The sequence below is a fragment of the Eschrichtius robustus genome, chromosome 14, assembly GCF_028021215.1.
Source record: "Eschrichtius robustus isolate mEscRob2 chromosome 14, mEscRob2.pri, whole genome shotgun sequence".
Classification (NCBI taxonomy): domain Eukaryota; kingdom Metazoa; phylum Chordata; class Mammalia; order Artiodactyla; family Eschrichtiidae; genus Eschrichtius; species Eschrichtius robustus.
Window position 1 is genome coordinate 69,342,093 of NC_090837.1, and position 144,179 is coordinate 69,486,271.

The following is a 144,179-nucleotide window of genomic DNA, read 5'->3' on the forward strand; positions in this document are numbered from 1 at the left end:
ATGTCATGTTCCCAGTCCACAGGGTTCCAGAACCAAGCCTCAGTCAGCTTCCCAGGGCACAGTATTCCACAATCTAAAGAGATGTCATGTTCCCAGGCCACAGGTTTCCAGAATCACGTCTCAGTCATGTTCCCAGACCAGAGGGATCAGGAATCAAACCTTAGTCATGTTACCAGGCCATAGGGTACCACCATCAAACCTCAGTCATATTCACAGACCATAGGTTTCCAGAATCAAATCGACTACATGTTCCCAGGCAACAGGGTACCAGAATCCAAACCGATGTCATGTTCCCAGGCCACTGGATTCCACAATCTAACATCAGTCAGTTCCCAGGCCAATGGTTTCCAGATTCAAACCTCAGTCATATTCCCAGGCCACATGGTTCCAGAATCAAACCTCAGTCATGTTCCCAGAACACAGGGTTCCAGAATAAAACCTCAGTCATGTTCCCTGGACACAGGTTTCAAAAATAAAACCCCAGTCATGTTACCAGGCCACGGGGTTCCAGAATCAAGCCTCACTCATATTCCCAGCCCACAGGGTTCCACAATTAAACCTCAGTCATATTCCCAGGCCAAAGGGTTACACAATCAAACCTCAGTCCAGTTTCCAGGCCACGGTTCCACCATCAAGCCTCAGTCATGTTCCCAGGCCAGAGTGTCCCACAATCCAACCTAAGTCATCTTGCCAGGACACAGGGTTCAACCATCAAACCTCAGTCATGTTCCCAGGAAGCAGGGTTCCAGAATCAAACCAATGTCATGTTCCCAGGCCACGGGGTTCCAGTATCAGGCCTCAGTCATGTTCCCAGTACACAGGGTTCCATCATCAAAGCTCAGTCATGTTGCCAGTCCACAGGTTTCTGCGATCAAACCACATTCAAGGTCCCAGGCAACAGGGTACCAGAATCAAGCCTCAGTCATGTTGCCAGACCACAGGGTACCACCATGAAACCTCAGTCATGTTCCCAGGCAACAGGGTTCCTCCATCAAACTTGAATCTGATTCCCAGGACACAGGGTTCCAGAATCAAACCAATGTCAAAATCCCAGGGCATGGTTTTCCAGTACCAGACCTCAGTCATATTTCCAGGGCACAGGGTTCCACAATCAACCCTCAGTCATGTTGCCAGTCCACAGATTTCTGACATCAAACCTCAGTCAATTTCCCAGGCCACAGGTTTCCAGAATCAAACCTCAGTCATGTTCCCAGGGAACAGGATTCCAGAAACAAACCTCAGTCATGTTGCCAGGCCACAGGTTTCCACCATCAAACCTCAGACATGTTCCCAGGGAACAGGATTCCAGAATCAAACCGTTCTCATGTTCCCAGGCCGCAGGGTTCCAGAATCCACTGATGTCATGTTCCCAGTCCACAGGTTTCCAGATCCAAGCCTCAGTAAGGTTCCCAGGGCACAGTATTCCACAATCTCAACAGATGTCATGTTCCCAGGCCACAGGTTTCCAGAATCACGCCTCAGTCATGTTCCCAGACCACAGGGATCAGGAATCAAACCTTAGTCATATTACCAGGCCATAGGGTACCACCATCCAACCTCAGTCATATTCCCAGACCACAGGTTTCCAGAATCAAATCGACTACATGTTCCCAGGCAACAGGGTACCAGAATCCAAACTGATGTCATGTTCCCAGGCCACTGTATTCCACTATCTAACATCAGTCATGTTCCCAGGCCAATGGTTTCCAGATTCAAACCTCAGTCATATTCCCAGGCCACATGGTTCCAGAATCAAACCTCAGTCATGTTCCCAGAACACAGGGTTCCAGAATAAAACCTCAGTCATGTTCCCTGGACACAGGTTTCAAAAATAAAACCCCAGTCATGTTACCGGGCCACAGGGTTCCACAATAAAGCCTCACTCATATTCCCAGCCCACAGGGTTCCACATTCAAACCTCAGTCAAGTTTCCAGGACACAGGTGTCCAGAATCAAACCTCAGTCATGTTCCCAGGGAACAGGGTTCCAGAACCAAACCTCAGTCATGTTCCCAGACCACAGGGTTTCAGAATCAAACCACAGTCATGTTGCCAGGTCAGAGGGTGCCACAATCAAACCTCAGTCATGATTTCATGCCACAGGGTTCCAGAATCCAACCGATGTCATGTTCCCAGGTCACAGGGTTCCAGAATCAATCCTCAGGTATGTTCCCAGGATACAGGGTTCCAGAATAAAACCTCAGTCATGTTCCCAGTCCACAGGGGTCCAGAAAGAAGCCTCAGTCAAGTTCCCAGGCCACAGGGATCCAGAATCAAACCTCAGTCATGTTGCTAGGCCATAGGGCACTACCATTAAAGCTCAGTCATATTCCCAGCCCTCCGGTTTCCAGAATCATACCGATTTCATATTCCCAGGCAACAGGGAGCCAGAATCCAAACCGATGTCATGTTCCTAGGGCACAGGGTTCCACTATCAAACCTCAGTCCTGTTGCCAGGCCACAGGGTTCCACCATAAAGCCTCACCCATGTTCCCAAGCCTGAGGGTTCCGCAATTAAACCTCAGTCATGTTGCCAGGCCACAGGGTTCAACCATCAAACCTCAGTCATGTTCCCAGGAAGCAGGTTTCCAGAATCAAACCAATGTCATGTTCCCAGGCCACGGGGTTCCAGTATCAGGCCTCAGTCATGTTCCCAGTACACAGGGTTCCACCATCACACCTCAGTCAAGTTGCCAGTCCACAGGTTTCTGCGATCAAACCACATTCAAGTTCCCAGGCCACAGGGTTCCAGAATCAAGCCTCAGTCATGTTGCCAGGCCACAGGGTAGCACCATGAAACTCAGTCATGTTCCTAGGCAACAGGGTTCCTCCATCAAACCTCAATCTGGTTCCCAGGACACAGGGTTCCAGAATCAAAACAATGTGAAAATCCCAGGGCATGGTTTTCCAGTACCAAGACTCAGTCATATTTCCAGGGCACAGGGTTCCACAATCAAACCTCAGTCATGTTGCCAGTCCACAGGTTTCTGCCATCAAACCTCAGTCAAGTTCCCAGGCCACAGATTTCCAGAATCAAACCTCAGTCATGTTCCCAGGCAACAGGATTCCAGAAACAAACCTCAGTCATGTTGCCAGGCCCCAGGTTTCCACCATCAAACCTCAGCCATGTTCCATGGCCACAGGATTCCAGAATCAAACCGTTCTCATATTCCCAGGCCACAGGTTTCCAGAATCCACTGATGTCATGTTCCCAGTCCACAGGGTTCCAGAACCAAGCCTCAGTCAGCTTCCCAGGGCACAGTATTCCACAATCTCAACAGATGTCATGTTCCCAGGCCACAGGTTTCCAGAATCACGCCTCAGTCATGTTCCCAGACCACAGGGATCAGGAATCAAACCTTAGTCATGTTACCAGGCCATAGGGTACCACCATCAAACCTCAGTCATATTCCCAGACCACAGGTTTCCAGAATCAAATCGACTACATGTTCCCAGGCAACAGGGTACCAGAATCCCAACCGATGTCATGTTCCCAGGCCACTGTATTCCACTATCTAACATCAGTCATGTTCCCAGGCCAATGTTTTCCAGATTCAAACCTCAGTCATATTCCCAGGCCACATGGTTCCAGAATCAAACCTCAGTCATGTTCCCAGAACACAGGGTTCCTGAATAAAACCTCAGTCATGTTCCCTGGACACAGGTTTCAAAAATAAAACCCCAGTCATTTTACCAGGCCACAGGGTTCCAAAATCAAGCCTCACTCATACTCCCAGCCCACAGGGTTCCACAATTAAACCTCAGTCATATTCCCAGGCCACAGGGTTCCACATTCAAACCTCAGTCATGTTTCCAGGACACAGGTGTCCAGAATCAAACCTCAGTCATGTTCCCAGGGAACATGGTTCCAGAACCAAACCTCAGTCATGTTCCCAGACCACAGGGTTTCAGAATCAAACCACAGTCATGTTGCCAGGTCAGAGGGTGCCACAATCAAACCTCAGTCATGATTTCATGCCACAGGGTTCCAGAATCCAACCGATGTCATGTTCCCAGGTCACAGGGTTCCAGAATCAATCCTCAGGTATGTTCCCAGGCTACAGGGTTCCAGAATAAAACCTCAGTCATGTTCCCAGTCCACAGGGGTCCAGAACGAAGCCTCAGTCATGTTCCCAGGCCACAGGGATCCAGAATCAAACCTCAGTCCTGTTGCAAGGCCATAAGGCACCACCATCAAAGCTCAGTCATATTCCCAGCCCTCCGGTTTCCAGAATCATACCGATTTCATATTCCCAGGCAACAGGGAACCAGAATCCAAACCGATGTCATGTTCCTAGGGCACAGGGTTCCACTATCAAACCTCAGTCCTGTTGCCAGGCCACAGGGTTCCACCATCAAGCCTCACTCATGTTCCCAAGCCTGAGGGTTCCGCAATGAAACCTCAGTCATGTTGCCAGGCCACAGGGTTCAACCATCAAACCTCAGTCATGTTCCCAGGAAGCAGGTTTCCAGAATCAAACCAATGTCATGTTCCCAGGCCACGGGGTTCCAGTATCAGGCCTCAGTCATGTTCCCAGTACACAGGGTTCCACCATCAAAGCTCAGTCATGTTGCCAGTCCACAGGTTTCTGCGATCAAACCACATTCAAGTTCCCAGGCCACAGGGTTCCAGAATCAAGCCTCAGTCATGTTGCCAGGCCACAGCGTAGCACCATCAAACCTCAGTCATGTTCCTAGGAAACAGGGTTCCTCCATCAAACCTCAATCTGGTTCCCAGGACACAGGGTTCCAGAATCAAAACAATGTCAAAATCCCAGGGCATGGTTTTCCAGTACCAGGCCTCAGTCATGTTTCCTGGGCACAGAGTTCCACAATCAAACCTCAGTCATGTTGCCAGTCCACAGGTTTCTGCCATCAAACCTCAGTCAAGTTCCCAGGCCACAGATTTCCAGAATCAAACCTCAGTCATGTTCCCAGGCAACAGGATTCCAGAAACAAACCTCAGTCATGTTGCCAGGCCCCAGGTTTCCACCATCAAACCTCAGCCATGTTCCCTGGCCACAGGATTCCAGAATCAAACCGTTCTCATATTCCCAGGCCACAGGTTTCCAGAATCCACTGATGTCATGTTCCCAGTCCACAGGGTTCCAGAACCAAGCCTCAGTCAGGTTCCCAGGGCACAGTATTCCACAATCTCAACAGATGTCATGTTCCCAGGCCACAGGTTTCCAGAATCACGTCTCAGCCATGTTCCCAGACCAGAGGGATCAGGAATCAAACCTTAGTCATGTTACCAGGCCATAGGGTACCACCATCAAACCTCAGTCATATTCCCAGACCACAGGTTTCCAGAATCAAACCGACTACATGTTCCCAGGCAACAGGGTACCAGAATCCAAACCGATGTCATGTTCCCAGGCCACTGGATTCCACAATCTAACATCAGTCAGTTCCCAGGCCAATGGTTTCCAGATTCAAACCTCAGTCATATTCCCAGGCCACATGGTTCCAGAATCAAACCTCAGTCATGTTCCCAGAACACAGGGTTCCAGAATAAAACCTCAGTCATGTTCCCTGGACACAGGTTTCAAAAATAAAACCCCAGTCATGTTACCAGGCCACGGGGTTCCAGAATCAAGCCTCACTCATATTCCCAGCCCACAGGGTTCCACAATTAAACCTCAGTCATATTCCCAGGCCAAAGGGTTCCACAATCAAACCTCAGTCCAGTTTCCAGGCCACGGTTCCACCATCAAGCCTCAGTCATGTTCCCAGGCCAGAGTGTCCCACAATCCAACCTAAGTCATCTTGCCAGGACACAGGGTTCAACCATCAAACCTCAGTCATGTTCCCAGGAAGCAGGGTTCCAGAATCAAACCAATGTCATGTTCCCAGGCCACGGGGTTCCAGTATCAGGCCTCAGTCATGTTCCCAGTACACAGGGTTCCATCATCAAAGCTCAGTCATGTTGCCAGTCCACAGGTTTCTGCGATCAAACCACATTCAAGGTCCCAGGCAACAGGGTACCAGAATCAAGCCTCAGTCATGTTGCCAGACCACAGGGTACCACCATGAAACCTCAGTCATGTTCCCAGGCAACAGGGTTCCTCCATCAAACTTGAATCTGATTCCCAGGACACAGGGTTCCAGAATCAAACCAATGTCAAAATCCCAGGGCATGGTTTTCCAGTACCAGACCTCAGTCATATTTCCAGGGCACAGGGTTCCACAATCAAACCTCAGTCATGTTGCCAGTCCACAGGTTTCTGACATCAAACCTCAGTCAATTTCCCAGGCCACAGGTTTCCAGAATCAAACCTCAGTCATGTTCCCAGGGAACAGGATTCCAGAAACAAACCTCAGTCATGTTGCCAGGCCACAGGTTTCCACCATCAAACCTCAGACATGTTCCCAGGGAACAGGATTCCAGAATCAAACCGTTCTCATGTTCCCAGGCCGCAGGGTTCCAGAATCCACTGATGTCATGTTCCCAGTCCACAGGTTTCCAGATCCAAGCCTCAGTAAGGTTCCCAGGGCACAGTATTCCACAATCTCAACAGATGTCATGTTCCCAGGCCACAGGTTTCCAGAATCACGTCTCAGTCATGTTCCCAGACCACAGGGATCCAGAATCAAACCTCAGTCATGTTACCAGGTCATAGGGTACCACCATCAAACCTCAGTCATATTCCCAGACCACAGGTTTCCAGAATCAAATCGACTACATGTTCCCAGGCAACAGGGTACCAGAATCCAAACTGATGTCATGTTCCCAGGCCACTGTATTCCACTATCTAACATCAGTCATGTTCCCAGGCCAATGGTTTCCAGATTCAAACCTCAGTCATATTCCCAGGCCACATGGTTCCAGAATCAAACCTCAGTCATGTTCCCAGAACACAGGGTTCCAGAATAAAACCTCAGTCATGTTCCCTGGACACAGGTTTCAAAAATAAAACCCCAGTCATGTTACCGGGCCACAGGGTTCCACAATAAAGCCTCACTCATATTCCCAGCCCACAGGGTTCCACATTCAAACCTCAGTCAAGTTTCCAGGACACAGGTGTCCAGAATCAAACCTCAGTCATGTTCCCAGGGAACAGGGTTCCAGAACCAAACCTCAGTCATGTTCCCAGACCACAGGGTTTCAGAATCAAACCACAGTCATGTTGCCAGGTCAGAGGGTGCCACAATCAAACCTCAGTCATGATTTTAAGCCACAGGGTTCCAGAATCCAACCGATGTCATGTTCCCAGGTCACAGGGTTCCAGAATCAATCCTCAGGTATGTTCCCAGGATACAGGGTTCCAGAATAAAACCTCAGTCATGTTCCCAGTCCACAGGGGTCCAGAAAGAAGCCTCAGTCAAGTTCCCAGGCCACAGGGATCCAGAATCAAACCTCAGTCATGTTGCTAGGCCATAGGGCACTACCATCAAAGCTCAGTCATATTCCCAGCCCTCCGGTTTCCAGAATCATACCGATTTCATATTCCCAGGCAACAGGGAGCCAGAATCCAAACCGATGTCATGTTCCTAGGGCACAGGGTTCCACTATCAAACCTCAGTCCTGTTGCCAGGCCACAGGGTTCCACCATCAAGCCTCACCCATGTTCCCAAGCCTGAGGGTTCCGCAATTAAACCTCAGTCATGTTGCCAGGCCACAGGGTTCAACCATCAAACCTCAGTCATGTTCCCAGGAAGCAGGGTTCCAGAATCAAACCAATGTCATGTTCCCAGGCCACGGGGTTCCAGTATCAGGCCTCAGTCATGTTCCCAGTACACAGGGTTCCATCATCAAAGCTCAGTCATGTTGCCAGTCCACAGGTTTCTGCGATCAAACCACATTCAAGGTCCCAGGCAACAGGGTTCCAGAATCAAGCCTCAGTCATGTTGCCAGACCACAGGGTACCACCATGAAACCTCAGTCATGTTCCCAGGCAACAGGGTTCCTCCATCAAACTTGAATCTGATTCCCAGGACACAGGGTTCCAGAATCAAACCAATGTCAAAATCCCAGGGCATGGTTTTCCAGTACCAGACCTCAGTCATATTTCCAGGGCACTGGGTTCCACAATCAAACCTCAGTCATGTTGCCAGTCCACAGGTTTCTGCCATCAAACCTCAGTCAAGTTCCCAGGCCACAGATTTCCAGAATCAAACCTCAGTCATGTTCCCAGGCAACAGGATTCCAGAAACAAACCTCAGTCATGTTGCCAGGCCCCAGGTTACCACCATCAAACCTCAGCCATGTTCCCTGGCCACAGGATTCCAGAATCAAACCGTTCTCATATTCCCAGGCCACAGGTTTCCAGAATCCACTGATGTCATGTTCCCAGTCCACAGGGTTCCAGAACCAAGCCTCAGTCAGGTTCCCAGGGCACAGTATTCCACAATCTCAACAGATGTCATGTTCCCAGGCCACAGGTTTCCAGAATCACGTCTCAGCCATGTTCCCAGACCAGAGGGATCAGGAATCAAACCTTAGTCATGTTACCAGGCCATAGGGTACCACCATCAAACCTCAGTCATATTCCCAGACCACAGGTTTCCAGAATCAAACCGACTACATGTTCCCAGGCAACAGGGTACCAGAATCCAAACCGATGTCATGTTCCCAGGCCACTGGATTCCACAATCTAACATCAGTCAGTTCCCAGGCCAATGGTTTCCAGATTCAAACCTCAGTCATATTCCCAGGCCACATGGTTCCAGAATCAAACCTCAGTCATGTTCCCAGAACACAGGGTTCCAGAATAAAACCTCAGTCATGTTCCCTGGACACAGGTTTCAAAAATAAAACCCCAGTCATGTTACCAGGCCACGGGGTTCCAGAATCAAGCCTCACTCATATTCCCAGCCCACAGGGTTCCACAATTAAACCTCAGTCATATTCCCAGGCCAAAGGGTTCCACAATCAAACCTCAGTCCAGTTTCCAGGCCACGGTTCCACCATCAAGCCTCAGTCATGTTCCCAGGCCAGAGTGTCCCACAATCCAACCTAAGTCATCTTGCCAGGACACAGGGTTCAACCATCAAACCTCAGTCATGTTCCCAGGAAGCAGGGTTCCAGAATCAAACCAATGTCATGTTCCCAGGCCACGGGGTTCCAGTATCAGGCCTCAGTCATGTTCCCAGTACACAGGGTTCCATCATCAAAGCTCAGTCATGTTGCCAGTCCACAGGTTTCTGCGATCAAACCACATTCAAGGTCCCAGGCAACAGGGTACCAGAATCAAGCCTCAGTCATGTTGCCAGACCACAGGGTACCACCATGAAACCTCAGTCATGTTCCCAGGCAACAGGGTTCCTCCATCAAACTTGAATCTGATTCCCAGGACACAGGGTTCCAGAATCAAACCAATGTCAAAATCCCAGGGCATGGTTTTTCAGTACCAGACCTCAGTCATATTTCCAGGGCACAGGGTTCCACAATCAAACCTCAGTCATGTTGCCAGTCCACAGGTTTCTGACATCAAACCTCAGTCAATTTCCCAGGCCACAGGTTTCCAGAATCAAACCTCAGTCATGTTCCCAGGGAACAGGATTCCAGAAACAAACCTCAGTCATGTTGCCAGGCCACAGGTTTCCACCATCAAACCTCAGACATGTTCCCAGGGAACAGGATTCCAGAATCAAACCGTTCTCATGTTCCCAGGCCGCAGGGTTCCAGAATCCACTGATGTCATGTTCCCAGTCCACAGGTTTCCAGATCCAAGCCTCAGTAAGGTTCCCAGGGCACAGTATTCCACAATCTCAACAGATGTCATGTTCCCAGGCCACAGGTTTCCAGAATCACGTCTCAGTCATGTTCCCAGACCACAGGGATCCAGAATCAAACCTCAGTCATGTTACCAGGTCATAGGGTACCACCATCAAACCTCAGTCATATTCCCAGACCACAGGTTTCCAGAATCAAATCGACTACATGTTCCCAGGCAACAGGGTACCAGAATCCAAACTGATGTCATGTTCCCAGGCCACTGTATTCCACTATCTAACATCAGTCATGTTCCCAGGCCAATGGTTTCCAGATTCAAACCTCAGTCATATTCCCAGGCCACATGGTTCCAGAATCAAACCTCAGTCATGTTCCCAGAACACAGGGTTCCAGAATAAAACCTCAGTCATGTTCCCTGGACACAGGTTTCAAAAATAAAACCCCAGTCATGTTACCGGGCCACAGGGTTCCACAATAAAGCCTCACTCATATTCCCAGCCCACAGGGTTCCACATTCAAACCTCAGTCAAGTTTCCAGGACACAGGTGTCCAGAATCAAACCTCAGTCATGTTCCCAGGGAACAGGGTTCCAGAACCAAACCTCAGTCATGTTCCCAGACCACAGGGTTTCAGAATCAAACCACAGTCATGTTGCCAGGTCAGAGGGTGCCACAATCAAACCTCAGTCATGATTTCATGCCACAGGGTTCCAGAATCCAACCGATGTCATGTTCCCAGGTCACAGGGTTCCAGAATCAATCCTCAGGTATGTTCCCAGGATACAGGGTTCCAGAATAAAACCTCAGTCATGTTCCCAGTCCACAGGGGTCCAGAAAGAAGCCTCAGTCAAGTTCCCAGGCCACAGGGATCCAGAATCAAACCTCAGTCATGTTGCTAGGCCATAGGGCACTACCATCAAAGCTCAGTCATATTCCCAGCCCTCCGGTTTCCAGAATCATACCGATTTCATATTCCCAGGCAACAGGGAGCCAGAATCCAAACCGATGTCATGTTCCTAGGGCACAGGGTTCCACTATCAAACCTCAGTCCTGTTGCCAGGCCACAGGGTTCCACCATCAAGCCTCACCCATGTTCCCAAGCCTGAGGGTTCCGCAATTAAACCTCAGTCATGTTGCCAGGCCACAGGGTTCAACCATCAAACCTCAGTCATGTTCCCAGGAAGCAGGTTTCCAGAATCAAACCAATGTCATGTTCCCAGGCCACGGGGTTCCAGTATCAGGCCTCAGTCATGTTCCCAGTACACAGGGTTCCACCATCAAACCTCAGTCAAGTTGCCAGTCCACAGGTTTCTGCGATCAAACCACATTCAAGTTCCCAGGCCACAGGGTTCCAGAATCAAGCCTCAGTCATGTTGCCAGGCCACAGGGTAGCACCATGAAACTCAGTCATGTTCCTAGGCAACAGGGTTCCTCCATCAAACCTCAATCTGGTTCCCAGGACACAGGGTTCCAGAATCAAAACAATGTGAAAATCCCAGGGCATGGTTTTCCAGTACCAAGACTCAGTCATATTTCCAGGGCACAGGGTTCCACAATCAAACCTCAGTCATGTTGCCAGTCCACAGGTTTCTGCCATCAAACCTCAGTCAAGTTCCCAGGCCACAGATTTCCAGAATCAAACCTCAGTCATGTTCCCAGGCAACAGGATTCCAGAAACAAACCTCAGTCATGTTGCCAGGCCACAGGTTTCCACCATCAAACCTCAGCCATGTTCCCAGGCCACAGGATTCCAGAATCAAACCGTTCTCATGTTCCCAGGCCACAGGATTCCAGAATCCACTGATGTCATGTTCCCAGTCCACAGGGTGCCAGATCCAAGCCTCAGTCAGGTTCCCAGGGCACAGTATTCCACAATCTCAACAGATGTCATGTTCCCAGGCCACAGGTTTCCAGAATCACGCCTCAGTCATGTTCCCAGACCACAGGGATCCAGAATCAAACCTCAGTCATGTTACCAGGCCATAGGGTACCACCATCAAACCTCAGTCATATTCCCAGACCACAGGTTTCCAGAATCAAATCGACTACATGTTCCAAGGCAACAGGGTACCAGAATCCAAACTGATATCATGTTCCCAGGCCACTGTATTCCACTATCTAACATCAGTCATGTTCCCAGGCCAATGGTTTCCAGATTCAAACCTCAGTCATATTCCCAGGCCACGTGGTTCCAGAATCAAACCTCAGTCATGTTCCCAGAACACAGGGTTCCAGAATAAAACCTCAGTCATGTTCCCTGGACACAGGTTTCAAAAATAAAACCCCAATCATGTTACCAGGCCACAGGTTTCTAAAATCAAGCCTCACTCATATTCCCAGCCCACAGGGTTCCAAAATTAAACCTCAGTCATATTCCCAGGCCAAAGGATTCCACAATCAAACCTCAGTCATGTTCTCAGGACACAGGTGTCCAGAATCAAACCTCAGTCATGTTCCCAGGGAACATGGTTCCAGAACCAAACCTCAGTCATGTTCCCAGACCACAGGGTTTCAGAATCAAACCACAGTCATGTTGCCAGGTCAGAGGGTGCCACAATCAAACCTCAGTCATGATTTCATGCCACAGGGTTCCAGAATTCAACTGATGTCATGTTCCCAGGTCACAGGGTTCCAGAATCAATCCTCAGGTATGTTCCCAGGCTACAGGGTTCCAGAATAAAACCTCAGTCATGTTCCCAGTCCACAGGGGTCCAGAACGAAGCCTCAGTCATGTTCCCAGGCCACAGGGATCCAGAATCAAACCTCAGTCCTGTTGCAAGGCCATAAGGCACCACCATCAAAGCTCAGTCATATTCCCAGCCCTCCGGTTTCCAGAATCATACCGATTTCATATTCCCAGGCAACAGGGAACCAGAATCCAAACCGATGTCATGTTCCTAGGGCACAGGGTTCCACTATCAAACCTCAGTCCTGTTGCCAGGCCACAGGGTTCCACCATCAAGCCTCACTCATGTTCCCAAGCCTGAGGGTTCCGCAATGAAACCTCAGTCATGTTGCCAGGACACAGGTTTCAACCATCAAACCTCAGTCATGTTCCCAGGAAGCAGGTTTCCAGAATCAAACCAATGTCATTTTCCCAGGCCACGGGGTTCCAGTATCAGGCCTCAGTCATGTTCCCAGTACACAGGGTTCCACCATCAAAGCTCAGTCATGTTGCCAGTCCACAGGTTTCTGCGATCAAACCACATTCAAGTTCCCAGGCCACAGGGTTCCAGAATCAAGCCTCAGTCATGTTGCCAGGCCACAGCGTAGCACCATCAAACCTCAGTCATGTTCCTAGGAAACAGGGTTCCTCCATCAAACCTCAATCTGGTTCCCAGGACACAGGGTTCCAGAATCAAAACAATGTCAAAATCCCAGGGCATGGTTTTCCAGTACCAGGCCTCAGTCATGTTTCCTGGGCACAGAGTTCCACAATCAAACCTCAGTCATGTTGCCAGTCCACAGGTTTCTGCCATCAAACCTCAGTCAAGTTCCCAGGCCACAGATTTCCAGAATCAAACCTCAGTCATGTTCCCAGGCAACAGGATTCCAGAAACAAACCTCAGTCATGTTGCCAGGCCACAGGTTTCCACCATCAAACCTCAGCCATTTTCCCAGACCACAGAATTCCAGAATCAAACCGTTCTCATGTTCCCAGGCCACAGGTTTCCAGAATCCACTGATGTCATGTTCCCAGTCCACAGGGTTCCAGAACCAAGCCTCAGTCAGCTTCCCAGGGCACAGTATTCCACAATCTCAACAGATGTCATGTTCCCAGGCCACAGGTTTCCAGAATCACGTCTCAGTCATGTTCCCAGACCAGAGGGATCAGGAATCAAACCTTAGTCATGTTACCAGGCCATAGGGTACCACCATCAAACCTCAGTCATATTCCCAGACCACAGGTTTCCAGAATCAAACCGACTACATGTTCCCAGGCAACAGGGTACCAGAATCCAAACCGATGTCATGTTCCCAGGCCACTGGATTCCACAATCTAACATCAGTCAGTTCCAAGGCCAATGGTTTCCAGATTCAAACCTCAGTCATATTCCCAGGCCACATGGTTCCAGAATCAAACCTCAGTCATGTTCCCAGAACACAGGGTTCCAGAATAAAACCTCAGTCATGTTCCCTGGACACAGGTTTCAAAAATAAAACCCCAGTCATGTTACCAGGACACGGGGTTCCAGAATCAAGCCTCACTCTTATTCCCAGCCCACAGGGTTCCACAATTAAACCTCAGTCATATTCCCAGGCCAAAGGGTTACACAATCAAACCTCAGTCCAGTTTCCAGGCCACGGTTCCACCATCAAGCCTCAGTCATGTTCCCAGGCCAGAGTGTCCCACAATCCAAACTAAGTCATCTTGCCAGGACACAGGGTTCAACCATCAAACCTCAGTCATGTTCCCAGGAAGCAGGGTTCCAGAATCAAACCAATGTCATGTTCCCAGGCCACGGGGTTCCAGTATCAGGCCTCAGTCATGTTCCCAGTACACAGGGTTCCATCATCAAAGCTCAGTCATGTTGCCAGTCCACAGGTTTCTGCGATCAAACCACATTCAAGGTCCCAGGCAACAGGGTTCCAGAATCAAGCCTCAGTCATGTTGCCAGACCACAGGGTACCACCATGAAACCTCAGTCATGTTCCCAGGCAACAGGGTTCCTCCATCAAACTTGAATCTGATTCCCAGGACACAGGGTTCCAGAATCAAACCAATGTCAAACTCCCAGGGCATGGTTTTCCAGTACCAGGCCTCAGTCATATTTCCAGGGCACTGGGTTCCACAATCAAACCTCAGTCATGTTGCCAGTCCACAGGTTTCTGCCATCAAACCTCAGTCAAGTTCCCAGGCCACAGATTTCCAGAATCAAACCTCAGTCATGTTCCCAGGCAACAGGATTCCAGAAACAAACCTCAGTCATGTTGCCAGGCCCCAGGTTTCCACCATCAAACCTCAGCCATGTTCCCTGGCCACAGGATTCCAGAATCAAACCGTTCTCATATTCCCAGGCCACAGGTTTCCAGAATCCACTGATGTCATGTTCCAAGTCCACAGGGTTCCAGAACCAAGCCTCAGTCAGGTTCCCAGGGCACAGTATTCCACAATCTCAACAGATGTCATGTTCCCAGGCCACAGGTTTCCAGAATCACGTCTCAGCCATGTTCCCAGACCAGAGGGATCAGGAATCAAACCTTAGTCATGTTACCAGGCCATAGGGTACCACCATCAAACCTCAGTCATATTCCCAGACCACAGGTTTCCAGAATCAAACCGACTACATGTTCCCAGGCAACAGGGTACCAGAATCCAAACCGATGTCATGTTCCCAGGCCACTGGATTCCACAATCTAACATCAGTCAGTTCCCAGGCCAATGGTTTCCAGATTCAAACCTCAGTCATATTCCCAGGCCACATGGTTCCAGAATCAAACCTCAGTCATGTTCCCAGAACACAGGGTTCCAGAATAAAACCTCAGTCATGTTCCCTGGACACAGGTTTCAAAAATAAAACCCCAGTCATGTTACCAGGCCACGGGGTTCCAGAATCAAGCCTCACTCATATTCCCAGCCCACAGGGTTCCACAATTAAACCTCAGTCATATTCCCAGGCCAAAGGGTTCCACAATCAAACCTCAGTCCAGTTTCCAGGCCACGGTTCCACCATCAAGCCTCAGTCATGTTCCCAGGCCAGAGTGTCCCACAATCCAACCTAAGTCATCTTGCCAGGACACAGGGTTCAACCATCAAACCTCAGTCATGTTCCCAGGAAGCAGGGTTCCAGAATCAAACCAATGTCATGTTCCCAGGCCACGGGGTTCCAGTATCAGGCCTCAGTCATGTTCCCAGTACACAGGGTTCCATCATCAAAGCTCAGTCATGTTGCCAGTCCACAGGTTTCTGCGATCAAACCACATTCAAGGTCCCAGGCAACAGGGTACCAGAATCAAGCCTCAGTCATGTTGCCAGACCACAGGGTACCACCATGAAACCTCAGTCATGTTCCCAGGCAACAGGGTTCCTCCATCAAACTTGAATCTGATTCCCAGGACACAGGGTTCCAGAATCAAACCAATGTCAAAATCCCAGGGCATGGTTTTCCAGTACCAGACCTCAGTCATATTTCCAGGGCACAGGGTTCCACAATCAAACCTCAGTCATGTTGCCAGTCCACAGGTTTCTGACATCAAACCTCAGTCAATTTCCCAGGCCACAGGTTTCCAGAATCAAACCTCAGTCATGTTCCCAGGGAACAGGATTCCAGAAACAAACCTCAGTCATGTTGCCAGGCCACAGGTTTCCACCATCAAACCTCAGACATGTTCCCAGGGAACAGGATTCCAGAATCAAACCGTTCTCATGTTCCCAGGCCGCAGGGTTCCAGAATCCACTGATGTCATGTTCCCAGTCCACAGGTTTCCAGATCCAAGCCTCAGTAAGGTTCCCAGGGCACAGTATTCCACAATCTCAACAGATGTCATGTTCCCAGGCCACAGGTTTCCAGAATCACGTCTCAGTCATGTTCCCAGACCACAGGGATCCAGAATCAAACCTCAGTCATGTTACCAGGTCATAGGGTACCACCATCAAACCTCAGTCATATTCCCAGACCACAGGTTTCCAGAATCAAATCGACTACATGTTCCCAGGCAACAGGGTACCAGAATCCAAACTGATGTCATGTTCCCAGGCCACTGTATTCCACTATCTAACATCAGTCATGTTCCCAGGCCAATGGTTTCCAGATTCAAACCTCAGTCATATTCCCAGGCCACATGGTTCCAGAATCAAACCTCAGTCATGTTCCCAGAACACAGGGTTCCAGAATAAAACCTCAGTCATGTTCCCTGGACAGAGGTTTCAAAAATAAAACCCCAGTCATATTACCGGGCCACAGGGTTCCACAATAAAGCCTCACTCATATTCCCAGCCCACAGGTTTCCACATTCAAACCTCAGTCAAGTTTCCAGGACACAGGTGTCCAGAATCAAACCTCAGTCATGTTCCCAGGGAACAGGGTTCCAGAACCAAACCTCAGTCATGTTCCAAGACCACAGGGTTTCAGAATCAAACCACAGTCATGTTGCCAGGTCAGAGGGTGCCACAATCAAACCTCAGTCATGATTTCATGCCACAGGGTTCCAGAATCCAACCGATGTCATGTTCCCAGGTCACAGGGTTCCAGAATCAATCCTCAGGTATGTTCCCAGGATACAGGGTTCCAGAATAAAACCTCAGTCATGTTCCCAGTCCACAGGGGTCCAGAAAGAAGCCTCAGTCAAGTTCCCAGGCCACAGGGATCCAGAATCAAACCTCAGTCATGTTGCTAGGCCATAGGGCACTACCATCAAAGCTCAGTCATATTCCCAGCCCTCCGGTTTCCAGAATCATACCGATTTCATATTCCCAGGCAACAGGGAGCCAGAATCCAAACCGATGTCATGTTCCTAGGGCACAGGGTTCCTCCATCAAACCTCAATCTGGTTCCCAGGACACAGGGTTCCAGAATCAAAACAATGTGAAAATCCCAGGGCATGGTTTTCCAGTACCAAGACTCAGTCATATTTCCAGGGCACAGGGTTCCACAATCAAACCTCAGTCATGTTGCCAGTCCACAGGTTTCTGCCATCAAACCTCAGTCAAGTTCCCAGGCCACAGATTTCCAGAATCAAACCTCAGTCATGTTCCCAGGCAACAGGATTCCAGAAACAAACCTCAGTCATGTTGCCAGGCCCCAGGTTTCCACCATCAAACCTCAGCCATGTTCCCTGGCCACAGGATTCCAGAATCAAACCGTTCTCATATTCCCAGGCCACAGGTTTCCAGAATCCACTGATGTCATGTTCCCAGTCCACAGGGTTCCAGAACCAAGCCTCAGTCAGGTTCCCAGGGCACAGTATTCCACAATCTCAACAGATGTCATGTTCCCAGGCCACAGGTTTCCAGAATCACGCCTCAGTCATGTTCCCAGACCACAGGGATCAGGAATCAAACCTTAGTCATGTTACCAGGCCATAGGGTACCACCATCAAACCTCAGTCATATTCCCAGACCACAGGTTTCCAGAATCAAATCGACTACATGTTCCCAGGCAACAGGGTACCAGAATCCCAACCGATGTCATGTTCCCAGGCCACTGTATTCCACTATCTAACATCAGTCATGTTCCCAGGCCAATGGTTTCCAGATTCAAACCTCAGTCATATTCCCGGGCCACATGGTTCCAGAATCAAACCTCAGTCATGTTCCCAGAACACAGGGTTCCTGAATAAAACCTCAGTCATGTTCCCTGGACACAGGTTTCAAAAATAAAACCCCAGTCATTTTACCAGGCCACAGGGTTCCAAAATCAAGCCTCACTCATACTCCCAGCCCACAGGGTTCCACAATTAAACCTCAGTCATATTCCCAGGCCACAGGGTTCCACATTCAAACCTCAGTCATGTTTCCAGGACACAGGTGTCCAGAATCAAACCTCAGTCATGTTCCCAGGGAACAGGGTTCCAGAACCAAACCTCAGTCATGTTCCCAGACCACAGGGTTTCAGAATCAAACCACAGTCATGTTGCCAGGTCAGAGGGTGCCACAATCAAACCTCAGTCATGATTTCATGCCACAGGGTTCCAGAATCCAACCGATGTCATGTTCCCAGGTCACAGGGTTCCAGAATCAATCCTCAGGTATGTTCCCAGGCTACAGGGTTCCAGAATAAAACCTCAGTCATGTTCCCAGTCCACAGGGGTCCAGAACGAAGCCTCAGTCATGTTCCCAGGCCACAGGGATCCAGAATCAAACCTCAGTCCTGTTGCAAGGCCATAAGGCACCACCATCAAAGCTCAGTCATATTCCCAGCCCTCCGGTTTCCAGAATCATACCGATTTCATATTCCCAGGCAACAGGGAACCAGAATCCAAACCGATGTCATGTTCCTAGGGCACAGGGTCCACTATCAAACCTCAGTCCTGTTGCCAGGCCACAGGGTTCCACCATCAAGCCTCACTCATGTTCCCAAGCCTGAGGGTTCCGCAATGAAACCTCAGTCATGTTGCCAGGACACAGGTTTCAACCATCAAACCTCAGTCATGTTCCCAGGAAGCAGGTTTCCAGAATCAAACCAATGTCATGTTCCCAGGCCACGGGGTTCCAGTATCAGGCCTCAGTCATGTTCCAGGTACACAGGGTTCCACCATCAAAGCTCAGTCATGTTGCCAGTCCACAGGTTTCTGCGATCAAACCACATTCAAGTTCCCAGGCCACAGGGTTCCAGAATCAAGCCTCAGTCATGTTGCCAGGCCACAGCGTAGCACCATCAAACCTCAGTCATGTTCCTAGGAAACAGGGTTCCTCCATCAAACCTCAATCTGGTTCCCAGGACACAGGGTTCCAGAATCAAAACAATGTCAAAATCCCAGGGCATGGTTTTCCAGTACCAGGCCTCAGTCATGTTTCCTGGGCACAGAGTTCCACAATCAAACCTCAGTCATGTTGCCAGTCCACAGGTTTCTGCCATCAAACCTCAGTCAAGTTCCCAGGCCACAGATTTCCAGAATCAAACCTCAGTCATGTTCCCAGGCAACAGGATTCCAGAAACAAACCTCAGTCATGTTGCCAGGCCACAGGTTTCCACCATCAAACCTCAGCCATTTTCCCAGACCACAGAATTCCAGAATCAAACCGTTCTCATGTTCCCAGGCCACAGGTTTCCAGAATCCACTGATGTCATGTTCCCAGTCCACAGGGTTCCAGAACCAAGCCTCAGTCAGCTTCCCAGGGCACAGTATTCCACAATCTCAACAGATGTCATGTTCCCAGGCCACAGGTTTCCAGAATCACGTCTCAGTCATGTTCCCAGACCAGAGGGATCAAGAATCAAACCTTAGTCATGTTACCAGGCCATAGGGTACCACCATCAAACCTCAGTCATATTCCCAGACCACAGGTTTCCAGAATCAAACCGACTACATGTTCCCAGGCAACAGGGTACCAGAATCCAAACCGATGTCATGTTCCCAGGCCACTGGATTCCACAATCTAACATCAGTCAGTTCCAAGGCCAATGGTTTCCAGATTCAAACCTCAGTCATATTCCCAGGCCACATGGTTCCAGAATCAAACCTCAGTCATGTTCCCAGAACACAGGGTTCCAGAATAAAACCTCAGTCATGTTCCCTGGACACAGGTTTCAAAAATAAAACCCCAGTCATGTTACCAGGCCACGGGGTTCCAGAATCAAGCCTCACTCATATTCCCAGCCCACAGGGTTCCACAATTAAACCTCAGTCATATTCCCAGGCCAAAGGGTTCCACAATCAAACCTCAGTCCAGTTTCCAGGCCACGGTTCCACCATCAAGCCTCAGTCATGTTCCCAGGCCAGAGTGTCCCACAATCCAACCTAAGTCATCTTGCCAGGACACAGGGTTCAACCATCAAACCTCAGTCATGTTCCCAGGAAGCAGGGTTCCAGAATCAAACCAATCTCATGTTCCCAGGCCACGGGGTTCCAGTATCAGGCCTCAGTCATGTTCCCAGTACACAGGGTTCCATCATCAAAGCTCAGTCATGTTGCCAGTCCACAGGTTTCTGCGATCAAACCACATTCAAGGTTCCAGGCAACAGGGTTCCAGAATCAAGCCTCAGTCATGTTGCCAGACCACAGGGTACCACCATGAAACCTCAGTCATGTTCCCAGGCAACAGGGTTCCTCCATCAAACTTGAATCTGATTCCCAGGACACAGGGTTCCAGAATCAAACCAATGTCAAAATCCCAGGGCATGGTTTTCCAGTACCAGACCTCAGTCATATTTCCAGGGCACTGGGTTCCACAATCAAACCTCAGTCATGTTGCCAGTCCACAGGTTTCTGCCATCAAACCTCAGTCAAGTTCCCAGGCCACAGATTTCCAGAATCAAACCTCAGTCATGTTCCCAGGCAACAGGATTCCAGAAACAAACCTCAGTCATGTTGCCAGGCCCCAGGTTTCCACCATCAAACCTCAGCCATGTTCCCTGGCCACAGGATTCCAGAATCAAACCGTTCTCATATTCCCAGGCCACAGGTTTCCAGAATCCACTGATGTCATGTTCCCAGTCCACAGGGTTCCAGAACCAAGCCTCAGTCAGGTTCCCAGGGCACAGTATTCCACAATCTCAACAGATGTCATGTTCCCAGGCCACAGGTTTCCAGAATCACGTCTCAGCCATGTTCCCAGACCAGAGGGATCAGGAATCAAACCTTAGTCATGTTACCAGGCCATAGGGTACCACCATCAAACCTCAGTCATATTCCCAGACCACAGGTTTCCAGAATCAAACCGACTACATGTTCCCAGGCAACAGGGTACCAGAATCCAAACCGATGTCATGTTCCCAGGCCACTGGATTCCACAATCTAACATCAGTCAGTTCCCAGGCCAATGGTTTCCAGATTCAAACCTCAGTCATATTCCCAGGCCACATGGTTCCAGAATCAAACCTCAGTCATGTTCCCAGAACACAGGGTTCCAGAATAAAACCTCAGTCATGTTCCCTGGACACAGGTTTCAAAAATAAAACCCCAGTCATTTTACCAGGCCACGGGGTTCCAGAATCAAGCCTCACTCATATTCCCAGCCCACAGGGTTCCACAATTAAACCTCAGTCATATTCCCAGGCCAAAGGGTTCCACAATCAAACCTCAGTCCAGTTTCCAGGCCACGGTTCCACCATCAAGCCTCAGTCATGTTCCCAGTCCAGAGTGTCCCACAATCCAACCTAAGTCATCTTGCCAGGACACAGGGTTCAACCATCAAACCTCAGTCATGTTCCCAGGAAGCAGGGTTCCAGAATCAAACCAATGTCATGTTCCCAGGCCACGGGGTTCCAGTATCAGGCCTCAGTCATGTTCCCAGTACACAGGGTTCCATCATCAAAGCTCAGTCATGTTGCCAGTCCACAGGTTTCTGCGATCAAACCACATTCAAGGTCCCAGGCAACAGGGTACCAGAATCAAGCCTCAGTCATGTTGCCAGACCACAGGGTACCACCATGAAACCTCAGTCATGTTCCCAGGCAACAGGGTTCCTCCATCAAACTTGAATCTGATTCCCAGGACACAGGGTTCCAGAATCAAACCAATGTCAAAATCCCAGGGCATGGTTTTCCAGTACCAGACCTCAGTCATATTTCCAGGGCACAGGGTTCCACAATCAAACCTCAGTCATGTTGCCAGTCCACAGGTTTCTGACATCAAACCTCAGTCAATTTCCCAGGCCACAGGTTTCCAGAATCAAACCTCAGTCATGTTCCCAGGGAACAGGATTCCAGAAACAAACCTCAGTCATGTTGCCAGGCCACAGGTTTCCACCATCAAACCTCAGACATGTTCCCAGGGAACAGGATTCCAGAATCAAACCGTTCTCATGTTCCCAGGCCGCAGGGTTCCAGAATCCACTGATGTCATGTTCCCAGTCCACAGGTTTCCAGATCCAAGCCTCAGTAAGGTTCCCAGGGCACAGTATTCCACAATCTCAACAGATGTCATGTTCCCAGGCCACAGGTTTCCAGAATCACGTCTCAGTCATGTTCCCAGACCACAGGGATCCAGAATCAAACCTCAGTCATGTTACTAGGTCATAGGGTACCACCATCAAACCTCAGTCATATTCCCAGACCACAGGTTTCCAGAATCAAATCGACTACATGTTCCCAGGCAACAGGGTACCAGAATCCAAACTGATGTCATGTTCCCAGGCCACTGTATTCCACTATCTAACATCAGTCATGTTCCCAGGCCAATGGTTTCCAGATTCAAACCTCAGTCATATTCCCAGGCCACATGGTTCCAGAATCAAACCTCAGTCATGTTCCCAGAACACAGGGTTCCAGAATAAAACCTCAGTCATGTTCCCTGGACACAGGTTTCAAAAATAAAACCCCAGTCATATTACCGGGCCACAGGGTTCCACAATAAAGCCTCACTCATATTCCCAGCCCACAGGTTTCCACATTCAAACCTCAGTCAAGTTTCCAGGACACAGGTGTCCAGAATCAAACCTCAGTCATGTTCCCAGGGAACAGGGTTCCAGAACCAAACCTCAGTCATGTTCCCAGACCACAGGGTTTCAGAATCAAACCACAGTCATGTTGCCAGGTCAGAGGGTGCCACAATCAAACCTCAGTCATGATTTCATGCCACAGGGTTCCAGAATCCAACCGATGTCATGTTCCCAGGTCACAGGGTTCCAGAATCAATCCTCAGGTATGTTCCCAGGATACAGGGTTCCAGAATAAAACCTCAGTCATGTTCCCAGTCCACAGGGGTCCAGAAAGAAGCCTCAGTCAAGTTCCCAGGCCACAGGGATCCAGAATCAAACCTCAGTCATGTTGCTAGGCCATAGGGCACTACCATCAAAGCTCAGTCATATTCCCAGCCCTCCGGTTTCCAGAATCATACCGATTTCATATTCCCAGGCAACAGGGAGCCAGAATCCAAACCGATGTCATGTTCCTAGGGCACAGGGTTCCACTATCAAACCTCAGTCCTGTTGCCAGGCCACAGGGTTCCACCATCAAGCCTCACCCATGTTCCCAAGCCTGAGGGTTCCGCAATTAAACCTCAGTCATGTTGCCAGGCCACAGGGTTCAACCATCAAACCTCAGTCATGTTCCCAGGAAGCAGGTTTCCAGAATCAAACCAATGTCATGTTCCCAGGCCACGGGGTTCCAGTATCAGGCCTCAGTCATGTTCCCAGTACACAGGGTTCCACCATCAAACCTCAGTCAAGTTGCCAGTCCACAGGTTTCTGCGATCAAACCACATTCAAGTTCCCAGGCCACAGGGTTCCAGAATCAAGCCTCAGTCATGTTGCCAGGCCACAGGGTAGCACCATGAAACTCAGTCATGTTCCTAGGCAACAGGGTTCCTCCATCAAACCTCAATCTGGTTCCCAGGACACAGGGTTCCAGAATCAAAACAATGTGAAAATCCCAGGGCATGGTTTTCCAGTACCAAGACTCAGTCATATTTCCAGGGCACAGGGTTCCACAATCAAACCTCAGTCATGTTGCCAGTCCACAGGTTTCTGCCATCAAACCTCAGTCAAGTTCCCAGGCCACAGATTTCCAGAATCAAACCTCAGTCATGTTCCCAGGCAACAGGATTCCAGAAACAAACCTCAGTCATGTTGCCAGGCCCCAGGTTTCCACCATCAAACCTCAGCCATGTTCCCTGGCCACAGGATTCCAGAATCAAACCGTTCTCATAATCCCAGGCCACAGGTTTCCAGAATCCACTGATGTCATGTTCCCAGTCCACAGGGTTCCAGAACCAAGCCTCAGTCAGGTTCCCAGGGCACAGTATTCCACAATCTCAACAGATGTCATGTTCCCAGGCCACAGGTTTCCAGAATCACGCCTCAGTCATGTTCCCAGACCACAGGGATCAGGAATCAAACCTTAGTCATGTTACCAGGCCATAGGGTACCACCATCAAACCTCAGTCATATTCCCAGACCACAGGTTTCCAGAATCAAATCGACTACATGTTCCCAGGCAACAGGGTACCAGAATCCCAACCGATGTCATGTTCCCAGGCCACTGTATTCCACTATCTAACATCAGTCATGTTCCCAGGCCAATGGTTTCCAGATTCAAACCTCAGTCATATTCCCAGGCCACATGGTTCCAGAATCAAACCTCAGTCATGTTCCCAGAACACAGGGTTTCTGAATAAAACCTCAGTCATGTTCCCTGGACACAGGTTTCAAAAATAAAACCCCAGTCATTTTACCAGGCCACAGGGTTCCAAAATCAAGCCTCACTCATACTCCCAGCCCACAGGGTTCCACAATTAAACCTCAGTCATATTCCCAGGCCACAGGGTTCCACATTCAAACCTCAGTCATGTTTCCAGGACACAGGTGTCCAGAATCAAACCTCAGTCATGTTCCCAGGGAACATGGTTCCAGAACCAAACCTCAGTCATGTTCCCAGACCACAGGGTTTCAGAATCAAACCACAGTCATGTTGCCAGGTCAGAGGGTGCCACAATCAAACCTCAGTCATGATTTCATGCCACAGGGTTCCAGAATCCAACCGATGTCATGTTCCCAGGTCACAGGGTTCCAGAATCAATCCTCAGGTATGTTCCCAGGCTACAGGGTTCCAGAATAAAACCTCAGTCATGTTCCCAGTCCACAGGGGTCCAGAACGAAGCCTCAGTCATGTTCCCAGGCCACAGGGATCCAGAATCAAACCTCAGTCCTGTTGCAAGGCCATAAGGCACCACCATCAAAGCTCAGTCATATTCCCAGCCCTCCGGTTTCCAGAATCATACCGATTTCATATTCCCAGGCAACAGGGAACCAGAATCCAAACCGATGTCATGTTCCTAGGGCACAGGGTTCCACTATCAAACCTCAGTCCTGTTGCCAGGCCACAGGGTTCCACCATCAAGCCTCACTCATGTTCCCAAGCCTGAGGGTTCCGCAATGAAACCTCAGTCATGTTGCCAGGACACAGGTTTCAACCATCAAACCTCAGTCATGTTCCCAGGAAGCAGGTTTCCAGAATCAAACCAATGTCATGTTCCCAGGCCACGGGGTTCCAGTATCAGGCCTCAGTCATGTTCCCAGTACACAGGGTTCCACCATCAAAGCTCAGTCATGTTGCCAGTCCACAGGTTTCTGCGATCAAACCACATTCAAGTTCCCAGGCCACAGGGTTCCAGAATCAAGCCTCAGTCATGTTGCCAGGCCACAGCGTAGCACCATCAAACCTCAGTCATGTTCCTAGGAAACAGGGTTCCTCCATCAAACCTCAATCTGGTTCCCAGGACACAGGGTTCCAGAATCAAAACAATGTCAAAATCCCAGGGCATGGTTTTCCAGTACCAGGCCTCAGTCATGTTTCCTGGGCACAGAGTTCCACAATCAAACCTCAGTCATGTTGCCAGTCCACAGGTTTCTGCCATCAAACCTCAGTCAAGTTCCCAGGCCACAGATTTCCAGAATCAAACCTCAGTCATGTTCCCAGGCAACAGGATTCCAGAAACAAACCTCAGTCATGTTGCCAGGCCACAGGTTTCCACCATCAAACCTCAGCCATTTTCCCAGACCACAGAATTCCAGAATCAAACCGTTCTCATGTTCCCAGGCCACAGGTTTCCAGAATCCACTGATGTCATGTTCCCAGTCCACAGGGTTCCAGAACCAAGCCTCAGTCAGCTTCCCAGGGCACAGTATTCCACAATCTAAAGAGATGTCATGTTCCCAGGCCACAGGTTTCCAGAATCACGTCTCAGTCATGTTCCCAGACCAGAGGGATCAGGAATCAAACCTTAGTCATGTTACCAGGCCATAGGGTACCACCATCAAACCTCAGTCATATTCCCAGACCACAGGTTTCCAGAATCAAACCGACTACATGTTCCCAGGCAACAGGGTACCAGAATCCAAACCGATGTCATGTTCCCAGGCCACTGGATTCCACAATCTAACATCAGTCAGTTCCCAGGCCAATGGTTTCCAGATTCAAACCTCAGTCATATTCCCAGGCCACATGGTTCCAGAATCAAACCTCAGTCATGTTCCCAGAACACAGGGTTCCAGAATAAAACCTCAGTCATGTTCCCTGGACACAGGTTTCAAAAATAAAACCCCAGTCATGTTACCAGGACACGGGGTTCCAGAATCAAGCCTCACTCTTATTCCCAGCCCACAGGGTTCCACAATTAAACCTCAGTCATATTCCCAGGCCAAAGGGTTACACAATCAAACCTCAGTCCAGTTTCCAGGCCACGGTTCCACCATCAAGCCTCAGTCATGTTCCCAGGCCAGAGTGTCCCACAATCCAACCTAAGTCATCTTGCCAGGACACAGGGTTCAACCATCAAACCTCAGTCATGTTCCCAGGAAGCAGGGTTCCAGAATCAAACCAATGTCATGTTCCCAGGCCACGGGGTTCCAGTATCAGGCCTCAGTCATGTTCCCAGTACACAGGGTTCCATCATCAAAGCTCAGTCATGTTGCCAGTCCACAGGTTTCTGCGATCAAACCACATTCAAGGTCCCAGGCAACAGGGTTCCAGAATCAAGCCTCAGTCATGTTGCCAGACCACAGGGTACCACCATGAAACCTCAGTCATGTTCCCAGGCAACAGGGTTCCTCCATCAAACTTGAATCTGATTCCCAGGACACAGGGTTCCAGAATCAAACCAATGTCAAAATCCCAGGGCATGGTTTTCCAGTACCAGACCTCAGTCATATTTCCAGGGCACTGGGTTCCACAATCAAACCTCAGTCATGTTGCCAGTCCACAGGTTTCTGCCATCAAACCTCAGTCAAGTTCCCAGGCCACAGATTTCCAGAATCAAACCTCAGTCATGTTCCCAGGCAACAGGATTCCAGAAACAAACCTCAGTCATGTTGCCAGGCCACAGGTTTCCACCATCAAACCTCAGCCATATTCCCAGGCCACGGGATTACAGAATCAAACCGTTCTCATGTTCCCAGGCCACAGGTTTCCAGAATCCACTGATGTCATGTTCCCAGTCCACAGGGTTCCAGATCCAAGCCTCAGCCAGGTTCCCAGGGCACAGTATTCCACAATCTCAACAGATGTCATGTTCCCAGGCCACAGGTTTCCAGAATCACGCCTCAGTCATGTTCCCAGACCACAGGGATCCAGAATCAAACCTCAGTCATGTTACCAGGCCATAGGGTACCACCATCAAACCTCAGTCATATTCCCAGACCACAGGTTTCCAGAATCAAATCGACTACATGTTCCCAGGCAACAGGGTACCAGAATCCAAACCGATGTATGCTCCCAGGCCACTGGATTCCACAATATAACATCAGTCAGTTCCCAGCCCAATGGTTTCCAGATTCAAATCTCAGTCATATTCCCAGGCCACATGGTTCCAGAATCAAACCTCAGTCATGTTCCCAGTACACAGGGTTCCAGAATAAAACCTCAGTCATGTTCCCTGGACACAGGTTTCAAAAATAAAACCCCAGTCATGTTACCAGGCCACAGGGTTCTAAAATCAAGCCTCACTCATATTCCCAGCCCACAGGATTCCAAAATTAAAACTCAGTCATATTCCCAGGCCAAAGGATTCCACAATCAAACCTCAGTCATGTTCTCAGGACACAGGTGTCCAGAATCAAACCTCAGTCATGTTCCCAGGGTTCCGGGTTCCAGAACCAAACCTCAGTCATGTTCCCAGACCACAGGGTTCCAGAATCCACTGATGTCATGTTCCCAGGCCACAGGGTTCCAGAATCAATCCTCAGTTATATTCCCAGGCTACAGGGTTCCAGAATAAAACCTCAGTCATATTCCCAGTCTACAGGGTTCCAGAAACAAACCACAGTCATGTTGCCAGGCCACAGGGTTCAACCATCAAACCTCAGTCATGTTCCAGGAAACAGGGTTCCAGAATCCAACCAATGTCATGTTCCCAGGCCACGGGGTTCCAGTATCAGGCCTCAGTCATGTTCCCAGTGCACAGGGTTCCACCTTCAAACCTCAGTCATGTTGCCAGTCCACAGGTTTCTGCCATCAAACCTCAGTCAAGTTCCCAGGCCACAGGGTTCAAGAATCAAACCTCAGTCATTTTGCCAGGCCTGAGTGTTCCACCGTCAAACCTCACTCATATTCCCAGGCCACATATTTCCACAATGAAACCTCAGTCATTTTCCCAGGCCACAGGTATCCAGAATCAAACCTCCGTCATATTCCCAGGACACATGATTCCAGAATCCAACCTCAGTCATGTTCCCAGGCCACAGGGTTCCACATTCAAACCTCAGTCATGTTTCCATGCCACAGGGTTCCAGAATCCTACCGATGTCATGTTCCCAGGTCACAGGGTTCCAGAATCAATCCTCAGGTATGTTCCCAGGCTACAGGGTCCCAGAATAAAACCTCAGTCATGTTCCCAGTCCACAGGGGTCCAGAACGAAGCCTCAGTCATGTTCCCAGGCCACAGTATTCCACAATCTCAACAGATGTCATGTTCCCAGGCCACAGGTTTCCAGAATCACGCCTCAGTCATGTTCCCAGACCAGAGGGATCAGGAATCAAACCTTAGTCATGTTACCAGGCCATAGGGTTCCACCATCAAACCTCAGTCATATTCCCAGACCACAGGTTTCCAGAATCAAATCGACTACATGTTCCCAGGCAACAGGGTACCAGAATCCAAACCGATGTCATGTTCCCAGGCCACTGTATTCCACTATCTAACATCAGTCATGTTCCCAGGCCAATGGTTTCCAGATTCAAACCTCAGTCATATTCCCAGGCCACATGGTTCCAGAATCAAACCTCAGTCATGTTCCCAGAACACAGGGTTCCAGAATAAAACCTCAGTCATGTTCCCTGGACACAGGTTTCAAAAATAAAACCCCAGTCATGTTACCAGGCCACAGGGTTCCAAAATCAAGCCTCACTCATATTCCCAGCCCACAGGGTTCCACAATTAAACCTCAGTCATATTCGCAGGCCACAGGGTGCCACATTCAAACCTCAGTCATGTTTCCAGGACACAGGTGTCCAGAATCAAACCTCAGTCATGTTCCCAGACCACAGGGTTTCAGAATCAAGCCTCAGTCATTTTGCCAGACCACAGGGTACCACCATGAAACCTCAGTCATGTTCTCAGGCAACAGGGTTCCTCCATCAAACCTGAATCTGGTTCCCAGGACACAGGGATCCAGAATCAAACCAATGTCAAAATCCCAGGGCATGGTTTTCCAGTACCAAGACTCAGTCATATTTCCAGGGCACAGGGTTCCACAATCAAGCCTCAGTCATGTTGCCAGTCCACAGGTTTCTGCAATCAAACCTCAGTCAAGTTCCCAGGCCACAGATTTCCAGAATCAAACCTCAGTCATGTTCCCAGGCAACAGGATTCCAGAAACAAACCTCAGTCATGTTGCCAGGCGACAGGTTTCCACCATCAAACCTCAGACATGTTCCCAGGCCACAGGATTCCAGAATCAAACCGTTCTCATATTCCCAGGCCACAGGTTTCCAGAATCCACTGATGTCATGTTCCCAGTCCACAGGGTTCCAGAACCAAGCCTCAGTCAGGTTCCCAGGGCACAGTATTCCACAATCTCAACAGATGTCATGTTCCCAGGCCACAGGTTTCCAGAATCACGCCTCAGTCATGTTCCCAGACCACAGGGATCAGGAATCAAACCTTAGTCATGTTACCAGGCCATAGGGTACCACCATCAAAACTCAGTCATATTCCCAGACCACAGGTTTCCAGAATCAAATCGACTACATGTTCCCAGGCAACAGGGTACCAGAATCCAAACCGATGTCATGTTCCCAGGACACTGTATTCCACTATCTAACATCAGTCATGTTCCCAGGCCAACGGTTTCCAGATTCAAACCTCAGTCATATTCCCAGGCCACATGGTTCCAGAATCAAACCTCAGTCATGTTCCCAGAACACAGGGTTCCAGAATAAAACCTCAGGCATGTTCCCTGGACACAGGTTTCAAAAATAAAACCCGAGTCATGTTACCAGGCCACAGGGTTCCAAAATCAAGCCTCACTCATATTCCCAGCCCACAGGGTTCCACAATTAAACCTCAGTCATATTCGCAGGCCACAGGGTTCCACATTCAAACCTCAGTCATGTTTCCAGGACACAGGTGTCCAGAATCAAACCTCAGTCATGTTCCCAGGGAACAGGGTTCCAGAACCAAACCTCAGTCATGTTCCCAGACCACAGGGTTTCAGAATCAAACCACAGTCATGTTGCCAGGTCAGAGGGTGCCACAATCAAACCTCAGTCATGATTTCATGCCACAGGGTTCCAGAATCCAACCGATGTCATGTTCCCAGGTCACAGGGTTCCAGAATCAATCCTCAGGTATGTTCCCAGGCTACAGCGTTCCAGAATAAAACCTCAGTCATGTTCCCAGTCCACAGGGGTCCAGAACGAAGCCTCAGTCATGTTCCCAGGCCACAGGGATCCAGAATCAAACCTCAGTCATGTTGCAAGGCCATAGGGCACCACCATCAAAGCTCAGTCATATTCCCAGCCCTCCGGTTTCCAGAATCATACCGATTTCATGTTCCCAGGCAACAGGGAACCAGAATCCAAACCGATGTCATGTTCCTAGGGCACAGGGTTCCACTATCAAACCTCAGTCCTGTTGCCAGGCCACAGGGTTCCACCATCAAGCCTCACTCATGTTCCCAAGCCTGAGGGTTCCACAATTAAACCTCAGTCATGTTGCCAGGCCACAGGGTTCAACCATCAAACCTCAGTCATGTTCCCAGGAAGCAGGTTTCCAGAATCAAACCATTGTCATGTTCCCAGGCCACGGGGTTCCAGTATCAGGCCTCAGTCATGTTCCCAGTACACAGGGTTCCACCATCAAAGCTCAGTCATGTTGCCAGTCCACAGGTTTCTGCGATCAAATAACATTTAAGTTCCCAGGCCACAGGGTTCCAGAATCAATCCTCAGTCATGTTCCCAGGGAACAGGGTTCCAGAACCAAACCTCAGTCAGGTTCCCAGACCACAGGGTTTCAGAATCAAACCCCAGTCATGTTCCCAGGCCAGAGGGTTCCACAATCAAACCTCAGTCATGTTTCCATGCCACAGGGTTCCAGAATCCTACCGATTTCATGTTCCCAGGTCACAGGGTTCCAGAATCAATCCTCAGGTATGTTCCCAGGCTACAGGGTTCCAGAATAAAACCTCAGTCATGTTCCCAGGCCACAGGGATCCAGAATCAAACCTCAGTCATGTTGCAAGGCCATAGGGCACCACCATCAAAGCTCAGTTATATTCCCAGCCCTCCGGTTTCCAGAATCATACCGATTTCATGTTCCCAGGCAACAGGGAACCAGAATAAAAACCGATGTCATGTTCCTAGGGCACAGGGTTCCACCATCAAACCTCAGTCATGTTCCCAGGAAGCAGGGTTCCAGAATCAAACCAATGTCATGTTCCCAGGCCACGGGGTTCCAGTATCAGGCCTCAGTCATGTTCCCAGTACACAGGGTTCCACCATCAAAGCTCAGTCATGTTGCCAGTCCACAGGTTTCTGCGATCAAATAACATTTAAGTTCCCAGGCCACAGGGTTCCAGAATCAATCCTCAGTCATGTTCCCAGGGAACAGGGTTCCAGAACCAAACCTCAGTCAGGTTCCCAGACCACAGGGTTTCAGAATCAAACCACAGTCATGTTCCCAGGCCAGAGGGTTCCACAATCAAACCTCAGTCATGTTTCCATGCCACAGGGTTCCAGAATCCTACCGATGTCATGTTCCCAGGTCACAGGGTTCCAGAATCAATCCTCAGGTATGTTCCCAGGCTACAGGGTTCCAGAATAAAACCTCAGTCATGTTCCCAGGCCACAGGGATCCAGAATCAAACCTCAGTCATGTTGCAAGGCCATAGGGCACCACCATCAAAGCTCAGTTATATTCCCAGCCCTCCGGTTTCCAGAATCATACCGATTTCATGTTCCCAGGCAACAGGGAACCAGAATAAAAACCGATGTCATGTTCCTAGGGCACAGGGTTCCACCATCAAACCTCAGTCATGATCCCAGGAAGCAGGGTTCCAGAATCAAACCAATGTCATGTTCCCAGGCCACGGAGTTCCAGTATCAGGCCTCAGTCATGTTCCCAGTACACAGGGATCCACCATCAAACCTCAGTCATGTTGCCAGTCCACAGGTTTCTGCGATCAAACCACATTCAAGTTCCCAGGCCACAGGGTTCCAGAATCAAGCCTCAGTCATGTTGCCAGGCCACAGCGTAGCACCATGAACCTCAGTCATGTTCCTAGGCAACAGGGTTCCTCCATCAAACCTCAATCTGGTTCCCAGGACACAGGGTTCCAGAATCAAAACAATGTCAAAATCCCAGGGCATGGTTTTCCACTACCAGGCCTCAGTCATATTTCCAGGGCACAGGGTTCCACAATCAAACCTCAGTCATGTTGCCAGTCCACAGGTTTCTGCCATCAAACCTCAGTCAAGTTCCCAGGACACAGATTTCCAGAATCAAACCTCAGTCATGTTCCCAGGCAACAGGATTCCAGAAACAAACCTCAGTCATGTTGCCAGGCCACAGGTTTCCACCATCAAACCTCAGCCATGTTCCCAGGCCACAGGATTCCAGAATCAAACCGTTCTCATGTTCCCAGGCCACAGGTTTCCAGAATCCACTGATGTCATGTTCCCAGTCCACAGGGTTCCAGATCCAAGCCTCAGTCAGGTTCCCAGGGCACAGTATTCCACAATCTCAACAGATGTCATGTTCCCAGGCCACAGGTTTCCAGAATCACGCCTCAGTCATGTTCCCAGACCACAGGGATCCAGAATCAAACCTCAGTCATGTTACCAGGCCATAGGGTACCACCATCAAACCTCAGTCATATTCCCAGACCACAGGTTTCCAGAATCAAATCGACTACATGTTCCCAGGCAACAGGGTACCAGAATCCAAACTGATGTCATGTTCCCAGGCCACTGTATTCCACTATCTAACATCAGTCATGTTCCCAGGCCAATGGTTTCCAGATTCTAACCTCAGTCATATTCCCAGCCCACGTGGTTCCAGAATCAAACCTCAGTCATGTTCCCAGAACACAGGGTTCCAGAATAAAACCTCAGTCATGTTCCCTGGACACAGGTTTCAAAAATAAAACCCCAGTCATGTTACCAGGCCACAGTGTTCCACAATCAAGCCTCACTCATATTCCCAGCCCACAGGATTCCAAAATTAAACCTCAGTCATATTCCCAGGCCAAAGGATTCCACAATCAAACCTCAGTCATGTTATCAGGACTCAGGTGTCCAGAATCAAACCTCAGTCATGTTCCCAGGGTACCGGGTTCCAGAACCAAACCTCAGTCATGTTCCCAGACAACAGGGTTCCAGAATCCACTGATGTCATGTTCCCAGGCCACAGGGTTCCAGAATCAATCCTCAGTTATATTCCCAGGCTACAGGGTTCCAGAATAAAACCTCAGTCATATTCCCAGTCTACAGGGTTCCAGAATCAAACCACAGTCATGTTGCCAGGCCACAGGGTTCAACCATCAAACCTCAGTCATGTTCCAGGAAACAGGGTCCCAGAATCCAACCAATGTCATGTTCCCAGGCCACGGGGTTCCAGTATCAGGCCTCAGTCATGTTCCCAGCGCACAGGGTTCCACCATGAAACCTCAGTCATGTTGCCAGTCCACAGGTTTCTGCCATCAAACCTCTGTCAAGTTCCCAGGCCACAGGGTTCAGGAATCAAACCTCAGTCATTTTGCCAGGCCTGAGTGTTCCACCGTCAAACCTCACTCATATTCCCAGGCCACATATTTCCACAATGAAACCTCAGTCATTTTCCCAGGCCACAGGTATCCAGAATCAAACCTCCGTCATATTCCCAGGACACATGGTTCCAGAATCCAACCTCAGTCATGTTCCCAGGCCACAGGGATCCAGAATCAATCCTCAGGTATGTTCCCAGGCTACAGGTTTCCAGAATAAAACCTCAGTCATGTTCCCAGTCCACAGGGGTCCAGAACGAAGCCTCAGTCATGTTCCCAGGCCACAGGGATCCAGAATCAAACCTCAGTCATGTTGCAAGGCCATAGGGCACCACCATCAAAGCTCAGTTATATTCCCAGCCCTCCGGTTTCCAGAATCATACCGATTTCATGTTCCCAGGCAACAGGGAACCAGAATAAAAACCGATGTCATGTTCCTAGGGCACGGGGTTCCACCATCAAACCTCAGTCATGTTCCCAGGAAGCAGGGTTCCAGAATCAAACCAATGTCATGTTCCCAGGACACGGGGTTCCAGTATCAGGCCTCAGTCATTTTCCCAGTACACAGGGTTCCACCATCAAACCTCAGTCATGTTGCCAGTCCACAGGTTTCTGCGATCAAACCACATTCAAGTTCCCAGGCCACAGGGTTCCAGAATCAAGCCTCAGTCATGTTGCCAGGCCACAGTTTTCCACCATCAAACCTCAGTCATGTTGCCAGGCCACAGGTTTCTGCGATAAAACAACATTCAAGTTCCCAGGCAACAGGGTTCCAGAATCAAGCCTCAGTCATGTTGCCAGACCACAGGGTACCACCATGAAACCTCAGTCATGTTCCCAGGCAACAGGGTTCCTCCATCAAACCTGAATCTGGTTCCCAGGACACAAGGATCCAGAATCAAACCAATGTCAAAATCCCAGGGCATGGTTTTCCAGTACCAAGACTCAGTCATATTTCCAAAGCACAGGGTTCCACAATCAAGCCTCAGTCATGTTGCCAGTCCACAGGTTTCTGCCATCAAACCTCAGTCAAGTTCACAGGCCACAGATTTCCAGAATCAAACCTCAGTCATGTTCCCAGGCAACAGGATTCCAGAAACAAACCTCAGTCATGTTGCCAAGCCTCAGGATTCCACCATCAAACCTCAGCCATGTTCCCAGGCCACAGGATTCCAGAATCAAACCGTTCTCATATTCCCAGGCCACAGGTTTCCAGAATCCACTGATGTCATGTTCCCATTCCACAGGGTTCCAGAACCAAGCCTCAGTCAGGTTCCCAGGGCACAGTATTCCACAATCTCAACAGATGTCAAGTTCCCAGGCCACAGGTTTCCAGAATCACGCCTCAGTCATGTTCCCAGACCACAGGGATCAGGAATCAAACCTTAGTCATGTTACCAGGCCATAGGGTACCACCATCAAACCTCAGTCATATTCCCATACCACAGGTTTCCAGAATCAAATCGACTACATATTCCCAGGCAACAGGGTACCAGAATCCAAACCGATGTCATGTTCCCAGGCCACTGTATTCCACTATCTAACATCAGTCATGTACCCAGGCCAATGGTTTCCAGATTCAAACCTCAGTCATATTCCCAGGCCACGTGGTTCCAGAATCAAACCTCAGTCATGTTCCCAGAATACAGGGTTCCAGAATAAAACCTCAGTCATGTTCCCTGGACACAGGTTTCAAAAATAAAACCCCAGTCATGTTACCAGGCCACAGGGTTCCAAAATCAAGCCTCACTCATATTCCCAGCCCACAGGGTTCCACAATTAAACCTCAGTCATATTTGCAGGCCACAGGGTTCCACATTCAAACCTCAGTCATGTTTCCAGGACACAGGTGTCCAGAATCAAACCTCAGTCATGTTCCCAGGGAACAGGGTTCCAGAACCAAAACTCAGTCATGTTCCCAGACCACAGGGTTTCAGAATCAAACCACAGTCATGTTGCCAGGTCAGAGGGTGCCACAATCAAACCTCAGTCATGATTTCTTGCCACAGGGTTCCAGAATCCAACCGATGTCATGTTCCCAGGTCACAGGGTTCCAGAATCAATCCTCAGGTATGTTCCGAGACTACAGCGTTCCAGAATAAAACCTCAGTCATGTTCCCAGTCCACAGGGGTCCAGAACGAAGCCTCAGTCATGTTCCCAGGCCACAGGGATCCAGAATCAAACCTCAGTCATGTTGCAAGGCCATAGGGCACCACCATCAAAGCTCAGTCATATTCCCAGCCCTCCGGTTTCCAGAATGATACCGATTTCATGTTCCCAGGCAACAGGGAACCAGAATCCAAACCGATGTCATGTTCCTAGGGCACAGGGTTCCACTATCAAACCTCAGTCCTGTTGCCAGGCCACAGGGTTCCACCATCAAGCCTCACTCATGTTCCCAAGCCTGAGGGTTCCGCAATTAAACCTCAGTCATGTTGCCAGGCCACAGGGTTCAACCATCAAACCTCAGTCATGTTCCCAGGAAGCAGGTTTCCAGAATCAAACCAATGTCATGTTCCCAGGCCATGGGGTTCCAGTATCAGGCCTCAGTCATGTTCCCAGTACACAGGGTTCCACCATCAAAGCTCAGTCATGTTGCCAGTCCACAGGTTTCTGCGATCAAATAACATTTAATTTCCCAGGCCACAGGGTTCCAGAATCAAGCCTCAGTAATGTTGCCAGGCCACAGCGTAGCACCATCAAACCTCAGTCATGTTCCTAGGCAACAGGGTTCCTCCATCAAACCTCAATCTGGTTCCCAGGACACAGGGTTCCAGAATCAAAACAATGTCAAAATCCCAGGGCATGGTTTTCCAGTACCAGGCCTCAGTCATGTTTCCAGGGCACAGGGTTCCACAATCAAACCTCAGTCATGTTGCCAGTCCACAGGTTTCTGCCATCAAACCTCAGTCAAGTTCCCAGGCCACAGATTTCCAGAATCAAACCTCAGTCATGTTCCCAGGCAACAGGATTCCAGAAACAAACCTCAGTCATGTTGCCAGGCCACAGGTTTCCACCATCAAACCTCAGCCATGTTCCCAGGCCACAGGATTCCAGAATCAAACCGTTCTCATGTTCCCAGGCCACAGGATTCCAGAATCCACTGATGTCATGTTCCCAGTCCACAGGGTGCCAGATCCAAGCCTCAGTCAGGTTCCCAGGGCACAGTATTCCACAATCTCAACAGATGTCATGTTCCCAGGCCACAGGTTTCCAGAATCACGCCTCAGTCATGTTCCCAGACCACAGGGATCCAGAATCAAACCTCAGTCATGTTACCAGGCCATAGGGTACCACCATCAAACCTCAGTCATATTCCCAGACCACAGGTTTCCAGAATCAAATCGACTACATGTTCCAAGGCAACAGGGTACCAGAATCCAAACTGATATCATGTTCCCAGGCCACTGTATTCCACTATCTAACATCAGTCATGTTCCCAGGCCAATGGTTTCCAGATTCAAACCTCAGTCATATTCCCAGGCCACGTGGTTCCAGAATCAAACCTCAGTCATGTTCCCAGAACACAGGGTTCCAGAATAAAACCTCAGTCATGTTCCCTGGACACAGGTTTCAAAAATAAAACCCCAATCATGTTACCAGGCCACAGGTTTCTAAAATCAAGCCTCACTCATATTCCCAGCCCACAGGGTTCCAAAATTAAACCTCAGTCATATTCCCAGGCCAAAGGATTCCACAATCAAACCTCAGTCATGTTCTCAGGACACAGGTGTCCAGAATCAAACCTCAGTCATGTTCCCAGGGTACCGGGTTCCAGAACCAAACCTCAGTCATGTTCCCAGACCACAGGGTTCCAGAATCCACTGATGTCATGTTCCCAGGCCACAGGGTTCCAGAATCAATCCTCAGTTATATTCCCAGGCTACAGGGTTCCAGAATAAAACCTCAGTCATATTCCCAGTCTACAGGGTTCCAGAATCAAACCACAGTCATGTTGCCAGGCCACAGGGTTCAACCATCAAACCTCAGTCATGTTCCAGGAAACAGGGTTCCAGAATCCAACCAATGTCATGTTCCCAGGCCACGGGGTTCCAGTATCAGGCCTCAGTCATGTTCCCAGTGCACAGGGTTCCACCTTCAAACCTCAGTCATGTTGCCAGTCCACAGGTTTCTGCCATCAAACCTCAGTCAAGTTCCCAGGCCACAGGGTTCAAGAATCAAACCTCAGTCATTTTGCCAGGCCTGAGTGTTCCACCGTCAAACCTCACTCATATTCCCAGGCCACATATTTCCACAATGAAACCTCAGTCATTTTCCCAGGCCACAGGTATCCAGAATCAATCCTCCGTCATATACCCAGGACACATGGTTCCAGAATCCAACCTGAGTCATGTTCCCAGGCCACAGGGTTCCACATTCAAACCTCAGTCATGGTCCCAGGACACAGGTATCCAGAATCAAACCTCAGTCATGTTCCCAGGGAACAGGGTTCCAGAACCAAACCTCAGTCATGTTCCCAGACCACAGGGTTTCAGAATCAAACCACAGTCATGTTCCCAGGCCAGAGGGTTCCACAATCAAACCTCAGTCATGTTTCCATGCCATAGGGTTCCAGAATCCTACCGATGTCATGTTCCCAGGTCACAGGGTTCCAGAATCGATCCTCAGGTATGTTCCCAGGCTACAGGGTTCCAGAATAAAACCTCAGTCATGTTCCCAGTCCACAGGGGTCCAGAACGAAGCCTCAGTCATGTTCCCAGGCCACAGGGATCCAGAATCAAACCTCAGTCATATTGCAAGGCCATAGGGCACCACCATCAAAGCTCAGTCATATTCCCAGCCCTCCGGTTTCCAGAATCATACCGATTTCATGTTCCCAGGCAACAGGGAACCAGAATAAAAACCGATGTCATGTTCCTAGGGCACAGGGTTCCACAATCAAACCTCAGTCATGTTCCCAGGAAGCAGGGTTCCAGAATCAAACCAATGTCATGTTCCCAGGCCACGGGGTTCCAGTATCAGGCCTCAGTCATGTTCCCAGTACACAGGGTTCCACCATCAAACCTCAGTCATGTTGCCAGTCCACAGGTTTCTGCGATCAAACCACATTCAAGTTCCCAGGCCACAGGGTTCCAGAATCAAGCCTCAGTCATGTTGCCAGGCCACAGGTTTCCACCATCAAACCTCAGTCATGTTGCCAGGCCACAGGTTTCTGCGATCAAACCACATTCAAGTTCCCAGGCAACAGGGTTCCAGAATCAAGCCTCAGTCATGTTGCCCGTCCACAGGGTACCACCATCAAACCTCTGTCATGTTCCCAGGCAACAGGGTTCCTCCATCAAACCTGAATCTGGTTCCCAGGACACAGGGATCCAGAATCAAACCAATGTCAAAATCCCAGGGCATGGTTTTCCAGTACCAAGACTCAGTCATATTTCCAGGGCACAGGGTTCCACAATCAAGCCTCAGTCATGTTGCCAGTCCACAGGTTTCTGCCATCAAACCTCAGTCAAGTTCCCAGGCCACAGATTTCCAGAATCAAACCTCAGTCATGTTCCCAGGCAACAGGATTCCAGAAACAAACCTCAGTCATGTTGCCAGGCCACAGGTTTCCACCATCAAACCTCAGCCATGTTCCCAGGCCACAGGATTCCAGAATCAAACCGTTCTCATATTCCCAGGCCACAGGTTTCCAGAATCCACTGATGTCATGTTCCCAGTCCACAGGGTTCCAGAACCAAGCCTCAGTCAGGTTCCCAGGGCACAGTATTCCACAATCTCAACAGATGTCATGTTCCCAGGACACAGGTTTCCAGAATCACGTCTCAGTCATGTTCCCAGACGACAGGGATCAGGAATCAAACCTTAGTCATGTTACCAGGCCATAGGGTACCACCATCAAACCTCAGTCATATTCCCAGACCACAGGTTTCCAGAATCAAATCGACTACATGTTCCCAGGCAACAGGGTACCAGAATCCAAACCGATGTCATGTTCCCAGGCCACTGTATTCCACTATCTAACATCAGTCATGTTCCCAGGCCAATGGTTTCCAGATTCAAACCTCAGTCATATTCCCAGGCCACATGGTTCCAGAATCAAACCTCAGTCATGTTCCCAGAACACAGCGTTCCAGAATCAAACCTCAGTCATGTTCCCTGGACACAGGTTTCAAAAATAAAACCCGAGTCATGTTACCAGGCCACAGGGTTCCAAAATCAAGCCTCATTCATATTCCCAGCCCACAGGGTTCCACAATTAAACCTCAGTCATATTCGCAGGCCACAGGGTTCCACATTCAAACCTCAGTCATGTTTCCAGGACACAGGTGTCCAGAATCAAACCTCAGTCATGTTCCCAGGGAACAGGGTTCCAGAACCAAACCTCAGTCATGTTCCCAGACCACAGGGTTTCAGATTCAAACCACAGTCATGTTGCCAGGTCAGAGGGTGCCACAATCAAACCTCAGTCATGATTTCATGCCACAGGGTTCCAGAATCCAACCGATGTCATGTTCCCAGGTCACAGGGTTCCAGAATCAATCCTCAGGTATGTTCCGAGGCTACAGCGTTCCAGAATAAAACCTCAGTCATGTTCCCAGTCCACAGGGGTCCAGAACGAAGCCTCAGTCATGTTCCCAGGCCACAGGGATCCAGAATCAAACCTCAGTCATGTTGCAAGTCCATAGGGCACCACCATCAAAGCTCAGTCATATTCCCAGCCCTCCGGTTTCCAGAATCATACCGATTTCATGTTCCCAGGCAACAGGGAACCAGAATCCAAACTGATGTCATGTTCCTAGGGCACAGGGTTCCACTATCAAACCTCAGTCCTGTTGCCAGGCCACAGGGTTCCACCATCAAGCCTCACTCATGTTCCCAAGCCTGAGGGTTCTGCAATTAAACCTCAGTCATGTTGCCAGGCCACAGGGTTCAACCATCAAACCTCAGTCATGTTCCCAGGAAGCAGGTTTCCAGAATCAAACCAATGTCATGTTCCCAGGCCACGGGGTTCCAGTATCAGGCCTCAGTCATGTTCCCAGTACACAGGGTTCCACCATCAAAGCTCAGTCATGTTGCCAGTCCACAGGTTTCTGCCATCAAACCTCAGTCAAGTTCACAGGCCACAGGGTTCAAGAATCAAACCTCAGTAATGTTGCGAGGCCACAGGGTAGCACCATCAAACCTCAGTCATGTTCCTAGGCAACAGGGTTCCTCCATCAAATCTCAATCTGGTTCCCAGGACACAGGGTTCCAGAATCAAAACAATGTCAAAATCCCAGGGCATGGTTTTCCAGTACCAGGCCTCAGTCATGTTTCCAGGGCACAGGGTTCCACAATCAAACCTCAGTCATGTTGCCAGTCCACAGGTTTCTGCCATCAAACCTCAGTCAAGTTCCCAGGCCACAGATTTCCAGAATCAAACCTCAGTCATGTTCCCAGGCAACAGGATTCCAGAAACAAACCTCAGTCATGTTGCCAGGCCACAGGTTTCCACCATCAAACCTCAGCCATGTTCCCAGGCCACAGGATTCCAGAATCAAACCGTTCTCATGTTCCCAGGCCACAGGATTCCAGAATCCACTGATGTCATGTTCCCAGTCCACAGGGTGCCAGATCCAAGCCTCAGTCAGGTTCCCAGGGCACAGTATTCCACAATCTCAACAGATGTCATGTTCCCAGGCCACAGGTTTCCAGAATCACGCCTCAGTCATGTTCCCAGACCACAGGGATCCAGAATCAAACCTCAGTCATGTTACCAGGCCATAGGGTACCACCATCAAACCTCAGTCATATTCCCAGACCACAGGTTTCCAGAATCAAATCGACTACATGTTCCAAGGCAACAGGGTACCAGAATCCAAACTGATGTCATGTTCCCAGGCCACTGTATTCCACTATCTAACATCAGTCATGTTCCCAGGCCAATGGTTTCCAGATTCAAACCTCAGTCATATTCCCAGGCCACGTGGTTCCAGAATCAAACCTCAGTCATGTTCCCAGAACACAGGGTTCCAGAATAAAACCTCAGTCATGTTCCCTGGACACAGGTTTCAAAAATAAAACCCCAATCATGTTACCAGGCCACAGGTTTCTAAAATCAAGCCTCACTCATAATCCCAGCCCACAGGATTCCAAAATTAAACCTCAGTCATATTCCCAGGCCAAAGGATTCCACAATCAAACCTCAGTCATGTTCTCAGGACACAGGTGTCCAGAATCAAACCTCAGTCATGTTCCCAGGGTACCGGGTTCCAGAACCAAACCTCAGTCATGTTCCCAGACCACAGGGTTCCAGAATCCACTGATGTCATGTTCCCAGGCCACAGGGTTCCAGAATCAATCCTCAGTTATATTCCCAGGCTACAGGGTTCCAGAATAAAACCTCAGTCATATTCCCAGTCTACAGGGTTCCAGAATCAAACCACAGTCATGTTGCCAGGCCACAGGGTTCAACCATCAAACCTCAGTCATGTTCCAGGAAACAGGGTTCCAGAATCCAACCAATGTCATGTTCCCAGGCCACGGGGTTCCAGTATCAGGCCTCAGTCATGTTCCCAGTGCACAGGGTTCCACCTTCAAACCTCAGTCATGTTGCCAGTCCACAGGTTTCTGCCATCAAACCTCAGTCAAGTTCCCAGGCCACAGGGTTCAAGAATCAAACCTCAGTCATTTTGCCAGGCCTGAGTGTTCCACCGTCAAACCTCACTCATATTCCCAGGCCACATATTTCCACAATGAAACCTCAGTCATTTTCCCAGGCCACAGGTATCCAGAATCAAACCTCCGTCATATACCCAGGACACATGGTTCCAGAATCCAACCTGAGTCATGTTCCCAGGCCACAGGGTTCCACATTCAAACCTCAGTCATGGTCCCAGGACACAGGTATCCAGAATCAAACCTCAGTCATGTTCCCAGGGAACAGGGTTCCAGAACCAAACCTCAGTCATGTTCCCAGACCACAGGGTTTCAGAATCAAACCACAGTCATGTTCCCAGGCCAGAGGGTTCCACAATCAAACCTCAGTCATGTTTCCATGCCATAGGGTTCCAGAATCCTACCGATGTCATGTTCCCAGGTCACAGGGTTCCAGAATCGATCCTCAGGTATGTTCCCAGGCTACAGGGTTCCAGAATAAAACCTCAGTCATGTTCCCAGTCCACAGGGGTCCAGAACGAAGCCTCAGTCATGTTCCCAGGCCACAGGGATCCAGAATCAAACCTCAGTCATATTGCAAGGCCATAGGGCACCACCATCAAAGCTCAGTCATATTCCCAGCCCTCCGGTTTCCAGAATCATACCGATTTCATGTTCCCAGGCAACAGGGAACCAGAATAAAAACCGATGTCATGTTCCTAGGGCACAGGGTTCCACAATCAAACCTCAGTCATGTTCCCAGGAAGCAGGGTTCCAGAATCAAACCAATGTCATGTTCCCAGGCCACGGGGTTCCAGTATCAGGCCTCAGTCATGTTCCCAGTACACAGGGTTCCACCATCAAACCTCAGTCATGTTGCCAGTCCACAGGTTTCTGCGATCAAACCACATTCAAGTTCCCAGGCCACAGGGTTCCAGAATCAAGCCTCAGTCATGTTGCCAGGCCACAGGTTTCCACCATCAAACCTCAGTCATGTTGCCAGGCCACAGGTTTCTGTGATAAAACAACATTCAAGTTCCCAGGCAACAGGGTTCCAGAATCAAGCCTCAGTCATGTTGCCCGACCACAGGGTACCACCATCAAACCTCTGTCATGTTCCCAGGCAACAGGGTTCCTCCATCAAACCTGAATCTGGTTCCCAGGACACAGGGATCCAGAATCAAACCAATGTCAAAATCCCAGGGCATGGTTTTCCAGTACCAAGACTCAGTCATATTTCCAGGGCACAGGGTTCCACAATCAAGCCTCAGTCATGTTGCCAGTCCACAGGTTTCTGCCATCAAACCTCAGTCAAGTTCCCAGGCCACAGATTTCCAGAATCAAACCTCAGTCATGTTCCCAGGCAACAGGATTCCAGAAACAAACCTCAGTCATGTTGCCAGGCCACAGGTTTCCACCATCAAACCTCAGCCATGTTCCCAGGCCACAGGATTCCAGAATCAAACCGTTCTCATATTCCCAGGCCACAGGTTTCCAGAATCCACTGATGTCATGTTCCCAGTCCACAGGGTTCCAGAACCAAGCCTCAGTCAGCTTCCCAGGGCACAGTATTCCACAATCTCAACAGATGTCATGTTCCCAGGCCACAGGTTTCCAGAATCACGCCTCAGTCATGTTCCCAGACCACAGGGATCAGGAATCAAACCTTAGTCATGTTACCAGGCCATAGGGTACCACCATCAAACCTCAGTCATATTCCCAGACCACAGGTTTCCAGAATCAAATCGACTACATGTTCCCAGGCAACAGGGTACCAGAATCCAAACCGATGTCATGTTCCCAGGCCACTGTATTCCACTATCTAACATCAGTCATGTTCCCAGGCCAATGGTTTCCAGATTCAAACCTCAGTCATATTCCCAGGCCACATGGTTCCAGAATCAAACCTCAGTCATGTTCCCAGAACACAGCGTTCCAGAATCAAACCTCAGTCATGTTCCCTGGACACAGGTTTCAAAAATAAAACCCCAGTCATGTTACCAGGCCACAGGGTTCCAAAATCAAGCCTCACTCATATTCCCAGCCCACAGGGTTCCACAATTAAACCTCAGTCATATTCGCAGGCCACAGGGTTCCACATTCAAACCTCAGTCATGTTTCCAGGACACAGGTGTCCAGAATCAAACCTCAGTCATGTTCCCAGGGAACAGGGTTCCAGAACCAAACCTCAGTCATGTTCCCAGACCACAGGGTTTCAGATTCAAACCACAGTCATGTTGCCAGGTCAGAGGGTGCCACAATCAAACCTCAGTCATGATTTCATGCCACAGGGTTCCAGAATCCAACCGATGTCATGTTCCCAGGTCACAGGGTTCCAGAATCAATCCTCAGGTATGTTCCCAGGCTACAGCGTTCCAGAATAAAACCTCAGTCATGTTCCCAGTCCACAGGGGTCCAGAACGAAGCCTCAGTCATGTTCCCAGGCCACAGGGATCCAGAATCAAACCTCAGTCATGTTGCAAGGCCATAGGGCACCACCATCAAAGCTCAGACATATTCCCAGCCCTCCGGTTTCCAGAATCATACCGATTTCATGTTCCCAGGCAACAGGGAACCAGAATCCAAACCGATGTCATGTTCCTAGGGCACAGGGTTCCACTATCAAACCTCAGTCCTGTTGCCAGGCCACAGGGTTCCACCATCAAGCCTCACTCATGTTCCCAAGCCTGAGGGTTCTGCAATTAAACCTCAGTCATGTTGCCAGGCCACAGGGTTCCACCATCAAACCTCAGTCATGTTGCCAGGCCACAGGTTTCTGCGATAAAACAACATTCAAGTTCCCAGGCAACAGGGTTCCAGAATCAAGCCTCAGTCATTTTGCCCGACCACAGGGTACCACCATCAAACCTCAGTCATGTTCCCAGGCAACAGGGTTCCTTCATCAAACCTGAATCTGGTTCCCAGGACACAGGGATCCAGAATCAAACCAATGTCAAAATCCCAGGGCATGGTTTTCCAGTACCAAGACTCAGTCATATTTCCAGGGCACAGGGTTCCACAATCAAGCCTCAGTCATGTTGCCAGTCCACAGGTTTCTGCCATCAAACCTCAGTCAAGTTCCCAGGCCACAGATTTCCAGAATCAAACCTCAGTCATGTTCCCAGGCAACAGGATTCCAGAAACAAACCTCAGTCATGTTGCCAGGCCACAGGTTTCCACCATCAAACCTCAGCCATGTTCCCAGGCCACAGGATTCCAGAATCAAACCGTTCTCATATTCCCAGGCCACAGGTTTCCAGAATCCACTGATGTCATGTTCCCAGTCCACAGGGTTCCAGAACCAAGCCTCAGTCAGCTTCCCAGGGCACAGTATTCCACAATCTCAACAGATGTCATGTTCCCAGGCCACAGGTTTCCAGAATCACGCCTCAGTCATGTTCCCAGACCACAGGGATCAGGAATCAAACCTTAGTCATGTTACCAGGCCATAGGGTACCACCATCAAACCTCAGTCATATTCCCAGACCACAGGTTTCCAGAATCAAATCGACTACATGTTCCCAGGCAACAGGGTACCAGAATCCAAACCGATGTCATGTTCCCAGGCCACTGTATTCCACTATCTAACATCAGTCATGTTCCCAGGCCAATGGTTTCCAGATTCAAACCTCAGTCATTTTCCCAGGCCACATCGTTCCAGAATCAAACCTCAGTCATGTTCCCAGAACACAGGTTTCCAGAATAAAACCTCAGTCATGTTCCCTGGACACAGGTTTCAAAAATAAAACCCCAGTCATGTTACCAGGCCACAGGGTTCCAAAATCAAGCCTCACTCATATTCCCAGCCCACAGGGTTCCACAATTAAACCTCAGTCATATTCGCAGGCCACAGGGTTCCACATTCAAACCTCAGTCATGTTTCCAGGACACAGGTGTCCAGAATCAAACCTCAGTCATGTTCCCAGGGAACAGGGTTCCAGAACCAAACCTCAGTCATGTTCCCAGACGACAGGGTTTCAGAATCCACTGATGTCATGTTCCCAGGCCACAGGGTTCCAGAATCAATCCTCAGTTATATTCCCAGGCTACAGGGTTCCAGAATAAAACCTCAGTAATATTCCCAGTCTACAGGGTTCCAGAATCAAACCACAGTCATGTTGCCAGGCCACAGGGTTCAACCATCAAACCTCAGTCATGTTCCAGGAAACAGGGTTCCAGAATCCAACCAATGTCATGTTCCCAGGCCACGGGGTTTCAGTATCAGGCCTCTGTCATGTTCCCAGTGCACAGGGTTCCACCATCAAACCTCAGTCATGTTGCCAGTCCACAGGTTTCTGCCATCAAACCTCATTCAAGTTCCCAGGCCACAGGGTTCAAGAATCAAACCTCAGTCATTTTGCCAGGCCTGAGTGTTCCACCGTCAAACCTCACTCATATTCCCAGGCCACATATTTCCACAATGAAACCTCAGTCATTTTCCCAGGCCACAGGTATCCAGAATCAAACCTCCGTCATATTCCCAGGACACATGGTTCCAGAATCCAACCTCAGTCATGTTCCCAGGCCACAGGGTTCCACATTCAAACCTCAGTCATGGTCCCAGGACACAGGTGTCCAGAATCAAACCTCAGTCATGTTCCCAGGGAACAGGGTTCCAGAACCAAACCTCAGTCATGTTCCCAGACCACAGGGTTTCAGAATCAAACCACAGTCATGTTCCCAGGCCAGAGGGTTCCACAATCAAACCTCAGTCATGTTTCCATTCCACAGGGTTCCAGAATCCTACCGATGTCATGTTCCCAGGTCACAGGGTTCCAGAATCAATCCTCAGGTATGTTCCCAGGCTACAGCGTTCCAGAATAAAACCTCAGTCATATTCCCAGTCCACAGGGGTCCAGAACGAAGCCTCAGTCATGTTCCCAGGCCACAGGGATCCAGAATCAAACCTCAGTCATGTTGCAAGGCCATAGGGCACCACCATCAAAGCTCAGACATATTCCCAGCCCTCCGGTTTCCAGAATCATACCGATTTCATGTTCCCAGGCAACAGGGAACCAGAATCCAAACCGATGTCATGTTCCTAGGGCACAGGGTTCCACTATCAAACCTCAGTCCTGTTGCCAGGCCACAGGGATCCACCATCAAGCCTCACTCATGTTCCCAAGCCTGAGGGTTCCGCAATTAAACCTCAGTCATGTTGCCAGGCCACAGGGTTCAACCATCAAACCTCAGTCATGTTCCCAGGAAGCAGGTTTCCAGAATCAAACCAATGTCATGTTCCCAGGCCACGGGGTTCCAGTATCAGGCCTCAGTCATGTTCCCAGTACACAGGGTTCCACCATCAAAGCTCAGTCATGTTGCCAGTCCACAGGTTTCTGCGATTAAATAACATTTAAGTTCCCAGGCCACAGGGTTCCAGAATCAAGCCTCAGTCATGTTGCCAGGCCACAGGGTTCCACCATCAAACCTCAGACATGTTCCCAGGCCACAGGATTCCAGAATCAAAGCGTTCTCATGTTCCCAGGCCACAGGTTTCCAGAATCCACTGATGTCATGTTCCCAGTCCACAGGGTTCCAGAACCAAGCCTCAGTCAGGTTCCTAGGGCACAGAACTCCACAATCTCAACAGATGTCATGTTCCCAGGCCACAGGTTTCCAGAATCACGCCTCAGTCATGTTCCCAGACCACAGGGATCAGGAATCAAACCTTAGTCATGTTACCAGGCCATAGGGTAACACCATCAAACCTCATTCATATTCCCAGACCACAGGTTTCCAGAATCAAATCGACTACATGTTCCCAGGCAACAGGGTACCAGAATCCAAACCGATGTCATGTTCCCAGGCCACTGAATTCCACTATCTAACATCAGTCATGTTCCCAGGCCAATGGTTTCCAGATTCAAACCTCAGTCATATTCCCAGTCCACATGGTTCCAGAATCAAACTTCAGTCATGTTCCCAGAACACAGGGTTCCAGAATAAAACCTCAGTCATCTTCCCTGGACACAGGTTTCAAAAATAAAACCCCAGTCATGTTACCAGGCCACAGGGTTCCACAATCAAGCCTCACTCATATTCCCAGCCCACAGGATTCCAAAATTAAACCTCAGGCATATTCCCAGGGCAAAGGGTTCCACAATCAAACCTCAGTCATGTTCTCAGGACACAGGTGTCCAGAATCAAACCTCAGTCATGTTCCCAGGGTACCGGGTTCCAGAACCAAACCTCAGTCATGTTCCCAGACAACAGGGTTCCAGAATCCACTGATGTCATGTTCCCAGGCCACAGGGTTCCAGAATCAATCCTCAGTTATATTCCCAGGCTACAGGGTTCCAGAATAAAACCTCAGTCATATTCCCAGTCTACAGGGTTCCAGAATCAAACCACAGTCATTTTGCCAGGCCACAGGGTTCAACCATCAAACCTCAGTCATGTTCCAGGAAACAGGGTTCCAGAATCCAACCAATGTCATGTTCCCAGGCCACGGGGTTCCAGTATCAGGCCTCAGTCATGTTCCCAGTGCACAGGGTTCCACCATCAAACCTCAGTCATGTTGCCAGTCCACTGGTTTCTACCATCAAACCTCAGTCAAGTTCCCAGGCCACAGGGTTCAAGAATCAAACCTCAGTCATTTTGCCAGGCCTGAGTGTTCCACCGTCAAACCTCACTCATATTCCCAGGCCACATATTTCCACAATGAAACCTCAGTCATTTTCCCAGGCCACAGGTATCCAGAATCAAACCTCCGTCATATTCCCAGGACACATGGTTCCAGAATCCAACCTCAGTCATGTTCCCAGGCCACAGGGTTCCACATTCAAACCTCAGTCATGGTCCCAGGACACAGGTGTCCAGAATCAAACCTCAGTCATGTTCCCAGGGAAAAGGGTTCCAGAAGCAAACCTCAGTCATGTTCCCAGACCACAGGGTTTCAGAATCAAACCACAGTCCTGTTCCCAGGCCAGAGGGTTCCACAATCAAACCTCAGTCATGTTTCCATGCCACAGGGTTCCAGAATCCTACCGATGTCATGTTCCCAGGTCACAGGGTTCCAGAATCAATCCTCAGGTATGTTCCCAGGCTACAGGGTTCCAGAATAAAACCTCAGTCATGTTCCCAGTCCACAGGGGTCCAGAACGAAGCCTCAGTCATGTTCCCAGGCCACAGGGATCCAGAATCAAACCTCAGTCATGTTGCAAGGCCATAGGGCACCACCATCAAAGCTCAGTTATATTCCCAGCCCTCCGGTTTCCAGAATCATACCGATTTCATGTTCCCAGGCAACAGGGAACCAGAATAAATACCGATGTCATGTTCCTAGGGCACAGGGTTCCACCATCAAACCTCAGTCATGTTCCCAGGAAGCAGGGTTCCAGAATCAAACCAATGTCATGTTCCCAGGCCACGGGGTTCCAGTATCAGGCCTCAGTCATTTTCCCAGTACACAGGGTTCCACCATCAAACCTCAGTCATGTTGCCAGTCCACAGGTTTCTGCGATCAAACCACATTCAAGTTCCCAGGCCACAGGGTTCCAGAATCAAGCCTCAGTCATGTTGCCAGGCCACAGGGTTCCACCTTCAAACCTCAGTCATGTTGCCAGGCCACAGGTTTCTGTGATAAAACAACATTCAAGTTCCCAGGCAACAGGGTTCCAGAATCAAGCCTCAGTCATGTTGCCAGACCACAGGGTACCACCATGAAACCTCAGTCATGTTCCCAGGCAACAGGGTTCCTCCATCAAACCTGAATCTGGTTCCCAGGACACAGGGATCCAGAATCAAACCAATGTCAAAATCCCAGGGCGTGGTTTTCCAGTACCAAGACTCAGTCATATTTCCAGGGCAAAGGGTTCCACAATCAAGCCTCAGTCATGTTGCCAGGCAACAGGATTCCAGAAACAAACCTCAGTCATGTTGCCAGGCCACAGGTTTCCACCATCAAACCTCAGCCATGTTCCCAGGCCACAGGATTCCAGAATCAAACCGTTCTCATATTCCCAGGCCACAGGTTTCCAGAATCCACTGATGTCATATTCGCAGTCCACAGGGTTCCAGAACCAAGCCTCAGTCAGGTTCCCAGGGCACAGTATTCCACAATCTCAACAGATGTCATGTTCCCAGGCCACAGGTTTCCAGAATCACGCCTCAGTCATGTTCCCAGACCACAGGGATCAGGAATCAAACCTTAGTCATATTACCAGGCCATAGGGTACCACCATCAAACCTCAGTCATATTCCCAGACCACAGGTTTCCAAAATCAAATCGACTACATGTTCCCAGGCAACAGGGTACCAGAATCCAAACCGATGTCATGTTCCCAGGCCACTGTATTCCACTATCTAACATCAGTCATGTTCCCAGGCCAATGTTTTCCAGATTCAAACCTCAGTCATATTCCCAGGCCACATGGTTCCAGAATCAAACCTCAGTCATGTTCCCAGAACACAGGGTTCCAGAATAAAACCTCAGTCATGTTCCCTGGACACAGGTTTCAAAAATAAAACCCCAGTCATGTTACCAGGCCACAGGGTTCCAAAATCAAGCCTCACTCATATTCCCAGCCCACAGGGTTCCACAATTAAACCTCAGTCATATTCGCAGGCCACAGGTTTCCACATTCAAACCTCAGTCATGTTTCCAGGACACAGGTGTCCAGAATCAAACCTCAGTCATGTTCCCAGGGAACAGGGTTCCAGAACCAAACCTCAGTCATGTTCCCAGACCACAGGGTTTCAGAATCAAACCACAGTCATGTTGCCAGTTCAGAGGGTGCCACAATCAAACCTCAGTCATGATTTCATGCCACAGGGTTCCAGAATCCAACCGATGTCATGTTCCCAGGTCACAGGGTTCCAGAATCAATCCTCAGGTATGTTCCCAGGCTACAGGGTTCCAGAATAAAACCTCAGTCATGTTCCCAGTCCACAGGGGTCCAGAACGAAGCCTCAGTCATGTTCCCAGGCCACAGGGATCCAGAATCAAACCTCAGTCATGTTGCAAGGCCATAGGTCACCACCATCAAAGCTCAGTCATATTCCCAGCCCTCCGGTTTCCAGAATCATACCGATTTCATATTCCCAGGCAACAGGGAACCAGATTCCAAACCGATGTCATGTTCCTAGGGCACAGGGTTCCACTATCAAACCTCAGTCCTGTTGCCAGGCCACAGGGTTCCACCATCAAGCCTCACTCATGTTCCCAAGCCTGAGGGTTCCGCAATGAAACCTCAGTCATGTTGCCAGGACACAGGGTTCAACCATCAAACCTCAGTCATGTTCCCAGGAAGCAGGTTTCCAGAATCAAACCAATGTCATGTTCCCAGGCCACGGGGTTCCAGTATCAGGCCTCAGTCATGTTCCCAGTACACAGGGTTCCACCATCAAAGCTCAGTCATGTTGCCAGTCCACAGGTTTCTGCGATCAAACCACATTCAAGTTCCCAGGCCACAGGGTTCCAGAATCAAGCCTCAGTCATGTTGCCAGGCCACAGGGTACCACCTTCAAACCTCAGTCATGTTCCCAGGCAACAGGTTTTCTCCATCAAACCTCAATCTGGTTCCCAGGACACAGGGTTCCAGAATCAAAACAATGTCAAAATCGCAGGGCAAGGTTTTCCAGTACCAGGCCTCAGTCATGTTTCCAGGGCACAGGGTTCCACAATCAAACATCAGTCATGTTGCCAGTCCACAGGTTTCTGCCATCAATCCTCAGTCAAGTTCCCAGGCCACAGATTTCCAGAATCAAACCTCAGTCATGTTCCCAGGGAACAGGATTCCAGAAACAAACCTCAGTCATGTTGCCAGGCCACAGGTTTCCACCATCAAACCTCAGCCATTTTCCCAGGCTACAGAATTCCAGAATCCACTGATGTCATGTTCCCAGTCCACAGGGTTCCAGATCCAAGCCTCAGTCAGGTTCCCAGGGCACAGTATTCCACAATCTCAACAGATGTCATGTTCCCAGGACACAGGTTTCCAGAATCATGCCTCAGTCATGTTCCCAGACCACAGGTTTCCAGAATCAAACCGACTACATGTTCCCAGGCAACAGGGTACCAGAATCCAAACCGATGTCATGTTCCCAGCCCACTGTATTCCACTATCTAACATCAGTCATGTTCCCAGGGCAATGGTTTCCAGATTCAAACCTCAGTCATATTCCCAGGCCACATGGTTCCAGAATCAAACCTCAGTCATGTTCCCAGAACACAGGGTTCCAGAATAAAACCTCACTCATGTTCCCTGGACACAGGTTTCAAAAATAAAACCCCAGTCATGTTACCAGGCCACAGGGTTCCAAAATCAAGCCTCACTCATATTCCCAGCCCACAGGGTTCCACAATTAAACCTCAGTCATATTCGCAGGCCACAGGGTTCCACATTCAAACCTCAGTCATGTTTCCAGGACACAGGTGTCCAGAATCAAACCTCAGTCATGTTCCCAGGGAACAGGGTTCCAGAACCAAACCTCAGTCATGTTCCCAGACCACAGGGTTTCAGAATCAAACCACAGTCATGTTGCCAGGTCAGAGGGTGCCACAATCAAACCTCAGTCATGATTTCATGCCACAGGGTTCCAGAATCCAACCGATGTCATGTTCCCAGGTCACAGGGTTACAGAATCAATCCTCAGGTATCTTCCGAGGCTACAGCGTTCCAGAATAAAACCTCAGTCATGTTCCCAGTCCACAGGGGTCCAGAACGAAGCCTCAGTCATGTTCCCAGGCCACAGGGATCCAGAATCAAACCTCAGTCATGTTGCAAGGCCATAGGGCACCACCATCAAAGCTCAGTCATATTCCCAGCCCTCCGGTTTCCAGAATCATACCGATTTCATGTTCCCAGGCAACAGGGAACCAGAATCCAAACCGATGTCATGTTCCTAGGGCACAGGGTTCCACTATCAAACCTCAGTCCTGTTGCCAGGCCACAGGGTTCCACCATCAAGCCTCACTCATGTTCCCAAGCCTGAGGGTTCCGCAATTAAACCTCAGTCATGTTGCCAGGCCACAGGGTTCAACCATCAAACCTCAGTCATGTTCCCAGGAAGCAGGTTTCCAGAATCAAACCAATGTCATGTTCCCAGGTCACGGGGTTCCAGTATCAGGCCTCAGTCATGTTCCCAGTACACAGGGTTCCACCATCAAAGCTCAGTCATGTTGCCAGTCCACAGGTTTCTGCGATCAAATAACATTTAAGTTCCCAGGCCACAGGGTTCCAGAATTAAGCCTCAGTAATGTTGCCAGGCCACAGGGTAGCACCATCAAACCTCAGTCATGTTCCTAGGCAACAGGGTTCCTCCATCAAACCTCAATCTGGTTCCCAGGACACAGGGTTCCAGAATCAAAACAATGTCAAAATCCCAGGGCATGGTTTTCCAGTACCAGGCCTCAGTCATGTTTCCAGGGCACAGGGTTCCACAATCAAACCTCAGTCATGTTGCCAGTCCACAGGTTTCTGCCATCAAACCTCAGTCAAGTTCCCAGGACACAGATTTCCAGAATCAAACCTCAGTCATGTTCCCAGGGAACAGGATTCCAGAAACAAACCTCAGTCATGTTGCCAGGCCACAGGTTTCCACCATCAAACCTCAGCCATGTTCCCAGGCCACAGGATTCCAGAATCAAACCGTTCTCATGTTCCCAGGCCACAGGTTTCCAGAATCCACTGATGTCATGTTCCCAGTCCACAGGGTTCCAGATCCAAGCCTCAGTCAGGTTCCCAGGGCACAGTATTCCACAATCTCAACAGATGTCATGTTCCCAGGCCACAGGTTTCCAGAATCATGCCTCAGTCATGTTCCCAGGCCACAGGGATCCAGAATCAAACCTCAGTCATGTTACCAGGCCATAGGGTACCACCATCAAACCTCAGTCATATTCCCAGACCACAGGTTTCCAGAATCAAATCGACTACATGTTCCCAGGCAACAGGGTACCAGAATCCAAACTGATGTCATGTTCCCAGGCCACTGTATTCCACTATCTAACATCAGTCATGTTCCCAGGCCAATGGTTTCCAGATTCAAACCTCAGTCATATTCCCAGGCCACGTGGTTCCAGAATCAAACCTCAGTCATGTTCCCAGAACACAGGGTTCCAGAATAAAACCTCAGTCATGTTCCCTGGACACAGGTTTCAAAAATAAAACCCCAATCATGTTACCAGGCCACAGGTTTCTAAAATCAAGCCTCACTCATATTCCCAGCCCACAGGATTCCAAAATTAAACCTCAGTCATATTCCCAGGCCAAAGGATTCCACAATCAAACCTCAGTCATGTTCTCAGGACACAGGTGTCCAGAATCAAACCTCAGTCATGTTCCCAGGGTACCGGGTTCCAGAACTAAACCTCAGTCATGTTCCCAGACCACAGGGTTCCAGAATCCACTGATGTCATGTTCCCAGGCCACAGGGTTCCAGAATCGATCCTCAGTTATATTCCCAGGCTACAGGGTTCCAGAATAAAACCTCAGTCATATTCCCAGTCTACAGGGTTCCAGAATCAAACCACAGTCATGTTGCCAGGCCACAGGGTTCAACCATCAAACCTCAGTCATGTTCCAGGAAACAGGGTTCCAGAATCCAACCAATGTCATGTTCCCAGGCCACGGGGTTCCAGTATCAGGCCTCAGTCATGTTCCCAGTGCACAGGGTACCACCTTCAAACCTCAGTCATGTTGCCAGTCCACAAGTTTCTGCCATCAAACCTCAGTCAAGTTCCCAGGCCACAGGGTTCAAGAATCAAACCTCAGTCATTTTGCCAGGCCTGAGTGTTCCACCGTCAAACCTCACTCATATTCCCAGGCCACATATTTCCACAATGAAACCTCAGTCATTTTCCCAGGACACAGGTATCCAAAATCAAACCTCCGTCATATTCCCAGGACACATGGTTCCAGAATCCAACCTCAGTCATGTTCCCAGGCCACAGGGTTCCACATTCAAACCTCAGTCATGGTCCCAGGACAACAGGTGTCCAGAATCAAACCTCAGTCATGTTCCCAGGAAACAGGGTTCCAGAACCAATCCTCAGTCATGTTCCCAGACCACAGGGTTTCAGAATCAAACCACAGTCATGTTCCCAGGCCAGAGGGTTCCACAATCAAACTTCAGTCATGTTTCCATGCCACAGGGTTCCAGAATCCTACCGATGTCATGTTCCAGGTCACAGGGTTCCAGAATCAATCCTCAGGTATGTTCCCAGGCTACAGGGTTCCAGAATAAAACCTCAGTCAGGTTCCCAGTCCACAGGGGTCCAGAACGAAGCCTCAGTCATGTTCTCAGGCCACACGGATCCAGAATCAAACCTCAGTCATGTTGCAAGGCCATAGGGCACCACCATCAAAGCTCAGTTATATTCCCAGCCCTCCGGTTTCCAGAATCATACCGATTTCATGTTCCCAGGCAACAGGGAACCAGAATAAAAACCGATGTCATGTTCCTAGGGCACAGGGTTCCACCATCAAACCTCAGTCATGTTCCCAGGAAGCAGGGTTCCAGAATCAAACCAATGTCATGTTCCCAGGCCACGGGGTTCCAGTATCAGGCCTCAGTCATTTTCCCAGTACACAGGGTTCCACCATCAAACCTCAGTCATGTTGCCAGTCCACAGGTTTCTGCGATCAAACCACATTCAAGTTCCCAGGCCACAGGGTTCCAGAATCAAGCCTCAGTCATGTTGCCAGGCCACAGGGTTCCACCATCAAAGCTCAGTCATGTTGCCAGGCCACAGGTTTCTGCGATCAAACCACATTCAAGTTCCCAGGCAACAGGGTTCCAGAATCAAGCCTCAGTCATGTTGCCAGACCACAGGGTACCACCATGAAACCTCAGTCATGTTCCCAGGCAACAGGGTTCCTCCATCAAACCTCAATCTGGTTCCCAGGACACAGGGATCCAGAATCAAACCAATGTCAAAATCCCAGGGCATAGTTTTCCAGTACCAAGACTCAGTCATATTTCCAGGGCACAGTGTTCCACAATCAAGCCTCAGTCATGTTGCCAGTCCACAGGTTTCTGCCATCAAACCTCAGTCAAGTTCCCAGGCCACAGATTTCCAGAATCAAACCTCAGTCATGTTCCCAGGCAACAGGATTCCAGAAACAAACCTCAGTCATGTTGCCAGGCCACAGGTTTCCACCATCAAACCTCAGCCATGTTCCCAGGCCACAGGATTCCAGAATCAAACCGTTCTCATATTCCCAGGCCACAGGTTTCCAGAATCCACTGATGTCATGTTCCCAGTCCACAGGGTTCCAGAACCAAGCCTCAGTCAGGTTCCCAGGGCACAGTATTCCACAATCTCAACAGATGTCATGTTCCCAGGACACAGGTTTCCAGAATCACGCCTCAGTCATGTTCCCAGACCACAGGGATCAGGAATCAAACCTTAGTCATGTTACCAGGCCATAGGGTACCACCATCAAACCTCAGTCATATTCCCAGACCACAGGTTTCCAGAATCAAATCGACTACATGTTCCCAGGCAACAGGGTACCAGAATCCAAACCGATGTCATGTTCCCAGCCCACTGTATTCCACTATCTAACATCAGTCATGTTCCCAGGGCAATGGTTTCCAGATTCAAACCTCAGTCATATTCCCAGGCCACATGGTTCCAGAATCAAACCTCAGTCATGTTCCCAGAACACAGGGTTCCAGAATAAAACCTCACTCATGTTCCCTGGACACAGGTTTCAAAAATAAAACCCCAGTCATGTTACCAGGCAACAGGGTTCCAAAATCAAGCCTCACTCATATTCCCAGCCCACAGGGTTCCACAATTAAACCTCAGTCATATTCGCAGGCCACAGGGTTCCACATTCAAACCTCAGTCATGTTTCCAGGACACAGGTGTCCAGAATCAAACCTCAGTCATGTTCCCAGGGAACAGGGTTCCAGAACCAAACCTCAGTCATGTTCCCAGACCACAGGGTTTCAGAATCAAACCACAGTCATGTTGCCAGGTCAGAGGGTGCCACAATCAAACCTCAGTCATGATTTCATGCCACAGGGTTCCAGAATCCAACCGATGTCATGTTCCCAGGTCACAGGGTTCCAGAATCAATCCTCAGGTATGTTCCGAGGCTACAGCGTTCCAGAATAAAACCTCAGTCATGTTCCCAGTCCACAGGGGTACAGAACGAAGCCTCAGTCATGTTCCCAGGCCACAGGGATCCAGAATCAAACCTCAGTCATGTTGCAAGGCCATAGGGCACCACCATCAAAGCTCAGTCATATTCCCAGCCCTCCGGTTTCCAGAATCATACCGATTTCATGTTCCCAGGCAACAGGGAACCAGAATCCAAACCGATGTCATGTTCCTAGGGCACAGGGTTCCACTATCAAACCTCAGTCCTGTTGCCAGGCCACAGGGTTCCACCATCAAGCCTCACTCATGTTCCCAAGCCTGAGGATTCCGCAATTAAACCTCAGTCATGTTGCCAGGCCACAGGGTTCAACCATCAAACCTCAGTCATGTTCCCAGGAAGCAGGTTTCCAGAATCAAACCAATGTCATGTTCCCAGGCCACGGGGTTCCAGTATCAGGCCCCAGTCATGTTCCCAGTACACAGGGTTCCACCATCAAAGCTCAGTCATGTTGCCAGTCCACAGGTTTCTGCGATCAAATAACATTTAAGTTCCCAGGCCACAGGGTTCCAGAATTAAGCCTCAGTAATGTTGCCAGGCCACAGGGTAGCACCATCAAACCTCAGTCATGTTCTTAGGCAACAGGGTTCCTCCATCAAACCTCAATCTGGTTCCCAGGACACAGGGTTCCAGAATCAAAACAATGTCAAAATCCCAGGGCATGGTTTTCCAGTACCAGGCCTCAGTCATGTTTCCAGGGCACAGGGTTCCACAATCAAACCTCAGTCATGTTGCCAGTCCACAGGTTTCTGCCATCAAACCTCAGTCAAGTTCCCAGGCCACAGATTTCCAGAATCAAACCTCAGTCATGTTCCCAGGCAACAGGATTCCAGAAACAAACCTCAGTCATGTTGCCAGGCCACAGGTTTCCACCATCAAACCTCAGCCATGTTCCCAGGCCACAGGATTCCAGAATCAAACCGTTCTCATGTTCCCAGGCCACAGGTTTCCAGAATCCACTGATGTCATGTTCCCAGTCCACAGGGTTCCAGATCCAAGCCTCAGTCAGGTTCCCAGGGCACAGTATTCCACAATCTCAACAGATGTCATGTTCCCAGGCCACAGGTTTCCAGAATCACGCCTCAGTCATGTTCCCAGACCACAGGGATCCAGAATCAAACCTCAGTCATGTTACCAGGCCATAGGGTACCACCATCAAACCTCAGTCATATTCCCAGACCACAGGTTTCCAGAATCAAATCGACTACATGTTCCCAGGCAACAGGGTACCAGAATCCAAACTGATGTCATGTTCCCAGGCCACTGTATTCCACTATCTAACATCAGTCATGTTCCCAGGCCAATGTTTTCCAGATTCAAACCTCAGTCATATTCCCAGGCCACGTGGTTCCAGAATCAAACCTCAGTCATGTTCCCAGAACACAGGGTTCCAGAATAAAACCTCAGTCATGTTCCCTGGACACAGGTTTCAAAAATAAAACCCCAATCATGTTACCAGGCCACAGGTTTCTAAAATCAAGCCTCACTCATATTCCCAGCCCACAGAATTCCAAAATTAAACCTCAGTCATATTCCCAGGCCAAAGGATTCCACAATCAAACCTCAGTCATGTTCTCAGGACACAGGTGTCCAGAATCAAACCTCAGTCATGTTCCCAGGGTACCGGGTTCCAGAACTAAACCTCAGTCATGTTCCCAGACCACAGGGTTCCAGAATCCACTGATGTCATGTTCCCAGGCCACAGGGTTCCAGAATCGATCCTCAGTTATATTCCCAGGCTACAGGGTTCCAGAATAAAACCTCAGTCATATTCCCAGTCTACAGGGTTCCAGAATCAAACCACAGTCATGTTGCCAGGCCACAGGGTTCAACCATCAAACCTCAGTCATGTTCCAGGAAACAGGGTTCCAGAATCCAACCAATGTCATGTTCCCAGGCCACGGGGTTCCAGTATCAGGCCTCAGTCATGTTCCCAGTGCACAGGGTTCCACCTTCAAACCTCAGTCATGTTGCCAGTCCACAGGTTTCTGCCATCAAACCTCAGTCAAGTTCCCAGGCCACAGGGTTCAAGAATCAAACCTCAGTCATTTTGCCAGGCCTGAGTGTTCCACCGTCAAACCTCACTCATATTCCCAGGCCACATATTTCCACAATGAAACCTCCGTCATATTCCCAGGACACATGGTTCCAGAATCCAACCTCAGTCATGTTCCCAGGCCACAGGGTTCCACATTCAAACCTCAGTCATGGTCCCAGGACAACAGGTGTCCAGAATCAAACCTCAGTCATGTTCCCAGGGAACAGGGTTCCAGAACCAAACCTCAGTCATGTTCCCAGACCACAGGGTTTCAGAATCAAACCACAGTCATGTTCCCAGTCCAGAGGGTTCCACAATCAAACTTCAGTCATGTTTCCATGCCACAGGGTTCCAGAATCCTACCGATGTCATGTTCCCAGGTCACAGGGTTCCAGAATCAATCCTCAGGTATGTTCCCAGGCTACAGGGTTCCAGAATAAAACCTCAGTCAGGTTCCCAGTCCACAGGGGTCCAGAACGAAGCCTCAGTCATGTTCTCAGGCCACAGGGATCCAGAATCAAACCTCAGTCATGTTGCAAGGCCATAGGGCACCACCATCAAAGGTCAGTTATATTCCCAGCCCTCCGGTTTCCAGAATCATACCGATTTCATGTTCCCAGGCAACAGGGAACCAGAATAAAAACCGATGTCATGTTCCTAGGGCACAGGGTTCCACCATCAAACCTCAGTCATGTTCCCAGGAAGCAGGGTTCCAGAATCAAACCAATGTCATGTTCCCAGGCCACGGGGTTCCAGTATCAGGCCTCAGTCATTTTCCCAGTACACAGGGTTCCACCATCAAACCTCAGTCATGTTGCCAGTCCACAGGTTTCTGCGATCAAACCACATTCAAGTTCCCAGGCCACAGGGTTCCAGAATCAAGCCTCAGTCATGTTGCCAGGCCACAGGGTTCCACCATCACACCTCAGTCATGTTGCCAGGCCACAAGTTTCTGCGATCAAACCACATTCAAGTTCCCAGGCAACAGGGTTCCAGAATCAAGCCTCAGTCATGTTGCCAGACCACAGGGTACCACCATGAAACCTCAGTCATGTTACCAGGCAACAGGGTTCCTCCATCAAACCTGAATCTGGTTCCCAGGACACAGGGATCCAGAATCAAACCAATGTCAAAATCCCAGGGCATGGTTTTCCAGTACCAAGACTCAGTCATATTTCCAGGGCACAGTGTTCCACAATCAAGCCTCAGTCATGTTGCCAGTCGACAGGTTTCTGCCATCAAACCTCAGTCAAGTTCCCAGGCCACAGATTTCCAGAATCAAACCTCAGTCATGTTCCCAGGCAACAGGATTCCAGAAACAAACCTCAGTCATGTTGTCAGGCCACAGGTTTCCACCATCAAACCTCAGCCATGTTCCCAGGCCACAGGATTCCAGAATCAAACCGTTCTCATATTCCCAGGCCACAGGTTTCCAGAATCCACTGATGTCATGTTCCCAGTCCACAGGGTTCCAGAACCAAGCCTCAGTCAGGTTCCCAGGGCACAGTATTCCACAATCTCAACAGATGTCATGTTCCCAGGCCACAGGTTTCCAGAATCACGCCTCAGTCATATTCCCAGACCACAGGGATCAGGAATCAAACCTTAGTCATGTTACCAGGCCATAGGGTACCACCATCAAACCTCAGTCATATTCCCAGACCACAGGTTTCCAGAATCAAATCGACTACATGTTCCCAGGCAACAGGGTACCAGAATCCAAACCGATGTCATGTTCCCAGCCCACTGTATTCCACTATCTAACATCAGTCATGTTCCCAGGGCAATGGTTTCCAGATTCAAACCTCAGTCATATTCCCAGGCCACATGGTTCCAGATTCAAACCTCAGTCATGTTCCCAGAACACAGGGTTCCAGAATAAAACCTCACTCATGTTCCCTGGACACAGGTTTCAAAAATAAAACCCCAGTCATGTTACCAGGCCACAGGGTTCCAAATCAAGCCTCACTCATATTCCCAGCCCACAGGGTTCCACAATTAAACCTCAGTCATATTCGTAGGCCACAGGGTTCCACATTCAAACCTCAGTCATGTTTCCAGGACACCGGTGTCCAGAATCAAACCTCAGTCATGTTCCCAGGGAACAGGGTTCCAGAACCAAACCTCAGTCATGTTCCCAGACCACAGGGTTTCAGAATCAAACCACAGTCATGTTGCCAGGTCAGAGGGTGCCACAATCAAACCTCAGTCATGATTTCATGCCACAGGTTTCCAGAATCCAACCGATGTCATGTTCCCAGGTCACAGGGTTCCAGAATCAATCCTCAGGTATGTTCCGAGGCTACAGCGTTCCAGAATAAAACCTCAGTCATGTTCCCAGTCCACAGGGGTCCAGAACGAAGCCTCAGTCATGTTCCCAGGCCACAGGGATCCAGAATCAAACCTCAGTCATGTTGCAAGGCCATAGGGCACCACCATCAAAGCTCAGTCATATTCCCAGCCCTCCGGTTTCCAGAATCATACCGATTTCATGTTCCCAGGCAACAGGGAACCAGAATCCAAACCGATGTCATGTTCCTAGGGCACAGGGTTCCACTATCAAACCTCAGTCCTGTTGCCAGGCCACAGGGTTCCACCATCAAGCCTCACTCATGTTCCCAAGCCTGAGGGTTCCACAATTAAACCTCAGTCATGTTGCCAGGCCACAGGGTTCAACCATCAAACCTCAGTCATGTTCCCAGGAAGCAGGTTTCCAGAATCAAACCATTGTCATGTTCCCAGGCCACGGGGTTCCAGTATCAGGCCTCAGTCATGTTCCCAGTACACAGGGTTCCACCATCAAAGCTCAGTCATGTTGCCAGTCCACAGGTTTCTGCGATCAAATAACATTTAAGTTCCCAGGCCACAGGGTTCCAGAATCAATCCTCAGTCATGTTCCCAGGGAACAGGGTTCCAGAACCAAACCTCAGTCAGGTTCCCAGACCACAGGGTTTCAGAATCAAACCACAGTCATGTTCCCAGGCCAGAGGGTTCCACAATCAAACCTCAGTCATGTTTCCATGCCACAGGGTTCCAGAATCCTACCGATTTCATGTTCCCAGGTCACAGGGTTCCAGAATCAATCCTCAGGTATGTTCCCAGGCTACAGGGTTCCAGAATAAAACCTCAGTCATGTTCCCAGTCCACAGGGATCCAGAATCAAACCTCAGTCATGTTGCAAGGCCATAGGGCACCACCATCAAAGCTCAGTTATATTCCCAGCCCTCCGGTTTCCAGAATCATACCGATTTCATGTTCCCAGGCAACAGGGAACCAGAATAAAAACCGATGTCATGTTCCTAGGGCACAGGGTTCCACCATCAAACCTCAGTCATGTTCCCAGGAAGCAGGGTTCCAGAATCAAACCAATGTCATGTTCCCAGGCCACGGGGTTCCAGTATCAGGCCTCAGTCATGTTCCCAGTACACAGGGTTCCACCATCAAAGCTCAGTCATGTTGCCAGTCCACAGGTTTCTGCGATCAAATAACATTTAAGTTCCCAGGCCACAGGGTTCCAGAATCAATCCTCAGTCATGTTCCCAGGGAACAGGGTTCCAGAACCAAACCTCAGTCAGGTTCCCAGACCACAGGGTTTCAGAATCAAACCACAGTCATGTTCCCAGGCCAGAGGGTTCCACAATCAAACCTCAGTCATGTTTCCATGCCACAGGGTTCCAGAATCCTACCGATGTCATGTTCCCAGGTCACAGGGTTCCAGAATCAATCCTCAGGTATGTTCCCAGGCTACAGGGTTCCAGAATAAAACCTCAGTCATGTTCCCAGGCCACAGGGATCCAGAATCAAACCTCAGTCATGTTGCAAGGCCATAGGGCACCACCATCAAAGCTCAGTTATATTCCCAGCCCTCCGGTTTCCAGAATCATACCGATTTCATGTTCCCAGGCAACAGGGAACCAGAATAAAAACCGATGTCATGTTCCTAGGGCACAGGGTTCCACCATCAAACCTCAGTCATGATCCCAGGAAGCAGGGTTCCAGAATCAAACCAATGTCATGTTCCCAGGCCACGGAGTTCCAGTATCAGGCCTCAGTCATGTTCCCAGTACACAGGGATCCACCATCAAACCTCAGTCATGTTGCCAGTCCACAGGTTTCTGCGATCAAACCACATTCAAGTTCCCAGGCCACAGGGTTCCAGAATCAAGCCTCAGTCATGTTGCCAGGCCACAGCGTAGCACCATGAACCTCAGTCATGTTCCTAGGCAACAGGGTTCCTCCATCAAACCTCAATCTGGTTCCCAGGACACAGGGTTCCAGAATCAAAACAATGTCAAAATCCCAGGGCATGGTTTTCCACTACCAGGCCTCAGTCATATTTCCAGGGCACAGGGTTCCACAATCAAACCTCAGTCATGTTGCCAGTCCACAGGTTTCTGCCATCAAACCTCAGTCAAGTTCCCAGGACACAGATTTCCAGAATCAAACCTCAGTCATGTTCCCAGGCAACAGGATTCCAGAAACAAACCTCAGTCATGTTGCCAGGCCACAGGTTTCCACCATCAAACCTCAGCCATGTTCCCAGGCCACAGGATTCCAGAATCAAACCGTTCTCATGTTCCCAGGCCACAGGTTTCCAGAATCCACTGATGTCATGTTCCCAGTCCACAGGGTTCCAGATCCAAGCCTCAGTCAGGTTCCCAGGGCACAGTATTCCACAATCTCAACAGATGTCATGTTCCCAGGCCACAGGTTTCCAGAATCACGCCTCAGTCATGTTCCCAGACCACAGGGATCCAGAATCAAACCTCAGTCATGTTACCAGGCCATAGGGTACCACCATCAAACCTCAGTCATATTCCCAGACCACAGGTTTCCAGAATCAAATCGACTACATGTTCCCAGGCAACAGGGTACCAGAATCCAAACTGATGTCATGTTCCCAGGCCACTGTATTCCACTATCTAACATCAGTCATGTTCCCAGGCCAATGGTTTCCAGATTCTAACCTCAGTCATATTCCCAGCCCACGTGGTTCCAGAATCAAACCTCAGTCATGTTCCCAGAACACAGGGTTCCAGAATAAAACCTCAGTCATGTTCCCTGGACACAGGTTTCAAAAATAAAACCCCAGTCATGTTACCAGGCCACAGTGTTCCACAATCAAGCCTCACTCATATTCCCAGCCCACAGGATTCCAAAATTAAACCTCAGTCATATTCCCAGGCCAAAGGATTCCACAATCAAACCTCAGTCATGTTATCAGGACTCAGGTGTCCAGAATCAAACCTCAGTCATGTTCCCAGGGTACCGGGTTCCAGAACCAAACCTCAGTCATGTTCCCAGACCACAGGGTTCCAGAATCCACTGATGTCATGTTCCCAGGCCACAGGGTTCCAGAGTCAATCCTCAGTTATATTCCCAGGCTACAGGGTTCCAGAATAAAACCTCAGTCATATTCCCAGTCTACAGGGTTCCAGAATCAAACCACAGTCATGTTGCCAGGCCACAGGGTTCAACCATCAAACCTCAGTCATGTTCCAGGAAACAGGGTTCCAGAATCCAACCAATGTCATGTTCCCAGGCCACGGGGTTCTAGTATCAGGCCTCAGTCATGTTCCCAGTGCACAAGGTTCCACCTTTAAACCTCAGTCATGTTGCCAGTCCACAGGTTTCTGCCATCAAACCTCCGTCAAGTTCCCAGGCCACAGTGTTCAAGAATCAAACCTCAGTCATTTTGCCAGGCCTGAGTGTTCCACCGTCAAACCTCACTCATATTCCCAGGCCACATATTTCCACAATGAAACCTCAGTCATTTTCCCAGGCCACAGGTATCCAGAATCAAACCTCCGTCATATTCCCAGGACACATGGTTCCAGAATCCAACCTCAGTCATGTTCCCAGGCCACAGGGATCCAGAATCAATCCTCAGGTATGTTCCCAGGCTACAGGGTTCCAGAATAAAACCTCAGTCATGTTCCCAGTCCACAGGGGTCCAGAACGAAGCCTCAGTCATGTTCCCAGGCCACAGGGATCCAGAATCAAACCTCAGTCATGTTGCAAGGCCATAGGGCACCACCATCAAAGCTCAGTTATATTCCCAGCCCTCCGGTTTCCAGAATCATACCGATTTCATGTTCCCAGGCAACAGGGAACCAGAATAAAAACCGATGTCATGTTGCTAGGGCACGGGGTTCCACCATCAAACCTCAGTCATGTTCCCAGGAAGCAGGGTTCCAGAATCAAACCAATGTCATGTTCCCAGGACACGGGGTTCCAGTATCAGGCCTCAGTCATTTTCCCAGTACACAGGGTTCCACCATCAAACCTCAGTCATGTTGCCAGTCCACAGGTTTCTGCGATCAAACCACATTCAAGTTCCCAGGCCACAGGGTTCCAGTATCAAGCCTCAGTCATGTTGCCAGGCCACAGTTTTCCACCATCAAACCTCAGTCATGTTGCCAGGCCACAGGTTTCTGCGATTAAACCACATTCAAGTTCCCAGGCAACAGGTTTCCAGAATCAAGCCTCAGTCATGTTGCCAGACCACAGGGTACCACCATGAAACCTCAGTCATGTTCCCAGGCAACAGGGTTCCTCCATCAAACCTGAATCTGGTTCCCAGGACACAAGGATCCAGAATCAAACCAATGTCAAAATCCCAGGGCATGGTTTTCCAGTACCAAGACTCAGTCATATTTCCAAAGCACAGGGTTCCACAATCAAGCCTCAGTCATGTTGCCAGTCCACAGGTTTCTGCCATCAAACCTCAGTCAAGTTCACAGGCCACAGATTTCCAGAATCAAACCTCAGTCATGTTCCCAGGCAACAGGATTCCAGAAACAAACCTCAGTCATGTTGCCAAGCCACAGGATTCCACCATCAAACCTCAGCCATGTTCCCAGGCCACAGGATTCCAGAATCAAACCGTTCTCATATTCCCAGGCCACAGGTTTCCAGAATCCACTGATGTCATGTTCCCATTCCACAGGGTTCCAGAACCAAGCCTCAGTCAGGTTCCCAGGGCACAGTATTCCACAATCTCAACAGATGTCAAGTTCCCAGGCCACAGGTTTCCAGAATCACGCCTCAGTCATGTTCCCAGACCACAGGGATCAGGAATCAAACCTTAGTCATGTTACCAGGCCATAGGGTACCACCATCAAACCTCAGTCATATTCCCATACCACAGGTTTCCAGAATCAAATCGACTACATATTCCCAGGCAACAGGGTACCAGAATCCAAACCGATGTCATGTTCCCAGGCCACTGTATTCCACTATCTAACATCAGTCATGTACCCAGGCCAATGGTTTCCAGATTCAAACCTCAGTCATATTCCCAGGCCACGTGGTTCCAGAATCAAACCTCAGTCATGTTCCCAGAATACAGGGTTCCAGAATAAAACCTCAGTCATGTTCCCTGGACACAGGTTTCAAAAATAAAACCCCAGTCATGTTACCAGGCCACAGGGTTCCAAAATCAAGCCTCACTCATATTCCCAGCCCACAGGGTTCCACAATTAAACCTCAGTCATATTTGCAGGCCACAGGGTTCCACATTCAAACCTCAGTCATGTTTCCAGGACACAGGTGTCCAGAATCAAACCTCAGTCATGTTCCCAGGGAACAGGGTTCCAGAACCAAAACTCAGTCATGTTCCCAGACCACAGGGTTTCAGAATCAAACCACAGTCATGTTGCCAGGTCAGAGGGTGCCACAATCAAACCTCAGTCATGATTTCTTGCCACAGGGTTCCAGAATCCAACCGATGTCATGTTCCCAGGTCACAGGGTTCCAGAATCAATCCTCAGGTATGTTCCGAGACTACAGCGTTCCAGAATAAAACCTCAGTCATGTTCCCAGTCCACAGGGGTCCAGAACGAAGCCTCAGTCATGTTCCCAGGCCACAGGGATCCAGAATCAAACCTCAGTCATGTTGCAAGGCCATAGGGCACCACCATCAAAGCTCAGTCATATTCCCAGCCCTCCGGTTTCCAGAATCATACCGATTTCATGTTCCCAGGCAACAGGGAACCAGAATCCAAACCGATGTCATGTTCCTAGGGCACAGGGTTCCACTATCAAACCTCAGTCCTGTTGCCAGGCCACAGGGTTCCACCATCAAGCCTCACTCATGTTCCCAAGCCTGAGGGTTCCGCAATTAAACCTCAGTCATGTTGCCAGGCCACAGGGTTCAACCATCAAACCTCAGTCATTTTCCCAGGAAGCAGGTTTCCAGAATCAAACCAATGTCATGTTCCCAGGCCATGGGGTTCCAGTATCAGGCCTCAGTCATGTTCCCAGTACACAGGGTTCCACCATCAAAGCTCAGTCATGTTGCCAGTCCACAGGTTTCTGCGATCAAATAACATTTAATTTCCCAGGCCACAGGGTTCCAGAATCAAGCCTCAGTAATGTTGCCAGGCCACAGCGTAGCACCATCAAACCTCAGTCATGTTCCTAGGCAACAGGGTTCCTCCATCAAACCTCAATCTGGTTCCCAGGACACAGGGTTCCAGAATCAAAACAATGTCAAAATCCCAGGGCATGGTTTTCCAGTACCAGGCCTCAGTCATGTTTCCAGGGCACAGGGTTCCACAATCAAACCTCAGTCATGTTGCCAGTCCACAGGTTTCTGCCATCAAACCTCAGTCAAGTTCCCAGGCCACAGATTTCCAGAATCAAACCTCAGTCATGTTCCCAGGCAACAGGATTCCAGAAACAAACCTCAGTCATGTTGCCAGGCCACAGGTTTCCACCATCAAACCTCAGCCATGTTCCCAGGCCACAGGATTCCAGAATCAAACCGTTCTCATGTTCCCAGGCCACAGGATTCCAGAATCCACTGATGTCATGTTCCCAGTCCACAGGGTGCCAGATCCAAGCCTCAGTCAGGTTCCCAGGGCACAGTATTCCACAATCTCAACAGATGTCATGTTCCCAGGCCACAGGTTTCCAGAATCACGCCTCAGTCATGTTCCCAGACCACAGGGATCCAGAATCAAACCTCAGTCATGTTACCAGGCCATAGGGTACCACCATCAAACCTCAGTCATATTCCCAGACCACAGGTTTCCAGAATCAAATCGACTACATGTTCCAAGGCAACAGGGTACCAGAATCCAAACTGATATCATGTTCCCAGGCCACTGTATTCCACTATCTAACATCAGTCATGTTCCCAGGCCAATGGTTTCCAGATTCAAACCTCAGTCATATTCCCAGGCCACGTGGTTCCAGAATCAAACCTCAGTCATGTTCCCAGAACACAGGGTTCCAGAATAAAACCTCAGTCATGTTCCCTGGACACAGGTTTCAAAAATAAAACCCCAATCATGTTACCAGGCCACAGGTTTCTAAAATCAAGCCTCACTCATATTCCCAGCCCACAGGGTTCCAAAATTAAACCTCAGTCATATTCCCAGGCCAAAGGATTCCACAATCAAACCTCAGTCATGTTCTCAGGACACAGGTGTCCAGAATCAAACCTCAGTCATGTTCCCAGGGTACCGGGTTCCAGAACCAAACCTCAGTCATGTTCCCAGACCACAGGGTTCCAGAATCCACTGATGTCATGTTCCCAGGCCACAGGGTTCCAGAATCAATCCTCAGTTATATTCCCAGGCTACAGGGTTCCAGAATAAAACCTCAGTCATATTCCCAGTCTACAGGGTTCCAGAATCAAACCACAGTCATGTTGCCAGGCCACAGGGTTCAACCATCAAACCTCAGTCATGTTCCAGGAAACAGGGTTCCAGAATCCAACCAATGTCATGTTCCCAGGCCACGGGGTTCCAGTATCAGGCCTCAGTCATGTTCCCAGTGCACAGGGTTCCACCTTCAAACCTCAGTCATGTTGCCAGTCCACAGGTTTCTGCCATCAAACCTCAGTCAAGTTCCCAGGCCACAGGGTTCAAGAATCAAACCTCAGTCATTTTGCCAGGCCTGAGTGTTCCACCGTCAAACCTCACTCATATTCCCAGGCCACATATTTCCACAATGAAACCTCAGTCATTTTCCCAGGCCACAGGTATCCAGAATCAAACCTCCGTCATATACCCAGGACACATGGTTCCAGAATCCAACCTGAGTCATGTTCCCAGGCCACAGGGTTCCACATTCAAACCTCAGTCATGGTCCCAGGACACAGGTATCCAGAATCAAACCTCAGTCATGTTCCCAGGGAACAGGGTTCCAGAACCAAACCTCAGTCATGTTCCCAGACCACAGGGTTTCAGATTCAAACCACAGTCATGTTGCCAGGTCAGAGGGTGCCACAATCAAACCTCAGTCATGATTTCATGCCACAGGGTTCCAGAATCCAACCGATGTCATGTTCCCAGGTCACAGGGTTCCAGAATCAATCCTCAGGTATGTTCCGAGGCTACAGCGTTCCAGAATAAAACCTCAGTCATGTTCCCAGTCCACAGGGGTCCAGAACGAAGCCTCAGTCATGTTCCCAGGCCACAGGGATCCAGAATCAAACCTCAGTCATGTTGCAAGTCCATAGGGCACCACCATCAAAGCTCAGTCATATTCCCAGCCCTCCGGTTTCCAGAATCATACCGATTTCATGTTCCCAGGCAACAGGGAACCAGAATCCAAACTGATGTCATGTTCCTAGGGCACAGGGTTCCACTATCAAACCTCAGTCCTGTTGCCAGGCCACAGGGTTCCACCATCAAGCCTCACTCATGTTCCCAAGCCTGAGGGTTCTGCAATTAAACCTCAGTCATGTTGCCAGGCCACAGGGTTCAACCATCAAACCTCAGTCATGTTCCAGGAAACAGGGTTCCAGAATCCAACCAATGTCATGTTCCCAGGCCACGGGGTTCCAGTATCAGGCCTCAGTCATGTTCCCAGTGCACAGGGTTCCACCTTCAAACCTCAGTCATGTTGCCAGTCCACAGGTTTCTGCCATCAAACCTCAGTCAAGTTCCCAGGCCACAGGGTTCAAGAATCAAACCTCAGTCATTTTGCCAGGCCTGAGTGTTCCACCGTCAAACCTCACTCATATTCCCAGGCCACATATTTCCACAATGAAACCTCAGTCATTTTCCCAGGCCACAGGTATCCAGAATCAAACCTCCGTCATATACCCAGGACACATGGTTCCAGAATCCAACCTGAGTCATGTTCCCAGGCCACAGGGTTCCACATTCAAACCTCAGTCATGGTCCCAGGACACAGGTATCCAGAATCAAACCTCAGTCATGTTCCCAGGGAACAGGGTTCCAGAACCAAACCTCAGTCATGTTCCCAGACCACAGGGTTTCAGAATCAAACCACAGTCATGTTCCCAGGCCAGAGGGTTCCACAATCAAACCTCAGTCATGTTTCCATGCCATAGGGTTCCAGAATCCTACCGATGTCATGTTCCCAGGTCACAGGGTTCCAGAATCGATCCTCAGGTATGTTCCCAGGCTACAGGGTTCCAGAATAAAACCTCAGTCATGTTCCCAGTCCACAGGGGTCCAGAACGAAGCCTCAGTCATGTTCCCAGGCCACAGGGATCCAGAATCAAACCTCAGTCATATTGCAAGGCCATAGGGCACCACCATCAAAGCTCAGTCATATTCCCAGCCCTCCGGTTTCCAGAATCATACCGATTTCATGTTCCCAGGCAACAGGGAACCAGAATAAAAACCGATGTCATGTTCCTAGGGCACAGGGTTCCACAATCAAACCTCAGTCATGTTCCCAGGAAGCAGGGTTCCAGAATCAAACCAATGTCATGTTCCCAGGCCACGGGGTTCCAGTATCAGGCCTCAGTCATGTTCCCAGTACACAGGGTTCCACCATCAAACCTCAGTCATGTTGCCAGTCCACAGGTTTCTGCGATCAAACCACATTCAAGTTCCCAGGCCACAGGGTTCCAGAATCAAGCCTCAGTCATGTTGCCAGGCCACAGGTTTCCACCATCAAACCTCAGTCATGTTGCCAGGCCACAGGTTTCTGCGATCAAACCACATTCAAGTTCCCAGGCAACAGGGTTCCAGAATCAAGCCTCAGTCATGTTGCCCGACCACAGGGTACCACCATCAAACCTCTGTCATGTTCCCAGGCAACAGGGTTCCTCCATCAAACCTGAATCTGGTTCCCAGGACACAGGGATCCAGAATCAAACCAATGTCAAAATCCCAGGGTATGGTTTTCCAGTACCAAGACTCAGTCATATTTCCAGGGCACAGGGTTCCACAATCAAGCCTCAGTCATGTTGCCAGTCCACAGGTTTCTGCCATCAAACCTCAGTCAAGTTCCCAGGCCACAGATTTCCAGAATCAAACCTCAGTCATGTTCCCAGGCAACAGGATTCCAGAAACAAACCTCAGTCATGTTGCCAGGCCACAGGTTTCCACCATCAAACCTCAGCCATGTTCCCAGGCCACAGGATTCCAGAATCAAACCGTTCTCATATTCCCAGGCCACAGGTTTCCAGAATCCACTGATGTCATGTTCCCAGTCCACAGGGTTCCAGAACCAAGCCTCAGTCAGCTTCCCAGGGCACAGTATTCCACAATCTCAACAGATGTCATGTTCCCAGGCCACAGGTTTCCAGAATCACGTCTCAGTCATGTTCCCAGACGACAGGGATCAGGAATCAAACCTTAGTCATGTTACCAGGCCATAGGGTACCACCATCAAACCTCAGTCATATTCCCAGACCACAGGTTTCCAGAATCAAATCGACTACATGTTCCCAGGCAACAGGGTACCAGAATCCAAACCGATGTCATGTTCCCAGGCCACTGTATTCCACTATCTAACATCAGTCATGTTCCCAGGCCAATGGTTTCCAGATTCAAACCTCAGTCATATTCCCAGGCCACATGGTTCCAGAATCAAACCTCAGTCATGTTCCCAGAACACAGCGTTCCAGAATCAAACCTCAGTCATGTTCCCTGGACACAGGTTTCAAAAATAAAACCCGAGTCATGTTACCAGGCCACAGGGTTCCAAAATCAAGCCTCACTCATATTCCCAGCCCACAGGGTTCCACAATTAAACCTCAGTCATATTCGCAGGCCACAGGGTTCCACATTCAAACCTCAGTCATGTTTCCAGGACACAGGTGTCCAGAATCAAACCTCAGTCATGTTCCCAGGGAACAGGGTTCCAGAACCAAACCTCAGTCATGTTCCCAGACCACAGGGTTTCAGATTCAAACCACAGTCATGTTGCCAGGTCAGAGGGTGCCACAATCAAACCTCAGTCATGATTTCATGCCACAGGGTTCCAGAATCCAACCGATGTCATGTTCCCAGGTCACAGGGTTCCAGAATCAATCCTCAGGTATGTTCCGAGGCTACAGCGTTCCAGAATAAAACCTCAGTCATGTTCCCAGTCCACAGGGGTCCAGAACGAAGCCTCAGTCATGTTCCCAGGCCACAGGGATCCAGAATCAAACCTCAGTCATGTTGCAAGTCCATAGGGCACCACCATCAAAGCTCAGTCATATTCCCAGCCCTCCGGTTTCCAGAATCATACCGATTTCATGTTCCCAGGCAACAGGGAACCAGAATCCAAACTGATGTCATGTTCCTAGGGCACAGGGTTCCACTATCAAACCTCAGTCCTGTTGCCAGGCCACAGGGTTCCACCATCAAGCCTCACTCATGTTCCCAAGCCTGAGGGTTCTGCAATTAAACCTCAGTCATGTTGCCAGGCCACAGGGTTCAACCATCAAACCTCAGTCATGTTCCCAGGAAGCAGGTTTCCAGAATCAAACCAATGTCATGTTCCCAGGCCACGGGGTTCCAGTATCAGGCCTCAGTCATGTTCCCAGTACACAGGGTTCCACCATCAAAGCTCAGTCATGTTGCCAGTCCACAGGTTTCTGCCATCAAACCTCAGTCAAGTTCACAGGCCACAGGGTTCAAGAATCAAACCTCAGTAATGTTGCCAGGCCACAGGGTAGCACCATCAAACCTCAGTCATGTTCCTAGGCAACAGGGTTCCTCCATCAAATCTCAATCTGGTTCCCAGGACACAGGGTTCCAGAATCAAAACAATGTCAAAATCCCAGGGCATGGTTTTCCAGTACCAGGCCTCAGTCATGTTTCCAAGGCACAGGGTTCCACAATCAAACCTCAGTCATGTTGCCAGTCCACAGATTTCTGCCATCAAACCTCAGTCAAGTTCCCAGGCCACGTGGTTCCAGAATCAAACCTCAGTCATGTTCCCAGAACACAGGGTTCCAGAATAAAACCTCACTCATGTTCCCTGGACACAGGTTTCAAAAATAAAACCCCAGTCATGTTACCAGGCCACAGGGTTCCAAAATCAAGCCTCACTCATATTCCCAGCCCACAGGGTTCCACAATTAAACCTCAGTCATATTCGCAGGCCACAGGGTTCCACATTCAAACCTCAGTCATGTTTCCAGGACACAGGTGTCCAGAATCAAACCTCAGTCATGTTCCCAGGGAACAGGGTTCCAGAACCAAACCTCAGTCATGTTCCCAGACCACAGGGTTTCAGAATCAAACCACAGTCATGTTGCCAGGTCAGAGGGTGCCACAATCAAACCTCAGTCATGATTTCATGCCACAGGGTTCCAGAATCCAACCGATGTCATGTTCCCAGGTCACAGGGTTCCAGAATCAATCCTCAGGTATGTTCCCAGGCTACAGCGTTCCAGAATAAAACCTCAGTCATGTTCCCAGTCCACAGGGGTCCAGAACGAAGCCTCAGTCATGTTCCCAGGCCACAGGGATCCAGAATCAAACCTCAGTCATGTTGCAAGTCCATAGGGCACCACCATCAAAGCTCAGTCATATTCCCAGCCCTCCGGTTTCCAGAATCATACCGATTTCATGTTCCCAGGCAACAGGGAACCAGAATCCAAACTGATGTCATGTTCCTAGGGCACAGGGTTCCACTATCAAACCTCAGTCCTGTTGCCAGGCCACAGGGTTCCACCATCAAGCCTCACTCATGTTCCCAAGCCTGAGGGTTCTGCAATTAAACCTCAGTCATGTTGCCAGGCCACAGGGTTCAACCATCAAACCTCAGTCATGTTCCAGGAAACAGGGTTCCAGAATCCAACCAATGTCATGTTCCCAGGCCACGGGGTTCCAGTATCAGGCCTCAGTCATGTTCCCAGTGCACAGGGTTCCACCTTCAAACCTCAGTCATGTTGCCAGTCCACAGGTTTCTGCCATCAAACCTCAGTCAAGTTCCCAGGCCACAGGGTTCAAGAATCAAACCTCAGTCATTTTGCCAGGCCTGAGTGTTCCACCGTCAAACCTCACTCATATTCCCAGGCCACATATTTCCACAATGAAACCTCAGTCATTTTCCCAGGCCACAGGTATCCAGAATCAAACCTCCGTCATATACCCAGGACACATGGTTCCAGAATCCAACCTGAGTCATGTTCCCAGGCCACAGCGTTCCACATTCAAACCTCAGTCATGGTCCCAGGACACAGGTATCCAGAATCAAACCTCAGTCATGTTCCCAGGGAACAGGGTTCCAGAACCAAACCTCAGTCATGTTCCCAGACCACAGGGTTTCAGAATCAAACCACAGTCATGTTCCCAGGCCAGAGGGTTCCACAATCAAACCTCAGTCATGTTTCCATGCCATAGGGTTCCAGAATCCTACCGATGTCATGTTCCCAGGTCACAGGGTTCCAGAATCGATCCTCAGGTATGTTCCCAGGCTACAGGGTTCCAGAATAAAACCTCAGTCATGTTCCCAGTCCACAGGGGTCCAGAACGAAGCCTCAGTCATGTTCCCAGGCCACAGGGATCCAGAATCAAACCTCAGTCATATTGCAAGGCCATAGGGCACCACCATCAAAGCTCAGTCATATTCCCAGCCCTCCGGTTTCCAGAATCATACCGATTTCATGTTCCCAGGCAACAGGGAACCAGAATAAAAACCGATGTCATGTTCCTAGGGCACAGGGTTCCACAATCAAACCTCAGTCATGTTCCCAGGAAGCAGGGTTCCAGAATCAAACCAATGTCATGTTCCCAGGCCACGGGGTTCCAGTATCAGGCCTCAGTCATGTTCCCAGTACACAGGGTTCCACCATCAAACCTCAGTCATGTTGCCAGTCCACAGGTTTCTGCGATCAAACCACATTCAAGTTCCCAGGCCACAGGGTTCCAGAATCAAGCCTCAGTCATGTTGCCAGGCCACAGGTTTCCACCATCAAACCTCAGTCATGTTGCCAGGCCACAGGTTTCTGCGATCAAACCACATTCAAGTTCCCAGGCAACAGGGTTCCAGAATCAAGCCTCAGTCATGTTGCCCGACCACAGGGTACCACCATCAAACCTCTGTCATGTTCCCAGGCAACAGGGTTCCTCCATCAAACCTGAATCTGGTTCCCAGGACACAGGGATCCAGAATCAAACCAATGTCAAAATCCCAGGGCATGGTTTTCCAGTACCAAGACTCAGTCATATTTCCAGGGCACAGGGTTCCACAATCAAGCCTCAGTCATGTTGCCAGTCCACAGGTTTCTGCCATCAAACCTCAGTCAAGTTCCCAGGCCACAGATTTCCAGAATCAAACCTCAGTCATGTTCCCAGGCAACAGGATTCCAGAAACAAACCTCAGTCATGTTGCCAGGCCACAGGTTTCCACCATCAAACCTCAGCCATGTTCCCAGGCCACAGGATTCCAGAATCAAACCGTTCTCATATTCCCAGGCCACAGGTTTCCAGAATCCACTGATGTCATGTTCCCAGTCCACAGGGTTCCAGAACCAAGCCTCAGTCAGCTTCCCAGGGCACAGTATTCCACAATCTCAACAGATGTCATGTTCCCAGGCCACAGGTTTCCAGAATCACGTCTCAGTCATGTTCCCAGACGACAGGGATCAGGAATCAAACCTTAGTCATGTTACCAGGCCATAGGGTACCACCATCAAACCTCAGTCATATTCCCAGACCACAGGTTTCCAGAATCAAATCGACTACATGTTCCCAGGCAACAGGGTACCAGAATCCAAACCGATGTCATGTTCCCAGGCCACTGTATTCCACTATCTAACATCAGTCATGTTCCCAGGCCAATGGTTTCCAGATTCAAACCTCAGTCATATTCCCAGGCCACATGGTTCCAGAATCAAACCTCAGTCATGTTCCCAGAACACAGCGTTCCAGAATCAAACCTCAGTCATGTTCCCTGGACACAGGTTTCAAAAATAAAACCCGAGTCATGTTACCAGGCCACAGGGTTCCAAAATCAAGCCTCACTCATATTCCCAGCCCACAGGGTTCCACAATTAAACCTCAGTCATATTCGCAGGCCACAGGGTTCCACATTCAAACCTCAGTCATGTTTCCAGGACACAGGTGTCCAGAATCAAACCTCAGTCATGTTCCCAGGGAACAGGGTTCCAGAACCAAACCTCAGTCATGTTCCCAGACCACAGGGTTTCAGATTCAAACCACAGTCATGTTGCCAGGTCAGAGGGTGCCACAATCAAACCTCAGTCATGATTTCATGCCACAGGGTTCCAGAATCCAACCGATGTCATGTTCCCAGGTCACAGGGTTCCAGAATCAATCCTCAGGTATGTTCCGAGGCTACAGCGTTCCAGAATAAAACCTCAGTCATGTTCCCAGTCCACAGGGGTCCAGAACGAAGCCTCAGTCATGTTCCCAGGCCACAGGGATCCAGAATCAAACCTCAGTCATGTTGCAAGTCCATAGGGCACCACCATCAAAGCTCAGTCATATTCCCAGCCCTCCGGTTTCCAGAATCATACCGATTTCATGTTCCCAGGCAACAGGGAACCAGAATCCAAACTGATGTCATGTTCCTAGGGCACAGGGTTCCACTATCAAACCTCAGTCCTGTTGCCAGGCCACAGGGTTCCACCATCAAGCCTCACTCATGTTCCCAAGCCTGAGGGTTCTGCAATTAAACCTCAGTCATGTTGCCAGGCCACAGGGTTCAACCATCAAACCTCAGTCATGTTCCCAGGAAGCAGGTTTCCAGAATCAAACCAATGTCATGTTCCCAGGCCACGGGGTTCCAGTATCAGGCCTCAGTCATGTTCCCAGTACACAGGGTTCCACCATCAAAGCTCAGTCATGTTGCCAGTCCACAGGTTTCTGCCATCAAACCTCAGTCAAGTTCACAGGCCACAGGGTTCAAGAATCAAACCTCAGTAATGTTGCCAGGCCACAGGGTAGCACCATCAAACCTCAGTCATGTTCCTAGGCAACAGGGTTCCTCCATCAAATCTCAATCTGGTTCCCAGGACACAGGGTTCCAGAATCAAAACAATGTCAAAATCCCAGGGCATGGTTTTCCAGTACCAGGCCTCAGTCATGTTTCCAAGGCACAGGGTTCCACAATCAAACCTCAGTCATGTTGCCAGTCCACAGATTTCTGCCATCAAACCTCAGTCAAGTTCCCAGGCCACGTGGTTCCAGAATCAAACCTCAGTCATGTTCCCAGAACACAGGGTTCCAGAATAAAACCTCACTCATGTTCCCTGGACACAGGTTTCAAAAATAAAACCCCAGTCATGTTACCAGGCCACAGGGTTCCAAAATCAAGCCTCACTCATATTCCCAGCCCACAGGGTTCCACAATTAAACCTCAGTCATATTCGCAGGCCACAGGGTTCCACATTCAAACCTCAGTCATGTTTCCAGGACACAGGTGTCCAGAATCAAACCTCAGTCATGTTCCCAGGGAACAGGGTTCCAGAACCAAACCTCAGTCATGTTCCCAGACCACAGGGTTTCAGAATCAAACCACAGTCATGTTGCCAGGTCAGAGGGTGCCACAATCAAACCTCAGTCATGATTTCATGCCACAGGGTTCCAGAATCCAACCGATGTCATGTTCCCAGGTCACAGGGTTCCAGAATCAATCCTCAGGTATGTTCCCAGGCTACAGCGTTCCAGAATAAAACCTCAGTCATGTTCCCAGTCCACAGGGATCCAGAATCAAACCTCAGTCATGTTCCCAGAACACAGGGTTCCAGAATAAAACCGCAGTCATGTTCCCTGGACACAGGTTTCAAAAATAAAACCCCAGTCATGTTACCAGGCCACAGGGTTCCAAAATCAAGCCTCACTCATATTCCCAGCCCACAGGGTTCCACAATTAAACCTCAGTCATATTTGCAGGCCACAGGGTTCCACATTCAAACCTCAGTCATGTTTCCAGGACACAGGTGTCCAGAATCAAACCTCAGTCATGTTCCCAGGGAACAGGGTTCCAGAACCAAAACTCAGTCATGTTCCCAGACCACAGGGTTTCAGAATCAAACCACAGTCATGTTGCCAGGTCAGAGGGTGCCACAATCAAACCTCAGTCATGATTTCTTGCCACAGGTTTCCAGAATCCAACCGATGTCATGTTCCCAGGTCACAGGGTTCCAGAATCAATCCTCAGGTATGTTCCGAGACTACAGCGTTCCAGAATAAAACCTCAGTCATGTTCCCAGTCCACAGGGGTCCAGAACGAAGCCTCAGTCATGTTCCCAGGCCACAGGGATCCAGAATCAAACCTCAGTCATGTTGCAAGGCCATAGGGCACCACCATCAAAGCTCAGTCATATTCCCAGCCCTCCGGTTTCCAGAATGATACCGATTTCATGTTCCCAGGCAACAGGGAACCAGAATCCAAACCGGTGTCATGTTCCTAGGGCACAGGGTTCCACTATCAAACCTCAGTCCTGTTGCCAGGCCACAGGGTTCCACCATCAAGCCTCACTCATGTTCCCAAGCCTGAGGGTTCCGCAATTAAACCTCAGTCATGTTGCCAGGCCACAGGGTTCAACCATCAAACCTCAGTCATGTTCCCAGGAAGCAGGTTTCCAGAATCAAACCAATGTCATGTTCCCAGGCCATGGGGTTCCAGTATCAGGCCTCAGTCATGTTCCCAGTACACAGGGTTCCACCATCAAAGCTCAGTCATGTTGCCAGTCCACAGGTTTCTGCGATCAAATAACATTTAATTTCCCAGGCCACAGGGTTCCAGAATCAAGCCTCAGTAATGTTGCCAGGCCACAGCGTAGCACCATCAAACCTCAGTCATGTTCCTAGGCAACAGGGTTCCTCCATCAAACCTCAATCTGGTTCCCAGGACACAGGGTTCCAGAATCAAAACAATGTCAAAATCCCAGGGCATGGTTTTCCAGTACCAGGCCTCAGTCATGTTTCCAGGGCACAGGGTTCCACAATCAAACCTCAGTCATGTTGCCAGTCCACAGGTTTCTGCCATCAAACCTCAGTCAAGTTCCCAGGCCACAGATTTCCAGAATCAAACCTCAGTCATGTTCCCAGGCAACAGGATTCCAGAAACAAACCTCAGTCATGTTGCCAGGCCACAGGTTTCCACCATCAAACCTCAGCCATGTTCCCAGGCCACAGGATTCCAGAATCAAACCGTTCTCATGTTCCCAGGCCACAGGATTCCAGAATCCACTGATGTCATGTTCCCAGTCCACAGGGTGCCAGATCCAAGCCTCAGTCAGGTTCCCAGGGCACAGTATTCCACAATCTCAACAGATGTCATGTTCCCAGGCCACAGGTTTCCAGAATCACGCCTCAGTCATGTTCCCAGACCACAGGGATCCAGAATCAAACCTCAGTCATGTTACCAGGCCATAGGGTACCACCATCAAACCTCAGTCATATTCCCAGACCACAGGTTTCCAGAATCAAATCGACTACATGTTCCAAGGCAACAGGGTACCAGAATCCAAACTGATGTCATGTTCCCAGGCCACTGTATTCCACTATCTAACATCAGTCATGTTCCCAGGCCAATGGTTTCCAGATTCAAACCTCAGTCATATTCCCAGGCCACGTGGTTCCAGAATCAAACCTCAGTCATGTTCCCAGAACACAGGGTTCCAGAATAAAACCTCAGTCATGTTCCCTGGACACAGGTTTCAAAAATAAAACCCCAATCATGTTACCAGGCCACAGGTTTCTAAAATCAAGCCTCACTCATAATCCCAGCCCACAGGATTCCAAAATTAAACCTCAGTCATATTCCCAGGCCAAAGGATTCCACAATCAAACCTCAGTCATGTTCTCAGGACACAGGTGTCCAGAATCAAACCTCAGTCATGTTCCCAGGGTACCGGGTTCCAGAACCAAACCTCAGTCATGTTCCCAGACCACAGGGTTCCAGAATCCACTGATGTCATGTTCCCAGGCCACAGGGTTCCAGAATCAATCCTCAGTTATATTCCCAGGCTACAGGGTTCCAGAATAAAACCTCAGTCATATTCCCAGTCTACAGGGTTCCAGAATCAAACCACAGTCATGTTGCCAGGCCACAGGGTTCAACCATCAAACCTCAGTCATGTTCCAGGAAACAGGGTTCCAGAATCCAACCAATGTCATGTTCCCAGGCCACGGGGTTCCAGTATCAGGCCTCAGTCATGTTCCCAGTGCACAGGGTTCCACCTTCAAACCTCAGTCATGTTGCCAGTCCACAGGTTTCTGCCATCAAACCTCAGTCAAGTTCCCAGGCCACAGGGTTCAAGAATCAAACCTCAGTCATTTTGCCAGGCCTGAGTGTTCCACCGTCAAACCTCACTCATATTCCCAGGCCACATATTTCCACAATGAAACCTCAGTCATTTTCCCAGGCCACAGGTATCCAGAATCAAACCTCCGTCATATACCCAGGACACATGGTTCCAGAATCCAACCTGAGTCATGTTCCCAGGCCACAGGGTTCCACATTCAAACCTCAGTCATGGTCCCAGGACACAGGTATCCAGAATCAAACCTCAGTCATGTTCCCAGGGAACAGGGTTCCAGAACCAAACCTCAGTCATGTTCCCAGACCACAGGGTTTCAGAATCAAACCACAGTCATGTTCCCAGGCCAGAGGGTTCCACAATCAAACCTCAGTCATGTTTCCATGCCATAGGGTTCCAGAATCCTACCGATGTCATGTTCCCAGGTCACAGGGTTCCAGAATCGATCCTCAGGTATGTTCCCAGGCTACAGGGTTCCAGAATAAAACCTCAGTCATGTTCCCAGTCCACAGGGGTCCAGAACGAAGCCTCAGTCATGTTCCCAGGCCACAGGGATCCAGAATCAAACCTCAGTCATATTGCAAGGCCATAGGGCACCACCATCAAAGCTCAGTCATATTCCCAGCCCTCCGGTTTCCAGAATCATACCGATTTCATGTTCCCAGGCAACAGGGAACCAGAATAAAAACCGATGTCATGTTCCTAGGGCACAGGGTTCCACAATCAAACCTCAGTCATGTTCCCAGGAAGCAGGGTTCCAGAATCAAACCAATGTCATGTTCCCAGGCCACGGGGTTCCAGTATCAGGCCTCAGTCATGTTCCCAGTACACAGGGTTCCACCATCAAACCTCAGTCATGTTGCCAGTCCACAGGTTTCTGCGATCAAACCACATTCAAGTTCCCAGGCCACAGGGTTCCAGAATCAAGCCTCAGTCATGTTGCCAGGCCACAGGTTTCCACCATCAAACCTCAGTCATGTTGCCAGGCCACAGGTTTCTGTGATAAAACAACATTCAAGTTCCCAGGCAACAGGGTTCCAGAATCAAGCCTCAGTCATGTTGCCCGACCACAGGGTACCACCATCAAACCTCTGTCATGTTCCCAGGCAACAGGGTTCCTCCATCAAACCTGAATCTGGTTCCCAGGACACAGGGATCCAGAATCAAACCAATGTCAAAATCCCAGGGCATGGTTTTCCAGTACCAAGACTCAGTCATATTTCCAGGGCACAGGGTTCCACAATCAAGCCTCAGTCATGTTGCCAGTCCACAGGTTTCTGCCATCAAACCTCAGTCAAGTTCCCAGGCCACAGATTTCCAGAATCAAACCTCAGTCATGTTCCCAGGCAACAGGATTCCAGAAACAAACCTCAGTCATGTTGCCAGGCCACAGGTTTCCACCATCAAACCTCAGCCATGTTCCCAGGCCACAGGATTCCAGAATCAAACCGTTCTCATATTCCCAGGCCACAGGTTTCCAGAATCCACTGATGTCATGTTCCCAGTCCACAGGGTTCCAGAACCAAGCCTCAGTCAGCTTCCCAGGGCACAGTATTCCACAATCTCAACAGATGTCATGTTCCCAGGCCACAGGTTTCCAGAATCACGCCTCAGTCATGTTCCCAGACCACAGGGATCAGGAATCAAACCTTAGTCATGTTACCAGGCCATAGGGTACCACCATCAAACCTCAGTCATATTCCCAGACCACAGGTTTCCAGAATCAAATCGACTACATGTTCCCAGGCAACAGGGTACCAGAATCCAAACCGATGTCATGTTCCCAGGCCACTGTATTCCACTATCTAACATCAGTCATGTTCCCAGGCCAATGGTTTCCAGATTCAAACCTCAGTCATATTCCCAGGCCACATGGTTCCAGAATCAAACCTCAGTCATGTTCCCAGAACACAGCGTTCCAGAATCAAACCTCAGTCATGTTCCCTGGACACAGGTTTCAAAAATAAAACCCCAGTCATGTTACCAGGCCACAGGGTTCCAAAATCAAGCCTCACTCATATTCCCAGCCCACAGGGTTCCACAATTAAACCTCAGTCATATTCGCAGGCCACAGGGTTCCACATTCAAACCTCAGTCATGTTTCCAGGACACAGGTGTCCAGAATCAAACCTCAGTCATGTTCCCAGGGAACAGGGTTCCAGAACCAAACCTCAGTCATGTTCCCAGACCACAGGGTTTCAGATTCAAACCACAGTCATGTTGCCAGGTCAGAGGGTGCCACAATCAAACCTCAGTCATGATTTCATGCCACAGGGTTCCAGAATCCAACCGATGTCATGTTCCCAGGTCACAGGGTTCCAGAATCAATCCTCAGGTATGTTCCCAGGCTACAGCGTTCCAGAATAAAACCTCAGTCATGTTCCCAGTCCACAGGGGTCCAGAACGAAGCCTCAGTCATGTTCCCAGGCCACAGGGATCCAGAATCAAACCTCAGTCATGTTGCAAGGCCATAGGGCACCACCATCAAAGCTCAGACATATTCCCAGCCCTCCGGTTTCCAGAATCATACCGATTTCATGTTCCCAGGCAACAGGGAACCAGAATCCAAACCGATGTCATGTTCCTAGGGCACAGGGTTCCACTATCAAACCTCAGTCCTGTTGCCAGGCCACAGGGTTCCACCATCAAGCCTCACTCATGTTCCCAAGCCTGAGGGTTCCGCAATTAAACCTCAGTCATGTTGCCAGGCCACAGGGTTCCACCATCAAACCTCAGTCATGTTGCCAGGCCACAGGTTTCTGCGATAAAACAACATTCAAGTTCCCAGGCAACAGGGTTCCAGAATCAAGCCTCAGTCATTTTGCCCGACCACAGGGTACCACCATCAAACCTCAGTCATGTTCCCAGGCAACAGGGTTCCTCCATCAAACCTGAATCTGGTTCCCAGGACACAGGGATCCAGAATCAAACCAATGTCAAAATCCCAGGGCATGGTTTTCCAGTACCAAGACTCAGTCATATTTCCAGGGCACAGGGTTCCACAATCAAGCCTCAGTCATGTTGCCAGTCCACAGGTTTCTGCCATCAAACCTCAGTCAAGTTCCCAGGCCACAGATTTCCAGAATCAAACCTCAGTCATGTTCCCAGGCAACAGGATTCCAGAAACAAACCTCAGTCATGTTGCCAGGCCACAGGTTTCCACCATCAAACCTCAGCCATGTTCCCAGGCCACAGGATTCCAGAATCAAACCGTTCTCATATTCCCAGGCCACAGGTTTCCAGAATCCACTGATGTCATGTTCCCAGTCCACAGGGTTCCAGAACCAAGCCTCAGTCAGCTTCCCAGGGCACAGTATTCCACAATCTCAACAGATGTCATGTTCCCAGGCCACAGGTTTCCAGAATCACGCCTCAGTCATGTTCCCAGACCACAGGGATCAGGAATCAAACCTTAGTCATGTTACCAGGCCATAGGGTACCACCATCAAACCTCAGTCATATTCCCAGACCACAGGTTTCCAGAATCAAATCGACTACATGTTCCCAGGCAACAGGGTACCAGAATCCAAACCGATGTCATGTTCCCAGGCCACTGTATTCCACTATCTAACATCAGTCATGTTCCCAGGCCAATGGTTTCCAGATTCAAACCTCAGTCATATTCCCAGGCCACATGGTTCCAGAATCAAACCTCAGTCATGTTCCCAGAACACAGGTTTCCAGAATAAAACCTCAGTCATGTTCCCTGGACACAGGTTTCAAAAATAAAACCCCAGTCATGTTACCAGGCCACAGGGTTCCAAAATCAAGCCTCACTCATATTCCCAGCCCACAGGGTTCCACAATTAAACCTCAGTCATATTCGCAGGCCACAGGGTTCCACATTCAAACCTCAGTCATGTTTCCAGGACACAGGTGTCCAGAATCAAACCTCAGTCATGTTCCCAGGGAACAGGGTTCCAGAACCAAACCTCAGTCATGTTCCCAGACGACAGGGTTTCAGAATCCACTGATGTCATGTTCCCAGGCCACAGGGTTCCAGAATCAATCCTCAGTTATATTCCCAGGCTACAGGGTTCCAGAATAAAACCTCAGTAATATTACCAGTCTACAGGGTTCCAGAATCAAACCACAGTCATGTTGCCAGGCCACAGGGTTCAACCATCAAACCTCAGTCATGTTCCAGGAAACAGGGTTCCAGAATCCAACCAATGTCATGTTCCCAGGCCACGGGGTTTCAGTATCAGGCCTCTGTCATGTTCCCAGTGCACAGGGTTCCACCATCAAACCTCAGTCATGTTGCCAGTCCACAGGTTTCTGCCATCAAACCTCATTCAAGTTCCCAGGCCACAGGGTTCAAGAATCAAACCTCAGTCATTTTGCCAGGCCTGAGTGTTCCACCGTCAAACCTCACTCATATTCCCAGGCCACATATTTCCACAATGAAACCTCAGTCATTTTCCCAGGCCACAGGTATCCAGAATCAAACCTCCGTCATATTCCCAGGACACATGGTTCCAGAATCCAACCTCAGTCATGTTCCCAGGCCACAGGGTTCCACATTCAAACCTCAGTCATGGTCCCAGGACACAGGTGTCCAGAATCAAACCTCAGTCATGTTCCCAGGGAACAGGGTTCCAGAACCAAACCTCAGTCATGTTACCAGACCACAGGGTTTCAGAATCAAACCACAGTCATGTTCCCAGGCCAGAGGGTTCCACAATCAAACCTCAGTCATGTTTCCATTCCACAGGGTTCCAGAATCCTACCGATGTCATGTTCCCAGGTCACAGGGTTCCAGAATCAATCCACAGGTATGTTCCCAGGCTACAGCGTTCCAGAATAAAACCTCAGTCATATTCCCAGTCCACAGGGGTCCAGAACGAAGCCTCAGTCATGTTCCCAGGCCACAGGGATCCAGAATCAAACCTCAGTCATGTTGCAAGGCCATAGGGCACCACCATCAAAGCTCAGACATATTCCCAGCCCTCCGGTTTCCAGAATCATACCGATTTCATGTTCCCAGGCAACAGGGAACCAGAATCCAAACCGATGTCATGTTCCTAGGGCACAGGGTTCCACTATCAAACCTCAGTCCTGTTGCCAGGCCACAGGGATCCACCATCAAGCCTCACTCATGTTCCCAAGCCTGAGGGTTCCGCAATTAAACCTCAGTCATGTTGCCAGGCCACAGGGTTCAACCATCAAACCTCAGTCATGTTCCCAGGAAGCAGGTTTCCAGAATCAAACCAATGTCATGTTCCCAGGCCACGGGGTTCCAGTATCAGGCCTCAGTCATGTTCCCAGTACACAGGGTTCCACCATCAAAGCTCAGTCATGTTGCCAGTCCACAGGTTTCTGCGATTAAATAACATTTAAGTTCCCAGGCCACAGGGTTCCAGAATCAAGCCTCAGTCATGTTGCCAGGCCACAGGGTTCCACCATCAAACCTCAGACATGTTCCCAGGCCACAGGATTCCAGAATCAAAGCGTTCTCATGTTCCCAGGCCACAGGTTTCCAGAATCCACTGATGTCATGTTCCCAGTCCACAGGGTTCCAGAACCAAGCCTCAGTCAGGTTCCTAGGGCACAGAACTCCACAATCTCAACAGATGTCATGTTCCCAGGCCACAGGTTTCCAGAATCACGCCTCAGTCATGTTCCCAGACCACAGGGATCAGGAATCAAACCTTAGTCATGTTACCAGGCCATAGGGTAACACCATCAAACCTCATTCATATTCCCAGACCACAGGTTTCCAGAATCAAATCGACTACATGTTCCCAGGCAACAGGGTACCAGAATCCAAACCGATGTCATGTTCCCAGGCCACTGAATTCCACTATCTAACATCAGTCATGTTCCCAGGCCAATGGTTTCCAGATTCAAACCTCAGTCATATTCCCAGTCCACATGGTTCCAGAATCAAACTTCAGTCATGTTCCCAGAACACAGGGTTCCAGAATAAAACCTCAGTCATCTTCCCTGGACACAGGTTTCAAAAATAAAACCCCAGTCATGTTACCAGGCCACAGGGTTCCACAATCAAGCCTCACTCATATTCCCAGCCCACAGGATTCCAAAATTAAACCTCAGGCATATTCCCAGGGCAAAGGGTTCCACAATCAAACCTCAGTCATGTTCTCAGGACACAGGTGTCCAGAATCAAACCTCAGTCATGTTCCCAGGGTACCGGGTTCCAGAACCAAACCTCAGTCATGTTCCCAGACAACAGGGTTCCAGAATCCACTGATGTCATGTTCCCAGGCCACAGGGTTCCAGAATCAATCCTCAGTTATATTCCCAGGCTACAGGGTTCCAGAATAAAACCTCAGTCATATTCCCAGTCTACAGGGTTCCAGAATCAAACCACAGTCATTTTGCCAGGCCACAGGGTTCAACCATCAAACCTCAGTCATGTTCCAGGAAACAGGGTTCCAGAATCCAACCAATGTCATGTTCCCAGGCCACGGGGTTCCAGTATCAGGCCTCAGTCATGTTCCCAGTGCACAGGGTTCCACCATCAAACCTCAGTCATGTTGCCAGTCCACTGGTTTCTACCATCAAACCTCAGTCAAGTTCCCAGCCACAGGGTTCAAGAATCAAACCTCAGTCATTTTGCCAGGCCTGAGTGTTCCACCGTCAAACCTCACTCATATTCCCAGGCCACATATTTCCACAATGAAACCTCAGTCATTTTCCCAGGCCACAGGTATCCAGAATCAAACCTCCGTCATATTCCCAGGACACATGGTTCCAGAATCCAACCTCAGTCATGTTCCCAGGCCACAGGGTTCCACATTCAAACCTCAGTCATGGTCCCAGGACACAGGTGTCCAGAATCAAACCTCAGTCATGTTCCCAGGGAAAAGGGTTCCAGAAGCAAACCTCAGTCATGTTCCCAGACCACAGGGTTTCAGAATCAAACCACAGTCCTGTTCCCAGGCCAGAGGGTTCCACAATCAAACCTCAGTCATGTTTCCATGCCACAGGGTTCCAGAATCCTACCGATGTCATGTTCCCAGGTCACAGGGTTCCAGAATCAATCCTCAGGTATGTTCCCAGGCTACAGGGTTCCAGAATAAAACCTCAGTCATGTTCCCAGTCCACAGGGGTCCAGAACGAAGCCTCAGTCATGTTCCCAGGCCACAGGGATCCAGAATCAAACCTCAGTCATGTTGCAAGGCCATAGGGCACCACCATCAAAGCTCAGTTATATTCCCAGCCCTCCGGTTTCCAGAATCATACCGATTTCATGTTCCCAGGCAACAGGGAACCAGAATAAATACCGATGTCATGTTCCTAGGGCACAGGGTTCCACCATCAAACCTCAGTCATGTTCCCAGGAAGCAGGGTTCCAGAATCAAACCAATGTCATGTTCCCAGGCCACGGGGTTCCAGTATCAGGCCTCAGTCATTTTCCCAGTACACAGGGTTCCACCATCAAACCTCAGTCATGTTGCCAGTCCACAGGTTTCTGCGATCAAACCACATTCAAGTTCCCAGGCCACAGGGTTCCAGAATCAAGCCTCAGTCATGTTGCCAGGCCACAGGGTTCCACCATCAAACCTCAGTCATGTTGCCAGGCCACAGGTTTCTGCGATAAAACAACATTCAAGTTCCCAGGCAACAGGGTTCCAGAATCAAGCCTCAGTCATGTTGCCAGACCACAGGGTACCACCATGAAACCTCAGTCATGTTCCCAGGCAACAGGGTTCCTCCATCAAACCTGAATCTGGTTCCCAGGACACAGGGATCCAGAATCAAACCAATGTCAAAATCCCAGGGCATGGTTTTCCAGTACCAAGACTCAGTCATATTTCCAGGGCAAAGGGTTCCACAATCAAGCCTCAGTCATGTTGCCAGGCAACAGGATTCCAGAAACAAACCTCAGTCATGTTGCCAGGCCACAGGTTTCCACCATCAAACCTCAGCCATGTTCCCAGGCCACAGGATTCCAGAATCAAACCGTTCTCATATTCCCAGGCCACAGGTTTCCAGAATCCACTGATGTCATATTCGCAGTCCACAGGGTTCCAGAACCAAGCCTCAGTCAGCTTCCCAGGGCACAGTATTCCACAATCTCAACAGATGTCATGTTCCCAGGCCACAGGTTTCCAGAATCACGCCTCAGTCATGTTCCCAGACCACAGGGATCAGGAATCAAACCTTAGTCATATTACCAGGCCATAGGGTACCACCATCAAACCTCAGTCATATTCCCAGACCACAGGTTTCCAAAATCAAATCGACTACATGTTCCCAGGCAACAGGGTACCAGAATCCAAACCGATGTCATGTTCCCAGGCCACTGTATTCCACTATCTAACATCAGTCATGTTCCCAGGCCAATGTTTTCCAGATTCAAACCTCAGTCATATTCCCAGGCCACATGGTTCCAGAATCAAACCTCAGTCATGTTCCCAGAACACAGGGTTCCAGAATAAAACCTCAGTCATGTTCCCTGGACACAGGTTTCAAAAATAAAACCCCAGTCATGTTACCAGGCCACAGGGTTCCAAAATCAAGCCTCACTCATATTCCCAGCCCACAGGGTTCCACAATTAAACCTCAGTCATATTCGCAGGCCACAGGTTTCCACATTCAAACCTCAGTCATGTTTCCAGGACACAGGTGTCCAGAATCAAACCTTAGTCATGTTCCCAGGGAACAGGGTTCCAGAACCAAACCTCAGTCATGTTCCCAGACCACAGGGTTTCAGAATCAAACCACAGTCATGTTGCCAGTTCAGAGGGTGCCACAATCAAACCTCAGTCATGATTTCATGCCACAGGGTTCCAGAATCCAACCGATGTCATGTTCCCAGGTCACAGGGTTCCAGAATCAATCCTCAGGTATGTTCCCAGGCTACAGGGTTCCAGAATAAAACCTCAGTCATGTTCCCAGTCCACAGGGGTCCAGAACGAAGCCTCAGTCATGTTCCCAGGCCACAGGGATCCAGAATCAAACCTCAGTCATGTTGCAAGGCCATAGGTCACCACCATCAAAGCTCAGTCATATTCCCAGCCCTCCGGTTTCCAGAATCATACCGATTTCATGTTCCCAGGCAACAGGGAACCAGATTCCAAACCGATGTCATGTTCCTAGGGCACAGGGTTCCACTATCAAACCTCAGTCCTGTTGCCAGGCCACAGGGTTCCACCATCAAGCCTCACTCATGTTCCCAAGCCTGAGGGTTCCGCAATGAAACCTCAGTCATGTTGCCAGGACACAGGGTTCAACCATCAAACCTCAGTCATGTTCCCAGGAAGCAGGTTTCCAGAATCAAACCAATGTCATGTTCCCAGGCCACGGGGTTCCAGTATCAGGCCTCAGTCATGTTCCCAGTACACAGGGTTCCACCATCAAAGCTCAGTCATGTTGCCAGTCCACAGGTTTCTGCGATCAAACCACATTCAAGTTCCCATGCCACAGGGTTCCAGAATCAAGCCTCAGTCATGTTGCCAGGCCACAGGGTACCACCTTCAAACCTCAGTCATGTTCCCAGGCAACAGGTTTTCTCCATCAAACCTCAATCTGGTTCCCAGGACACAGGGTTCCAGAATCAAAACAATGTCAAAATCGCAGGGCAAGGTTTTCCAGTACCAGGCCTCAGTCATGTTTCCAGGGCACAGGGTTCCACAATCAAACATCAGTCATGTTGCCAGTCCACAGGTTTCTGCCATCAAACCTCAGTCAAGTTCCCAGGCCACAGATTTCCAGAATCAAACCTCAGTCATGTTCCCAGGGAACAGGATTCCAGAAACAAACCTCAGTCATGTTGCCAGGCCACAGGTTTCCACCATCAAACCTCAGCCATTTTCCCAGGCTACAGGATTCCAGAATCCACTGATGTCATGTTCCCAGTCCACAGGGTTCCAGATCCAAGCCTCAGTCAGGTTCCCAGGGCACAGTATTCCACAATCTCAACAGATGTCATGTTCCCAGGACACAGGTTTCCAGAATCATGCCTCAGTCATGTTCCCAGACCACAGGTTTCCAGAATCAAACCGACTACATGTTCCCAGGCAACAGGGTACCAGAATCCAAACCGATGTCATGTTCCCAGCCCACTGTATTCCACTATCTAACATCAGTCATGTTCCCAGGGCAATGGTTTCCAGATTCAAACCTCAGTCATATTCCCAGGCCACATGGTTCCAGAATCAAACCTCAGTCATGTTCCCAGAACACAGGGTTCCAGAATAAAACCTCACTCATGTTCCCTGGACACAGGTTTCAAAAATAAAACCCCAGTCATGTTACCAGGCCACAGGGTTCCAAAATCAAGCCTCACTCATATTCCCAGCCCACAGGGTTCCACAATTAAACCTCAGTCATATTCGCAGGCCACAGGGTTCCACATTCAAACCTCAGTCATGTTTCCAGGACACAGGTGTCCAGAATCAAACCTCAGTCATGTTCCCAGGGAACAGGGTTCCAGAACCAAACCTCAGTCATGTTCCCAGACCACAGGGTTTCAGAATCAAACCACAGTCATGTTGCCAGGTCAGAGGGTGCCACAATCAAACCTCAGTCATGTTTCCATTCCACAGGGTTCCAGAATCCTACCGATGTCATGTTCCCAGGTCACAGGGTTACAGAATCAATCCTCAGGTATGTTCCCAGGCTACAGCGTTCCAGAATAAAACCTCAGTCATATTCCCAGTCCACAGGGGTCCAGAACGAAGCCTCAGTCATGTTCCCAGGCCACAGGGATCCAGAATCAAACCTCAGTCATGTTGCCAGTCCACAGGTTTCCACCATCAAACCTCAGCCATGTTCCCAGGCCACAGGATTCCAGAATCAAACCGTTCTCATGTTCCCAGGCCACAGGTTTCCAGAATCCACTGATGTCATGTTCCCAGTCCACAGGGTTCCAGATCCAAGCCTCAGTCAGGTTCCCAGGGCACAGTATTCCACAATCTCAACAGATGTCATGTTCCCAGGCCACAGGTTTCCAGAATCATGCCTCAGTCATGTTCCCAGACCACAGGGATCCAGAATCAAACCTCAGTCATGTTACCAGGCCATAGGGTACCACCATCAAACCTCAGTCATATTCCCAGACCACAGGTTTCCAGAATCAAATCGACTACATGTTCCCAGGCAACAGGGTACCAGAATCCAAACTGATGTCATGTTCCCAGGCCACTGTATTCCACTATCTAACATCAGTCATGTTCCCAGGCCAATGGTTTCCAGATTCAAACCTCAGTCATATTCCCAGGCCACGTGGTTCCAGAATCAAACCTCAGTCATGTTCCCAGAACACAGGGTTCCAGAATAAAACCTCAGTCATGTTCCCTGGACACAGGTTTCAAAAATAAAACCCCAATCATGTTACCAGGCCACAGGTTTCTAAAATCAAGCCTCACTCATATTCCCAGCCCACAGGATTCCAAAATTAAACCTCAGTCATATTCCCAGGCCAAAGGATTCCACAATCAAACCTCAGTCATGTTCTCAGGACACAGGTGTCCAGAATCAAACCTCAGTCATGTTCCCAGGGTACCGGGTTCCAGAACTAAACCTCAGTCATGTTCCCAGACCACAGGGTTCCAGAATCCACTGATGTCATGTTCCCAGGCCACAGGGTTCCAGAATCGATCCTCAGTTATATTCCCAGGCTACAGGGTTCCAGAATAAAACCTCAGTCATATTCCCAGTCTACAGGGTTCCAGAATCAAACCACAGTCATGTTGCCAGGCCACAGGGTTCAACCATCAAACCTCAGTCATGTTCCAGGAAACAGGGTTCCAGAATCCAACCAATGTCATGTTCCCAGGCCACGGGGTTCCAGTATCAGGCCTCAGTCATGTTCCCACTGCACAGGGTACCACCTTCAAACCTCAGTCATGTTGCCAGTCCACAGGTTTCTGCCATCAAACCTAGGTCAAGTTCCCAGGCCACAGGGTTCAAGAATCAAACCTCAGTCATTTTGCCAGGCCTGAGTGTTCCACCGTCAAACCTCACTCATATTCCCAGGCCACATATTTCCACAATGAAACCTCAGTCATTTTCCCAGGACACAGGTATCCAAAATCAAACCTCCGTCATATTCCCAGGACACATGGTTCCAGAATCCAACCTCAGTCATGTTCCCAGGCCACAGGGTTCCACATTCAAACCTCAGTCATGGTCCCAGGACAACAGGTGTCCAGAATCAAACCTCAGTCATGTTCCCAGGAAACAGGGTTCCAGAACCAATCCTCAGTCATGTTCCCAGACCACAGGGTTTCAGAATCAAACCACAGTCATGTTCCCAGGCCAGAGGGTTCCACAATCAAACTTCAGTCATGTTTCCATGCCACAGGGTTCCAGAATCCTACCGATGTCATGTTCCAGGTCACAGGGTTCCAGAATCAATCCTCAGGTATGTTCCCAGGCTACAGGGTTCCAGAATAAAACCTCAGTCAGGTTCCCAGTCCACAGGGGTCCAGAACGAAGCCTCAGTCATGTTCTCAGGCCACACGGACCCAGAATCAAACCTCAGTCATGTTGCAAGGCCATAGGGCACCACCATCAAAGCTCAGTTATATTCCCAGCCCTCCGGTTTCCAGAATCATACCGATTTCATGTTCCCAGGCAACAGGGAACCAGAATAAAAACCGATGTCATGTTCCTAGGGCACAGGGTTCCACCATCAAACCTCAGTCATGTTCCCAGGAAGCAGGGTTCCAGAATCAAACCAATGTCATGTTCCCAGGCCACGGGGTTCCAGTATCAGGCCTCAGTCATTTTCCCAGTACACAGGGTTCCACCATCAAACCTCAGTCATGTTGCCAGTCCACAGGTTTCTGCGATCAAACCACATTCAAGTTCCCAGGCCACAGGGTTCCAGAATCAAGCCTCAGTCATGTTGCCAGGCCACAGGGTTCCACCATCAAAGCTCAGTCATGTTGCCAGGCCACAGGTTTCTGCGATCAAACCACATTCAAGTTCCCAGGCAACAGGGTTCCAGAATCAAGCCTCAGTCATGTTGCCAGACCACAGGGTACCACCATGAAACCTCAGTCATGTTCCCAGGCAACAGGGTTCCTCCATCAAACCTCAATCTGGTTCCCAGGACACAGGGATCCAGAATCAAACCAATGTCAAAATCCCAGGGCATAGTTTTCCAGTACCAAGACTCAGTCATATTTCCAGGGCACAGTGTTCCACAATCAAGCCTCAGTCATTTTGCCAGTCCACAGGTTTCTGCCATCAAACCTCAGTCAAGTTCCCAGGCCACAGATTTCCAGAATCAAACCTCAGTCATGTTCCCAGGCAACAGGATTCCAGAAACAAACCTCAGTCATGTTGCCAGGCCACAGGTTTCCACCATCAAACCTCAGCCATGTTCCCAGGCCACAGGATTCCAGAATCAAACCGTTCTCATATTCCCAGGCCACAGGTTTCCAGAATCCACTGATGTCATGTTCCCAGTCCACAGGGTTCCAGAACCAAGCCTCAGTCAGGTTCCCAGGGCACAGTATTCCACAATCTCAACAGATGTCATGTTCCCAGGACACAGGTTTCCAGAATCACGCCTCAGTCATGTTCCCAGACCACAGGGATCAGGAATCAAACCTTAGTCATGTTACCAGGCCATAGGGTACCACCATCAAACCTCAGTCATATTCCCAGACCACAGGTTTCCAGAATCAAATCGACTACATGTTCCCAGGCAACAGGGTACCAGAATCCAAACCGATGTCATGTTCCCAGCCCACTGTATTCCACTATCTAACATCAGTCATGTTCCCAGGCCAATGGTTTCCAGATTCAAACCTCAGTCATATTCCCAGGCCACATGGTTCCAGAATCAAACCTCAGTCATGTTCCCAGAACACAGGGTTCCAGAATAAAACCTCACTCATGTTCCCTGGACACAGGTTTCAAAAATAAAACCCCAGTCATGTTACCAGGCAACAGGGTTCCAAAATCAAGCCTCACTCATATTCCCAGCCCACAGGGTTCCACAATTAAACCTCAGTCATATTCGCAGGCCACAGGGTTCCACATTCAAACCTCAGTCATGTTTCCAGGACACAGGTGTCCAGAATCAAACCTCAGTCATGTTCCCAGGGAACAGGGTTCCAGAACCAAACCTCAGTCATGTTCCCAGACCACAGGGTTTCAGAATCAAACCACAGTCATGTTGCCAGGTCAGAGGGTGCCACAATCAAACCTCAGTCATGATTTCATGCCACAGGGTTCCAGAATCCAACCGATGTCATGTTCCCAGGTCACAGGGTTCCAGAATCAATCCTCAGGTATGTTCCCAGGCTACAGGGTTCCAGAATAAAACCTCAGTCATGTTCCCAGTCCACAGGGGCCCAGAAAGAAGCCTCAGTCAAGTTCCCAGGCCATAGGGATCCAGAATCAAACCTCAGTCATGTTGCAAGGCCATAGGGCACCACCATCAAAGCTCAGTCATATTCCCAGCCCTCCGGTTTCCAGAATCATACCGATTTCATGTTCCCAGGCAACAGGGAACCAGAATCCAAACCGATGTCATGTTCCTAGGGCACAGGGTTCCACTATCAAACCTCAGTCCTGTTGCCAGGCCACAGGGTTCCACCATCAAGCCTCACTCATGTTCCCAAGCCTGAGGATTCCGCAATTAAACCTCAGTCATGTTGCCAGGCCACAGGGTTCAACCATCAAACCTCAGTCATGTTCCCAGGAAGCAGGTTTCCAGAATCAAACCAATGTCATGTTCCCAGGCCACGGGGTTCCAGTATCAGGCCCCAGTCATGTTCCCAGTACACAGGGTTCCACCATCAAAGCTCAGTCATGTTGCCAGTCCACAGGTTTCTGCGATCAAATAACATTTAAGTTCCCAGGCCACAGGGTTCCAGAATTAAGCCTCAGTAATGTTGCCAGGCCACAGGGTAGCACCATCAAACCTCAGTCATGTTCTTAGGCAACAGGGTTCCTCCATCAAACCTCAATCTGGTTCCCAGGACACAGGGTTCCAGAATCAAAACAATGTCAAAATCCCAGGGCATGGTTTTCCAGTACCAGGCCTCAGTCATGTTTCCAGGGCACAGGGTTCCACAATCAAACCTCAGTCATGTTGCCAGTCCACAGGTTTCTGCCATCAAACCTCAGTCAAGTTCCCAGGCCACAGATTTCCAGAATCAAACCTCAGTCATGTTCCCAGGCAACAGGATTCCAGAAACAAACCTCAGTCATGTTGCCAGGCCACAGGTTTCCACCATCAAACCTCAGCCATGTTCCCAGGCCACAGGATTCCAGAATCAAACCGTTCTCATGTTCCCAGGCCACAGGTTTCCAGAATCCACTGATGTCATGTTCCCAGTCCACAGGGTTCCAGATCCAAGCCTCAGTCAGGTTCCCAGGGCACAGTATTCCACAATCTCAACAGATGTCATGTTCCCAGGCCACAGGTTTCCAGAATCACGCCTCAGTCATGTTCCCAGACCACAGGGATCCAGAATCAAACCTCAGTCATGTTACCAGGCCATAGGGTACCACCATCAAACCTCAGTCATATTCCCAGACCACAGGTTTCCAGAATCAAATCGACTACATGTTCCCAGGCAACAGGGTACCAGAATCCAAACTGATGTCATGTTCCCAGGCCACTGTATTCCACTATCTAACATCAGTCATGTTCCCAGGCCAATGTTTTCCAGATTCAAACCTCAGTCATATTCCCAGGCCACGTGGTTCCAGAATCAAACCTCAGTCATGTTCCCAGAACACAGGGTTCCAGAATAAAACCTCAGTCATGTTCCCTGGACACAGGTTTCAAAAATAAAACCCCAATCATGTTACCAGGCCACAGGTTTCTAAAATCAAGCCTCACTCATATTCCCAGCCCACAGAATTCCAAAATTAAACCTCAGTCATATTCCCAGGCCAAAGGATTCCACAATCAAACCTCAGTCATGTTCTCAGGACACAGGTGTCCAGAATCAAACCTCAGTCATGTTCCCAGGGTACCGGGTTCCAGAACTAAACCTCAGTCATGTTCCCAGACCACAGGGTTCCAGAATCCACTGATGTCATGTTCCCAGGCCACAGGGTTCCAGAATCGATCCTCAGTTATATTCCCAGGCTACAGGGTTCCAGAATAAAACCTCAGTCATATTCCCAGTCTACAGGGTTCCAGAATCAAACCACAGTCATGTTGCCAGGCCACAGGGTTCAACCATCAAACCTCAGTCATGTTCCAGGAAACAGGGTTCCAGAATCCAACCAATGTCATGTTCCCAGGCCACGGGGTTCCAGTATCAGGCCTCAGTCATGTTCCCAGTGCACAGGGTTCCACCTTCAAACCTCAGTCATGTTGCCAGTCCACAGGTTTCTGCCATCAAACCTCAGTCAAGTTCCCAGGCCACAGGGTTCAAGAATCAAACCTCAGTCATTTTGCCAGGCCTGAGTGTTCCACCGTCAAACCTCACTCATATTCCCAGGCCACATATTTCCACAATGAAACCTCCGTCATATTCCCAGGACACATGGTTCCAGAATCCAACCTCAGTCATGTTCCCAGGCCACAGGGTTCCACATTCAAACCTCAGTCATGGTCCCAGGACAACAGGTGTCCAGAATCAAACCTCAGTCATGTTCCCAGGGAACAGGGTTCCAGAACCAAACCTCAGTCATGTTCCCAGACCACAGGGTTTCAGAATCAAACCACAGTCATGTTCCCAGGCCAGAGGGTTCCACAATCAAACTTCAGTCATGTTTCCATGCCACAGGGTTCCAGAATCCTACCGATGTCATGTTCCCAGGTCACAGGGTTCCAGAATCAATCCTCAGGTATGTTCCCAGGCTACAGGGTTCCAGAATAAAACCTCAGTCAGGTTCCCAGTCCACAGGGGTCCAGAACGAAGCCTCAGTCATGTTCTCAGGCCACAGGGATCCAGAATCAAACCTCAGTCATGTTGCAAGGCCATAGGGCACCACCATCAAAGGTCAGTTATATTCCCAGCCCTCCGGTTTCCAGAATCATACCGATTTCATGTTCCCAGGCAACAGGGAACCAGAATAAAAACCGATGTCATGTTCCTAGGGCACAGGGTTCCACCATCAAACCTCAGTCATGTTCCCAGGAAGCAGGGTTCCAGAATCAAACCAATGTCATGTTCCCAGGCCACGGGGTTCCAGTATCAGGCCTCAGTCATTTTCCCAGTACACAGGGTTCCACCATCAAACCTCAGTCATGTTGCCAGTCCACAGGTTTCTGCGATCAAACCACATTCAAGTTCCCAGGCCACAGGGTTCCAGAATCAAGCCTCAGTCATGTTGCCAGGCCACAGGGTTCCACCATCACACCTCAGTCATGTTGCCAGGCCACAAGTTTCTGCGATCAAACCACATTCAAGTTCCGAGGCAACAGGGTTCCAGAATCAAGCCTCAGTCATGTTGCCAGACCACAGGGTACCACCATGAAACCTCAGTCATGTTCCCAGGCAACAGGGTTCCTCCATCAAACCTGAATCTGGTTCCCAGGACACAGGGATCCAGAATCAAACCAATGTCAAAATCCCAGGGCATGGTTTTCCAGTACCAAGACTCAGTCATATTTCCAGGGCACAGTGTTCCACAATCAAGCCTCAGTCATGTTGCCAGTCGACAGGTTTCTGCCATCAAACCTCAGTCAAGTTCCCAGGCCACAGATTTCCAGAATCAAACCTCAGTCATGTTCCCAGGCAACAGGATTCCAGAAACAAACCTCAGTCATGTTGTCAGGCCACAGGTTTCCACCATCAAACCTCAGCCATGTTCCCAGGCCACAGGATTCCAGAATCAAACCGTTCTCATATTCCCAGGCCACAGGTTTCCAGAATCCACTGATGTCATGTTCCCAGTCCACAGGGTTCCAGAACCAAGCCTCAGTCAGGTTCCCAGGGCACAGTATTCCACAATCTCAACAGATGTCATGTTCCCAGGCCACAGGTTTCCAGAATCACGCCTCAGTCATATTCCCAGACCACAGGGATCAGGAATCAAACCTTAGTCATGTTACCAGGCCATAGGGTACCACCATCAAACCTCAGTCATATTCCCAGACCACAGGTTTCCAGAATCAAATCGACTACATGTTCCCAGGCAACAGGGTACCAGAATCCAAACCGATGTCATGTTCCCAGCCCACTGTATTCCACTATCTAACATCAGTCATGTTCCCAGGGCAATGGTTTCCAGATTCAAACCTCAGTCATATTCCCAGGCCACATGGTTCCAGATTCAAACCTCAGTCATGTTCCCAGAACACAGGGTTCCAGAATAAAACCTCACTCATGTTCCCTGGACACAGGTTTCAAAAATAAAACCCCAGTCATGTTACCAGGCCACAGGGTTCCAAATCAAGCCTCACTCATATTCCCAGCCCACAGGGTTCCACAATTAAACCTCAGTCATATTCGTAGGCCACAGGGTTCCACATTCAAACCTCAGTCATGTTTCCAGGACACCGGTGTCCAGAATCAAACCTCAGTCATGTTCCCAGGGAACAGGGTTCCAGAACCAAACCTCAGTCATGTTCCCAGACCACAGGGTTTCAGAATCAAACCACAGTCATGTTGCCAGGTCAGAGGGTGCCACAATCAAACCTCAGTCATGATTTCATGCCACAGGGTTCCAGAATCCAACCGATGTCATGTTCCCAGGTCACAGGGTTCCAGAATCAATCCTCAGGTATGTTCCGAGGCTACAGCGTTCCAGAATAAAACCTCAGTCATGTTCCCAGTCCACAGGGGTCCAGAACGAAGCCTCAGTCATGTTCCCAGGCCACAGGGATCCAGAATCAAACCTCAGTCATGTTGCAAGGCCATAGGGCACCACCATCAAAGCTCAGTCATATTCCCAGCCCTCCGGTTTCCAGAATCATACCGATTTCATGTTCCCAGGCAACAAGGAACCAGAATCCAAACCGATGTCATGTTACTAGGGCACAGGGTTCCACTATCAAACCTCAGTCCTGTTGCCAGGCCACAGGGATCCACCATCAAGCCTCACTCATGTTCCCAAGCCTGAGGGTTCCGCAATTAAACCTCAGTCATGTTGCCAGGCCACAGGGTTCCACTATCAAACCTCAGTCATGTTCCCAGGAAGCAGGTTTCCAGAATCAAACCAATGTCATGTTCCCAGGCCACGGGGTTCCAGTATCAGGCCTCAGTCATGTTCCCAGTACACAGGGTTCCACCATCAAAGCTCAGTCATGTTGCCAGTCCACAGGTTTCTGCGATCAAATAACATTTAAGTTCCCAGGCCACAGGGTTCCAGAATCAAGCCTCAGTCATGTTGCCAGGCCACAGGGTTCCACCATCAAACCTCAGACATGTTCCCAGGCCACAGGATTCCAGAATCAAACCGTTCTCATATTCCCAGGCCACAGGTTTCCAGAATCCACTGATGTCATGTTCCCAGTCCACAGGCTTCCAGAACCAAGCCTCAGTCAGGTTCCCAGGGCACAGAATTCCACAATCTCAACAGATGTTATGTTCCCAGGCCACAGGTTTCCAGAATCACGCCTCAGTCATGTTCCCAGACCACAGGGATCAGGAATCAAACCTTAGTCATGTTACCAGGCCATAGGGTAACACCATCAAACCTCAGTCATATTCCCAGACCACAGGTTTCCAGAATCAAATCGACTACATGTTCCCAGGCAACAGGGTACCAGAATCCAAACCGATGTCATGTTCCCAGGCCACTGAATTCCACTATCTAACATCAGTCATGTTCCCAGGCCAATGGTTTCCAGATTCAAACCTCAGTCATATTCCCAGTCCACATGGTTCCAGAATCAAACTTCAGTCATGTTCCCAGAACACAGGGTTCCAGAATAAAACCTCAGTCATCTTCCCTGGACACAGGTTTCAAAAATAAAACCCCAGTCATGTTACCAGGCCACAGGGTTCCACAATCAAGCCTCACTCATATTCCCAGCCCACAGGATTCCAAAATTAAACCTCAGGCATATTCCCAGGGCAAAGGGTTCCACAATCAAACCTCAGTCATGTTCTCAGGACACAGGTGTCCAGAATCAAACCTCAGTCATGTTCCCAGGGTACCGGGTTCCAGAACCAAACCTCAGTCATGTTCCCAGACAACAGGGTTCCAGAATCCACTGATGTCATGTTCCCAGGCCACAGGGTTCCAGAATCAATCCTCAGTTATATTCCCAGGCTACAGGGTTCCAGAATAAAACCTCAGTCATATTCCCAGTCTACAGGGTCCCAGAATCAAACCACAGTCATTTTGCCAGGCCACAGGGTTCAACCATCAAACCTCAGTCATGTTCCAGGAAACAGGGTTCCAGAATCCAACCAATGTCATGTTCCCAGGCCACGGGGTTCCAGTATCAGGCCTCAGTCATTTTCCCAGTACACAGGGTTCCACCATCAAACCTCAGTCATGTTGCCAGTCCACAGGTTTCTGCGATCAAACCACATTCAAGTTCCCAGGCCACAGGGTTCCAGAATCAAGCCTCAGTCATGTTGCCAGGCCACAGGGTTCCACCATCAAACCTCAGTCATGTTGCCAGGCCACAGGTTTCTGCGATAAAACAACATTCAAGTTCCCAGGCTACAGGGTTCCAGAATCAAGCCTCAGTCATGTTGCCAGACCACAGGGTACCACCATGAAACCTCAGTCATGTTCCCAGGCAACAGGGTTCCTCCATCAAACCTGAATCTGGTTCCCAGGACACAGGGATCCAGAATCAAACCAATGTCAAAATCCCAGGGCATGGTTTTCCAGTACCAAGACTCAGTCATATTTCCAGGGCACAGGGTTCCACAATCAAGCCTCAGTCATGTTGCCAGGCAACAGGATTCCAGAAACAAACCTCAGTCATGTTGTCAGGCCACAGGTTTCCACCATCAAACCTCAGCCATGTTCCCAGGCCACAGGATTCCAGAATCAAACCGTTCTCATATTCCCAGGCCACAGGTTTCCAGAATCCACTGATGTCATATTCGCAGTCCACAGGGTTCCAGAACCAAGCCTCAGTCAGGTTCCCAGGGCACAGTATTCCACAATCTCAACAGATGTCATGTTCCCAGGCCACAGGTTTCCAGAATCACGCCTCAGTCATGTTCCCAGACCACAGGGATCAGGAATCAAACCTTAGTCATATTACCAGGCCATAGGGTACCACCATCAAACCTCAGTCATATTCCCAGACCACAGGTTTCCAAAATCAAATCGACTACATGTTCCCAGGCAACAGGGTACCAGAATCCAAACCGATGTCATGTTCCCAGGCCACTGTATTCCACTATCTAACATCAGTCATGTTCCCAGGCCAATGTTTTCCAGATTCAAACCTCAGTCATATTCCCAGGCCACATGGTTCCAGAATCAAACCTCAGTCATGTTCCCAGAACACAGGGTTCCAGAATAAAACCTCAGTCATGTTCCCTGGACACAGGTTTCAAAAATAAAACCCCAGTCATGTTACCAGGCCACAGGGTTCCAAAATCAAGCCTCACTCATATTCCCAGCCCACAGGGTTCCACAATTAAACCTCAGTCATATTCGCAGGCCACAGGTTTCCACATTCAAACCTCAGTCATGTTTCCAGGACACAGGTGTCCAGAATCAAACCTCAGTCATGTTCCCAGGGAACAGGGTTCCAGAACCAAACCTCAGTCATGTTCCCAGACCACAGGGTTTCAGAATCAAACCACAGTCATGTTGCCAGGTCAGAGGGTGCCACAATCAAACCTCAGTCATGATTTCATGCCACAGGGTTCCAGAATCCAACCGATGTCATGTTCCCAGGTCACAGGGTTCCAGAATCAATCCTCAGGTATGTTCCCAGGCTACAGGGTTCCAGAATAAAACCTCAGTCATGTTCCCAGTCCACAGGGGTCCAGAACGAAGCCTCAGTCATGTTCCCTGGCCACAGGGATCCAGAATCAAACCTCAGTCATGTTGCAAGGCCATAGGTCACCAGCATCAAAGCTCAGTCATATTCCCAGCCCTCCGGTTTCCAGAATCATACCGATTTCATGTTCCCAGGCAACAGGGAACCAGAATCCAAACCGATGTCATGTTCCTAGGGCACAGGGTTCCACTATCAAACCTCAGTCCTGTTGCCAGGCCACAGGGTTCCACCATCAAGCCTCACTCATGTTCCCAAGCCTGAGGGTTCCGCAATGAAACCTCAGTCATGTTGCCAGGACACAGGGTTCAACCATCAAACTTCAGTCATGTTCCCAGGAAGCAGGTTTCCAGAATCAAACCAATGTCATGTTCCCAGGCCACGGGGTTCCAGTATCAGGCCTCAGTCATGTTCCCAGTACACAGGGTTCCACCATCAAAGCTCAGTCATGTTGCCAGTCCACAGGTTTCTGCGATCAAACCACATTCAAGTTCCCAGGCCACAGGGTTCCAGAATCAAGCCTCAGTCATGTTGCCAGGCCACAGGGTACCACCTTCAAACCTCAGTCATGTTCCCAGGCAACAGGTTTTCTCCATCAAACCTCAATCTGGTTCCCAGGACACAGGGTTCCAGAATCAAAACAATGTCAAAATCGCAGGGCAAGGTTTTCCAGTACCAGGCCTCAGTCATGTTTCCAGGGCACAGGGTTCCACAATCAAACATCAGTCATGTTGCCAGTCCACAGGTTTCTGCCATCAAACCTCAGTCAAGTTCCCAGGCCACAGATTTCCAGAATCAAACCTCAGTCATGTTCCCAGGGAACAGGATTCCAGAAACAAACCTCAGTCATGTTGCCAGGCCACAGGTTTCCACCATCAAACCTCAGCCATTTTCCCAGGCTACAGGATTCCAGAATCCACTGATGTCATGTTCCCAGTCCACAGGGTTCCAGATCCAAGCCTCAGTCAGGTTCCCAGGGCACAGTATTCCACAATCTCAACAGATGTCATGTTCCCAGGACACAGGTTTCCAGAATCATGCCTCAGTCATGTTCCCAGACCACAGGTTTCCAGAATCAAACCGACTACATGTTCCCAGGCAACAGGGTACCAGAATCCAAACCGATGTCATGTTCCCAGCCCACTGTATTCCACTATCTAACATCAGTCATGTTCCCAGGGCAATGGTTTCCAGATTCAAACCTCAGTCATATTCCCAGGCCACATGGTTCCAGAATCAAACCTCAGTCATGTTCCCAGAACACAGGGTTCCAGAATAAAACCTCACTCATGTTCCCTGGACACAGGTTTCAAAAATAAAACCCCAGTCATGTTACCAGGCCACAGGGTTCCAAAATCAAGCCTCACTCATATTCCCAGCCCACAGGGTTCCACAATTAAACCTCAGTCATATTCGCAGGCCACAGGGTTCCACATTCAAACCTCAGTCATGTTTCCAGGACACAGGTGTCCAGAATCAAACCTCAGTCATGTTCCCAGGGAACAGGGTTCCAGAACCAAACCTCAGTCATGTTCCCAGACCACAGGGTTTCAGAATCAAACCACAGTCATGTTGCCAGGTCAGAGGGTGCCACAATCAAACCTCAGTCATGATTTCATGCCACAGGGTTCCAGAATCCAACCGATGTCATGTTCCCAGGTCACAGGGTTACAGAATCAATCCTCAGGTATCTTCCGAGGCTACAGCGTTCCAGAATAAAACCTCAGTCATGTTCCCAGTCCACAGGGGTCCAGAACGAAGCCTCAGTCATGTTCCCAGGCCACAGGGATCCAGAATCAAACCTCAGTCATGTTGCAAGGCCATAGGGCACCACCATCAAAGCTCAGTCATATTCCCAGCCCTCCGGTTTCCAGAATCATACCGATTTCATGTTCCCAGGCAACAGGGAACCAGAATCCAAACCGATGTCATGTTCCTAGGGCACAGGGTTCCACTATCAAACCTCAGTCCTGTTGCCAGGCCACAGGGTTCCACCATCAAGCCTCACTCATGTTCCCAAGCCTGAGGGTTCCGCAATTAAACCTCAGTCATGTTGCCAGGCCACAGGGTTCAACCATCAAACCTCAGTCATGTTCCCAGGAAGCAGGTTTCCAGAATCAAACCAATGTCATGTTCCCAGGTCACGGGGTTCCAGTATCAGGCCTCAGTCATGTTCCCAGTACACAGGGTTCCACCATCAAAGCTCAGTCATGTTGCCAGTCCACAGGTTTCTGCGATCAAATAACATTTAAGTTCCCAGGCCACAGGGTTCCAGAATTAAGCCTCAGTAATGTTGCCAGGCCACAGGGTAGCACCATCAAACCTCAGTCATGTTCCTAGGCAACAGGGTTCCTCCATCAAACCTCAATCTGGTTCCCAGGACACAGGGTTCCAGAATCAAAACAATGTCAAAATCCCAGGGCATGGTTTTCCAGTACCAGGCCTCAGTCATGTTTCCAGGGCACAGGGTTCCACAATCAAACCTCAGTCATGTTGCCAGTCCACAGGTTTCTGCCATCAAACCTCAGTCAAGTTCCCAGGACACAGATTTCCAGAATCAAACCTCAGTCATGTTCCCAGGGAACAGGATTCCAGAAACAAACCTCAGTCATGTTGCCAGGCCACAGGTTTCCACCATCAAACCTCAGCCATGTTCCCAGGCCACAGGATTCCAGAATCAAACCGTTCTCATGTTCCCAGGCCACAGGTTTCCAGAATCCACTGATGTCATGTTCCCAGTCCACAGGGTTCCAGATCCAAGCCTCAGTCAGGTTCCCAGGGCACAGTATTCCACAATCTCAACAGATGTCATGTTCCCAGGCCACAGGTTTCCAGAATCATGCCTCAGTCATGTTCCCAGACCACAGGGATCCAGAATCAAACCTCAGTCATGTTACCAGGCCATAGGGTACCACCATCAAACCTCAGTCATATTCCCAGACCACAGGTTTCCAGAATCAAATCGACTACATGTTCCCAGGCAACAGGGTACCAGAATCCAAACTGATGTCATGTTCCCAGGCCACTGTATTCCACTATCTAACATCAGTCATGTTCCCAGGCCAATGGTTTCCAGATTCAAACCTCAGTCATATTCCCAGGCCACGTGGTTCCAGAATCAAACCTCAGTCATGTTCCCAGAACACAGGGTTCCAGAATAAAACCTCAGTCATGTTCCCTGGACACAGGTTTCAAAAATAAAACCCCAATCATGTTACCAGGCCACAGGTTTCTAAAATCAAGCCTCACTCATATTCCCAGCCCACAGGATTCCAAAATTAAACCTCAGTCATATTCCCAGGCCAAAGGATTCCACAATCAAACCTCAGTCATGTTCTCAGGACACAGGTGTCCAGAATCAAACCTCAGTCATGTTCCCAGGGTACCGGGTTCCAGAACTAAACCTCAGTCATGTTCCCAGACCACAGGGTTCCAGAATCCACTGATGTCATGTTCCCAGGCCACAGGGTTCCAGAATCGATCCTCAGTTATATTCCCAGGCTACAGGGTTCCAGAATAAAACCTCAGTCATATTCCCAGTCTACAGGGTTCCAGAATCAAACCACAGTCATGTTGCCAGGCCACAGGGTTCAACCATCAAACCTCAGTCATGTTCCAGGAAACAGGGTTCCAGAATCCAACCAATGTCATGTTCCCAGGCCACGGGGTTCCAGTATCAGGCCTCAGTCATGTTCCCAGTGCACAGGGTACCACCTTCAAACCTCAGTCATGTTGCCAGTCCACAGGTTTCTGCCATCAAACCTCAGTCAAGTTCCCAGGCCACAGGGTTCAAGAATCAAACCTCAGTCATTTTGCCAGGCCTGAGTGTTCCACCGTCAAACCTCACTCATATTCCCAGGCCACATATTTCCACAATGAAACCTCAGTCATTTTCCCAGGACACAGGTATCCAAAATCAAACCTCCGTCATATTCCCAGGACACATGGTTCCAGAATCCAACCTCAGTCATGTTCCCAGGCCACAGGGTTCCACATTCAAACCTCAGTCATGGTCCCAGGACAACAGGTGTCCAGAATCAAACCTCAGTCATGTTCCCAGGAAACAGGGTTCCAGAACCAATCCTCAGTCATGTTCCCAGACCACAGGGTTTCAGAATCAAACCACAGTCATGTTCCCAGGCCAGAGGGTTCCACAATCAAACTTCAGTCATGTTTCCATGCCACAGGGTTCCAGAATCCTACCGATGTCATGTTCCAGGTCACAGGGTTCCAGAATCAATCCTCAGGTATGTTCCCAGGCTACAGGGTTCCAGAATAAAACCTCAGTCAGGTTCCCAGTCCACAGGGGTCCAGAACGAAGCCTCAGTCATGTTCTCAGGCCACAGGGATCCAGAATCAAACCTCAGTCATGTTGCAAGGCAATAGGGCACCACCATCAAAGCTCAGTTATATTCCCAGCCCTCCGGTTTCCAGAATCATACCGATTTCATGTTCCCAGGCAACAGGGAACCAGAATAAAAACCGATGTCATGTTCCTAGGGCACAGGGTTCCACCATCAAACCTCAGTCATGTTCCCAGGAAGCAGGGTTCCAGAATCAAACCAATGTCATGTTCCCAGTCCACGGGGTTCCAGTATCAGGCCTCAGTCATTTTCCCAGTACACAGGGTTCCACCATCAAACCTCAGTCATGTTGCCAGTCCACAGGTTTCTGCGATCAAACCACATTCAAGTTCCCAGGCCACAGGGTTCCAGAATCAAGCCTCAGTCATGTTGCCAGGCCACAGGGTTCCACCATCAAAGCTCAGTCATGTTGCCAGGCCACAGGTTTCTGCGATCAAACCACATTCAAGTTCCCAGGCAACAGGGTTCCAGAATCAAGCCTCAGTCATGTTGCCAGACCACAGGGTACCACCATGAAACCTCAGTCATGTTCCCAGGCAACAGGGTTCCTCCATCAAACCTCAATCTGGTTCCCAGGACACAGGGATCCAGAATCAAACCAATGTCAAAATCCCAGGGCATGGTTTTCCAGTACCAAGACTCAGTCATATTTCCAGGGCACAGTGTTCCACAATCAAGCCTCAGTCATGTTGCCAGTCCACAGGTTTCTGCCATCAAACCTCAGTCAAGTTCCCAGGCCACAGATTTCCAGAATCAAACCTCAGTCATGTTCCCAGGCAACAGGATTCCAGAAACAAACCTCAGTCATGTTGCCAGGCCACAGGTTTCCACCATCAAACCTCAGCCATGTTCCCAGGCCACAGGATTCCAGAATCAAACCGTTCTCATATTCCCAGGCCACAGGTTTCCAGAATCCACTGATGTCATGTTCCCAGTCCACAGGGTTCCAGAACCAAGCCTCAGTCAGGTTCCCAGGGCACAGTATTCCACAATCTCAACAGATGTCATGTTCCCAGGACACAGGTTTCCAGAATCACGCCTCAGTCATGTTCCCAGACCACAGGGATCAGGAATCAAACCTTAGTCATGTTACCAGGCCATAGGGTACCACCATCAAACCTCAGTCATATTCCCAGACCACAGGTTTCCAGAATCAAATCGACTACATGTTCCCAGGCAACAGGGTACCAGAATCCAAACCGATGTCATGTTCCCAGCCCACTGTATTCCACTATCTAACATCAGTCATGTTCCCAGGGCAATGGTTTCCAGATTCAAACCTCAGTCATATTCCCAGGCCACATGGTTCCAGAATCAAACCTCAGTCATGTTCCCAGAACACAGGGTTCCAGAATAAAACCTCACTCATGTTCCCTGGACACAGGTTTCAAAAATAAAACCCCAGTCATGTTACCAGGCCACAGGGTTCCAAAATCAAGCCTCACTCATATTCCCAGCCCACAGGGTTCCACAATTAAACCTCAGTCATATTCGCAGGCCACAGGGTTCCACATTCAAACCTCAGTCATGTTTCCAGGACACAGGTGTCCAGAATCAAACCTCAGTCATGTTCCCAGGGAACAGGGTTCCAGAACCAAACCTCAGTCATGTTCCCAGACCACAGGGTTTCAGAATCAAACCACAGTCATGTTGCCAGGTCAGAGGGTGCCACAATCAAACCTCAGTCATGATTTCATGCCACAGGGTTCCAGAATCCAACCGATGTCATGTTCCCAGGTCACAGGGTTCCAGAATCAATCCTCAGGTATGTTCCGAGGCTACAGCGTTCCAGAATAAAACCTCAGTCATGTTCCCAGTCCACAGGGGTACAGAACGAAGCCTCAGTCATGTTCCCAGGCCACAGGGATCCAGAATCAAACCTCAGTCATGTTGCAAGGCCATAGGGCACCACCATCAAAGCTCAGTCATATTCCCAGCCCTCCGGTTTCCAGAATCATACCGATTTCATGTTCCCAGGCAACAGGGAACCAGAATCCAAACCGATGTCATGTTCCTAGGGCACAGGGTTCCACTATCAAACCTCAGTCCTGTTGCCAGGCCACAGGGTTCAACCATCAAACCTCAGTCATGTTCCCAGGAAGCAGGTTTCCAGAATCAAACCAATGTCATGTTCCCAGGCCACGGGGTTCCAGTATCAGGCCCCAGTCATGTTCCCAGTACACAGGGTTCCACCATCAAAGCTCAGTCATGTTGCCAGTCCACAGGTTTCTGCGATCAAATAACATTTAAGTTCCCAGGCCACAGGGTTCCAGAATTAAGCCTCAGTAATGTTGCCAGGCCACAGGGTAGCACCATCAAACCTCAGTCATGTTCTTAGGCAACAGGGTTCCTCCATCAAACCTCAATCTGGTTCCCAGGACACAGGGTTCCAGAATCAAAACAATGTCAAAATCCCAGGGCATGGTTTTCCAGTACCAGGCCTCAGTCATGTTTCCAGGGCACAGGGTTCCACAATCAAACCTCAGTCATGTTGCCAGTCCACAGGTTTCTGCCATCAAACCTCAGTCAAGTTCCCAGGCCACAGATTTCCAGAATCAAACCTCAGTCATGTTCCCAGGCAACAGGATTCCAGAAACAAACCTCAGTCATGTTGCCAGGCCACAGGTTTCCACCATCAAACCTCAGCCATGTTCCCAGGCCACAGGATTCCAGAATCAAACCGTTCTCATGTTCCCAGGCCACAGGTTTCCAGAATCCACTGATGTCATGTTCCCAGTCCACAGGGTTCCAGATCCAAGCCTCAGTCAGGTTCCCAGGGCACAGTATTCCACAATCTCAACAGATGTCATGTTCCCAGGCCACAGGTTTCCAGAATCACGCCTCAGACATGTTCCCAGACCACAGGGATCCAGAATCAAACCTCAGTCATGTTACCAGGCCATAGGGTACCACCATCAAACCTCAGTCATATTCCCAGACCACAGGTTTCCAGAATCAAATCGACTACATGTTCCCAGGCAACAGGATACCAGAATCCAAACTGATGTCATGTTCCCAGGCCACTGTATTCCACTATCTAACATCAGTCATGTTCCCAGGCCAATGTTTTCCAGATTCAAACCTCAGTCATATTCCCAGGCCACGTGGTTCCAGAATCAAACCTCAGTCATGTTCCCAGAACACAGGGTTCCAGAATAAAACCTCAGTCATGTTCCCTGGACACAGGTTTCAAAAATAAAACCCCAATCATGTTACCAGGCCACAGGTTTCTAAAATCAAGCCTCACTGATATTCCCAGCCCACAGAATTCCAAAATTAAACCTCAGTCATATTCCCAGGCCAAAGGATTCCACAATCAAACCTCAGTCATGTTCTCAGGACACAGGTGTCCAGAATCAAACCTCAGTCATGTTCCCAGGGTACCGGGTTCCAGAACTAAACCTCAGTCATGTTCCCAGACCACAGGGTTCCAGAATCCACTGATGTCATGTTCCCAGGCCACAGGGTTCCAGAATCGATCCTCAGTTATATTCCCAGGCTACAGGGTTCCAGAATAAAACCTCAGTCATATTCCCAGTCTACAGGGTTCCAGAATCAAACCACAGTCATGTTGCCAGGCCACAGGGTTCAACCATCAAACCTCAGTCATGTTCCAGGAAACAGGGTTCCAGAATCCAACCAATGTCATGTTCCCAGGCCACGGGGTTCCAGTATCAGGCCTCAGTCATGTTCCCAGTGCACAGGATTCCACCTTCAAACCTCAGTCATGTTGCCAGTCCACAGGTTTCTGCCATCAAACCTCAGTCAAGTTCCCAGGCCACAGGGTTCAAGAATCAAACCTCAGTCATTTTGCCAGGCCTGAGTGTTCCACCGTCAAACCTCACTCATATTCCCAGGCCACATATTTCCACAATGAAACCTCCGTCATATTCCCAGGACACATGGTTCCAGAATCCAACCTCAGTCATGTTCCCAGGCCACAGGGTTCCACATTCAAACCTCAGTCATGGTCCCAGGACAACAGGTGTCCAGAATCAAACCTCAGTCATGTTCCCAGGGAACAGGGTTCCAGAACCAAACCTCAGTCATGTTCCCAGACCACAGGGTTTCAGAATCAAACCACAGTCATGTTCCCAGGCCAGAGGGTTCCACAATCAAACTTCAGTCATGTTTCCATGCCACAGGGTTCCAGAATCCTACCGATGTCATGTTCCCAGGTCACAGGGTTCCAGAATCAATCCTCAGGTATGTTCCCAGGCTACAGGGTTCCAGAATAAAACCTCAGTCAGGTTCCCAGTCCACAGGGGTCCAGAACGAAGCCTCAGTCATGTTCTCAGGCCACAGGGATCCAGAATCAAACCTCAGTCATGTTGCAAGGCCATAGGGCACCACCATCAAAGGTCAGTTATATTCCCAGCCCTCCGGGTTCCAGAATCATACCGATTTCATGTTCCCAGGCAACAGGGAACCAGAATAAAAACCGATGTCATGTTCCTAGGGCACAGGGTTCCACCATCAAACCTCAGTCATGTTCCCAGGAAGCAGGGTTCCAGAATCAAACCAATGTCATGTTCCCAGGCCACGGGGTTCCAGTATCAGGCCTCAGTCATTTTCCCAGTACACAGGGTTCCACCATCAAACCTCAGTCATGTTGCCAGTCCACAGGTTTCTGCGATCAAACCACATTCAAGTTCCCAGGCCACAGGGTTCCAGAATCAAGCCTCAGTCAAGTTGCCAGGCCACAGGGTTCCACCATCACACCTCAGTCATGTTGCCAGGCCACAAGTTTCTGCGATCAAACCACATTCAAGTTCCCAGGCAACAGGGTTCCAGAATCAAGCCTCAGTCATGTTGCCAGACCACAGGGTACCACCATGAAACCTCAGTCATGTTCCCAGGCAACAGGGTTCCTCCATCAAACCTGAATCTGGTTCCCAGGACACAGGGATCCAGAATCAAACCAATGTCAAAATCCCAGGGCATGGTTTTCCAGTACCAAGACTCAGTCATATTTCCAGGGCACAGTGTCCACAATCAAGCCTCAGTCATGTTGCCAGTCCACAGGTTTCTGCCATCAAACCTCAGTCAAGTTCCCAGGCCACAGATTTCCAGAATCAAACCTCAGTCATGTTCCCAGGCAACAGGATTCCAGAAACAAACCTCAGTCATGTTGTCAGGCCACAGGTTTCCACCATCAAACCTCAGCCATGTTCCCAGGCCACAGGATTCCAGAATCAAACCGTTCTCATATTCCCAGGCCACAGGTTTCCAGAATCCACTGATGTCATGTTCCCAGTCCACAGGGTTCCAGAACCAAGCCTCAGTCAGGTTCCCAGGGCACAGTATTCCACAATCTCAACAGATGTCATGTTCCCAGGCCACAGGTTTCCAGAATCACGCCTCAGTCATATTCCCAGACCACAGGGATCAGGAATCAAACCTTAGTCATGTTACCAGGCCATAGGGTACCACCATCAAACCTCAGTCATATTCCCAGACCACAGGTTTCCAGAATCAAATCGACTACATGTTCCCAGGCAACAGGGTACCAGAATCCAAACCGATGTCATGTTCCCAGCCCACTGTATTCCACTATCTAACATCAGTCATGTTCCCAGGGCAATGGTTTCCAGATTCAAACCTCAGTCATATTCCCAGGCCACATGGTTCCAGATTCAAACCTCAGTCATGTTCCCAGAACACAGGGTTCCAGAATAAAACCTCACTCATGTTCCCTGGACACAGGTTTCAAAAATAAAACCCCAGTCATGTTACCAGGCCACAGGGTTCCAAATCAAGCCTCACTCATATTCCCAGCCCACAGGGTTCCACAATTAAACCTCAGTCATATTCGTAGGCCACAGGGTTCCACATTCAAACCTCAGTCATGTTTCCAGGACACCGGTGTCCAGAATCAAACCTCAGTCATGTTCCCAGGGAACAGGGTTCCAGAACCAAACCTCAGTCATGTTCCCAGACCACAGGGTTTCAGAATCAAACCACAGTCATGTTGCCAGGTCAGAGGGTGCCACAATCAAACCTCAGTCATGATTTCATGCCACAGGGTTCCAGAATCCAACCGATGTCATGTTCCCAGGTCACAGGGTTCCAGAATCAATCCTCAGGTATGTTCCGAGGCTACAGCGTTCCAGAATAAAACCTCAGTCATGTTCCCAGTCCACAGGGGTCCAGAACGAAGCCTCAGTCATGTTCCCAGGCCACAGGGATCCAGAATCAAACCTCAGTCATGTTGCAAGGCCATAGGGCACCACCATCAAAGCTCAGTCATATTCCCAGCCCTCCGGTTTCCAGAATCATACCGATTTCATGTTCCCAGGCAACAAGGAACCAGAATCCAAACCGATGTCATGTTACTAGGGCACAGGGTTCCACTATCAAACCTCAGTCCTGTTGCCAGGCCACAGGGATCCACCATCAAGCCTCACTCATGTTCCCAAGCCTGAGGGTTCCGCAATTAAACCTCAGTCATGTTGCCAGGCCACAGGGTTCCACTATCAAACCTCAGTCATGTTCCCAGGAAGCAGGTTTCCAGAATCAAACCAATGTCATGTTCCCAGGCCACGGGGTTCCAGTATCAGGCCTCAGTCATGTTCCCAGTACACAGGGTTCCACCATCAAAGCTCAGTCATGTTGCCAGTCCACAGGTTTCTGCGATCAAATAACATTTAAGTTCCCAGGCCACAGGGTTCCAGAATCAAGCCTCAGTCATGTTGCCAGGCCACAGGGTTCCACCATCAAACCTCAGACATGTTCCCAGGCCACAGGATTCCAGAATCAAACCGTTCTCATATTCCCAGGCCACAGGTTTCCAGAATCCACTGATGTCATGTTCCCAGTCCACAGGGTTCCAGAACCAAGCCTCAGTCAGGTTCCCAGGGCACAGAATTCCACAATCTCAACAGATGTTATGTTCCCAGGCCACAGGTTTCCAGAATCACGCCTCAGTCATGTTCCCAGACCACAGGGATCAGGAATCAAACCTTAGTCATGTTACCAGGCCATAGGGTAACACCATCAAACCTCAGTCATATTCCCAGACCACAGGTTTCCAGAATCAAATCGACTACATGTTCCCAGGCAACAGGGTACCAGAATCCAAACCGATGTCATGTTCCCAGGCCACTGAATTCCACTATCTAACATCAGTCATGTTCCCAGGCCAATGGTTTCCAGATTCAAAGTTCAGTCATATTCCCAGTCCACATGGATCCAGAATCAAACTTCAGTCATGTTCCCAGAACACAGGGTTCCAGAATAAAACCTCAGTCATGTTCCCTGGACACAGGTTTCAAAAATAAAACCCAAGTCATGTTACCAGGCCACAGGGTTCCACAATCAAGCCTCACTCATATTCCCAGCCCACAGGATTCCACAATTAAACCTCAGTCATATTCCCAGGCCAAAGGCTTCCACAATCAAACCTCAGTCATGTTCTCAGGACACAGGTGTCCAGAATCAAACCTCAGTCATGTTCCCAGGGTACCGGGTTCCAGAACCAAACCTCAGTCATGTTCCCAGACCACAGGGTTCCAGAATCCACTGATGTCATGTTCCCAGGCCACAGGGTTCCAGAATCAATCCTCAGTTATATTCCCAGGCTACAGGGTTCCAGAATAAAACCTCAGTCATATTCCCAGTCTACAGGGTTCCAGAATCAAACCACAGTCATGTTGCCAGGCCACAGGGTTCAACCATCAAACCTCAGTCATGTTCCAGGAAACAGGGTTCCAGAATCCAACCAATGTCATGTTCCCAGGCCACGGGGTTCCAGTATCAGGCCTCAGTCATGTTCCCAGTGCACAGGGTTCCACCATCAAACCTCAGTCATGTTGCCAGTCCACAGGTTTCTGCCATCAAACCTCAGTCAAGTTCCCAGGCCACAGGGTTCAAGAATCAAACCTCAGTCATTTTGCCAGGCCTGAGCGTTCCACCGTCAAACCTCACTCATATTCCCAGGCCACATATTTCCACAATGAAACCTCAGTCATTTTCCCAGGCCACAGGTATCCAGAATCAAACCTCCGTCATATTCCCAGGACACATGGTTCCAGAATCCAACCTCAGTCATGTTCCCAGGCCACAGGGTTCCACATTCAAACCTCAGTCATGGTCCCAGGACACAGGTGTCCAGAATCAAACCTCAGTCATGTTCCCAGGGAACAGGGTTCCAGAACCAAACCTCAGTCATGTTCCCAGACCACAGGGTTTCAGGATCAAACCACAGTCATGTTCCCAGGCGAGAGGGTTCCACAATCAAACCTCAGTCATGTTTCCATGCCACAGGGTTCCAGAATCCTACCGATGTCATGTTCCCAGGTCACAGGGTTCCAGAATCAATCCTCAGGTATGTTCCCAGGCTACAGGGTTCCAGAATAAAACCTCAGTCATGTTCCCAGTCCACAGGGGTCCAGAACCAAGCCTCTGTCATGTTCCCAGGCCACAGGGATCCAGAATCAAACCTCAGTCATGTTGCAAGGCCATAGGGCACCACCATCAAAGCTCAGTTATATTCCCAGCCCTCCGGTTTCCAGAATCATACCGATTTCATGTTCCCAGGCAACAGGGAAACAGATTAAAAACCGATGTCATGTTCCTAGGGCACAGGGTTCCACCATCAAACCTCAGTCATGTTCCCAGGAAGCAGGGTTCCAGAAGCAAACCAATGTCATGTTCCCAGGCCACGGGGTTCCAGTATCAGGCCTCAGTCATTTTCCCAGTACACAGGGTTCCACCATCAAACCTCAGTCATGTTGCCAGTCCACAGGTTTCTGCGATCAAACCACATTCAAGTTCCCAGGCCACAGGGTTCCAGAATCAAGCCTCAGTCATGTTGCCAGGCCACAGGGTTCCACCATCAAACCTCAGTCATGTTGCCAGGCCACAGGTTTCTGCGATAAAACAACATTCAAGTTCCCAGGCAACAGGGTTCCAGAATCAAGCCTCAGTCATGTTGCCAGACCACAGGTTACCACCATGAAACCTCAGTCATGTTCCCAGGCAACAGGGTTCCTCCATCAAACCTGAATCTGGTTCCCAGGACACAGGGATCCAGAATCAAACCAATGTCAAAATCCCAGGGCATGGTTTTCCAGTACCAAGACTCAGTCATATTTCCAGGGCACAGGGTTCCACAATCAAGCCTCAGTCAAGTTGCCAGTCCACAGGTTTCTGCCATCAAACCTCAGTCAAGTTCCCAGGCCACAGATTTCCAGAATCAAACCTCAGTCATGTTCCCAGGCAACAGGATTCCAGAAACAAACCTCAGTCATGTTGCCAGGCCACAGGTTTCCACCATCAAACCTCAGCCATGTTCCCAGGCCACAGGATTCCAGAATCAAACCGTTCTCATATTCCCAGGCCACAGGTTTCCAGAATCCACTGATGTCATGTTCGCAGTCCACAGGGTTCCAGAACCAAGCCTCAGTCAGGTTCCCAGGGCACAGTATTCCACAATCTCAACAGATGTCATGTTCCCAGGCCACAGGTTTCCAGAATCACGCCTCAGTCATGTTCCCAGACCACAGGGATCAGGAATCAAACCTTAGTCATGTTACCAGGCCATAGGGTACCACCATCAAACCTCAGTCATATTCCCAGACCACAGGTTTCCAGAATGAAATCGACTACATGTTCCCAGGCAACAGGGTACCAGAATCCAAACCGATGTCATGTTCCCAGGCCACTGTATTCCACTATCTAACATCAGTCATGTTCCCAGGCCAATGGTTTCCAGATTGAAACCTCAGTCATATTACCAGGCCACATGGTTCCAGAATCAAACCTCAGTCATGTTCCCAGAACACAGGGTTCCAGAATAAAACCTCAGTCATGTTCCCTGGACACAGGTTTCAAAAATAAAACCCCAGTCATATTACCAGGCCACAGGGTTCCAAAATCAAGCCTCACTCATATTCCCAGCCCACAGGGTTCCACAATTAAACCTCAGTCATATTCGCAGGCCACAGTGATCCAGAATCAAACCTCAGTCATGTTTCCAGGACACAGGTGTCCAGAATCAAACCTCAGTCATGTTCCCAGGGAACAGGGTTCCAGAACCAAACCTCAGTCATGTTCCCAGACCAAAGGGTTTTAGAATCAAACCACAGTCATGTTCCCAGGCCAGAGGGTTCCACAATCAAACCTCAGTCATGTTTCCATGCCACAGGGTTCCAGAATCAATCCTCAGGTATGTTCCCAGGCTACAGGGTTCCAGAATAAAACCTCAGTCATGTTCCCAGTCCACAGGGGTCCAGAACGAAGCCTCAGTCATATTCGCAGGCCACAGGGATCCAGAATCAAACCTCAGTCATGTTGCAAGGCCATAGGGCACCACCATCAAAGCTCAGTCATATTCCCAGGCCTCCGGTTTCCAGAATCATACCGATTTCATGTTCCCAGGCAACAGGGAACCAGAATCCAAATCGATGTCATGTTCCTAGGGCACAGGGTTCCACTATCAAACCTCAGTCCTCTTGCCAGGCCACAGGGTTCCACCATCAAGCCTCACTCATGTTCCCAAGCCTGAGGGTTCCGCAATTAAACCTCAGTCATGTTGCCAGGCCACAGGGTTCAACCATCAAACCTCAGTCATGTTCCCAGGAAGCAGGGTTCCAGAATCAAACCAATGTCATGTTCCCAGGCCACGGGGTTCCAGTATCAGGCCTCAGTCATTTTCCCAGTACACAGGGTTCCACCATCAAACCTCAGTCATGTTGCCAGTCCACAGGTTTCTGCGATCAAACCACATTCAAGTTCCCAGGCCACAGGGTTCCAGAATCAAGCCTCAGTCATGTTGCCAGGCCACAGGGTTCCATCATCAAACCTCAGTCATGTTGCCAGGCCACAGGTTTCTGCGATCAAACCACATTCAAGGTCCCAGGCAACAGGGTTCCAGAATCAAGCCTCAGTCATGTTGCCAGACCACAGGGTACCACCATGAAACCTCAGTCATGTTCCCAGGCAACAGGGTTCCTCCATCAAACCTGAATCTGGTTCCCAGGACACAGGGATCCAGAATCAAACCAATGTCAAAATCCCAAGGCATGGTTTTCCAGTACCAAGACTCAGTCATATTTCCAGGGCACAGGGTTCCACAATCAAGCCTCAGTCATGTTGCCAGTCCACAGGTTTCTGCCATCAAACCTCAGTCAAGTTCCCAGGCCACAGATTTCCAGAATCAAACCTCAGTCATGTTCCCAGGGAACAGCGTTCCAGAACCAAAACTCAGTCATGTTCCCAGACCACAGGGTTTCAGGATCAAACCACAGTCATGTTCCCAGGCGAGAGGGTTCCACAATCAAACCTCAGTCATGTTTCCATGCCACAGGGTTCCAGAATCCTACCGATGTCATGTTCCCAGGTCACAGGGTTCCAGAATCAATCCTCAGGTATGTTCCGAGGCTACAGGTTTCCAAAATAAAACCTCAGTCATGTTCCCAGTCCACAGGGGTCCAGAACGAAGCCTCAGTCATATTCCCAGGCCACAGGGATCCAGAATCAAACCTCAGTCATGTTGCAAGGCCATAGGGCACCACCATCAAAGCTCAGTCATATTCCCAGGCCACAGATTTCCAGAATCAAACCTCAGTCATGTTCCCAGGGAACAGGATTCCAGAAACAAACCTCAGTCATGTTGCCAGGCCACAGGTTTCCACCATCAAACCTCAGCCATGTTCCCAGGCCACAGGATTCCAGAATCAAACCGTTCTCATGTTCCCAGGCCACAGGTTTCCAGAATCCACTGATGTCATGTTCCCAGTCCACAGGGTTCCAGAACCAAGCCTCAGTCAGGTTCCCAGGGCACAGTATTCCACAATCTCAACAGATGTCATGTTCCCAGGCCACAGGTTTCCAGAATCACGCCTCAGTCATGTTCCCAGACCACAGGGATCAGGAATCAAACCTTAGTCATGTTACCAGGCCATAGGGTACCACCATCAAACCTCAGTCATATTCCCAGACCACAGGTTTCCAGAATCAAATCGACTACATGTTCCCAGGCAACAGGGTACCAGAATCCAAACTGATGTCATGTTCCCAGGCCACTGTGTTCCACTATCTAACATCAGTCATGTTCCCAGGCCAATGGTTTCCAGATTCAAACCTCAGTCATATTCCCAGGCCACATGGTTCCAGAATCAAACTTCAGTCATGTTCCCAGAACACAGGGTTCCAGAATAAAACCTCAGTCATCTTCCCTGGACACAGGTTTCAAAAATAAAACCCCAGTCATGTTACCAGGCCACAGGGTTCCACAATCAAGCCTCACTCATATTCCCAGCCCACAGGATTCCAAAATTAAACCTCAGGCATATTCCCAGGGCAAAGTGTTCCACAATCAAACCTCAGTCATGTTCTCAGGACACAGGTGTCCAGAATCAAACCTCAGTCATGTTCCCAGGGTACAGGGTTCCAGAACCAAACCTCAGTCATGTTCCCAGACCACAGGGTTCCAGAATCCACTGATGTCATGTTCCCAGGCCACAGGGGTCCAGCATCAATCCTCAGTTATATTCCCAGGCTACAGGGTTCCAGAATAAATCCTCAGTAATATTCCCAGTCTACAGGGTTCCAGAATCAAACCACAGTCATGTTGCCAGGCCACAGGGTTCAACCATCAAACCTCAGTCATATTCCGGGAAACAGGGTTCCAGAATCCAACCAATGTCATGTTCCCAGGCCACGGGGTTCCAGTATCAGGCCTCAGTCATGTTCCCAGTGCACAGGGTTCCACCATCAAACCTCAGTCATGTTGCCAGTCTACAGGTTTCTGCCATCAAACCTCAGTCAAGTTCCCAGGCCACAGGGTTCAAGAATCAAACCTCAGTCATTTTGCCAGGCCTGAGTGTTCCACCGTCAAACCTCACTCATATTCCCAGGCCACATATTTCCACAATGAAACCTCAGTCATTTTCCCAGGCCTCAGGTATCCAGAATCAAACCTCCGTCATATTCCCAGGACACATGGTTCCAGAATCCAACCTCAGTCATGTTCCCAGGCCACAGGGTTCCACATTCAAACCTCAGTCATGGTCCCAGGACACAGGTGTCCAGAATCAAACCTCAGTCATGTTCCCAGGGAACAGGGTTCCAGAACCAAACCTCAGTCATGTTCCCAGACCGCAGGGTTTCAGAATCAAACCACAGTCATGTTCCCAGGCCAGAGGGTTCCACAATCAAACCTCAGTCATGTTTCCATGCCACAGGGTTCCAGAATCCTACCGATGTCATGTTCCCAGGTCACAGGGTTCCAGAATCAATCCTCAGGTATGTTCCCAGGCTACAGGGTTCCAGAATAAACCTCAGTCATGTTCCCAGTCCACAGGGGTCCAGAACGAAGCGTCAGTCATATTCGCAGGCCACAGGGATCCAGAATCAAACCTCAGTCATGTTGCAAGGCCATAGGGCACCACCATCAAAGCTCAGTCATATTCCCAGGCCTCCGGTTTCCAGAATCATACCGATTTCATGTTCCCAGGCAACAGGGAACCAGAATCCAAATCGATGTCATGTTCCTAGGGCAAAGGGTTCCACTATCAAACCTCAGTCCTCTTGCCAGGCCACAGGGTTCCACCATCAAGCCTCACTCATGTTCCCAAGCCTGAGGGTTCCGCAATTAAACCTCAGTCATGTTGCCAGGCCACAGGGTTCAACCATCAAACCTCAGTCATGTTCCCAGGAAGCAGGGTTCCAGAATCAAACCAATGTCATGTTCCCAGGCCACGGGGTTCCTGTATCAGGCCTCAGTCATTTTCCCAGTACACAGGGTTCCACCATCAAACCTCAGTCATGTTGCCAGTCCACAGGTTTCTGCGATCAAACCACATTCAAGTTCCCAGGCCACAGGGTTCCAGAATCAAGCCTCAGTCATGTTGCCAGGCCACAGGGTTCCATCATCAAACCTCAGTCATGTTGCCAGGCCACAGGTTTCTGCGATCAAACCACATTCAAGGTCCCAGGCAACAGGGTTCCAGAATCAAGCCTCAGTCATGTTGCCAGACCACAGGGTACCACCATGAAACCTCAGTCATGTTCCCAGGCAACAGGGTTCCTCCATCAAACCTGAATCTGGTTCCCAGGACACAGGGATCCAGAATCAAACCAATGTCAAAATCCCAGGGCATGGTTTTCCAGTACCAAGACTCAGTCATATTTCCAGGGCACAGGGTTCCACAATCAAGCCTCAGTCATGTTGCCAGTCCACAGGTTTCTGCCATCAAACCTCAGTCAAGTTCCCAGGCCACAGATTTCCAGAATCAAACCTCAGTCATGTTCCCAGGGAACAGCGTTCCAGAACCAAAACTCAGTCATGTTCCCAGACCACAGGGTTTCAGGATCAAACCACAGTCATGTTCCCAGGCGAGAGGGTTCCACAATCAAACCTCAGTCATGTTTCCATGCCACAGGGTTCCAGAATCCTACCGATGTCATGTTCCCAGGTCACAGGGTTCCAGAATCAATCCTCAGGTATGTTCCGAGGCTACAGGTTTCCAAAATAAAACCTCAGTCATGTTCCCAGTCCACAGGGGTCCAGAACGAAGCCTCAGTCATATTCCCAGGCCACAGGGATCCAGAATCAAACCTCAGTCATGTTGCAAGGCCATAGGGCACCACCATCAAAGCTCAGTCATATTCCCAGGCCACAGATTTCCAGAATCAAACCTCAGTCATGTTCCCAGGGAACAGGATTCCAGAAACAAACCTCAGTCATGTTGCCAGGCCACAGGTTTCCACCATCAAACCTCAGCCATGTTTCCAGGCCACAGGATTCCAGAATCAAACCGTTCTCATGTTCCCAGGCCACAGGTTTCCAGAATCCACTGATGTCATGTTCCCAGTCCACAGGGTTCCAGAACCAAGCCTCAGTCAGGTTCCCAGGGCACAGTATTCCACAATCTCAACAGATGTCATGTTCCCAGGCCACAGGTTTCCAGAATCACGCCTCAGTCATGTTCCCAGACCACAGGGATCAGGAATCAAACCTTAGTCATGTTACCAGGCCATAGGGTACCACCATCAAACCTCAGTCATATTCCCAGACCACAGGTTTCCAGAATCAAATCGACTACATGTTCCCAGGCAACAGGGTACCAGAATCCAAACTGATGTCATGTTCCCAGGCCACTGTGTTCCACTATCTAACATCAGTCATGTTCCCAGGCCAATGGTTTCCAGATTCAAACCTCAGTCATATTCCCAGGCCACATGGTTCCAGAATCAAACTTCAGTCATGTTCCCAGAACACAGGGTTCCAGAATAAAACCTCAGTCATCTTCCCTGGACACAGGTTTCAAAAATAAAACCCCAGTCATGTTACCAGGCCACAGGGTTCCACAATCAAGCCTCACTCATATTCCCAGCCCACAGGATTCCAAAATTAAACCTCAGGCATATTCCCAGGGCAAAGTGTTCCACAATCAAACCTCAGTCATGTTCTCAGGACACAGGTGTCCAGAATCAAACCTCAGTCATGTTCCCAGGGTACAGGGTTCCAGAACCAAACCTCAGTCATGTTCCCAGACCACAGGGTTCCAGAATCCACTGATGTCATGTTCCCAGGCCACAGGGGTCCAGAATCAATCCTCAGTTATATTCCCAGGCTACAGGGTTCCAGAATAAATCCTCAGTAATATTCCCAGTCTACAGGGTTCCAGAATCAAACCACAGTCATGTTGCCAGGCCACAGGGTTCAACCATCAAACCTCAGTCATATTCCGGGAAACAGGGTTCCAGAATCCAACCAATGTCATGTTCCCAGGCCACGGGGTTCCAGTATCAGGCCTCAGTCATGTTCCCAGTGCACAGGGTTCCACCATCAAACCTCAGTCATGTTGCCAGTCTACAGGTTTCTGCGATCAAACCACATTCAAGTTTCGAGGCCACAGGGTTCCAGAATCAAGCCTCAGTCATGTTGCCAGGCCACAGGGTTCCACCATCAAACCTCAGTCATGTTGCCAGGCCACAGGTTTCTGCGATCAAACCACATTCAAGGTCCCAGGCAACAGGGTTCCAAAATCAAGCCTCAGTCATGTTGCCAGACCACAGGGTACCACCATGAAACCTCAGTCATGTTCCCAGGCAACAGGGTTCCTCCATCAAACCTGAATCTGGTTCCCAGGACACAGGGATCTAGAATCAAACCAATGTCAAAATCCCAGGGCATGGTTTTCCAGTACCAAGACTCAGTCATATTTCCAGGGCACAGGGTTCCACAATCAAGCCTCAGTCATGTTGCCAGTCCACAGGTTTCTGCCATCAAACCTCAGTCATGTTCCAGGAAACAGGGTTCCAGAATCCAACCAATGTCATGTTCCCAGGCCACGGTGTTCCAGTATCAGGCCTCAGTCATGTTCCCAGTGCACAGGGTTCCACCATCAAACCTCAGTCATGTTGCCAGTTCACAGGTTTCTACCATCAAACCTCAGTCAATTTCCCAGTCCACAGGGTTCAAGAATCAAACCTCAGTCATTTTGCCAGGCCTGAGTGTTCCACCGTCAAACCTCACTCATTTTCCCAGGCCACATATTTCCACAATGAAACCTCAGTCATTTTCCCAGGCCACAGGTATCCAGAATCAAACCTCCGTCATATTCCCAGGACACATGGTTCCAGAATCCAACCTCAGTCATGTTCCCAGGCCACAGGGTTCCACATTCAAACCTCAGTCATGTTCCCAGGACACAGGTGTCCAGAATCAAACCTCAGTCATGTTCCCAGGGAACAGGGTTCCAGAACCAAACCTCAGTCATGTTCCCAGACCACAGGGTTTCAGAATCAAACCACAGTCATGTTCCCAGGCCAGAGGGTTCCACAATCAAACCTCAGACAGGTATCCAAGCCACAGGGTTCCAGAATCCTACCGATGTCATGATCCCAGGTCACAGGGCTCCAGAATCAATCCTCAGGTATGTTCCCTGGCTACAGGGTTCCAGAATCAAACCTCAGTCATGTTGCAAGGCCATAGGGCACCACCATCAAAGCTCAGTCATATTCCCAGGCCTCCGGTTTCCAGAATCATACCGATTTCATTTTCCCAGGCAACAGGGAACCAGAATAAAAACCGATTGCATGTTCCTAGGGCACAGGGTTCCACCATCAAACCTCAGTCATCTTCCCAGGAAGCAGGGTTCCAGAATCAAACCAATCTCATGTTCCCAGGCCACGGGGTTCCAGTATCAGGCCTCAGTCATGTTCCCAGTACACAGGGTTCCATCATCAAACCTCAGTCATGTTCCCTGGACACAGGTTTCAAAAATAAAACCCCAGTCATGTTACCATGCCACAGGGTTCCAAAATCAAGCCTCGCTCATATTCCCAGCCCACAGGGTTCCACAATTAAACTTCAGTCATATTCGCAGGCCACAGGGTTCCACATTCAAACCTCAGTCATGTTTCCAGGACACAGGTGTCCAGAATCAAACCTCAGTCAAGTTCCCAGGGAACAGGGTTCCAGAACCAAACCTCAGTCATGTTCCCAGACCACAGGGTTTCAGAATCAAACCACAGTCATGTTCCCAGGCCAGAGGGTTCCACAATCAAACCTCAGTCATGTTTCCATGACACAGGGTTCCAGAATCAATCCTCAGGTATGTTCCCAGGCTACAGTGTTCCAGAATAAAACCTCAGTCATGTTCCCAGTCCACAGGGGTCCAGAACGAAGCCTCAGTCATATTCCCAGGCCACAGGGATCCACAATCAAACCTCAGTCATGTTGCAAGGCCATAAGGCACCACCATCAAAGCTCAGTCATATTCCCAGGCCTCCGGTTTCCAGAATCATACCGATTTCATGTTCCCAGGCAACAGGGAACCAGAACCCAAATCGATGTCATGTTCCTAGGGCACAGGGTTCCACTATCAAACCTCAGTCTTGTTGCCAGGCCACAGGGTTCCACCATCAAGCCTCACTCATGTTCCCAAGCCTGAGGGTTCCGCAATTAAACCTCAGTCATGTTGCCAGGCCACAGGGTTCAACCATCAAACCTCAGTCATGTTCCCAGGAAGCAGGGTTCCAGAATCAAACCAATGTCATGTTCCCAGGCCACGGGGTTCCAGTATCAGGCCTCAGTCATTTTCCCAGTACACAGGGTTCAACCATCAAACCTCAGTCATGTTGCCAGTCCACAGGTTTCTGCGATCAAACCACATTCAAGTTCCGAGGCCACAGGGTTCCAGAATCAAGCCTCAGTCATGTTGCCAGGCCACAGGGTTCCACCATCAAACCTCAGTCATGTTGCCAGGCCACAGGTTTCTGCGATCAAACCACATTCAAGGTCCCAGGCAACAGGGTTCCAAAATCAAGCCTCAGTCATTTTGCCAGACCACAGGGTACCACCATGAAACCTCAGTCATGTTCCCAGGCAACAGGGTTCCTCCATCAAACCTGAATCTGGTTCCCAGGACACAGGGATCTAGAATCAAACCAATGTCAAAATCCCAGGGCATGGTTTTCCAGTACCAAGACTCAGTCATATTTCCAGGGCACAGGGTTCCACAATCAAGCCTCAGTCATGTTGCCAGTCCACAGGTTTCTGCCATCAAACCTCAGTCATGTTCCAGGAAACAGGGTTCCAGAATCCAACCAATGTCATGTTCCCAGGCCACGGGTTTCCAGTATCAGGCCTCAGTCATGTTCCCAGTGCACAGGGTTCCACCATCAAACCTCAGTCATGTTGCCAGTCCACAGGTTTCTACCATCAAACCTCAGTCAATTTCCCAGTCCACAGGGTTCAAGAATCAAACCTCAGTCATTTTGCCAGGCCTGAGTGTTCCACCGTCAAACCACACTCATTTTCCCAGGCCACATATTTCCACAATGAAACCTCAGTCATTTTCCCAGGCCACAGGTATCCAGAATCAAACCTCCGTCATATTCCCAGGACACATGGTTCCAGAATCCAACCTCAGTCATGTTCCCAGGGCACAGGGTTCCACATTCAAACCTCAGTCATGTTCCCAGGACACAGGTGTCCAGAATCAAACCTCAGTCATGTTCCCAGGGAACAGGGTTCCAGAACCAAACCTCAGTCATGTTCCCAGACCGCAGGGTTTCAGAATCAAACCACAGTCATGTTCCCAGGCCAGAGGGTTCCACAATCAAACCTCAGTCATGTTTCCATGCCACAGGGTTCCAGAATCCTACCGATGTCATGTTCCCAGGTCACAGGGTTCCAGAATCAATCCTCAGGTATGTTCCCAGGCTACAGGGTTCCAGAATAAAACCTCAGTCATGTTCCCAGTCCACAGGGGTCCAGAACGAAGCCTCAGTCATGTTACCAGGCTACAGGGATCCAGAATCAAACCTCAGTCATGTTGCAAGGCCATAGGGCACCACCATCAAAGCTCAGTCATATTCCCAGGCCTCCGGTTTCCAGAATCATACCGATTTCATGTTCCCAGGCAACAGGGAACAAGAATAAAAACCGATGTCATGTTCCTAGGGCACAGGGTTCCACCATCAAACCTCAGTCATGTTCCCAGGAAGCAGTGTTCCAGAATGAAACCAATGTCATGTTCCCAGGCCACGGGGTTCCAGTATCAGGCCTCAGTCATGTTCCCAGTACACAGGGATCCACCATCAAACCTCAGTCATGTTGCCAGTCCACAGGTTTCTGCGATCAAACCACATTCAAGTTCCCAGGCCACAGGGTTCCAGAATCAAGCCTCAGTCATGTTGCCAGGCCACAGGGTTTCACAATCAAACCTCAGTCAGGTTCTCAGGACACAGGTGTCCAGAATCAAACCTCAGTCATGTTCCCTGGACACAGGTTTCAAAAATAAAACCCCAGTCATGATACCAGGCCACAGGGTTCCAAAATCAAGCCTCGATCATATTCCCAGCCCACAGGTTTCCACAATTAAACCTCAGTCATATTCCCAGGCCACAGGGTTCCACATTCAAACCTCAGTCATGTTTCCAGGACACAGGTGTCCAGAATCAAACCTCAGTCATGCTCCCAGGGAACAGGGTTCCAGAAGCAAACCTCAGTCATGTTCCCTGGACACAGGGTTTCAGAATCAAACCAAAATCATGTTCCCAGGCCAAAGGGTTCCACAATCAAACCTCAGTCATGTTTCCATGCCACAGGGTTCCAGAATCCAACCGATGTCAAGTTCCCAGGTCACAGGGTTCCAGAATCAATCCTCAGGTATGTTCCCAGGCTACAGGGTTCCAGAATAAAACGTCAGTCATGTTCCCAGTCCACAGGGGTCCAGAACGAAGCCTCAGTCATGTTCCCAGGCCACAGGGATCCGGAATCAAACCTCAGTCATGTTGCAAGGCCATAGGGCAACACCATCAAAGCTCAGTCATATTCCCAGCCCTCCGGTTTCCAGAATCATACCGATTTCATGTTCCCAGGCAACAGGGAACCAGAATCCAAACCGATGTCATGTTCCTAGGGCACAGGATTCCAGTATCAAGCCTCAGTCATGTTCCCAGTACACAGGGTTCCACCATCAAAGCTCAGTCATTTTGCCAGTCCACAGGTTTCTGCGATCAAACCACATTCAAGGTCCCAGGCAACAGGGTTCCAGAATCAAGCCTCAGTCATGTTTCCAGGCCACAGGGTACCACCATGAAACCTCAGTCATGTTCCCAGGCAACAGGGTTCCTCCAACAAACCTGAATCTGGTTCCCAGCACACAGGGATCCAGAATCAAACCAATGTCAAAATCCCAGGGCATGGTTTTCCACTACCAGGCCTCAGTCATATTTCCAGCGCACAGGGATCCACAATCAAACCTCAGTCATGTTGCCAGTCCACAGGTTTCTGCCATAAAACCTCACACAAGTTCCCAGGCCACAGATTTCCAGAACCAAACCTCAGTCATGTTCCCAGGGAACAGGATTCCCGAAACAAACCTCAGTCATGTTCCCAGGCCACAGGATTCCAGAATCAAACCGTTCTCATGTTCCCAGGCCACAGGGTTCCAGAATCCACTGATGTCATGTTCCCAGGCAACAGGGTTCCAGAACCAAGCCTCAGTCAGGTTCCCAGGGCACAGTATTCCACAATCTCAACAGATGTCATGTTCCCAGGCCACAGGTTTCCAGAATCACGCCTCAGTCATGTTCCCAGACCACAGGGATCCAGAATCAAACCTCAGTCATGTTACCAGGCCATAGGGTACCACCATCAAACCTCAGTCATATTACTAGACCACAGGATTCCAGAATCAAATCGACTACATGTTCCCAGGCAACAGGGTACCAGAATCCAAACTGATGTCATGTTCCCAGGCCACTGTATTCCATTATCTAACATCAGTCATGTTCCCAGGCCAATGGTTTCCAGATTCAAACCTCAGTCATATTCCCAGGCCACATGGTTCCAGAATCAAACTTCAGTCATGTTCCCAGAACACAGGGTTCCAGAGTAAAACCTCAGTCATCTTCCCTGGACACAGGTTTCAAAAATAAAACCCCAGTCATGTTACCAGGCCACAGGGTTCCACAATCAAGCCTCACTCATATTCCCAGCCCACAGGATTCCACAATTAAACCTCAGTCATATTCCCAGGCCAAAGGCTTCCACAATCAAACCTCAGTCATGTTCTCAGGACACAGGTGTCCAGAATCAAAACTCAGTCATGTTCCCAGGGTACCGGGTTCCAGAACCAAACCTCAGTCATGTTCCCAGACCACAGGGTTCCAGAATCCACTGATGTCATGTTCCCAGGCCACAGGGTTCCAGAATCAATCCTCAGTTATATTCCCAGGCTACAGGGTTCCAGAATAAAACCTCAGTCATATTCCCAGTCTACAGGGTTCCAGAATCAAACCACAGTCATGTTGCCAGGGCACAGGGTTCAACCATCAAACCTCAGTCATGTTCCAGGAAACAGGGTCCCAGAATCCAACCAATGTCATGTTCCCAGGCCACGGGGTTCCAGTATCAGGCCTCAGTCATGTTCCCAGTGCACAGGGTTCCACCATCAAACCTCAGTCATGTTGCCAGGCCACAGGTTTCTGCGATCAAACCACATTCAAGTTCCCAGGCAACAGGGTTCCAGAATCAAGCCTCAGTCATGTTGCCTGAACACAGGGTACCACCATGAAACCTCAGTCATGTTCCCAGGCAACAGGGTTCCTCCATCAAACCTGAATCTGGTTCCCAGGACACAGGGATCCAGAATCAAACCAATGTCAAAATCCCAGGGCATGGTTTTCCAGTACCAAGACTCAGTCATATTTCCAGGGCACAGGGTTCCACAATCAAGCCTCAGTCATGTTGCCAGTCCACAGGTTTCTGCCATCAAACCTCAGTCAAGTTCCCAGGCCACAGATTTCCAGAATCAAACCTCAGTCATGTTCCCAGGCAACAGGATTCCAGAAACAAACCTCAGTCATGTTGCCAGGCCACAGGTTTCCACCATCAAACCTCAGCCATGTTCCCAGGCCACAGGATTCCAGAATCAAACCGTTCTCATATTCCCAGGCCACAGGTTTCCAGAATCCACTGATGTCATGTTCCCAGTCCACAGGGTTCAAGAACCAAGCCTCAGTCAGGTTCCCAGGGCACAGTATTCCACAATCTCAACAGATGTCATGTTCCCAGGCCACAGGTTTCCAGAATCACACCTCAGTCATGTTCCCAGACCACAGGGATCAGGAATCAAACCTTAGTCATGTTACCAGGTCATAGGGTACCACCATCAAACCTCAGTCATATTCCCAGACCACAGGTTTCCAGAATCAAACCGACTACATGTTCCCAGGCAACAGGTTACCAGAGTCCAAACCGATGCATGTTCCCAGGCCACTGGATTCCACAATCTAACATCAGTCAGTTCCCAGGCCAATGGTTTCCAGATTCAAACCTCAGTCATATTCCCAGGCCACATGGTTCCAGAATCAAACCTCAGTCATGTTCCCAGAACACAGGGTTCCAGAATAAAACCTCAGTCATGTTCCCTGGACACAGGTTTCAAAAATAAAACCCCAGTCATGATACCAGGCCACAGGGTTCCAAAATCAAGCCTCGATCATATTCCCAGCCCACAGGTTTCCACAATTAAACCTCAGTCATATTCCCAGGCCACAGGGTTCCACATTCAAACCTCAGTCATGTTTCCAGGACACAGGTGTCCAGAATCAAACCTCAGTCATGTTCCCAGGGAACAGGTTTCCAGAACCAAACCTCAGTCATGTTCCCTGGAAACAGGGTTTCATAATCAAACCAAAATCATGTTCCCAGGCCAAAGGGTTCCACAATCAAACCTCAGTCATGTTTCCAGGCCACAGGGTTCCAGAATCCAACAGATGTCATGTTCCCAGGTCACAGGGTTCCAGAATCAATCCTCAGGTATGTTCCCAGGCTACAGGGTTCCAGAATAAAACCTCAGTCATGTTCGCAGTCCACAGGGGTCCAGAACGAAGCCTCAGTCATGTTCCCAGGCCACAGGGATCCGGAATCAAACCTCAGTCATGTTGCAAGGCCATAGGGCAACACCATCAAAGCTCAGTCATATTCCCAGCCCTCCGGTTTCCAGAATCATACAGATTTCATGTTCCCAGGCAACAGGGAACCAGAATCCAAACCGATGTCATGATCCTAGGGCACATTATTCCATTATCAAGCCTCAGTCATGTTCCCAGTACACAGGGTTCCACCATCAAAGCTCAGTCATGTTGCCAGTCCACAGGTTTATGCGATCAAACCACATTCAAGGTCCCAGGCAACAGGGTTCCAGAATCAAGCCTCAGTCATGTTTCCAGGCCACAGGGTACCACCATGAAACCTCAGTCATGTTCCCAGGCAACAGGGTTCCTCCATCAAACCTGAATCTGGTTCCCAGGACACAGGGATCCAGAATCAAACCAATGTCAAAATCCCAGGACATGGTTTTCCACTACCAGGCCTCAGTCATATTTCCAGCGCACAGGGATCCACAATCAAACCTCAGTCATGTTGCCAGTCCACAGGTTTCTGCCATCAAACCTCAGTCAAGTTCCCAGGCCACAGATTTCCAGAATCAAACCTCAGTCATGTTCCCAGGGAACAGGATTCCCGAAACAAACCTCAGTCATGTTCCCAGGCCACAGGATTCCAGAATCAAACCGTTCTCATGTTCCCAGGCCACAGGGTTCCAGAATCCACTGATGTCATGTTCCCAGGCAACAGGGTTCCAGAACCAAGCCTCAGTCAGGTTCCCAGGGCACAGTATTCCACAATCTCAACAGATGTCATGTTCCCAGGCCACAGGTTTCCCGAATCACGCCTCAGTCATGTTCCCAGACCACAGGGATCCAGAATCAAACCTCAGTCATGTTACCAGGCCATAGGGTACCACCATCAAACCTCAGTCATATTACTAGACCACAGGATTCCAGAATCAAATCGACTACATGTTCCCAGGCAACAGGGTACCAGAATCCAAACTGATGTCATGTTCCCAGGCCACTGTATTCCATTATCTAACATCAGTCATGTTCCCAGGCCAATGGTTTCCAGATTCAAACCTCAGTCATATTCCCAGGCCACATGGTTCCAGAATCAAACTTCAGTCATGTTCCCAGAACACCGGGTTCCAGAATCAAACCTCAGTCATGTTCCCTGGACACAGGTTTCAAAAATAAAACCCCAGTCATGTTACCAGGCCACAGGGTTCCACAATCAAGCCTCACTCATATTCCCAGCCCACAGGATTCCACAATTAAACCTCAGTCATATTCCCAGGCCAAAGGCTTCCACAATCAAACCTCAGTCATGTTCTCAGGACACAGGTGTCCAGAATCAAACCTCAGTCATGTTCCCAGGGTACCGGGTTCCAGAACCAAACCTCAGTCATGTTCCCAGACCACAGGGTTCCAGAATCCACTGATGTCATGTTCCCAGGCCACAGGGTTCCAGAATCAATCCTCAGTTATATTCCCAGGCTACAGGGTTCCAGAATAAAACCTCAGTCATATTCCCAGTCTACAGGGTTCCAGAAACAAACCACAGTCATGTTGCCAGGCCACAGGGTTCAACCATCAAACCTCAGTCATGTTCCAGGAAACAGGGTCCCAGAATCCAACCAATGTCATGTTCCCAGGCCACGGGGTTCCAGTATCAGGTCTCAGTCATGTTCCCAGTGCACAGGGTTCCACCATCAAACCTCAGTCATGTTGCCAGGCCACAGGTTTCTGCGATCAAACCACATTCAAGTTCCCAGGCAACAGGGTTCCAGAATCAAGCCTCAGTCATGTTGCCTGACCACAGGGTACCACCATGAAACCTCAGTCATGTTCCCAGGCAACAGGGTTCCTCCATCAAACCTGAATCTGGTTCCCAGGACACAGGGATCCAGAATCAAACCAATGTCAAAATCCCAGGGCATGGTTTTCCAGTACCAAGACTCAGTCATATTTCCAGGGCACAGGGTTCCACAATCAAGCCTCAGTCATGTTGCCAGTCCACAGGTTTCTGCCATCAAACCTCAGTCAAGTTCCCAGGCCACAGATTTCCAGAATCAAACCTCAGTCATGTTCCCAGGCAACAGGATTCCAGAAACAAACCTCAGTCATGTTGCCAGGCCACAGGTTTCCACCATCAAACCTCAGCCATGTTCCCAGGCCACAGGATTCCAGAATCAAACCGTTCTCATATTCCCAGGCCACAGGTTTCCAGAATCCACTGATGTCATGTTCCCAGTCCACAGGGTTCAAGAACCAAGCCTCAGTCAGGTTCCCAGGGCACAGTATTGCACAGTCTCAACAGATGTCATGTTCCCAGGCCACAGGTTTCCAGAATCACGCCTCAGTCATGTTCCCAGACCACAGGGATCAGGAATCAAACCTTAGTCATGTTACCAGGCCATAGGGTACCACCATCAAACTTCAGTCATATTCCCAGACCACAGGTTTCCAGAATCAAACCGACTACATGTTCCCAGGCAACAGGTTACCAGAGTCCAAACCGATGTCATGTTCCCAGGCCACTGGATTCCACAATCTAACATCAGTCAGTTCCCAGGCCAATGGTTTCCAGATTCAAACCTCAGTCATATTCCCAGGCCACATGGTTCCAGAATCAAACCTCAGTCATGTTCCCAGAACACAGGGTTCCAGAATAAAACCTCAGTCATGTTCCCTGGACACAGGTTTCAAAAATAAAACCCCAGTCATGATACCAGGCCACAGGTTTCCAAAATCAAGCCTCGATCATATTCCCAGCCCACAGGTTTCCACAATTAAACCTCAGTCATATTCCCAGGCCACAGGGTTCCACATTCAAGCCTCAGTCATGTTCCCAGGACACAGGTGTCCAGAATCAAACCTCAGTCATGTTCCCAGGGAACAGGGTTCCAGAACCAAACCTCAGTCATGTTCCCTAGACACAGGGTTTCAGAATCAAACCAAAATCATGTTCCCAGGCCAAAGGGTTCCACAATCAAACCTCAGTCATGTTTCCATGCCACAGGGTTCCAGAATCCAACCGATGTCATGTTCCCAGGTCACAGGGTTCCAGAATCAATCCTCAGGTATGTTCCCAGGCTACAGGGTTCCAGAATAAAACCTCAGTCATGTTCCCAGTACACAGGGGTCCAGAACGAAGCCTCAGTCATGTTCCCAGGCCACAGGGATCCGGAATCAAACCTCAGTCATGTTGCAAGGCCATAGGGCAACACCATCAAAGCTCAGTCATATTCCCAGCCCTCCGGTTTCCAGAATCATACCGATTTCATGTTCCCAGGCAACAGGGAACCAGAATCCAAACCGATGTCATGATCCTAGGGCACAGGATTCCAGTATCAAGCCTCAGTCATGTTCCCAGTACACAGGGTTCCACCATCAAAGCTCAGTCATGTTGCAGGTCCACAGGTTTCTGCGATCAAACCACATTCAAGGTCCCAGGCCACAGGGTTCCAGAATCAAGCCTCAGTCATGTTTCCAGGCCACAGGGTACCACCATGAAACCTCAGTCATGTTCCCAGGCAACAGGGTTCCTCCATCAAACCTGAATCTGGTTCCCAGGACACAGGGATCCAGAATCAAACCAATGTCATAATCCCAGGGCATGGTTTTCCACTACCAGGCCTCAGTCATATTTCCAGGGCACAGGGATCCACAATCAAACCTCAGTCATGTTGCCAGTCCACAGGTTTCTGCCATCAAACCTCAGTCAAGTTCCCAGGCCACAGATTTCCAGAATCAAACCTCAGTCATGTTCCCAGGGAACAGGATTCCCGAAACAAACCTCAGTCATGTTCCCAGGCCACAGGGTTCCAGAATCCACTGATGTCATGTTCCCAGGCAACAGGGTTCCAGAACCAAGCCTCAGTCAGGTTCCCAGGGCACAGTATTCCACAATCTCAACAGATGTCATGTTCCCAGGCCACAGGTTTCACGAATCACGCCTCAGTCATGTTCGCAGACCACAGGGATCCAAAATCAAACCTCAGTCATGTTACCAGGCCATAGGGTACCACCATCAAACCTCAGTCATATTACTAGACCACAGGATTCCAGAATCAAATCGACTACATGTTCCCAGGCAACAGGGTACCAGAATCCAAACTGATGTCATGTTCCCAGGCCACTGTATTCCATTATCTAACATCAGTCATGTTCCCAGGCCAATGGTTTCCAGATTCAAACCTCAGTCATATTCCCAGGCCACATGGTTCCAGAATCAAACTTCAGTCATGTTCCCAGAACACAGGGTTCCAGAATAAAACCTCAGTCATGTTCCCTGGACACAGGTTTCAAAAATAAAACCCCAGTCATGTTACCAGGCCACAGGGTTCCACAATCAAGCCTCACTCATATTCCCAGCCCACAGGATTCCACAATTAAACCTCAGTCATATTCCCAGGCCAAAGGCTTCCACAATCAAACCTCAGTCATGTTCTCAGGACACAGGTGTCCAGAATCAAACCTCAGTCATGTTCCCAGGGTACCGGGTTCCAGAACCAAACCTCAGTCATGTTCCCAGACAACAGGGTTCCAGAATCCACTGATGTCATGTTCCCAGGCCACAGGGTTCCAGAATCAATCCTCAGTTATATTCCCAGGCTACAGGGTTCCAGAATAAAACCTCAGTCATATTCCCAGTCTACAGGGTTCCAGAATCAAACCACAGTCATGTTGCCAGGCCACAGGGTTCAACCATCAAACCTCAGTCATGTTCCAGGAAACAGGGTCCCAGAATCCAACCAATGTCATGTTCCCAGGCCACGGGGTTCCAGTATCAGGCCTCAGTCATGTTCCCAGCGCACAGGGTTCCACCATGAAACCTCAGTCATGTTGCCAGTCCACAGGTTTCTGCCATCAAACCTCTGTCAAGTTCCCAGGCCACAGTTTTCAAGAATCAAACCTCAGTCATTTTGCCAGGCCTGAGTGTTCCACCGTCAAACCTCACTCATATTCCCAGGCCACATATTTCCACAATGAAACCTCAGTCATTTTCCCAGGCCACAGGTATCCAGAATCAAACCTCCGTCATATTCCCAGGACACATGGTTCCAGAATCCAACCTCAGTCATGTTCCCAGGCCACAGGGTTCCACATTCAAACCTCAGTCATGTTCCCAGGACACAGGTGTCCAGAATCAAACCTCAGTCATGTTCCCAGGGAACAGGGTTCCAGAACCAAACCTCAGTCATGTTCCCAGACCACAGGGTTTCAGAATCAAACCACAGTCATGTTCCCAGGCCAGAGGGTTCCACAATCAAACCTCAGTCATGTTTCCATGCCACAGGGTTCCAGAATCCTACCGATGTCATGTTCCCAGGTCACAGGGTTCCAGAATCAATCCTCAGGTATGTTCCCAGGCTACAGGGTTCCAGAATAAAACCTCAGTCATGTTCCCAGTCCACAGGGGTCCAGAACCAAGCCTCTGTCATGTTCCCAGGCCACAGGGATCCAGAATCAAACCTCAGTCATGTTGCAAGGCCATAGGGCACCACCATCAAAGCTCAGTTATATTCCCAGCCCTCCGGTTTCCAGAATCATACCGATTTCATGTTCCCAGGCAACAGGGAACCAGATTAAAAACCGATGTCATGTTCCTAGGGCACAGGGTTCCACCATCAAACCTCAGTCATGTTCCCAGGAAGCAGGGTTCCAGAATCAAACCAATGTCATGTTCCCAGGCCACGGGGTTCCAGTATCAGGCCTCAGTCATTTTCCCAGTACACAGGGTTCCACCATCAAACCTCAGTCATGTTGCCAGTCCACAGGTTTCTGCGATCAAACCACATTCAAGTTCCCAGGCCACAGGGTTCCAGAATCAAGCCTCAGTCATGTTGCCAGGCCACAGGGTTCCACCATCAAACCTCAGTCATGTTGCCAGGCCACAGGTTTCTGCGATAAAACAACATTCAAGTTCCCAGGCAACAGGGTTCCAGAATCAAGCCTCAGTCATGTTGCCAGACCACAGGTTACCACCATGAAACCTCAGTCATGTTCCCAGGCAACAGGGTTCCTCCATCAAACCTGAATCTGGTTCCCAGGACACAGGGATCCAGAATCAAACCAATGTCAAAATCCCAGGGCATGGTTTTCCAGTACCAAGACTCAGTCATATTTCCAGGGCACAGGGTTCCACAATCAAGCCTCAGTCATGTTGCCAGTCCACAGGTTTCTGCCATCAAACCTCAGTCAAGTTCCCAGGCCACAGATTTCCAGAATCAAACCTCAGTCATGTTCCCAGGCAACAGGATTCCAGAAACAAACCTCAGTCATGTTGCCAGGCCACAGGTTTCCACCATCAAACCTCAGCCATGTTCCCAGGCCACAGGATTCCAGAATCAAACCGTTCTCATATTCCCAGGCCACAGGTTTCCAGAATCCACTGATGTCATGTTCCCAGTCCACAGGGTTCCAGAACCAAGCCTCAGTCAGCTTCCCAGGGCACAGTATTCCACAATCTCAACAGATGTCATGTTCCCAGGCCACAGGTTTCCAGAATCACGCCTCAGTCATGTTCCCAGACCACAGGGATCAGGAATCAAACCTTAGTCATGTTACCAGGCCATAGGGTACCACCATCAAACCTCAGTCATATTCCCAGACCACAGGTTTCCAGAATCAAATCGACTACATGTTCCCAGGCAACAGGGTACCAGAATCCAAACCGATGTCATGTTCCCAGGCCACTGTATTCCACTATCTAACATCAGTCATGTTCCCAGGCCAATGGTTTCCAGATTCAAACCTCAGTCATATTACCAGGCCACATGGTTCCAGAATCAAACCTCAGTCATGTTCCCAGAACACAGGGTTCCAGAATAAAACCTCAGTCATGTTCCCTGGACACAGGTTTCAAAAATAAAACCCCAGTCATATTACCAGGCCACAGGGTTCCAAAATCAAGCCTCACTCATATTCCCAGCCCACAGGGTTCCACAATTAAACCTCAGTCATATTCGCAGGCCACAGTGATCCAGAATCAAACCTCAGTCATGTTTCCAGGACACAGGTGTCCAGAATCAAACCTCAGTCATGTTCCCAGGGAACAGGGTTCCAGAACCAAACCTCAGTCATGTTCCCAGACCACAGGGTTTCAGAATCAAACCACAGTCATGTTCCCAGGCCAGAGGGTTCCACAATCAAACCTCAGTCATGTTTCCATGCCACAGGGTTCCAGAATCAATCCTCAGGTATGTTCCCAGGCTACAGGGTTCCAGAATAAAACCTCAGTCATGTTCCCAGTCCACAGGGGTCCAGAACGAAGCCTCAGTCATATTCGCAGGCCACAGGGATCCAGAATCAAACCTCAGTCATGTTGCAAGGCCATAGGGCACCACCATCAAAGCTCAGTCATATTCCCAGGCCTCCGGTTTCCAGAATCATACCGATTTCATGTTCCCAGGCAACAGGGAACCAGAATCCAAATCGATGTCATGTTCCTAGGGCACAGGGTTCCACTATCAAACCTCAGTCCTCTTGCCAGGCCACAGGGTTCCACCATCAAGCCTCACTCATGTTCCCAAGCCTGAGGGTTTCGCAATTAAACCTCAGTCATGTTGCCAGGCCACAGGGTTCAACCATCAAACCTCAGTCATGTTCCCAGGAAGCAGGGTTCCAGAATCAAACCAATGTCATGTTCCCAGGCCACGGGGTTCCAGTATCAGGCCTCAGTCATTTTCCCAGTACACAGGGTTCCACCATCAAACCTCAGTCATGTTGCCAGTCCACAGGTTTCTGCGATCAAACCACATTCAAGTTCCCAGGCCACAGGGTTCCAGAATCAAGCCTCAGTCATGTTGCCAGGCCACAGGGTTCCATCATCAAACCTCAGTCATGTTGCCAGGCCACAGGTTTCTGCGATCAAACCACATTCAACTTCCCAGGCAACAGGGTTCCAGAATCAAGCCTCAGTCATGTTGCCAGACCACAGGGTACCACCATGAAACCTCAGTAATGTTCCCAGGCAACAGGGTTCCTCCATCAAACCTGAATCTGGTTCCCAGGACACAGGGATCCAGAATCAAACCAATGTCAAAATCCCAGGGCATGGTTTTCCAGTACCAAGACTCAGTCATATTTCCAGGGCACAGGGTTCCACAATCAAGCCTCAGTTATGTTGCCAGTCCACAGGTTTCTGCCATCAAACCTCAGTCAAGTTCCCAGGCCACAGATTTCCAGAATCAAACCTCAGTCATGTTCCCAGGGAACAGCGTTCCAGAACCAAAACTCAGTCATGTTCCCAGACCACAGGGTTTCAGGATCAAACCACAGTCATGTTCCCAGGCGAGAGGGTTCCACAATCAAACCTCAGTCATGTTTCCATGCCACAGGGTTCCAGAATCCTACCGATGTCATGTTCCCAGGTCACAGGGTTCCAGAATCAATCCTCAGGTATGTTCCGAGGCTACAGGTTTCCAAAATAAAACCTCAGTCATGTTCCCAGTCCACAGGGGTCCAGAACGAAGCCTCAGTCATATTCCCAGGCCACAGGGATCCAGAATCAAACCTCAGTCATGTTGCAAGGCCATAGGGCACCACCATCAAAGCTCAGTCATATTCCCAGGCCACAGATTTCCAGAATCAAACCTCAGTCATGTTCCCAGGGAACAGGATTCCAGAAACAAACCTCAGTCATGTTGCCAGGCCACAGGTTTCCACCATCAAACCTCAGCCATGTTCCCAGGCCACAGGATTCCAGAATCAAACCGTTCTCATGTTCCCAGGCCACAGGTTTCCAGAATCCACTGATGCCATGTTCCCAGTCCACAGGGTTCCAGAACCAAGCCTCAGTCAGGTTCCCAGGGCACAGTATTCCACAATCTCAACAGATGTCATGTTCCCAGGCCACAGGTTTCCAGAATCACGCCTCAGTCATGTTCCCAGACCACAGGGATCAGGAATCAAACCTTAGTCATGTTACCAGGCCATAGGGTACCACCATCAAACCTCAGTCATATTCCCAGACCACAGGTTTCCAGAATCAAATCGACTACATGTTCCCAGGCAACAGGGTACCAGAATCCAAACTGATGTCATGTTCCCAGGCCACTGTGTTCCACTATCTAACATCAGTCATGTTCCCAGGCCAATGGTTTCCAGATTCAAACCTCAGTCATATTCCCAGGCCACATGGTTCCAGAATCAAACTTCAGTCATGTTCCCAGAACACAGGGTTCCAGAATAAAACCTCAGTCATCTTCCCTGGACACAGGTTTCAAAAATAAAACCCCAGTCATGTTACCAGGCCACAGGGTTCCACAATCAAGCCTCACTCATATTCCCAGCCCACAGGATTCCAAAATTAAACCTCAGGCATATTCCCAGGGCAAAGTGTTCCACAATCAAACCTCAGTCATGTTCTCAGGACACAGGTGTCCAGAATCAAACCTCAGTCATGTTCCCAGGGTACAGGGTTCCAGAACCAAACCTCAGTCATGTTCCCAGACCACAGGGTTCCAGAATCCACTGATGTCATGTTCCCAGGCCACAGGGGTCCAGAATCAATCCTCAGTTATATTCCCAGGCTACAGGGTTCCAGAATAAATCCTCAGTAATATTCCCAGTCTACAGGGTCCCAGAATCCAACCAATGTCATGTTCCCAGGCCACGGGGTTCCAGTATCAGGCCTCAGTCATGTTCCCAGTGCACAGGGTTCCACCATCAAACCTCAGTCATGTTGCCAGTCTACAGGTTTCTGCCATCAAACCTCAGTCAAGTTCCCAGGCCACAGGGTTCAAGAATCAAACCTCAGTCATTTTGCCAGGCCTGAGTGTTCCACCGTCAAACCTCACTCATATTCCCAGGCCACATATTTCCACAATGAAACCTCAGTCATTTTCCCAGGCCTCAGGTATCCAGAATCAAACCTCCGTCATATTCCCAGGAAACATGGTTCCAGAATCCAACCTCAGTCATGTTCCCAGGGCACAGGGTTCCACATTCAAACCTCAGTCATGTTCCCAGGACACAGGTGTCCAGAATCAAACCTCAGTCATGTTCCCAGGGAACAGGGTTCCAGAACCAAACCTCAGTCATGTTCCCAGACCGCAGGGTTTCAGAATCAAACCACATTCATGTTCCCAGGCCAGAGGGTTCCACAATCAAACCTCAGTCATGTTTCCATGCCACAGGGTTCCAGAATCCTACCGATGTCATGTTCCCAGGTCACAGGGTTCCAGAATCAATCCTCAGGTATGTTCCCAGGCTACAGGGTTCCAGAATAAAACCTCAGTCATGTTCCCAGTCCACAGGGGTCCAGAACGTAGCCTCAGTCATGTTGCCAGGACACAGGGATCCATAATCAAACCTCAGTCATGTTGCAAGGCCATAGGGCACCACCATCAAAGCTCAGTCATATTCCCAGGCCTCCGGTTTCCAGAATCATACCGATTTCATGTTCCCAGGCAACAGGGAACAAGAATAAAAACCGATGTCATGTTCCTAGGGCACAGGGTTCCACCATCAAACCTCAGTCATGTTCCCAGGAAGCAGGGTTCCAGAATCAAACCAATGTCATGTTCCAAGGCCACGGGGTTCCAGTATCAGGCCTCAGTCATGTTCCCAGTACACAGGGTTCCACCATCAAACCTCAATCATGTTGCCAGTCCACAGGTTTCTGCGATCAAACCACATTCAAGTTCCCAGGCCACAGGGTTCCAGAATCAAGCCTCAGTCATGTTGCCAGGCCACAGGGTTCCACATTCAAACCTCACTCATGTTCTCAGGACACAGGTGTCCAGAATCAAACCTCAGTCATGTTCCCAGGGTATCAGGTTCCAGAACCAAACCTCAGTCATGTTCCCAGACCACAGGGTTCCAGAATCCACTGATGTCATGTTCCCAGGCCACAGGGTTCAAGAATCAATCCTCAGTTATATTCCCAGTCTACAGGGTTCCGGAATAAAACCTCAGTCATATTCACAGTCTACAGGGTTCCAGAATCAAACCACAGCCATGTTGCCAGGCCACAGGGTTCAACCATCAAACCTCAGTCATGTTCCAGGAAACAGGGTTCCAGAATCCAACCAATGTCATGTTCCCAGGCCACGGGGTTCCAGTATCAGGCCTCAGTCATGTTCCCAGTGTACAGGGTTCCACCATCAAACCTCAGTCATGTTGCCAGTCCACAGGTTTCTGCCATCAAACCTCAGTCAAGTTCCCAGGCCACAGGGTTCAAGAATCAAGCCTCAGTCATTTTGCCAGGCCTGAGTGTTCCACCGTCAAACCTCACTCATATTCCAAGGACACATATTTCCACAATGAAACCTCAGTCATTTTCCCAGGCCACAGGTATCCAGAATCAAACCTCCGTCATATTCCCAGGACACATGGTTCCAGAATCCAACCTCAGTCATGTTCCCAGGCCACAGGGTTCCACATTCAAACCTCAGTCATGTTCCCAGGACACAGGTGTCCAGACTCAAACCTCAGTCATGTTCCCAGGGAACAGGGTTCCAGAACCAAACCTCAGTCATGTTCCCAGACCACAGGGTTTCAGAATCAAACCACAGTCATGTTCCCAGGCCAGAGGGTTCCACAATCAAACCTCAGACAGGTATCCAAGCCACAGGGTTCCAGAATCCTACCGATGTCATGATCCCAGGTCACAGGGCTCCAGAATCAATCCTCAGGTATGTTCCCTGGCTACAGGGTTCCAGAATCAAACCTCAGTCATGTTGCAAGGCCATAGGGCACCACCATCAAAGCTCAGTCATATTCCCAGGCCTCCGGTTTCCAGAATCATACCGATTTCATTTTCCCAGGCAACAGGGAACCAGAATAAAAACCGATTGCATGTTCCTAGGGCACAGGGTTCCACCATCAAACCTCAGTCATGTTCCCAGGAAGCAGGGTTCCAGAATCAAACCAATCTCATGTTCCCAGGCCACGGGGTTCCAGTATCAGGCCTCAGTCATGTTCCCAGTACACAGGGTTCCATCATCAAACCTCAGTCATGTTCCCTGGACACAGGTTTCAAAAATAAAACCCCAGTCATGTTACCATGCCACAGGGTTCCAAAATCAAGCCTCGCTCATATTCCCAGCCCACAGGGTTCCACAATTAAACTTCAGTCATATTCGCAGGCCACAGGGTTCCACATTCAAACCTCAGTCATGTTTCCAGGACACAGGTGTCCAGAATCAAACCTCAGTCAAGTTCCCAGGGAACAGGGTTCCAGAACCAAACCTCAGTCACGTTCCCAGACCACAGGGTTTCAGAATCAAACCACAGTCATGTTCCCAGGCCAGAGGGTTCCACAATCAAACCTCAGTCATGTTTCCATGACACAGGGTTCCAGAATCAATCCTCAGGTATGTTCCCAGGCTACAGGGTTCCAGAATAAAACCTCAGTCATGTTCCCAGTCCACAGGGGTCCAGAACGAAGCCTCAGTCATATTCCCAGGCCACAGGGATCCACAATCAAACCTCAGTCATGTTGCAAGGCCATAGGGCACCACCATCAAAGCTCAGTCATATTCCCAGGCCTCCGGTTTCCAGAATCATACCGATTTCATGTTCCCAGGCAACAGGGAACCAGAACCCAAATCGATGTCATGTTCCAAGGGCACAGGGTTCCACTATCAAACCTCAGTCTTGTTGCCAGGCCACAGGGTTCCACCATCAAGCCTCACTCATGTTCCCAAGCCTGAGGGTACTGCAATTAAACCTCAGTCATGTTGCCAGGCCACAGGGTTCAACCATCAAACCTCAGTCATGTTCCCAGGAAGCAGGGTTCCAGAATCAAACCAATGTCATGTTCCCAGGCCACGGGGTTCCAGTATCAGGCCTCAGTCATGTTCCCAGTACACAGGGTTCAACCATCAAACCTCAGTCATGTTGCCAGTCCACAGGTTTCTGCGATCAAACCACATTCAAGTTCCGAGGCCACAGGGTTCCAGAATCAAGCCTCAGTCATGTTGCCAGGCCACAGGGTTCCACCATCAAACCTCAGTCATGTTGCCAGGCCACAGGTTTCTGCGATCAAACCACATTCAAGGTCCCAGGCAACAGGGTTCCAAAATCAAGCCTCAGTCATGTTGCCAGACCACAGGGTACCACCATGAAACCTCAGTCATGTTCCCAGGCAACAGGGTTCCTCCATCAAACCTGAATCTGGTTCCCAGGACACAGGGATCTAGAATCAAACCAATGTCAAAATCCCAGGGCATGGTTTTCCAGTACCAAGACTCAGTCATATTTCCAGGGCACAGGGTTCCACAATCAAGCCTCAGTCATGTTGCCAGTCCACAGGTTTCTGCCATCAAACCTCAGTCATGTTCCAGGAAACAGGGTTCCAGAATCCAACCAATGTCATGTTCCCAGGCCACGGGGTTCCAGTATCAGGCCTCAGTCATGTTCCCAGTGCACAGGGTTCCACCATCAAACCTCAGTCATGTTGCCAGTCCACAGGTTTCTACCATCAAACCTCAGTCAATTTCCCAGTCC